Here is a 144,179-nt window from a genome sequence, read left to right as displayed (position 1 = left end):
CAAAGCCAAATAATTACCCAGTACTGAAATGAAAGTTCTTTCACAGTATGATATTCGGGTGCCACAGTAAGTGCACTAGTGCACAACCATAACTTTGGATGGCAATAAAAAACAAAGAAACAAACAAACAAAAAAAACAGCTACTATTTCTAACTATTTCTCTAAAAGCAAGAAAATGGCAGCAAGTTCATACACTGGGAATAAGCTCACATATTTGACCCAATTTAGCTTCTGCTGAACTAAAAATCTCAGACTGGGTCCTTATGGAACACCTTCTTATGGAGAGACAAGCTCAGCACTTTTAATTTGAGGTAGGGCATAAGCCCTCTCACGGATGATGTTCCCAAATCCTCTTGGTCACTGTCAAGTGACAGAGGCTCTTTTAGCAAGGAGCACCAGATTAACTCATCTAGTCTAGCAAGTAGCTAAAAAGCTACCCTTTTTATTAACTAGATTGTCATTAGTCATGCTTAGAGTTGACTATTTTCTAAATAATTTTTAGCAACAAGTAAGTTTTAGCAACCCAGACTCTGTAACATTAAGCACAGATACACCTTTCTAATAAATGCATAAAGAAGGCAGAGTGTTGTTATCTGGGTCTTTCCAGCATCATCCACCCTTTGCTGTCATGGACAGTGAACTCAGACATAAAAGTAGAAACATCTTAGAAGCAGCTGTTTCCCAGCTCAACAGATTTCAGAGTGAGCCTTTAAGATAATACAAATACAGTGGGATATTTGGTTCTGTCGTGTCCTCAGACAGCTGATCAGGGAGGGAAGTATCAGAATTGACTTGGAGGAAAAAAATCATTGTCTTTGCTAAGAGTTACTGCTCTTTGAGGAAGAGGCAAAGAAAAAAAAAAACAATAGTATTAAAATTGTGTGTCTTTTGTGGAAACTGCTGTCAGTATTTGCTTGATTGAAATTGGAATCTAGTTTTTTTGTTTATTTGTTTACTTATCCCCTTAAGTCAGTCTGCATGATGAAGCTTCTGGAAACTGCATTAACTGCAAGCAAAGGACCAGGACATCACACAGCACAACTTAGCCTGACAAATTCATTTCATCTTACTTTAGTCCCTATTGCATATATCAGCTCGGAAAAGCATGTCAGTGCTGGCTTTACCTTAGCATAACCTGAAACGTTTGCATCAAAGGAACTAAAGTTTTAAGATTCTTTGATGGACTGGAGCCTAGACCCTGAACTCAAAAAGAGCTGTAGGTTCAATCCACCATGGGACTGAGTTTTCTCCCCACAAGAATTACATCAAACATTTCACTGTAGAAAGCCCATAAATCAATTTTTCAGCAGATTTTCAGTGAAAAACTAGTTATACAAATCATCTGCCAACTGTAATATTTGCAGTTTTCTAGTTCCTTGGAAGTCTGGATTTTATTAATAACTGTCTCATTCGGTAAAAGGATATTTGTAGGTTTGGGTGGCATCTTCTTTAAAGCAACTGCCAGGGTATGGAACAATGTTTTCCAATGTGGTGTACCTTTCTTATGCCACAGCATTTACTTACCTTCCAGCTAAACAAGGAGGTCAAGTTAATATATATTCTACGTATTATATACAATGTTTTAATTATATGTATATATAATATACTTCATCTTCTTACAGATCTTGTCTGTATTTATATCATCAGCTCTCACAGATCCAAATATGTTTTTATGTGAAGTATAAGAAAGTTCTCTCAGACTGGTAGTCTTTCAAAGTAAATGAGGCATACTGTGCTGACAGACTATAAATTTGGAAGGGCCCATTTTAACTCCATATTCTACGAAGCTTTTGTCATTAGCTTTTACCAAAACATGCATGTCTGTGTATGCATATATATGTATTTATTTTGGTTTTGTAGAGAGTAATGAGGATGCTCAGTCTAGACTCCTAAAAACGTACCTTAAATCCAAACACTGATTATTCATTGCTAGAAAGGTGTACATTGTACATGACTTTCATTAGTTGCATTCTAAGGCCATTAAGTAGTGTTCAACAGCTTATTTTAGACCAGGAGATGGGATCAGAACACACAGGAAAACATGAAGACAAAGCAGGATCTGAGTAATCTAAAAGATGTTCTGTAAAGGTTTCAAGGACAGAAGGACGCATGAAGAAGTTGAAGAACAGCCTGCAGCTTAGGTTACTATAACTGCTGCTTTGTTCTTTCAGCAGGCTTTAATCATGAAACTGATCTATACCCATGAAAAACACTCATGGCCAACATTGTGTTAAATATTTGGTTCTTTCCAAATCATGTTTGCATGCAATAGCTACATTCCTGTCATAATCAAGCCCTGTGTCTGCCCTTTCTACTGAATCAGAGTTGTTCCTCTCAAAGATCTGAGCGTATATTCCTTCCCCGTTGCAACAAGAAATACAAATCCGCTTGTAAACGCAACCTTACGCTTCTCACAGGGAAATGTTATATAAGGAAATATTTTGGGGCTTGGAAAACTCTCAAACTGCAGATCATTGACCACTTATAGTCCAGAACTTGCTGACTGTCCACAGAGAAATAAGTTAGTCACACAGTGATGATTTTTCCTTGTTTTCAGCTGTTGCTACAGCTGGCACGCAGGCGGTTTCATGAGAAGACAAAGCAAAAGACCTATAAACCAGCTGGAAATAAAGAACAGCTAGTCTTACTGCTTTTACTAGGGGCCTAGCAGAAGGAGAAGAGGAAACACAAGTCAGAGATACCCAAAAAAGGAAAACATTCAGGAGAGCAAAGGAAAAGGACAAAGTAATCAGGTGCTATAAGAATCGCACCAGGCAGCTTCTGTGTGAAAAGCTATGCATTGTGTAGCCTAAAAGGAAAGAAGCCAGGTACCAGAACCCTGCATGCAAATTAGTGTCACTGGAAAAGTATCATCAGTGGGAGAGGGGAAGTTAAAACACATAGCTGTTTCCTTAGTATTTCTCCAAAAAAGGGCAAACACCCCTTGCATTACAAAACCATAAGTTTCACTGTGTTCCTGTCAGTGGCACTGCCAGCTCAAGCAGTTTGCACTCCCTGGTGCTTAGTTGTGCCAGAGCTATAACTGTTTGCATGTTGGATATGCTAGAAATTTCCCTTAAACATTGTTCGGATATTACCTTTAAAAAAAAAGGCAGCAATGGCTACCACTTCAAGAGCACTACCTAAACACATGCAACTGTTAATCGGAGGAGAGGATTTCATGAGACAATCTTTGTGTTCATCCTATAGAAAGTGTTGCAGTCTAGAGAATAAAGCACGTACAGAGAAACACCCCTGTGATGAATTGTGCATTAGAAGTGCATGCCTACAAAAGGAAATACTGCTTCTATTAATACTATTAATGCTATTTCATTAATTATTATTGGTCTGGTTTCTTTATAACCACATTTAGCCCATGCTTTCTGTTTATGGCACATACCCTCAATTTGATAACTACCAGGTGCTGCAGACTACAGTTCTTAAGATTGAAGCTATTTTAAAAGGTAAGAAAATTCACATGCAGGTGATCCACAAAAGCTACACAATGCAGAGACTACAGAAATGTGAACACAAACCAGTCTCATATTGTGTTTTAATTACTGTGGTCTCTGACCTGTAGCTTGGCTACAGAGAGCTCTTCACTACAGCTGCCATATGAAAATCACCTGGTAATATTCCTTTACACTGTGCACACCTGAGTTCCTGCTTTCCTGTCAATTACAGTTTGCCATGGAATCCTTTGGATCCACATAACATCCCACGTGCTACAATCCTACCTACACTAAAGATCCTTTACATCACAAAGCAGCTCTCTGGCACACATCTCATGCAGTCATTTCCATCAGTACAGCAGCAGTACTTTGCACATACTGTGTGCTGATGTAAAGGGTAATAGAGTTAAGTCAGGTCCTCTGTCTTCCTCATTTGAAAATAAATTAATTTGCATACTTATATTATTTAAATGAATGAGATGCACTGTTACTATGTGTCAACCAGGAAGAAAAATTATTGGGATCAAAAATTAAATTTGAATTTCAAACCACTGACTAATCAAAGAAATGTTATATAACACACCAAATGCCTGATCTTCCACTGGCTGCAACCTTTGTGATCCGTACTCCTCTGCAAAAAGGGAAAAACAATGTTCCATGCTTGCCCTGCACAGTGTTAAAAGATGTGACAATGTAGTAGCAGCTCAGTAAAGAACCAGATATACAAGTTCATCGTGCTCGGTCTTCATTGACACTAGAACTAAATGGAGGCCTTCAAGTAATTGGAAATATTAACCAGCTTCATTGTAAAATGCCAGAGGAAATACAGCAGAGCTCCCATATAAAACTACATTAATGTTTCATAAGGCTGCCTCATTACCAATGCTAAGTCAAAAAATTATGTAGTTAAGGAAGCACATGCAGCCTTCCATTGACCTCTCATTTCACGTGATTGCAATTAGATAAGCATGCACTGTTTCACAAACTATGCTGCCCAATAGGGTATGGGATGTTTTTGTATAATCTTAGATCTTGGTAGCATATCTGTTCCACGCAGGAGTGCATAGAGTTCCACTTGTTAAGACGCAAAGCAATGGTGCTTGCAAAACCATGGTCACATCACCAGTAAACACCACTTGCAACACCATATGGAGAAACACTGGCATATTATATTCCACATATCCTGAACCTTTTGATTCAAGAGGAGCGTAAGTAGTGCTGCAACGTCTCTGAGTCTGATCTCAAACCTGCTCCCTACTTAGTGTGCAGAAACCTACCTGGTTCTTTGGAAATGACATGTAGGAGCAGGAACACTCAAATCTCGGTAACACACATCACAAAGCGCACCAAAACTTTACTTTTGGCTGTAAACACTTTACGAGTCCTTCTGCTCCTCTCTTAGGTCCAGCATGTTCCTCCTGCTCCAAAGCACTATCTTTCTCTGGCTTTATTCTGTGCAGCCACTCAGGTGCTTGTTCACAGCAAATCCTCTTGACTGCACCCTTCACAACCTTTGCAGGAAGAAACAAAACCCTGATTTTCATGCTGAGTACATGATTTTTCTAAAGCCCATAACTCAGTCAAATCAAAGCCAAAACTAAGACACTTCACAGCTATGGCTATTTCAATGCCAAATTTTGGCATATGGGCCTAAGCCACACTTACTGCAGAGCTGTTCAAAAGAAAGCAGCAAAAAGTCTTTATGAAAGGGAAAAATAGTTTTCCACTTTCCTCATACTTACACATGGATGAAATGTTTCACTCAAACTTTCCAAAAAATTCACCTTTGAGTGGAGTCCAAGGGCTACATTTGAACAATTTTAAAACTTTCTGCAAAGAATAAATATTTTAATCATATAAAAAGACATCGCACAAGTACAAAATTGACTGTGGATAATTCTCCTGACGTCAATTCCATTTCTCCCAATTTACATTGTTTTGTGACCAGAATCAACGCCAGTGCATACAGAGAACTAATAAAAATTATTACTCCCTCCTCCAACAAAAAGTTATGAAAGATTGAGGAAAAAAGGCCTATATATCCAGGAAACATCAGATATGGGTACGTACAGTGACAAAATATACAGCACCATAAAACAGCAGACCAAAATGTTTAACCCTGTAAGCTTCATAACAAAATCTTCATGGCACAAAGTGTATGAAAAACGGTGGAAAGGGAACACTCCAGAAGCATTTGAGGTTCAAGAGGACGATGGCTCCCCACTAGTCCTCCCAAGCCACAGTCAAACAGGGCTGACCTTGGCATGCAGCTGGGCTTCAGGACAAGCTGGTGACTTCAGCCAGAGATCTGGATTATGCAGCAGCCCCTGCCCCTCCATTCCCCCTCATGAGGAAGTTGTAGACTGTGATGAGGTCTCCCCTCAGCCTCCTCTTTTCCATGCTGAACAGAGCAAGTGACCTCAGCTGCTCTCCTCATACATCTTCCCCTCTAGGCCCTTCACCATCTTCGTGGTCCTCCTCTGGACACTCTCCAACAGTTTCACATCCTTTTTGTACTGTGGTGCCAAGAACTGCACACAGTACTCGAGGTAAGGCCACACCAATGCAGAGTAGAGCAGGACAATCACTTCCCTCGACAGACTAGCGATGCCGTGCTTGACACATCCCAGGATACGGTTGGCCCTCCTGGCTGCCAGGGCACGTTAAGTAGCAAAAGTTGCTTATGCTGTTGAGATTGCTCTGTTTGTAAATAATGGGACCTTGTTCTTTTATTGCTTCAAAGGGAAATAGGTAAGTGTGCATGCAAAGGAGAAGAGAGTAAGGGGGAGCTCACTGATTTCATCCTTTTTTTTTTGGGGGGGGGGGGGGGGGGGGGAAATATGGTTTCTCACATCTTTTTTAAACTTGTACACACACTTTTCACTTTAGTATCATCAATATTGTAAATACTGAGTTTTCTGCCACAGCTCTTAGAAAGCATCATAAAACAAGTCAAAAATATGAGAAAAAAATCTTACAGACATTGTGATATAAATGGATTATCGTGTACCCATCAACTGAAAGACAGAGAACTCCTTTCCTCAACTGAGGATCAAATGGCTTGCTCATACAAAGCATTACTCAAGGGATTGCCTTCTCTGCCTTTCATATTTGTTTTCACCTAAGGTTTAATAATTAATTTGGCTAGTCACAGTACAAACTCATATTGGGTTGATTTAACAAAATTCTTATTTTTCTAACTGCACTCATCTCCATCTATGGCCTGATTCTCTATAAGAAGCTTCTTACTTTCGATACATTTACAAATTCATTATTTATACTATTAGCTAGTTGTTACTCAATCCTCCCCCTCATTCCCAAATTATTTGCTGTACTTCGTGTACTTTTTTTCTAGCAAGATTCAGTTCCCAGAATAAGAAATCTAACGATTTGATTATATGAGCTAAAGGAACTTCCCATTTACAAACCTAACTTTTTTTTTTTTTGCCTTCTGCTGTTTCTTTTTGCTTTGATTACAGTTATACTGCACATATGCCTTTTATGAACCTGTAACGGTATGTTTAAACAGTATAAACCTCTTTTGACTATCAGGATCTGTCTCCTTAATTTTCACTCTACAGTCTTTTTTTTTTCCCCTCATTTTACCTCTTAAAAAGAAATATTTCCTCCCCTAGGAGTCTGCATCACTCTGGTATCCTTTAATCCAAGTACTCCCCAGAGGACACTAGACTTAATAATTGTATTATAGAGTGTCTATTATTTAGGATACTGGGAGTACTTCCCACTCTATCTGGGGCCTCCCATTCCTCTGAACAGACCTTTGCCAGCTAGCTCTGTATTTATATCTAACTAGTTCAAACCACAAGGACTTTGTCCCTCCCACCCATTGAGTTATAATCAGATGGCATGTCTTAAGTTTGACTCATTCACTTCATGCATACATAGTTTCCAAAAACAGTAAATGAAGAATTTCAATTTAAATACTGTTCCTACAGCAAATCCCAGTAATTACAGGTTTTCAAAGGCATTATACATGTATACGCTAGACATCACAATTGAAACCTGGAAAAGTAACTCCATAGTTGAGAATTAAAACATGAAGAAAAAATCACCATAAAACTGTATTGTGAGTAGTGAACCCCAAAACAAAGCTTGGTGTTTCTGAAAGTTATGCATAAACACAACACTGCTAACCTCTAAGAGGTCATTAAAATAACAAGAAAACCATCATCATGTTTGTATTATCGTAGTTTATCTTACTTTACATTTCAATCTAAGTGACCCATATAAAACTTAAAAACTATGTATTGTTTTGTATGTCCCATCTGTATTGTGGGACACATTTCAAAAAATACTCAGAACTTTTCAGACCCCATTTTAAGAAGCCTGCTGAATACCTGCCATTTAAGAGAGCTTTTCTGGATGGTGAAGGCTGCTGAACACCACGGAAAGGTTTCTCAGCCAGATCTAAAACAAATTCTTGCAAGCTTTCACGTAAGACAGGCACTCTGTGCAATTCTCTGCTCTCAGATCACAATGCTGTTAATCCAATCCAACAAAGGATTCCCACTAGCATAACAGAAAACAGAATATAGGATATCATTCAGCTTGTAGTGAAGACGTGAGAAACAATCTAATTTTCCAGTTGGCTTAGGCTACTGACCCTACCTTTTTCCTAATGCTCAAAAAACAGTAAGCCAGAGTTGTCATCTTTTTTCTTCTCTTCATTAGATTAAAAAGGAAATAATTTAAGTGAAGCAAGAATTCAGCTTATCTATGAGTCCCTTGTTTTCTTTAATGCTGCATTCATCCTATCAGATTTCACCAAACCCTGTGATGATTTTATTACCCTCTTATAACCCTACAACATAGACAAGTGGGCACCATTAAATCTGACTCCTACTCCACAGCTTTCTTTTAAGCACTGTTTAGATTTGCAGGCAGAAGCAAGGAACAAGAGAACTGTAAATAAATACGGAACAATTAAGGTTAGAAATATATGTACTGATCCCTTGGCAAACACGTAGCATTGTTTCATCATACATACCACTTCCCAAGAACTCAAATGTGATGGATTTACTAGCTACCACAGTCTTAAACACAGAAATCCCTAAATCAGAAAGGGTATCTTTATAATGCAGTGTAGTAAAATCCAGTTTGGAGCTTTTGCTTTTTTGTTGTTGTATGTTTTTACCTCCTTCATGTCTAAAATCTCATAGTCAAATGCAACAGTCCATAGGCCAGTGACTTGCCTTCTGCAGTCAGTAGACACTTCTACCCCAGACATTGCTCGAGTGGGTTGCTCTTGCACTATCTTCTACTTAAGCTGTGAAGAACCAGGTACTTGAAGGAAGAGCTCCGTGCCTGTTTGAAAACAATGGAAAGGCAGTTTTTAACTGCATTTACTTTCAAAGTCCATTATGTTTCTGTCTTGTGAAACACAACAATTGAATTAGATCATTATCTATAAAGGAGGATGCTCAGTCCTGTTCATTAGACACAGCGCCAGCCTCCCACAGCTGCTAGCATGGTTATGTACACCCAACACCCATTCCTGGCTCTCTTACATAGCACTTCTACTTCTCCCTCTTGATTACCGTGCTTAGCACATGCTATATGCTAAGACTTCCTTGATCAGGACACCTCTATACTAAAAAAATAGGTACTAAACATGCTTCTCAAAGTGATCTGTTTTACCAGCATATCTCAGCTTCAACCTTTTTCACTTTATGATGTTATTTCTCTTCCACCTACTGCAAACTCAGCTTTCCACAGCTCACATTCCTACCCCCTAGATCAGTCAAAATGCAGTGTAAGGAGCTTTCCCATTCAGTTATTTGATAGTCACTTTTAAGATCCCTCAGAATTTGATAACTGACTCTCCTCATTTTTGCCTTTTAGAAGCTTCTCACAGATCAATGCCTACCACAAGCTCCCAATGGTCAATTTCACTGCTAAGCTTTTTTAAACTTCAATTATCTTTTGCATGTTACTAATATACACTTGGTAACCACTTCTAACTGATAAAACCACCTCTGAGACAAGACAAACCTTTGTTTTGACCCCAAAATATGTATCTGCATTTCAAAACAATGACAAAGTACATGGGATTTTACATAAAGTACAAAATTTATGTAAACTGGGACAGGAACAGTATTTCCTTTTATTAACAAATATTAGAAGATCTGCAACCTGTAATTGATGCGTATCACTAGTGATTACAAATACTTGCTCTTGCCAGCAAGTACCTTTGTACTTTGCCCTACATCTTTCCTATTGCTTGCTCTGCCCTGTGCTGCCTTTTCATTATGTTCTTTGAGACAGACTTTCCCCTACTTGCACAGGGTCCAGGACAAGATGATACAGCTAGCTGTGACCTTTGGGTCACAAATACCATATATACCATGTATACCACATATACCTTGGATCCAGAGAGACCAATATTCAACAGTCTGATACCACTCTGGTGTAGATTACAGCACAATGCACTGAAACAAGTTTGGATACCTACCAATGCCTACCAAAAAGTTCTTCAAACTTTTGGGAGAAGCTTCCTCAGCTAAAGAGAAATCCCCCCCCCTACTTGTTTTCTGGCTGGTTGGCTGCTGCTGTAGTATCTACAACACTTCCTTGAATAGATGCTAATAGGGATGTTGGTGAATTTACTTGCAAGGGAAAGGTGACAGGACTAGAACCACAGTCTGTAAACACTTCAGTACTCTCTGGGACTATGTTGTTTTGTTATTATTGGAGCATTGTGCTCATACAGCAAAGACATGCATTTAGGGATACTAGTTTCTATTTCCAGCTCTATTACATCTATTTTTATTTGAACTTATTTAAAGACGACATTATCAACCCAGAGACAAAAGACAGGAAGGAGATGGAAGTCCAAAATGCTTAAGACTCCAGACAATGAGAGGAAACAGCCTGTGTTTTGAAAGTTCCCCCATTTCTGTTACAGATGATCTTTGCTAAGTCCAAAAATCAAAACAAAAACATAAACAAAACCCTGTGAAGGGGAAATCCTCTTACATTCAGATACCAACAGAATGGAAAAATTTAGAGAATCCAGGTCTAGAATATTATGTTAGAAAAAAGGTATCTATATAAATAGAGGAATTGAACAGCATCACAACAGTAAAAAGACACGTAATGACTTGATGTTCCGCTAGGAGAAATCCCACTGCCTGCCTCCAAGTAAAATTATAAATCGAAAAACAAACAAAACTATTCTGTGTGTTTTGTGATGGATATATTAACAGGATATTTAGCATCGGTGTTTTTAGAGTAAAAAAGTTTTAGGTATATGAAGCCTCAGATCGAACCCATTTCTGAGACCACCACAGGGTCAGATGTGAAACGTACTTCAGTTTATATGTGCCTACTACTATCATTAGTACATGAACATAAAAGCCAGCTGTATCAGAGAAAAGGTAAGAAGGTCAACCAACAAGCAAGCCAGACTGCAGGAAGTTTTGTGCTGTTCTAAACAATCACCCAGCTTACTGGCAGCGGAGCATTATTTAGCAAACTCAAACCCTAGCTGTTGTATTGGGATGACATTACAAATGAGGTATGAAGTTTTCAGATAGACAAAGACGCAGTTGAAGTCAAACACCCTTTCTCCACAGGGAGAAAAAAAAAATAAAAAAAAGAAAAACTTCAAACTTGGCTGAGGTTGAAGACTGTAACACAAAAGTTCAAACCAACCATTCTGTTCTCCAGAGATCAGCTGGAAACACACCAGTAAACAGGATGGAAGGTACTCTTTTCAAGGGAGTATTACAAATGGCAAATTAATTGTGCAATATGTTACTGTGCTCAGGAAGATGAACTCAACTGGAAAATAAAAACCTAGAACAGACAATTAAAGATGAGGCAGTTATATTAGAAAACACTGAAAACAACAAGAAAGGCCAATGAAATGCAATATCCTTTCCCTTTGGGTTATAAGATTAATACTGACTTGGAATTTGGGGGAACTTGTTCTGCAAGGCTGCATAGCTACTGCATAGCTGTCCACAACGGGAGCAATATGTGCACTGCATAAGCAGTTTGCCAGTCTTGCTACAGCCACAGCTGCTTTCCACATTACAGGCATTTTGCAGGATCCTTGAAGTATGAGTTTAAACATACAATCTTTCATCCAAAGATAACCTCTTACCTGAAACTGCCTTGCTAGAGATGACTATTCAAACTTAATGGCAATTCTTTAGCAACACTGCCAGCAAGAATATCAGAAAGCATCAGATACAATAAGGGAGTTAATGAGGTTGTCATCAGCACTGTGAGGACTGGAATAAACCACCAGATGCATTGCCCATCCAGGAGCAGACAGTATAAGGTAGCAGCATGTTTCTGTCTTTGCAGATTATCCTGGATGAAACCTAGCAAGCAAGGAGTGAAATGACTCTATCCTCCTCTTTGCCAAAATACTTGTCAAGAATTCTTTATGGCTTGTTTTCTTAACCTTTCCTTTGCAAAGCAAAAAGGAAGCAAAAAAAGCCATTGCTTTAAAATTCTTAAAAAATATATAATATTAAAGAAAGAGAATTTAAGCTTGCTGCAATCCACAACCAGACGTGCATTTATCACCATAATGTGCGTGATGTGTCAGTTGATAATTTGGCACCCACTTAAGAGAAAGAATTCTGCTTATTTTTGTTCCACTAGCCAGTCCAAAACCAAGTGCAAAGTTGCACAATCCCTCCAAGTTTGTTGGAGAGGCAGTATTTAGAATCAAGATTCACAGAAGACAAGAAAAAACAGCCCTCCTTTCTGGGTAAGTGGTTATATATTAAAAACCAAGAGCTCAGCAGAGAAAAACATTACTCTTTTGCTTCCCCAAGCAGGTTTCTTTCTCTTCCAAGTGGACTCCAGACTTCATGTGTTTCTTTCTCTTCCTCCCTCCCCCACTCCTTGATGATAGTATTTGGCAGGAACTTTCAATTAAAAAAAAAATCCAGACTGCCTTTGTGCTACCCCAGCAAACCTCTCTGGGGAAATGATGTTCTTTGCTCAGCAATTCCTGTTCAGCACAGAGTGCCAACACGAGGAAAACAGCTGGAGTGACTTCCTATTCTCCATTAAGGCCCAGGAACAGTTCCTCACAAAAACAAACAGAGGCTGAAACCAACGAAGAATTACTGATGAAGAAATGTGTGATGATTTCTGTACAATGTAATTTTCAGCTCGTTTTTTTTAAAGAAATGCATCCAGTCTCACATGATAACACAGAACTTGTTAACAACCCCAGCCAACAATCACCAAACTGTGGAAAAAGCTTCCTATCAAGTGGCAACTGGAACAACGGCTTTAATGAGAAAAGTCGACCTGTTGTAAAGATTGTGCAGAGATGGTCTGGGCAATGGGCTTGAGCAGCAGCTACTACAATGTCCGAGCCTGAGCCCAGCCTCCAGCACTAACAAATACCAACAGCAACACAAAGCAACAAATATATGTTCTGCATCACCACCTGACTGATGTGCTGAGGCTACAGTTTACATTTTCTAGGCCAAATACGCATCCTAATAGAAGTTACCTAGGCAGCAACTTTGCAATACATCTTTATTTTATTCTAGTTAGCATTTTCCCTGAAGAACCTCCTGATTATTCCCTGGAGAGTCTTGACTTTCATTTAAAGACAAATAATTTTCTATCTTCCAACAGCTGAACATGGCTCCCCCACTAACTCCATTAACACCTAGAAAATAAAAAATTAATACTTTTATTATCTTCAGAGTCTTGTGTTCATGTCACTCTTGTACAGGGGAGCAGGGGGGAGTTTGCCAGATGGGATTGATAACTACGTGGCTGTAATCCTAACAGCTGTCATTCAGACACAGAAGGATATTGTCCAGTTTAATCTGAACACCAAGAGATTATTTTTAAACCCTTTCTGCTCTGTAGAAAAGCCATCCTGGCTATGCAGCTACCACCACATCTCCCCAGGCTTCAAGACTGTCCTGACTATCCTCTTCTCCCACCCAAGAAACATGTCTTTATGTGTGTGGAGAAAGCCAACATTTAATCCAAGTATTACGGCCATGAAGACCTGCTATTCTAAATCAGGCTGCTTCTTGGCCTTTAATTTGAAAATCTGTACAGTACTTGTTAACTTCCTCACATTTAAACCTCAAAATGCAAAGCATCTGAGATCATAGTTGGGCTCGGTGAGAGACCCAACAGCTAAATCTCCAGAGAAGTCAGGCAGGGCTGATAACTGGATTCAGACAATGATATTTATTTGTTTTTTACTGATAATGGATAACACTCCAGCCTTGCTTTTTTTTTTTTTTTTTCCAGCTTTGCTCCCTTCTTCCTTTAAAGGAAAGGCAACCTTTGTGATCGTTTCTCATCACTAATCACATCTAGCTGATGCTACCCAACCCTTTACATTAGTCTAGGTGACTAACGGTTTGCTGAGGGATGAAGGAAGACTTTCATTGTCTTGAAACCCCATCAAGAATTGAAACAAATCAGTTTCACGATGGAAAGAATGAACGAACCTTTGTTTGCTACTGATTTGTTGCAGAAGTCCTTTCATTCCTTCCCCCCCACACCGGCCCCCTTGCCAAGGCCCCGATCCTGCCCTCATTCCCACACAGCCCAGCCAAACCTCCCTGCCTTGCAGCCAGGCCCCACAGCCACCACCACTGCTCCACCAGTGTGCTCACACCAGCTGCTGGAGGAAAGGGAGAGGAAACGCTGGAGCTCCAGTGGGAAGCCATTCTCACAGGATCGTGAAAGCAATTCTCTTCTCTCTCCAGGCACTGATTTTATGCGTTACTACCTGGGGAACCCCCTACCATGCTGCTAAGCTGAGTTGATATCTGGAACGTGATTTGGGATTCAGCTGAACTGCAGGCTAAAAGAAAGTACGCTCACTTAATCTTCCCTTGCTTAGGCCAATAAACAAAACTGCTTTGAGATTAGAGAGAATTCAAAAATATTGTTGCAAAGTGAGAGAATGTTTTGGAGCAAAGTAAAATTAGGAAACCTTTCAGAAGGATTGTTCACTTTAATTGCCCAAAGTATTGACCAAATATTGACTAAAACAGAAGAAGGGGATCTAGGACACCGTTGACTCTGAATACTACCAAAAATCAAATTAAAGACCCTTAAGGTTTTGCAGAACTGGAATTCAGGCTTGCCCAGGAGAATGGGGCTGTAGACTGCAACTGGCAAACTCATGGTAGTTTACAGCCCCGAACTAACACACCATCTGTTGGCAACTTCCATTCATAGGGAACCAGCCCATTTATATCCACAGTTAATTGTATGTATATCTTGTCTGGTCATCCACCTTCCTTTCCCTCTTCCAAACCAGACAAAGTAAGCGTGTTATCCCAAAGATCCTTCTGCCTACAAGACGGTCACTCTTCAGCTTTGGCCATGAGCCCACAAAGAAAGAAAGCTCATTCTCATTCATTCTCACCGAGAAAATACTCTTGTTTCTAATGCCTATTATAATGGACTCCATAAAGCAAAACCAACCCTGTGTCAGATACTTTATAAACAAACACAAAAATACTTCTCTCACCCACCAAGAGTTTAGTTCCCATTTGTAGAGTACTTTGAAATTGCCAGACTGAAGGTACTACAGAGATAAATATTAAAAATCATTAAAAGCAACTAAAAAAGCAAGTCTTCTGTCATGCCAAGGAGCTATGCTTTTCTACCACAACACAAAGCGTGCACTGGGTGGAAATCTAGGTTTTCCATTACTCAGTACAGTGCCTGGCCCAGAACAGAACACAGCTCCAGGCCACCCATGCAGTGTTCTACTCGTTTTTATTTTGAAAACAAGTTTTATCATCAGGCATTTTGAATTCACTTTCACTGAGCATTTTAACAAGATGATTTTAACAGTATTATTTCTTAGTGAAAAAATTATACAGATATGTAGAGTGTCCTTTCTCTTGTTAAATTCAGAAGGGAAAAAAATCATTCTAGAAGAGCAGAACAAAGAAGAGAAAATTGTCACCAGTATAGGACTATAAAAACACCCATCCCCAAAAACTTGGAATTGGAGAATGTTTGTTTGTTTTTTCTCCTAACATAAAGCTACCCTGTAATCTGTGTACTAGCAGAAACTACAACCGTGGAAGAGGAAACAATGAGTTGCAGCTCTACAGAGCAGAAAATGCCTGTGTCCTGTGCACAGCAAGTAACACAACACACAATGCAAGCCCAGAAGCTCAGAGGCAGCAAAATATCTCATCTGGTGCTTTCGAGACTGGTATCAAAATGGAGACACAGCATTTTACAGATTGAGTTATCAAGCATTTGTACCTAAAATACGGATAGAAGAGATCATTTAGGTAGCACCTACATCTGTCAAAACCCACTTGCAACCGTTATATATTTTATATATATATAAATAAATTCAAGGATCAAAACAACACCTAACAGACACACACAAGCAGCTCTGCATTGCCTTTGAAAGCACTGCTATGAACTACCCAAAGTATTTTTAAGTGCTGATGAGAAATCCAGACACAGCCCTGCTAAAAACATTTGAAATCCTAAAGAAAAAGAAAATTCTAGTTATTTAAGCATTTCCTAGATCCCATCAAGATTTTTCTCCCGCTCTGGGATGTAAAAGCCTCAGCTGTTTGCAAAAGGCCAGCAATACCAGATGTACATTTTTCTTGACCAAATCTGTTTTAATTTCTCTTTTAGAAGGATATGGTTTTATACTTCACATTAAAGTCCATCAAAGGGTTGTACAGAGCAATGGATTACCTTCCACTATGATCTGACTTGGTAGACAAACCATACGAGCACAAAAGACCCACTGTTAACTCCAGCACAGTTTGGGACCTTACACCTTGCTTTTTTTTCTTGACATTTAGCACTTTTGTTACATCCTTTATCAGGTCTCCTCACATTTTACAGATTTTTACTGACTTAAACATCCCATGATTTTCTAAGAACCAAGGATGAAATGTTGCAAGGATGAATGTTACGGCACAAAAACTGAAATCCTGGCAGTTAAGACACAGGGAGAGACTGGCTCTGCGCGAGAGCTGGGAATAAATCCCAGAAACGATGTGCCATTCTATGCCCTAGCCAAGAGGTTCAGTCAAGGAGCTATGCTTTTCTACCACGACACAAACCATGCATTGGGTGGTGTTCAGTCACACTCCTCTGCCCTCAGATCATTATACTCCTACCTGAACAGCCATTAGGAGCTAACAGCTGAAGACATGTTAATTTGAGGTTTTATTTTCCAGGCTAGTGCTCCATGTACATAAAGCCATGCAGTGTCAAGGGAGGTCTAAGCCCAAATGTTAATTTGGGAACTGAATTCCTGCCTCCCGAAACACAAGGCTGGAGTCTTTCACTCACATACTTATTATCCACCTTGCTGATGCATCAGCTGGCCACAGCAAGGAAGGCAGTAAAGATCAGAGCCTTCTTTTCTGCAGAGCTTCTGCCAACTACAGTCCTGAAAGCAAAGTAGGGTATGCTCAGGAGAGCACTTTGGTGTCACTCAGAAAGGAAAAGCACGCAGCTCCTCCCCTTGGTGAGCGCCTGCAGAAAATAATCACACACAGGGAAATGGAGTCCTTGAGGCAGATTCCCAAAAGACTACATTCTTTGGGACTGTGGTGGATGAACCAGGAAATCAGCAGCACCTCCCCAGCTCATCCAGTGCTCCCTTGTACACTAGGTGAGGGGCTTACACCTCACTGGCTGTCTTTTCACGCTCAGCAATCAACCACAAGCACAGTCACTGCATACTGCAGGCAGAGGTACCTCTGTATTGTTGCACAGGGCAGTGCAAACACTCCCAGGAGCCAGCAGAGCAATACCTGCAAGCAAGTAGGCTGCTATTTTTTACACAAGCAGAAATACAGAATGAAAAACCCGAAATATCCAAACACAATAAATTGTGTAAAGAAACATCGATTAAAAGCATACAAACAAACGTGTATACATAAGGAAAAAACACACCATGCTTTCTGCTGCAGAGTTGGACTCCGTGCAAAGGCAAAGCTGCAGCAAGCAGGACCAGTAAGCTTCATTCAAGAATTTGATATTTATATGAACTTAAATCAAACCTGCAGTATGCAGATTAGAAGGACAACCAAACGGGCTGTCAGACCTGGGGCAGGAACTGCCACCTGATGTTGCAAACTACATGGGAGGCTGGGATTCTCCAAAGTGTCTGAAACTGTTTTTGTTTTTTTTCTCTTCCCTCCCCGCAGACATGATGCTGATCTAGATAGAGATCTCTGATGTACTTCTATAAGGTCCAAATCTGGGGGGATGTAAGACAGCAACCAACTGTGTTTACTTCTGGTTTGTGCTACAGCACATCTGGCTTGTAATGGGAACAGCTGGCACATGCGAACATCAGGGCAATGGAGGAAACTGCCGTTCTGAGGAAAGTTAGTCTTGCTGCTGACACAAAGCTGGAAAACTATGGATTCTTTTCCTGGCTCAGTCAGTAACTCACCTGTACCTTGGTTTCTTGCTCTTCACAGTGAATGTAAAGGGTTGGGATTCTCAATGATACTGATTGCTGCTGGCACTGTGATTTCGCAGACACAGCTCAGAGAGATGGGTAGTCCATTCCATTGGTATTTGTAAGTTTGACAAGTCCTGAAACGAGGGTCTTACAGCATAACAGGACATCAATACTTTGGAAATAATCTCATTCAGAATAAAGAAAAAAAAAAAAGACATTCCTCACCTACAAGCTTATCAATCTAAAATACTAGCAAGCGTTAAACCTTCTACAGTGTCTGGAATATCTGGACAGAAATACCAGAACAGAGGCTTTGAGGTATTTTCGGCGTAACCAGAAGCAGGAAGAACCAGACTGCTGACCCATGAGATTTAATTTGTATAGATAACTTCCGTGCTTATCTGATCTACATCTGCAATCTGAACCTTTTGAGGTTCGCCCAACACCACAAAACAAGACAGCAAGTTGAGAACATAGGAAACCTCAACAGATTTAGTCAAGAAATCACGTAAGCAACAAAATGAGGTCATGCGATTCTTGCAGCTTACCGCTGGCAGAAGGGAGAAGGGGGAGAAAAGGGAGAGAAAGGAAGTTCTGTATCCTGGGAATGGGAGGCACTCCACAGCCAGCAATATTCCCACATTTCTCTTTGTTTCATCCACTTCCCTGTTCTACTTCCCAACGCCTCCCAAGGTAGTCAGCAGCGCAAATAACATGAAAGTCAAGCTTCACTTCCCATTGTCTGGATACCATCAATGATACCATGAAATGCCTGGTTCTCTCCTAAATGACTCCGATAAGGACCAGCTTAAAATCACACAAAGGACACATCTGGAACAAGTTACTAATTCACCTTGCAATTTTTACCTGACCTTGAAATGAATAACAGAATTTAGGTAGTTCACGTGAGTCGTAATTAGCCCAAATAAGAGAGCTCAATGCTGTACACAGAAACAGCTTCCCCCTATTTAATCAGTGGCCGTGTAGAGCTGCCCTACACATATCAAAGGAATCTAAATGAATTCCTGTCATCCACACAGAATGCATCACTTTATCCAGCCATGGCATAAAAGAAAAAAGCTAGCTCTTTTCTCATCAAAAAGAAAACAGCAATGCCCTAAAATCACATCTTCTAGGCAGCTTCCCAAGCACACTTTGTTTTCATTGACTAAAATAATGCCTTACAATAGAAATTGAAAGCAGACTTTCCTACACTATAAAGTCTTATTCTATTAGAGACCAGCAGATCCTGAATCATGTTATTTAGCCAACACATCTCTGCACATTGAATGAACATAGGTCAACTAAACAGAGAAATAGTAGTGATTTTCTCCGTTCTTCTACTATTTTAATGACTAGATCAGAGATGCAACCTGCCTGAAACAACAATCTGAGCCCCTTCTGAGCTGGTTTGGAAGGGGGAGGCAATGGGTGTTGCCACTCCTTATTGCACACCTAATGTTGATGCACCTAGTTTGTAGTGTTAACAGAGCAGAGTCAGAACTCACAATGCTTTCATGTCAGCGCAACTCTTATTTGAAAAGAAGTGGCCCTATATTAGAGAAGTAGAAGTGAGATCAGAACAGGACAGAACACTGGGGCAATTAGAAAATGTACACTGTTCATACAAAAATACAAATGAACATTTCTGCCTGTCTTACAACACTTACCCAACTAGTTGGTAAAATTTTCTCTAGCCCCATGCTTCTGAAAACCACCCTAGCTCTACTGATCTTCACTGCAGCAAATCTGTATACATGATAACCACTTGACACTGAATTTAGATATCTTTGAGATTCTTTCCAAGCCAAACCATTCTATGATTCTATGATAATCTCAAATTATTTTCTGAACTGCTATTTTCTAAGAATGAAATACGGCTCTTTGAGTCCAAGGATAATCTTCGTTTTAAATAGAACAAAGACAAAAGGTGGCATAGTGCCAGCAGTTGTGCCATACAATAGCAGTTCTCAGTCGTATTTTCTGTTAATGTCTTCTTCCTACATGCTTTGTGTTTCATGAGTGGCAGCCAACTCAGTAGACTTGCTTCATTTTCCCAGTCTTATAAAAAACGTCAGTTAAGTAGAATCAAGCTCAGAAGTATTCTAACTTAAAAAGTCTCCACTCTTTCTATGTCTAAACTTAGGTTTTATTCCTTTTCTGTCTACAAAGGCTCTCTTGGCAAGTTCATTGATTTGTTGGTGGTGGTTGTTTGTTTCCACAGGTTCACAGGTTGAGGAAACCTGTCAAATTGTTTGAAAATCAAAGCATACTGGTAACAAGTTCAGAAGCAACATGGAATAATTTCTCAACCTAGGATCTGTACTGTGACCACACGCAGAGGAAGGGGATATATATATATATATATATATATATATAAAATAATAAAAAAGAAAACAAGACCCTATTTTTTTTCTCATGTCTCGTACTATCCTAAAATTTAACCCATTCACCCTATGGCACTTAAATATCCTTTATTTGTTATTCACCTTCTGAGCAACAGCTGGCCAAAGAGCCATCAGGAGGTCAGTGCATGCTTGTCCTGAGAGGGTGAGCAGGCAGAGCATTGGTAGAGCACTGAAATGAGTCTCACAGAGAAAGTTGTCAGGCGGGTGGATGTGATTCACCAGCTTACCCAAATGGATGTGACGGTGGGTATCTCAAGGTTACGCGAGAGTCCACGAAGCATGAAGAAAGACTGATGGCTTTTCCTGCTTTGTGGCTTATCGCTTATTCTTGACTCAACGGTTTCCTGCTTTATTTAAGATGGCCAATATTCTAAAGACAGAAAACATTTGTCTTTCATTTTCTCTGGTTTTACTTCTTCATTTTCTCTGGTTTTACTTCTGCCCAATTCAGACAACTTCAATCTTTCTAAATAACATTCTTGACTGTTTTATATATATATAGAAAAACAATCTGACAGATGGAGTTTTTAATAAGTTAACAATGGACTATATTTTTTTCATTTTTATGATCTAGTTAGTTACACTTTAAGTCTGCAAAGACAATCAAAACAGGGCCAGATTTTTCCCATATGCTAGCACAGAAGTAATCTCCTGCAACATATGAACTATATACAGAAACTGGCAAACCACTAACCAAACTTTCAGCAATCCATCCTTCAGCAACAGCCAGGAAAACAAACAAAACAAAACCAAAGCCAAACCACCACCAATTTCTGTCTAGTGAAACTTGACATTTTGTACTCTTTTCAGAATAAGAGTATCAGTATCCTCCAGAAATGAGGATACTGATAAGTAACATGTCAAGTTTCATTCTGCCTTTGATGCCAATAGCGATATTCTTCATCAGTCTCCAGTTAAAGAACTGCACATAATTTCATAAGACCTCTTATATCAATTTCTGCAATTGCATTTTCTGTTCCCTAGAAGAATGCAGACTTGAGGACAGTATTTTTCTAGCACAATAGCTTGATATATGTATGTTCAGAGCTTCATAAACTGGAAACATGGTGGCCTTTAAGGAGATAATTATACAGGAAAATAAGGCAAACAACTCTCACTCGCTGTATCCACATGATTCCCTGAAAGCCGAGCACACAAACGTCTGGTTCTGATCATTCACCCGTGTCAGAGCGTGCAAGCTGTAGGCCAGCCAGGAAAGGTTGAGTGAAAGCTTAGGAAATCTGTCACTTGCCTACAGATAGAGCCAATGAAGTAAAAGTCAGAAAGCAAATGCACACATGAATGTCCCCTTCCTGCTGATGTGCTGGAAGCAGTCATAAGCATAAATACTTCACCAAGTCCTGAAGACAGGAACAAAAAACTCCCCAGGAGTGTCCCCCTAGAGACCCAGGAAAGCTTCTCAGAGCACTGCTGCTAGATTCCAAAAAGAAACTGCAAGAATAATTTCTCTGAAAAGAGAAGGAATGAAAGACAGAAGTCAGAAGACTAAGCAAGATACTGTGGATCAGTGCTCTTTAGAAAACAGCTTGTTTCTTTTGAAAACTGAAGTAATCCAAAGGCCTTGGAGGGGTTGAGAGGAACATTACCTGGCCAGAAAGACAAAGCTATACGAGAGAGAGATGACTGGAAAACCCTGAGCAGCACATGGCACATGACAAGTACATAACATCAAGCTTCACACTGCAGGATGAGTTACCTGCTACCTCCCCACGCAAATCTCATCAACACACATCCTTCCTCTTACCTGTATTGGCAAAAAGAGGAAACAGGTTCAATGTTATGAAAGAAATTGATTCTTCCTTTCAACAGAAAACTGATACTGACACTTTCATGAGCTGGACCTCCTCCAAACCCAGTCAAAACTGCAGGGTTTTCCAAGATAAAGCAAGGTAGTGAATTATGCCTGTTACTTCAGAGTACCAGATCCTTTGCACTGCTGCAAATGAAGCCAAGACAAAAGGGAAAAAGTGAAGACTATCAGCAGTGTGCAGGAGTAAACAAGTGGGAAGAAGACACTGAAACAAGACTTAACTAATGCAGAATTACCTTCGACACTTTCGTCTTCTCCATAGATATGCTTTAAGAACTTTGTTCTACCTGAAAGAGAGAGATATGAACACACACGAAGTACAAACAATCATTCCTCTTAGATAGCAAAGCTCACACTTGGCCCTTGAGATAGGACTCCATCAAACAGAACCAGGTTACTGCCTAAGCACCCTGGTGCTTTTCACTTCTCCCAGTTTTGAAAACTTTTTCGAAGTTGGAAAAATTTGATATAGGAAGGCAGACGAGCCCTTCTTTCAGGAAAAGGGGCTGAACTTCCATACCAGCCTCAGGAAGCGCTGAACATGGGCACCAGTACCACTGCAAATCCTGGATCCTAATTTATTTGGGGAACATACAAAGAAATGTGGCATCTGCAGCTGTCATTTGGCATATCTTTTTTGCTAACAATTATTTACATTTTTTGTCCAACCACATACTGACCCAGACTCTATCTGTAAGGCTAACAGCAGGTATCAATTTGACAAGTTTCCTCCAGCGTTAACCAACTTTCTCTGCAGCCAGGACATCCCCTCACACAGTAACTAAAACATCTTTGGCAGCTGTTACTGTTCCAGTCCCATGCCCTGCAAAGATTTATAGATCTGCTTAACTTCATGCACATAAACAGTCCCAGTACCATTAGCAGAAGCCCTGGTACTTATTAATTTAAACACATGCGTAGACTTGGTAGAATTAGGACATTGCCTAGAATTCTCACAAGCAAATCAAATCCAAGTCTGAAATACATTAGTATTTCTTCAGTTTGTTTTCAGGTTCCCATTTTTCACAATGCCTTCTTAAGTGGCTTTACGCTCAAATGTGTACCTTCAAGACCAGAAAGTCTTTCAAGGGCTCCTTCCTATGTCTGCTTATTTACTAGGGAGTGAAAAGCACCAAGAGGAACAGCACAATTCTTAGAAAACACTTTGATACCAGTTCCAGGCATTTGCCTTGACATTTTTATAACCAAGCTGAACAGAGATCTACATAGACTAGCTAAAGCAAACTAAGTGAACCAAGGAGTAAGCAGCTCACGAGCCAGTCTAGCATTTTGCACATCTATTTTTGCTAATCCTGGCTTAATCCAACAGCTTTTTTATTTTCAGCTTTCTGGCAATTCATGCTGAGACCTTCTGGCTAGGACTTACTTTGCATCAGCTTTCTCTTTTTTTTTCCTCCTGTTTCTGCAGGGCTATCAGCCTAAAATCCTAAATAAACAAAGCATATATAGTCTTGCTGTCTTCCTGCCCCAATTCTGCTGTTATGTATTATTTCTGAACTCATTGACTCATGTGAGCCCACGGAACCCAGCTGAGAAATGGGCAGAGGTCACTAATATGCAGAGTTCCTACTAACTTCTGGAAATATCAGCAAACAAGTGGAGACCAAAAAAAGCGTCCTCACTAAGGAAAATTTACCAGCGTGGCTCACCTGCTGCCCACCGGCTGAGCATGGTTTGAAACTCACTGCAGCCAGCACCTTTTTCTGCCCTGAGGCTGGTGCTAGGGGTGAGATTATACACACTGACAATAAATTCAGCAGTAGTTTCCAGGCAAAGAAGTGGGAATCAATAAGATGGACATAGAACACAAGCTCCAGCGGTACCTTGCAACTTCAGGAGATGCTGCCCCTCAGAGCTGCTTTCTGACCCCTGTCCCTGGACGAAGCTGCAGTCCAGCTCAGCAGAACACTGCACTCCCCGCAGGTAGCACCCATGAGCAGCCCAGCTGATGGACACGCCAACCTGACACATGTGGAAAGCCTGCCACTGCTCATCCACCACAAACTGATCCCTGGATGGAAGATCTAGCAAAATTTTGCCTTTTTTTTTTCTTTTGCATTCCCTTCTAGATAGAGGAATAAGGGAAAAATACTTTTTTTTTTTTTTAGATGTAGAGATAGAGAAAGGGAAACAAGCACTGGGACTCTGCAAAACCTCTGGAACTGAGCTGACAACAAATCGATTTGAGGCTTGACAAGAGAGGTGAGGAAAAGTTGGTGAAACAGTTGTGTGAGGCTCTGATTTTCAAACAAACTCAAGTGGGAACCGTTCCAAGCTTGGGACCTAAATCCCTGTTAATCTTTATGGGCTGGTGGCAGAATGCAAAATACCAAGGCTCCACTGGGGAGATGTGAGTCAGCACTCCTACAGCACCAGGGATCTGAACCTTGCGTGTCAAATCAACTTCCGCCTGCTGAGTGCAGAGCCAAGTAATTCCACAACAGCTCAGGTTTACACTGTCCGTGTGGACGTGTTTGTTGGCAGTTTGGAAGAGCATTCTTCTTCTTCTTCCCTCGCTTTCTCTGCTGCTTCTTTATAAAATCTTACAACTGCACAAGAACTTCAGGTCTCTGGCTGTTTAAGGACCATGTGACTCTTCTGTACTTTGAACTCAGATAAACTTCTTACTGAATGAAGTCATGTGTAAAATGCTTTCCAACACAGATTATTTTGAACCAAGCCATACTAAGAAATGCAACAGAATTTCAACACTCATATTTCAGCAGCAAAAAAAAAAAAAGGAACCATTCTTGTACAGAGGGCAGTGCTCTGGGGGGAAGCACCACATTCCCTCACACAAACAGAACTGCACTTGTATCAGACTATGGGAGTAGATCATATTTGAGTCAATGGAAGAAAGACAGACTACACTTCCATATAATCACACTCCAGAAAAAGAGCTTTTGTCTACTACTGCACTAGGCTTTAATCTCTTCATGCAACTTTGCATCCAAAACACATTTTCATAAACCACAGAACCCCAAGTCAAAATCAGTAAGACCAGTACCAGACCATTGAGTTCCAAACTGGCCACATTGGGATGGATCTGTATCTCTGTATATTGAAGAAATATCAGATTTTAGCTAATATTTGGATTTAAAAAGATGTATGGCCCTCATCATCATGCTTCTTACCCCCCACCCCCCCAGGAACACAACATATGGCTTGTATCTGGCTAACTTCCAATCTTCCAATCTGAGTAATTACATTCTGACTACGTCAGTTTCCCCTGGGGTTTTAAGTGGCTATAGCATTCCTCTCTAGTTCCTCCTGCAAACATTTATGCCATGTTGAGGAGCACTATTAAACAGCTAGTGCCCTCTGCCCCAGAGACGGCTGCATTTTAGAAGTATGTGAAACTATTTTTTTTAAATGATAGTGATATTCCCATCTCCCTCTGCTATATTTTGCAGGGGCATCTTTCTTTCTTCAACGCATGTTTTGAGTTCCTAACTGTATCCACATCATGGGACTTTCCGTATCAGGATGATGTTTTCACATAATTAAATAGATAGATGAATGTGAAGGTGGTATTTTCCTCACGGACCTCAAGTATTAAAAGACCTGCTCCTAGGTCCATGCAGCATATTTAAATTAAGCATTTCTTCTGAGAATCTGCAACAGCAATATAGGCTCACGAAGGGCTATGTGTTGAAAAGGTTAATATTTGAGAAGATACGAGCAAGATTTCTGCTCAGACATAGGAGACAATCAGATGAAGCAAAAGAAGAGTTTGGATATCTTGCTTTTACATGGGCATTGCCTGCTTTCAATGGTTATTCTGTTTAAAGGACAGAGAGCCTCAGACAGAATGAGCTACACACCACCATGTACAGCACCGCAGCCTAGCACGTATTTCAAAGATCTCAAAGCACTTCACAGCTGTTTGATGCCTATGGGAAGTACTGGAGACAGCCATTAGGAAAGCTACAGAACAACAGAACAAAACTAGGTACCAGGACCAGGTAATATTCCCCCCACACACACACAAAAAAAGGACAGCAAACACTGAAGTAAAGATGAAAACTACCAAGAGGGAGTTTGGAGTACCTTCATTTCTGATTTCACAGCCTAAAACTGTTGGAATTTGAGATTTCAGGCTTGTCTAAACTATTAGCTTACGCTAAAGCCTGCAGCATCCACTCTCTGCAGATGCATCAGGATCACTGTGACAAGTGAGACATCCTGCAAGTCAGAAGCCACTTTAGCAGCATCCCCTGAACAGGATCAATGTGACACTAAACAGCAGAAATACCAGAAAAAAGCCACTTACACCAGGCTATATTTTAACCACTTGGTCAGATTTATAAACTACTTTGAGGATGATAAATGCTACAGCACTGTTCAATATTATCAAATAAAACTATGTATGGGAACAGAATTTTTTCTGCTTGACAGCTGGATGAGGAGAACCACTTTTAGCCACGTAATTCTCCTGCATGTATATGCACACACTTCCCTATGTGCATGCAGAGAAGCCTGCAGCAGCCGAGCAGAGAGCCCTTGTCACCACAAGCCCAATAAGGGTCATGGCGATGGCACTGGCAAAGGAGCCAAAGGCTGGTGCAGCTCACACCCCATAAATGGGATACTTCAGGGTTTGAGTGCCATCCTGTAAGAGTATGACATGGTTAGTTGAAAAGACTGAAAATTTGCTGGGTTTGGAACCAGCCAAACCACCAAAAGGAAAAAAAAAACAAAGCAAGTTTTAGAGGGAGATGTAAAATGTCAGGTCTCTCTGGCAGCATCCCTTTAAACGTACTGAAGCAGAGCTCAGGCCACTGCCCTCATCAACAAGCGTATAAAATGCAACACATCTCCAGCATGCAACATTGCCATTACATGGACACCCCAGCTCTGCCAGCGGGGACAGAACGAATCAGAGCCTTGCCCCAGATTTACAGCTTTTTAAAATTGTCTCTAATAATATCATCAACCTCCAGGTGGTGGTAACTCTTATAACGTGCCTCTCCCAAGAAAAACGCCCTGCTTCAGACTTGCTCTTTTTTGTGTTAGGTAGCAAATACACTTTTCATTTTCTGAGACACACTCACCCCTGCCAGATTATTATGTTGCAATGCGTGGTTATCAACACCAAAAAATGTACAGAAACATGAAAAATGACAAATGCAGCATTCCTGATGTCAGGAAGCCAATCTTTAGAAGTAATGTGAATGAGAACAGCACAATGGCTTGGACCAGGAAAGAGCTCCAGCACAGGAAAATACATGGAAGTTGGCATAGAGTGAGAAGTGGAAAACAAAGCAAGTGAGTCATTAGTAATTTAAGAAGAAAATGAAATACTGACAGAGGACAACGCAGTGTGGAATGCAGAAGCAAACTGTAATAAATAAAATGTGCAGATGGAAATATTGTACATCAGCAGAGAAGCGGTAACAGAATTAAACCGGATTCAGGGATGGTGAGTGACTCAATGAAAGTGGCAGCAAGGAACAGTAATTATCTGCCTCAGCACTTCAGTCGAAGTTGTTTATCTGCATAAAACTCATGCTGGCACTCAGCTGGAGCCCTGCCCAAGCAAAGCAAGCATGATTTCACTCACAAAACAGCTCACTTGAATTACGGTCTCACTGAAGGACATAACAAGACTTCTTAATGAAGGGACCATGCTGCTTCCATGCGTATGGAAGCAGAAACACAACAGGAGTAACAGGGACCTGGACTCAAATTTAATAACATACTCCTGAGAATGTCCAACTTGCAGGTATAAAAACCCTGTATCAAAGCAGCACCAAAGAAACATAAATAACTTCAGATCAGAAACAAATACTGACAGGCAAAGAACGGAAGCTTAACCACTGCAGGTGGCTGAGGATATGAAAGAAAATCCTGTTTGTATCCCCATCTCCTAGCACTAGACACCTGCAAGGGAGCCCGCCCGCTGTCCACAACTGGAGCAGTCACCACATTTGGACAGTCACTGGACCATGCCCTCATGCCTGACTGGGGCATATAGCAAACCACTGACAAACTGGGTGGTGGGGAAACGTGCACAATGGAAAACTGATGGTGTTTTCTGGAGAGATGGTTTCCCTTTTCTGTAGGAAAGGTCAATACATAAATGAGAAAAGTAATACTAAGCATTTTATTTATTTTTTCCAGACTGGCTTGCTCTAGGTAATTGCCATACGTTGTTCTGTCTGCAGGAAAGGGAGTTCTTGAACTATGTACATAGTTGATACAAGCGCATAGTTGATATCAGGCCTAATTTGTTCCTTGTCGAAAAGACTGCGTCCCGAATTGCACAGGACACGCTGCTGGAGCACGGCGTCTCGCTTGTCATCGCCGTAAAGCCGGTGAGCGTTTCATGACGGACATAAGACTCCACCTTGTGGCGGATCTCTGTAACTTCTCCTTGTAACAAGCTTTTTTTTTAATTACTTTTTTTTTTTTTTTTTTTTTTAATGGTACTTCCTTTCCAAGAAGGCAACAGACAAATCTAGTAATTTTTCAACAGGGAGGTGACCGTCCCCCTGTTCTCCTTCTTGTAGTGAGGAGCCCAAAGCTGAACACAGCACTCGAGGTGCAGCCTCACCAGAGCTGAGTACAGGGGGACCATCGCCTCCCTGGTCTCGCTGCTTTCACTATTCCTGACACAAGCCAGGATGCCATTGGCCTTCTTGGCCACTTAAGCACACTGCCAGCTCATGTTCAGGTGAGCATTGACCAACACTCCCAGATCCTCTTCCTATGCACAGCTTTTCAGCCACGCTGCCCCAAAACCTGTAGTGTTTCCCAGCCCCAAAACCTGTAGTGTTGCCTGGGGTTGTTGTGACCGAAGTGCAGGACTCCGCACTTAGCCATGTTGAACCTCACCCCCTTGGCCTCTGCCCATGGAGCCAACCTGTCCAGGTCCCTCTGCAGGGCCTTCCTACCCTCTGGCAGATCAATGCTTCCCCTCGACTTGGTGTCATCTGCAAACTTACTGAGGGTGCGCTCATCCAAGTCATCAATAAGGATATTAAAGAGAATGGGCCCTGGGGAACACCACTGGTGACCGGTCACCAGCTGGATTTCACTCCATTCACCACCACTCTCTGGACCTGGCTGTCCAGCCAGTTTTCAGCCCAGGAAGAGTGTACCTGTCCAAGCCATGGGCTGACAGCTTCTCTAGGAGAACACTGTGAGAGACAATGTCAAAGGCTTGCCTCAAATCTAGGTTGACTACATCAACAGTTTTTCCCTCATCCACCACATGGCTTACCTGGTCATAGAAGGAGACGAGGTTGGTCAGGCAGGATTTGCCTTTCATGAACCCGTGCTGACTGGGCCTGATCCCCAGGCTGTTTCACACGTGACTGCATTCAAGATAACATTCTGGCAGTGAGGTCAGGCTGTGAGGACTGTTGTTTCCCATACCTTCCTTCTGACCCTTCTTATAGGTAAGAGCCACATTACAGAATCACAGATACAGATTTAGTTGTGGACCCTGTCCTCGGACAGCTTCAGGGTAGGTATCTAAGAACTTTGGCAAACTTTGGAAGGAGTTAGACACCTTGAAATTTCTTTTGCCTCTATTTGATTTTGTCATGCAAAACTTTTTGGCTAGCACCAAATAGAGAATTGCTTGTCAATATCAGATGATATTGATGATATATCTCCAGGTCAGGGCTCTAAAAAATTTGGCCCTAGTTTGGAGGTAGCTACAGGCCTGGTAGCTACCATTGCCTCCTCCAGGGAAGCTTCTGCAAATGTTGGGGATTCTCCCTAGGAGACATTTAGTTCTGGGTACCAGCTGCAAAGCCAAGCCCCTGGAGCCTGCAGTGGACCTCATGCACTGACTCCCGACAAGGCCCCTGACGCCACAACAGACCCCAGGAACGCACTCCTGCTGAGGATCCAGACCCTGCGGTGGACCCCAGGACTCTGACTCCTACCGAAGCCCCAGACCCCATGACAGAACCCAGGTGCCGAATCCCACCCAGGCCCCAGACCCATGGCGGACCCTGGGCACTGACTCCTTCCGAGCCCCTGGACCTCCTGGCGGACCCTGGGCACCAACTCCCACCAAGGCCCCAGACCCCACGGCTTACCAGGAATCTGACATCTGGAATAGAACAGCCTTCTGTCTCTCCCTCTGAAATTATTTCCATAGTTTGTTAACGATGTAAGAAATTTAACTGAATTTGATGAAAAGGGACCCAGGGTTCCATTAAAAGTTCCTTCTAAGCCTATAGAAAAAAGGCAATTATGTCCATTATAGTTAGCAGCTGCCTTAGAAGAAAGGTCATTTAAGCTATCACTTAACATCAGTTAGAAATGACAGTATAAGGAAGAAATCAAGTTATCTTTTAGGTTACAAATTAAATCAGAAATGAATAGAATTCAAAGGTCCTGAGATTATACAGCAATAAAAAAAATACACTTGCACAAATTTGGGCAGCATCTTGGTTCTCTTAACTGTCACAGAAGTTCTCATGCTAAAACTCATCAGTTTCTAGAACACTGCTACAGTTCCTGTTAAACTGTCTGGGAAAGGATCAGCATCTTCTTGTAGAGCAAGAGATCTACGAATAGAACACAAAGAGATGAATGACTACTTTTAAAGTATAATCTTTTTTCTGCCTTACTAAGTATTACAAATAAGAACCTTATTTCTAAGCTTAAAATGGAGAATGAATGTTCAGTGATCTAGGAAATACTTCATTATTTTAAACTTACACATCCAAAAACAGTATTGTTCAACCAGCTTCAGGCTCAACACATCTTCCAACCAGCCCATGCTAACTAGTTTCAAGCTAATCCACTTACAAATGTAACAATCAAGTCTACATAATGCAACGTGTGTGGTTTTTTTTTTAGTGCAAACTTATAAACCATGCATGAAACAAGAAACAATTCTTTTTTTTTTTTTTTTTTTAAAGAATCTTATTTCTTCCTAACTTCTATTTTGAAGAGTTTTAGTTCTCCCTAACTTCTACCCATTCTAGCTTACACAAGACCTTAACAGGGATATAATTCTTGAGCATCTCATGTGCAACTGTTCTTCCCTTAGCACTACTTGCTTTATTTCCCCATATATTCCATACCACTAAAGATGCTCAAAATAAGTTCAAACAGTTCCAATTATGCCAAGTCCATAGTGATAATTCAGTATAGCACAACAAGGGCGAGTAGAAGCCTGGCACATAAACCAAAGCCTTATGTGATAACCAAAAAAGTTCAGATGGCTTAGTATGTAAAAGAATATAAAATTCTCTCTGATTTTTATTTTTTACAACTCTGTATTGCTACATTCTAGTAAGAGATGCACATTTCCCCTCCCTAGACTTCCTCACAGACATGTCTTTCCCATCACTGGATGTCATTGTTTAGTCTGGGTCCCCTTTCTTTATTTGACTGTTCCTTTATCATCACCATTCTCAATTTCAGTCCTTAGCTGTCAAGGGATTTGCCTTTTTGGCCCTGAACTTAATAATAGAATTCAGTGTGTAACTGTTTGCTTATAATACACTTCCAGCACATGAACTGGTTACAGGGGTGTGGGACCAAGATGAAGTTTTCCTCTAGGATCTTTATCCATTTTGTATGTGTTTTGTTTTAAATGGGCTGTGCACTGTGGATGAAGCATGCGGAGTATCTTGCAAATGTTTGGCTTAGAAACCATAGTTAAGTCACAGGTTGTAAAACGCAGCATGCATTACAGTGTTCTATGCATTCTGCATAGACCACCTGTACAGTGATAGTTACAAATTAACATGAATATTCTCCAAAGGAAAGGTGCTCAAATCACACATGAAATTTTTGAAAAAAGTTCCCCATAATTTCTGAAAGAGACTGCATAGTTACTTCTATTAAACATTGCCACACTTAGGGAAAAATGATGCAAATTACTTAGCTGTAGTTAGAAAAACTTACATCAAACATTTCCAGTTCCCATTAGTCAAAAGCTAGATTAGAAGGAACTGAAAAAACACACCGCACTAAGAAATTTGTAAGACAGCCAGCAGTAAACAGCATGTACATATACTAAAAGTATACTTTCCCGGGCACAGCATAAAGGCTACAGTACCTTATGTCTGTCCTAGTAGATGTAGTCTGAATATATCAAAAAAAACAACAAAAGAAGTAACGTGAGTTGCTAAGATGCAACTACAAGTTTTAAATAATCATAGCATCAATCAAGATTTGATTCAAAACATATTTAGTAGTTAGAGGGAAACACTTGAAATACTTAACCATAGACACTTTAAACAATAACATTTAAGTGTTTTATTGCTACAAATTGGTACATCTTATCACAAAAAGCTACAAGGCATACTATTACACATACTCTATTATACAGAGTGCAATGCAGTCCCCAAAACAGCCACACTCAACAGCACAATTTTTGAAGTTTACTCATTCCATATCGAGAGGTAAATATGATAAGCGTATGCTGTACAGCATTTAAAATATTTACCCCACAGACCAGCCTTTCTTTTCAATTGATTAGACCAAAAAACTATTATATCCAACTTTCAGTACACACACCAAAAAAATAGGATGCTTAAAAAAATATACAACACAATGTTTTAATCAGCTTTAACAGTCAGTTTGCTATAAAAAGCTCAACTAAAATAGTCTTAATTTCATTTTAAACAAAATCAGAAACACAGAGGAATTATATAAACAAGTTGTCCACAGAATGGAATGCATGCATAGGGTGGGGAATCTTCAACAACTCTCAAATGAGACTACTAAAGAGTCTTAGCCACTTTTGAGCAGAAATAAAAAGCTGTTTTGCCCCCCCTCATTTGTTTTCATTTGTGTTTTCTTTCACTTAGTTATCTTCAGTGTGGTCTAAGGTGAAGTCAGTTTGTTCTTCAGTTTCTTCTTCCTCTTCTTCCTCCTCTTCTTCCTCACCTTCAGCTGGCTCATCAGCCTTGTCCTCTTCTTCTGTCTGCTGCTCCTGAGCCTGATCATTTATTTCAAATGGATTTTCACCCTGGAGGAGAAAACAGAAAACAAACGTTTTAAATATTGTTTTTTCAAACAGTACAAAATAATGTTTTATCATTTCAATGACTGGAAAGCTCTTAGTTTGTAGTATCTACTGAGTCCAATTAACTCATTGCCAAATCAAAGCCATAGTTGCCACATATAAAGCCCCATGAATAAGGCAGAATTTTAAATTTAAGATACTGGTGTTTTGCGTTTTTAGAAGTAGACTCTCAAAGGTAAATGCCAAGTATACAGAAAGCTAGTATAACTTATCAGAGACCTATGAAAACAAGAAAACCCTAAATCTCACAGTTAAAATTCAGGCCACTTTTTAGGTGAACCACTATTACGCAAGCACTGAGAGGCTACAGAGCACCAAGAATTACTTCACCCAATCTGTAACACTGTCCAACACTGAAATACCAAGGATACCTATTAGCTCAGTAAACTGGCTCGCAAAAGAAAAGAGAATGCTTGAACCATTTTAACTCCAGCATCAGTGGAAAGCATTGTGAAATAATAAGGTAAGCATCCAAACCTTACTTCAGCTGGTATTTGTGCAACTCTCCAAACTGTACTCATCTACTTCCCTTTCTGGATAGAAGTGAGAAAGACCTCTTGACTAAAAAGCCTCTGGTACTATCTTCCTTGGGATCAAGCAAGTATTTTCAATCACATTTGGGCACAGCAACAAGGATTTCCAAAGATGGGCACAGAAATAAATAGAGTTAAGAATACTCCACCTAGTTAGCTTCAAATACACACTCAACAGTAAACAGAGTGAAAACAGGTGGGTACATTAAGATCTGTAAACTTTTAATGCTTTTTGTTAGCATTAGCTTTTCATTAGAAAATAGTATTGTTTCCTAGTACAAGAACAAAAACGTGTCTTGTATCTGTAACACATTCACAAGGATGTTAAAAGTACATCTATATATCTGATGCAAAAGGAAAAGACTAAAATACTCTTGTGTCTGGGCTAGGTATGATCATGAATTGCAGTTGAAGAATGTACTTCTGAAAGAACTACTTTCACACTCCCACAGACAACTTAACTGTTCCTGACTCCTGAGGACAAGCTACAGAAAAAATTTACTGTTAATTCCTGTGAAAACAGTATGCAACTTACAACTAACCTACAAGAACTGGATTAAGCACACTATTTCTAGCTGAACAGATCTCTACACAATAATCACCCTCCTCCCCCCTACCCCCTAAAAAAGAAAAAAAAAAAAATCTTTCCCCCTACTGTTTCTTCAGAGAAAAAAAGCATTTTTGTTCTCAAACTAAGGCAAAAGTTACTACCCTCAAAGGAAGATCCTAATGATTGCACTCTTTTTCCCAGTGATGTACCATTTAACACATCCAACACAGAAACAATGTTGATGCTAGTTGATTTTGACAGCCACACTGGTACCATCTTCCCAGATGGCTTAAATATATATACACACACATCTATGGAGCATAAGAATGTAAGCAGTTAAGTATTTTATTCCCAAGAGATGCATCCTTTGAGCTCCTTGTCTCTAGAGTATTTAAATTGCGCAGAAAGATTGAAACTAAAGTGGTGTTTACAGGCAAATGTGTTCATGATTCGAGTGACCTCAGAAACTAGCCTCAGTATTATTTGTAACAGGTCTAACAAACCTGATCCAAGAAGATCCTGCAGTCTGCCTACCTCAGAGGTAAACTTCAGAATCCCTCCACTAATATATATGATAAACAGTCCTTCTGCTGAGTTTGTTTTATTTCATTTTGCACATATAGCAAGCAACCTGTGGAACAGTCTTCTACATGGAAAGAAGATTAAATCAAAGAACAGAAAAGATTTTCCATTAATTGTTAGGTAAAGGAGTAAGTCACATGTTGAGCTGTCACCCAGTTGAACCCAGTCACCAGACCCACCAGTGAGCTCCTGCTCACTGCTGCTGGGGAGAACCCCACTGCAGGCACACCTGTGCCCTCCCAAGCCAAGGCCGCAGCATCAGTGCCCAGGGCAGGCACCACTCCAAACCCTGACCGTGGCTCAGTGTGGAAAGGTGCTCCCCTGAAGCTGTCCACTCTCCTGGGCGATGTGGGTTCTACAAGTCCATCTGAAGACAACCCTACCAAAAAGCCCCCAAACTACCATTTCAGCCTCAGCTGAAAAAATGGCATTTTGCTTAAAAGTAGCCAAGGACTTCCCAAGACAATTATTGCTTGTCAGTTAGCTTACTCCAGACCAGAAGTCAGTCCATGCCCCCAATTTTCCATCAAACATTAGCCAGAGCGTTCAATCCTGAAATGCCTTACACTATGCAAAAGGCAGCAAATATCCCCAAAACTGCTTGCCTGCTATTTGCTAGAGCCAGGCGGTCAACACAGCCAGGACTCAGCCTGCCAGGTCCTCCCTGCTCCAAATTTCTTCTTTCCACTCTGCATATGCTGTATACACAAAGCCTTCTGAAAGAATGTTTTTTGTGTGTGTTTTTGTTTCTTCAAGCCAATCTGCCTATCATCTCAAAGCAACTGATTTTCAGCTGTCAGCAGGATTTTCTACTCTATTGAAAAACAGCAGGCACCAAATACATAGACTGGTTCACCACATGCTGCATAAGAACTACTGACTCCTTCGGTCTGCAGTTGATTATACATTAATTATGAGAAGGATTAGCATATCCAAGAAGCTAGATATATCTCACTGAGCAGGTGCTGCTAGAAGTGTATTGCATTTGGGAAATACCAATGGTAAGCATTCTGAAAATGGCAGTGACCTCCTTGTGAAGACAATCTTCAATTTTCCAACTAGCAAATTACACATTTCCAATCCCCTTTTCACCAGTTTCCCACTAGGGGGCTGTAAGGGACAATACACATGCATGCCATACCATAGGGAATACCAGCAGAGAGCTGAAAATAGTCAAATATTCTAAGCTGTGGTAGCTGGTAGTTGCCATCTTTTCTTAACAGATATAGAAGAGCTGTCTGAAACTGAATTATGCATCCAATTGTACATAATTCTGCAGAACATGACTAAATTCAACCTTTTAAATTACAATTAAATATTGCATTGGCTGACACCTTGTCATATTTCTGCAATACAGTATTGCTTTTTCTGAAATCATCTATTGGTTAGGCACAGGGAAAATGTTACTACAGAAAGTCACATATCTGGCCCAGAAAAGGAAAAAATATTTTGCCAAAATGATTTCACATATTTCTCAAGCTGTGAATTTATAACACAGGCTGCCACATCTTTTAAATTCTCTGACCATGACTAGTAATGTTGTAAGCTTCCACTGTCTGTATGCTGCCATGAATCCTAGAAATTCTATCAAAAAGAATTAGACAAGTTGCATGTACAGTACTTTACAGTACAAAGTCACCTGCAGGAACCCTTGCTTCTAAACAAAGATTAACTCATTTGTAAAGTGAGTGTCTTCACATCTTACCTTCACATACAGCTCATACCGTGCCTTGACTATTGGATTATTCAAGATACTGGTAGCAGTAAGAACACTCTCCCTTTTTATTTGTTCTCTGTAGGCCTAGGAAACAGATGTAACAGTGAATAATTATTATACACCTATTCTGTCACATACTTGAATTCGTAGTCTGTTTCTGTAAGGAAAATTGTGAAAGTAATAATGCACAAAATGCTCATTCTTGGCATTCAATTCAGTTTATTACGCAGCTAGAAGTTAAGTTTGATGGCGTTTATAGTTTGTTGCTTTAGTTTGATTAAGATATATATTCAGGTCTTGGTCATATAATGAACTACATACAACCATGCACTTATCTACTCCCACAGTTAACTGTTCTCACTTACAGATAATACCCATGCTTTCCACAACTGCCTATGGTTCATGATTATAGAACATTCTAGATATCTACAGAATAAATAGTGTTGATAAGAATTCAGAAGTTATTTACACCGAGTACCACATTTCTCACCTACTATGAAACTATGCCTTTTTTTAATCTCTTTTTAAATATGTCATATCTTACTTGTTTTCCTTTTGTGTGATCAGGAGATTTTAAGTGCTGCTGAACAGAACTGTGTAATGCAGGAACATACACGCTGCAAGCACTGCAATGAACAGTCTCAACTTTCATCATGTGGTCATCAGCAGTAACCCCTGCCGAAGAACATGCAACAAACCATTAACACAAAAAGTGTTAAACCAGGGGAATAGGAGAAAGGATTGGATGTTTTATGCCAGTAAGTTAGAGCTCTCAATTGGTAAACATGTCAAACTGAACCGCAGGGAATATTCACACAAATTGAGGCATCAGAACTAGGCTTGCTGAAGATAATGTTGGTAGAGATTTTTTTTTCACCTGATACTCAAATTCCTTCATTCCACAGACCATGTATGAGATCCAAGCAATTATGTTTGATGCCTGAGGTTATGATATACAAACACCTTACCTGCCTAAATAGAGGGAAATAAAACTGATGAACAAATCATAAATTGAATGTACAAAATGTCTACTATTTAAGATCTACAATGACCAATATTCTTAATAATATGCATTTTAATATAAGAAACAAATCAGTTTTTCACCAAAGCAGCTGAATTAATTTCACTCCTCATAAGAGCACCTAATGTATTTCCTTGTCTCCCAATCCCTCAACACCAAGAAAAACTGTATGAATCCAATGTAAATCCGTTCCAAGTTCAAACATTAGCTTGCCAACAGAGCATTCTGATCATAAAGGTAAACAGGCCCTCCTGTACTTTAGAAGAATACATAAAAATAGTATGAGACTGTTAAGATGTTGGCTACATCCATTAAGTAACTTTCAAAGTTTAAATCCAAACAAATGCAATACTTAAATGTATTTATTGTTTGAAGTAAAGGGACTCCAAAGATGTCTTTTCTGGCTCTAGTGCATTTTTTGAAAGCTCTCAAGCAAAGGATAAAGCAGAGGGATATGGCACAAGAAGGTAGAGGGACACAAATGCCTTTAGAAAACAGTCTGTAGAGCAGCCAAGTGGGGAAAAAACAGTAAGTCAAGGCCAAGATGCATGTTGGGTAGCCATGGATTAGGAAAGTGCTCCAAGTCCTCCTTTTGTCACAGCCTGCCTCAAAAACACAATTATCCCACTGATATCATCTAGCTCCTTGACATCATATTAATCATTATCATGTTACCACTTTATAAAGTGATCTCTTTCAATCTAACTGCACCCACCTGTTGCCATTCCTCATGGCAACACTGAATAAGACTGTGGTGAGGCCTACATAATTCTATTAGTCAAGTACTTAGCAAAACATTATCTTGTGTTATGACAAGGCTACCTGGGCAGGAATTCTAAAGTTTGTTATCTCTTACTGTGCTTGCATTTCACATAACATCAAAAATGAGTCAAGGAACACAAACCAGGTAGAAAAAAGATGTGGGAACTGATCTCCATAGCATGCACTATCATTACTCACCTTCCATTATATCTTTTTCAACAGCTTGAGCGTTGTCTGTTTGGTTACTTGTCTGTTGCTTACGCATAGCTGTCTTCTTGAATTTATTTACCATACACTCCTAGAGAGGATCAGAAAAAAAAGTGTAATGGCTGATGTTTGAGGGTTTATGTTACAATAGGAACCCGTAGTTAAAATATTACTTGGAATAGCTCTATTCTGAAGAAAAGAGAGTAAAAATAAATAGCAAATAATTGGGCATTTAAGTCACTACTTTTAATTGCAACTGGGTGAAGTTACAGTTGTAACACTATTTTAATGACTATATTTGCCTCACTTTCAACAATACACACTGCACCAGAAGTCTTCTCCAAAAAGAATGATAATGAATTAAGCATATTTTGAAGACTAAATGATACCTTCTAATAACATTCTAATGCAAAAACATTAGATAACATTTAAAAATCCGTTGTCTTACATGAAGAAACTCCATCACTACTTTGTCAAATTTGGTTTGCTTCTGGATGTGATCCAATGTTTCCTGGTGAGCTGCGCTCTCCAGATGAGACTCAATCTCTTTTTCTTCAAATGTTCGAAATTTGCAAAATGAGCAAGTAAATGCCATTCTAGCAAGAGAAATACAATAAATAATATTACAATTAAAGAAACATTCTTCCCTCTCCCCTCAAAGCAATGAGGACTTGACAAACCTAACCAGAAAATTAATAAGAAAAGTATTCCTTAAAGAAGCCTAAATGGAAAAAAAATCTACTACTTTACCATTAGGAAAGATACCTGCTACAAGAACCAAATAAAAAAGGCTAATCTGAGACTAGTAAGTTATCTATGCAGAAGAAAAACTACTAAAACCAGATGCTAGCTATTGTAAAACCATATTATTCAGTGTGTTTATCTGTCATAGCTCTCCAGTTTGCATTATCTTTTGCAGTATTACCAAAGTCAAGCCAATGAGTTACTAACTACAGACTGTTAAAAGAACTAACTCAAAGCTTGTTTTCCATACAAAAACTAAATCCTTACAAGGAAACGTGGCCTCCTTAGTACTACTGAGGCACTAACGCAACAATCATACACTGCGTTCACAAAGCAGAATAGTTTTGTACAGCCCAGGCCAACAGCCAGCTTGTCTGTGGCAAAATTGAAAGTTAGTTACAGAACTATCTACTTATTATTACTACAAAATAACTCACCATACATACAAAAAAACAAAACCAGGTCAATTTCTAACAACTTAACTCAACCTGAATATGAATTTGTTCCACTAGATTACATATTTCAAAAGCAGTACCCTTCTAAGCGGCTTCTCAAGTGCACACTGATACACTCGTCAGGGAGAAGACTTAAGTAACTTGTGCATTTCCTGTGTGAATGTTGTGCAAATCATAGAATGATTTGGGTTGGAAGGGACCTTAGAGATTACCTAGTCTTAACAACCCTGATTTGGGTTGGAAGGGACCTTAGAGATTACCTAGTCTTAACAACCCTGCTACAGGCATGGACACCTCCTAGATCGGTTTCTTAAAGCCCCATCCAACCTGGCCTTGAACACTTTCAATGATGCAACATCCACAATTTATCTGTGCAACCCCTTCCAGTGTCTCAATATTTTCAGAGTTAATTTCTTCCAAATATCTAATCTAAACCTACTCTTTTTTTTGTTTACCTGTTACCCATTGTCCTATCACTACACTCCCTGATAAAGTCCCTTCCCCATCTTTCCTGTAGACCCCCTTCAATGCCTACAGACTGCTATAAGGTCATTATCAAGTTTTGCTGGAGCTCTCTTCTCTAGGCTAACCAATCTTAACTCTCTCAACCTCTTTGTAGAAGAGGTGCTCCATTCCCTGATGATCTTCACTGCTCTCCTTAGGACCCACTCCAACAGGTCCATGTCTTCTTTATGCTGCGGGTCCCAGAGCTGAACATGCAAGGTGCTGTTTATTTCTGCTCATTTGTTTATTTATTTTTCTTTTGAAATCAGTCCATAAGGGCCTTTCAGGAATGAAGGCATATTCTTACAAAACAAGGATATAGCAGGAGAAAACCACACCATGAGACAAGTTATAACACAAACCTGTATCCGTCACCATATTTTTCGCTGTTTTTTTCCCTTCTACGCCTTTGTTTCTCTCTTCTGGCCTCAATTCGTCTCTTTTCTTCTTCTTCGCTTTTAGCTTCTCCTTTGCCATCTTAAAACACAGAATGATTTTAAAGTGTTATATTCCCAAAAAGCCTAGCTTTCCGGGAAGCGTTAGTCTTCCCTGTCTCTTCCACAAACACCTTTTATATAGTCACAAAATGCAGATCCTACACCAACATTGTTTTAAGGCTTATTTAAATGCCATAGAAGTTTTCTTTTGTTTTCCTCCATTAAAAATGACAAATTTAAATACCTGTCTCCAACAGGTAGAGGTCTAGATTACACACATAAAAGAAAGGAAATTCAGAATTAAAGCAAGTCCTATAACCATGTAACAAAGAAAACACAAGATGGACATTACAAACAATTTTTTTCTCCATGGCCTAAATTCATAAGATTTGTTAAAAAGAGTCACGCTGTGCAATAATTATTAGAGGTCATACATACATGCATACTAAATCTATTCACCCAAAGTCATACAAATACAGTGTCTATAAAACCTTACCTGACAAAGCAAACTGACTTACCTCCAAAAGTCTGATACCCAAGATCATAAGCATCTCTTGTAAAGTCTTCATATATAACAACTGCACCACTCGTGTCCACTTCAATTTCCTACGTCAAAACCAAAAATTACAAACTGAAAAAACACAATGCCACCCTACATCCAGCAAACAACATGAATTATTTCCACTAATTTGTTACCTGCTATTTTTAATCAAATATAACAATAGATGAAAGTGAAATGAGCAACCACAAAAGGCTCAATGTAAAACTACCACAAACTCTGCATTTATCTTTCATGCCAGGATATCTTTATAAACTAGTTTCAAAGTCAAAATTCTCACTGTCTTCTACATAAACCTTCTGATTGCCAATTCAGACTTTTAAATACTTCCTTGGGAATGCATTAATACTTCCACTCAACGACAAGGGAAAAACATTTTAGTCTCTTAACATGGAACGAGGATATATACAAGTTTAGCTTAATCTCATTCTTGCATGCTGTTGGCAACTAATCTTTCTGCAGGTGGGAACTAGTCTTTGCACCTTAACAGCGAACATCTGTTAACAACAATCCTGTTTCCATTTACCTTCTCCCCTTAATGTTACTGACATCTCATCTATTCATTCTCCCTCATTGCTGTAATTCCTGTCATTTTATACTTCATTCTCAACCCACCAAGCCAAAGGCCATTGGTATGTGAAATCAAGTTGACTGCCTACGACAACGTGAGAAGCGTTCACGTGACAGCTGTGTATTACAAAAATAGTTGGTAGGTGTACAAACACAATTTATAGTTCCCTTTCAAGACTATTTGCACAAGCTACCCCTTTCACTTAAGTCAGCGAGATTCAAACTGCCACTAAAATAAGACTGTTTCAAATAAAAAGGAAAAAAAATCAAGTTTGAAAAAACTTACATAGTTAAAGCCTTAGTTTTTGTACCTCTAACTTTATTATTTGTCTTAAGGTATACCATCCAAATTGTGAAAGAATCAAGCATTTCTAGTCTTAGAGTCTTTACCTCTATCGTGGAATCCTGGAAAGATGACTTCATGTCTATAAGAATAAAATAAGGAAGAAGTAAGTAATACAAAATGCTGTTTAATATTACTGTCTATTAATTTTAGAGCAATAAAATATTCAGGAAAAAAGTCAACTTATTCTGCACCTAACACAGTCTAGATCTACAATTTATCATATTTTAATAATAACACTGAAAGTAAATCAGGTATTCTTAGGAATATAAACTAACCAGTCTTTCAAAAAACAATCACTGATACCTAACTCCACAAAACAAGAAAGTCATGACTAAAAAGGACAGTCATGACTTTTTGAGATAGATGAGACAATAAAAATGATAAAAGACATTTAGAGATATATTGCTCATTGTGTACATCCACATTCTCCTGCTAGTTGATACCCACTTCTTAGTTTTCAAGTACACAATACCACTTAGAGCATCTTTCAGTTCAAGTCTTGGAAAATTGTACCAAGCCACTCAGTCTTCCCCACACCCATCTCAGAAACACAGAACAAGTTGATTTTAGTGCATTCTAGTAGGTACCACCTATTTCATTAACATAGCTTCAATCTTACATGGTATATAACACTCCTTAGGTTGTGGAAATTAATGAATGGAAACAGATAATGCGCTAGAACTGCTCTATCTGAAGGTAGGTTAGGAAAGTAGAATCTATAAAAATACTGAGAAGAGCTAAGAGAAGAAACCATTGACATGCAAGTCTTTTGAGATATTTGGATGTGTATTTTATGGACCTATTTCACAACACCAAAATTAGCGAGTCCAATATTACAGTCCCTGTACAAAATGCAAATTAATCTGTTCTATGTGCCCACCCGGTGAAAATTTTATCTTAGCTTTGAATTCAAAACTAACAGCTTTTTAATATAAAATAGAGTAAGTAAGAACTACAAATCATAAAGTTTCTCCCAAATTTGCACACTTACCTTGCTAGCTTTGAGCTTAAGTAATTTTAAACATTTTTCAGGCGTGATTTGTAACAAAACTATATAAAACACTGCAGAGAGAAATCACTGAAAAAGCTACAAACACAAAACCAAAATTCACCCACTGCACATACTGTTGCTAATACTTTAACTGAAGTTTACATTGCCTCAAAGCAACAAACTTATTCAAACCATATTAGCAAGTTTTCTACCTTTGACTTTTGGCTGCAATACAATAATTATTAGAGTTCTAGGACATCTTCAAGGAAACTACAAAAGTCACGTGTCGCTAATGCTTTGTAATTTGTATTTCCAGTTTATCATCTTTACAGTTCTTGCCTTCACTACAGAATTTCACTTACAAGAGCATCTCTTGTCTACTCTCCACTGTTAAAGAACAATTTTCCACTGTTTTCTTGTTTCACCTTCCCCTCTCTCTCCTCTTCATCCACACTTTATGCCTTTATCGTAGCTGCACTACATTTGATGCTCTATTTCATACATATATCAAGCTCTTTGGGCAACCAGGCCCAGTCTCATACACGTGCACATTTTAAGGTGTGTCAGGCATCACCAATTAACAGAACACAAAATCTGAAAATATTTTCAGTGGTAAAAATTTGCACCCATGAAGTATCTCTATAAAGAAGCCTAGATGAAGCAGTTCTCAGCAGTACATATTTAAACACATCAAAATATCCACTTTCATTCAGCAAGTTATCTTTACAGTAGAAGAGCTAGAAGAGTAGAAAAGTAATTTCAAAAGGTCTGTTATAGACTACTTCAAAGGTAGAAAATAAAAAGTTACAACAGCACAGTCTTTTTTCTAAATATTAAAACTAAACTCCAAATTGATTTAAAAAAAATAGTAATTTTAACTTAATTTTGGCACTTTTTACTTACTAGGTGATTTTTTCTGAGTCAGCTTCAAAATAGGTTTCGTCATTTTGGGTTTCTTGATAAACGTCCCACCAGGTTTGTTGTACGGCTGCGGTATCATTTTTCTTTTTATTCCTCTTGCAGCAACTGCTGCAGGACTGGGTTTGTTATGATAGTCAACAACAATTCCAGGTCTGTGCATTCCTCCAAAGTCTCCCATATGCTGGAAATTTGGGAAATCAAGAAAAAGGTATTAGTATATGACATCAATAGAAATACAACAATTACTCGGCACAAGTGTTTATTTTTAAAATTTAACTATACTAAAATCTGCATTCTGGAACAAAATGCAGGGGAAATTTAAGTTCCCAGTTTTGATGTTTTGTGCAATGGTTTTGTGGGTGTCCAGTAGAACACACATGTATAAACCATGTTTCTGCTTATTCAGAGCCATTGTCCAGATGATGAACATGCCTGTCAAAGCTCAATCTCAGCCTAACATTTTGGCTCCTCTCTTCAGATTCTCCACATGATGAATGACTTCCCCCTTGGTGAAAAAACAGAGCTAACCAAACTACTTTTTCCTACACTCTAGTTAGCAGCCGAGAGAGAAAGAGAGAGACTTCTTTACTCTAAATTATTAGCAGTGATTTGAAAACTGAATAAAGAAAGTTGTTCAGTGTGAGGCAGTGATTAACTGAAGGAAGCTCAGTCTGTCTTTTACTTAATTATTACAGGACAATGCGCAACAGTGAATTCAGAAGTTGGGCTTGGAAGGTCTAATAAAAAAACATCAACAACAGGAATGAAAATTCAGTTGGAAGACTAAATCCTTCTGTTACTTCTGAAGTGCTGTACAGACATTGGTGAACACTTATTTATGAAAGCAACCTCTGAAGGTATGGAATAAATGAGTAATCTGAAGAGGGAGAACTTAGGTAGCTGCATTTTTTTTTCAAAGCACCAACACATTTCTTAGTATTAGTTCAATTATTTGATTAATAAAGGTCAGAAGACAGCCCACTAACTGGATGGATGAATTGGATAAGCAGAAATATTTGAATCACTGTGAGAAGAGAATTACCACTACGCTATCAAAGAACATGAAAATAACTTGAAAATACTTTTCACAAAAGGGATACCCATTTTATTAGCAGATTTTATATGACGGACTGAATGCATCAAAACAGGCACTTTGCTTAATCAAAAGTCCATGCACAAGATCTCCACATTAATTAACTTAGTTGAGACAGCTACAGAACTACCTAGCATGTACATTTACATTGTATGTCTATAAATTTGGAACAAAGTAGGCACTTGAATAGTTTCAAGTACTTTTTTAAAAACAGTATCTATTAAAGGTGCAATGCATTTTAAGTATGGTAAGTACTTTAGCCTTTATGTAATAAAGGATAACGTAAAAGACTAAAAAGATTTCAAAAGCAAAAATAGAACAGAAATAAGGCTACTTGGTCACCATTTTGCACAAAACTTTCAGATCCAAATGAGTTCTGAAAGGATGGCATCCAAGCTTAAGAATCAAACACTTTCAGCTTTACAAAGAAATATAAAGATTAGACTATTTCTAATACCGTGCTACATGCTAGCTATAGCCATGTGTAAATCTGAGCTAAAATTTGAATATGACAACTACAGTATTCAAGAATGCTCCAAAGTAGACCTTCTGAAACAAGACCACCAGACAATTAGGCACTTAAGGACCCAGGAAAAAAAAAAAAAGATCTTCATCTAGACTTCAAGCTACAAGCAAGTTGTATGGTTTAACATTAAAGAATTGCTTCCCAAAGAGATATGGCACACTTAGGAATTTTAAAAGTTGTACCTAGAGGCATAGGCGGAAAAGCGTTCACTGACCTTTTCACAATTAAAAAAAATATCAGAATTGGGATTATAAAACCAAAGTAAAGGGACACCATCAACTTAAAGTTAGTGCTTCTGTCAGGATTATTTTTTATTCTCTTCTGTTGTATTTTTCCCTAGCTCATTAAACATTAAGCACTACTTCTCCAAACTGTCATCTACTATTTTGTGTCCAGTTAAATTGGACAGTTTTTACATCCTACACTGGAAAGGAATCCACTGAAAACGAGGTAGAAGATATGTCACCAAAACAAAATTAATACAAGTCATAGGGCTAGATACATTACCAGGAAATCAATCTCAAGTTTGCAAAAGAACTCGATTTCAAGTTGATGATGTCCCTTTAGTTGTGCTTTAATTTTAAATACGAATCACTGTAACTGCTAGCCACCTACCTTTGCAAATTCCTCCCCATCACTCTTTCAATACACAAGTCAGAGTAAGAACTAAGTTTAAGAGAAGACTTGATGTTTGATAAAGCATGTGTTGAACATACTAAAGAATTAGCTGAAGTTTTACCTTTGCAGGAAACGAAAGCTGCTCTGGCATTCACAACCGGGTTTTATTTTTTTGCATATACATTGCACCTTTAACCTACTTAAAACTTCAAATGGCTTTGAATTAAACTTTCACAATATTCAAGAATTTCCCCACCAGCAATGAGGATGCTAGTGCTTACAAGGAAAAATGCAAGTCCTTTTAATCCCTTTTAGACCAAACCTATTACTTTTATCGTCGCCTTTCAAACAAAAGGAGAGATTTAACAAACCTTATCAACTAGTCTTCTATTACTCATTACTTTCAAGAGCAAAAGAGAGACTGCATTCTACTTGAAGACAGCTTCAAGGGGGTAAACGACATTGTCAACCATGATAGTTTGCTTGGACAAAAAACCACACTGTACTGAACAGTGTATTAATTTTAAAGCAGTGGTCTTGAAAGGGTTTAAAAGAGTGTCTAGTGAAAAGAATCTGAAAAGATTCTGTACTTACTCCTCGGCCTCGGCCTCTGCCTGTTGATGGTCCTCCAAAAGCATCATAGTTTCTGCTTCCAAATCCACTTTCAGGATAAGCAGGCGTTCCTCTCCCCCGAGAGCCTACAGGTGCAGGCTTCATATGGGGTGAAGAAAAACTGCTGTAGGAAGAGTAACTCTCTCTTCCTCTGTCCTCCATAAACCCAGGCCTCAATTTTGAACGGGAGTAAGGTGCTTCCCAGCTAGACCCGCCCTGGTTTCTACCTCCGAAAGAGTCAAGGCTATTCCGGTAGGAGTTGTCAAATCGACCACCATAACTACCTCCGAAGCGGCTTTGTTCGGGTTCATTATAACCATAGCCAGATCTGTACAGATCTCGCCCACCCAGAGAAGACCCGGAGTCGTAAGACTCATAAGGTCCAAACCTGGAAAAGTTGCACAGTGAGGAGAAAAAAAAGTAAGCTTACTAATGTTATACATTTCAAAAAGACATGTTATCAGTTGACATTTATCAACTAAAATCAATTTATTACTATACTGGTCGGTACAGTTGTGTTATTGTTTAATCTTGATTAGGGCTGGGCAAATGACACTATGACCAGATAGAAAGCTATCTGAGCCATTTTTTCTACAAACAATTCTAAAGTTCAGTATGCCTGAACTTTGGTCAATTAAAATTTTCAGCAACATTTACTAAATTATTAGAGCCCAGCCCTAGTCTCACGAAAATAATGACCTGCAGACATTCACAGGCTAGTCAAACTCTCCTTTCTTCAAAATCATGCCCTCATATTTTAACAGTTAAACAGCAGTTAAAAGGCGGCTTAGTTCTCAACTGAGAGTACAAAAAGAAAATAATCAATTTTTAGTGGTACAGTTGTGTCTTAAACACCCCAGAATTCTAAAGGAAAACATAAGTGCTCTTCCATGCAAGTTTATACTTTTTGGAAATCATCTTCCCTGTAATATTCAGTCACCCAATCAGAGATCATGATCTTCAATGCACATGTATCTTTTCCTTGCAGACCATTAAGTCTAGCAACTCTGGATTTTGAAAATCTATCTCAATACACACAGAATGGAAACAAAAACAGTCCTTGAAGTTTCTAAGTATAGTAACAAGGAGCTGAAATCTTTAGCTATTTATGAGTCTGATTTACATTAGCAGGAGTCAGGCTGGAAATCCGTCAGTATTTGTACACCATTGGAAGGGAAACACATTAGTATCCCTACAGGGTTGTAATAGGTGATTAAGCAGGAATTCGGAAAGAAAGCCCCTTGACTAATAAAATATAAACTAAAACAGACTCAAAGTTCTGCCTGGATCTATAGTAAATTGAATGCCTTCATTTTAAAATACATTTAGTCTTGGAAGACCGATAAGTAAACAGAAAATAGCGCTACCTAAAGGAGTCCATGCATAATATTAACATTACATGGCAAGAGACATTTCTGTGTTCAAGTAGTTATTCAAACTCAATCATATGCAGATTACTGTATGGTAGGTACAGCGCGTTCCTCAATCTCTGCTCAGTCTTTTAAGTCAATCTTATGTTCATCATTAAACAAATTATAATGAACTAAAATGTTTAACAGACCCATGCAGCAAAACACAACATTTCTCCAGCCTCCCTACTTAGTTCTGTCCTCGCCCAGTGGAACTACAGTGACTACGAACAAGAACCATACAGTAGTCTGGCTACAGCCAGACAAGAATTCAAGGGCGCGCACAAGAAAACCATCAGATTATCCAAGTTTTCTTCACGTTTCATTTCCTCCAAGATAGAATCACTACTTTGAAACGCATACTACTTTGAATGTGATATTAAAAGATAAATCAAATCATCTGTTCCCTACTGCTTTTATCTGAAAGAGCAACAGGAATAGTATCCTAGCATTACATACACAACTTTAAGACCACTGCATCAGAAAATTTACTTTTAGACTAATCCATCTTGCAAAGCAGCCCAGAACATGCACACAATTTTTAGTGTAATCAGTACCTGCCAAAGAAATAATCTGGACATGACTTTCAGATTCAATAGGAAGACCATTTAAGCACTGCACATTCAAAGCAAAGAGCACATACCCTAAATGTTCCTTGAAAACGGAATGTTGATAGATTCAGTCTAAGCCACTAAGCCAATTAGGTCTAGTCTGCTATGTCAGAAACAGTATGTCAGGCCAATCAGTTATAAATTACTAACCATTACCCAAAAATAAAACTTGATCCATTTTCAGTCACAGACGTATTGTTTCAGTGTCGAACTTTTCCACAAAAACGCTAATTGTTACAATAATCTAGCTTTTACAGTTTAAGATTTGCCAGTCGTTAATGAACATGAAGACTCAGAACAAAGTGTTCATACAAAATCATAACAACATGCCTCAGGAACACTTAAGTTAGAAAACAGAATGATTGAAACTTAAATAGTATTTGATCAATTCTTGGGACAGCTGAAGGATTATTTTACCTGTTACCACCACCACCACCTCCTCCGCCTCCACCTCCATGACTCTCCATCCCATAGGATTGGTTAAGGTAAGAGTCCATGGATCGTGGGCCACCATAGCCTCCATGCCCATAATCACGGTCCATGTCTAAAAAAGAGCAGAAAAACGTTTATAAAGAACGCAAGAGAGAAGTCCTATTAAGCATTCTAGCTTAAATTCTTAAGTAAAATGTTTAACCTGCCACAGAGCTTACAAACAAAATACAGCACTCTCAGTTGTGAATCAATTTCAACAATGTGCTGAGGGAAGCCGTGTGTCTTTGTCATCATCAGAGAACCTCTTAATTGAAATGAAGATGACATTTTTTGTCAGTAATGGACAGGTCAGGATTATTGTTCTGTCAGCTGGAATTCAGACGCAGGTTAAGACAACTAAATGGAAAAAACCTGACGTGGAGCATCAGAAGTTAGTGAAGAATGATGACCACTTCCTCCCTTTGATAACACACATAGTTCAGACATCTGGCTATAACAATGCCACAAAAAAACGTTCAGAAGTTGACAGAGACATTGCTTCAAGGTTACAGCTCACGTCACGCTGCAATGCAGACGCTGCATACAGGCTCCAATCTAACTCTCCCTTCTAGCACCAACAGAGAACCACCACTGCACCACTGAGTTGCAGGTGACCAACTCTGCTAAGAGGGTGGTACCTCACAGCTGAACTGATGTCACTTCATGACACCTTTGTATCTTGTAAAGAAGTCTGCCAAAAGAACCAAGTTTCTCCTCAACACTCTAAGTCTTATATAGAAGTACAGTTAAAATAACCACACAAAAATTCAAAGCTCTAAGACAGCAATGTAGACCTGCATAATGAACATGAGCCACAGCCTTTCTGTAAGGTGCACGCTTTGCACCTCATCAGCATTCTAGTGATGATCACTGTTTCCCAGGACTGGCCAACACTAACTTCTGGGTAACAGAAAACAAGCCTGTCAAGTCAAGCCTCATTAAAAAGTAAGATAGAGAAGGAAAATCAGTGAACATGGAAAGAATAAAAATATAACCACACAAAGATTTGTCCACTATTTCCTACATTCCAAAGAAAATCCCAAGACTTCTCCAGAACAGGAAAATAAGCCCACTCAAAGTAATAAAATATTTCCTATTTAACAAAATATAGTACCTCTGTGTGCCTATCAGTTTTGTGAAAATAAGTACATGTATATACGTTATTTCCTGTTTGTAACTGCTTTTTGTTAGACCAGACAGCCATCGTAATTTACTTTCTTTATCTGCAAGGAAAACTGCAAATGGTACTTAGCTGAGTATTTCACTGTTACAGGTGTCCCTAGCAAGCCTGAATAGAATCTCAAAATAAGATTTGCTGGTTTCTTTGTTTTCCTTTTAGTGATCATAGGTACTTCCTAAGAAGTTGAGGATGATATTTCTAGAACTTGGAAGTTGCACTGCATCTTCCCATATTTGGGATGTACAATAAAGATTGAGCAAAGTAGGAAAAAAACTCTCAAAATACTAATCATGTAGCATCACATGATATCAGTCTAAACTCCAGGATGTTTCTCTTTGAAGAACTTGCTGAATCTTCTAATATGAAGATCTCATATTCCTCTCTGGTGTGACTGATCTACTTCCTTACATTTAGGGCAATACCCTGAAGACTGTCCACACAAAGATATGGGCATGTAAGAAAAAAAAAAAGTCAATAATTTTTGCAAAGCTTTTTAAGTTCAGCTGATCCTATGTTCAATCTCAGATCCAAAGTATTTTTTTTTTTAAGTGCAGTTTATCAAATCAGAAGACACTGACATCTTGAAAACAGCCTGAAGGGGACGAATAATTCACCTCAGTTTATCCTGCTCCCTATTACCTACAATCTCTCTTATGGCACAAAGGTAATTAGGTTAAGCAGGCCAACCACATCATTCAACATGGAAGAACAAAACACATTGTCAAGATCACTGCCAACACAATCTGACTAGTACAGTGAGTGACCAGTGTGGGGAGGGAACACCACCAACTTTCACATTCACATGAAAAAAAAAATATTCCAAAACATTATTTGAAGCTATGCTTCAAACCAAGGTGATTTTTTTTTTCCTAAAAATTTCAGCACAAAAGGAAATATTGAAATGTGCTTCCCAGGACAGCATCTGATGTCTGTTTCTATTCAATGCTCCCTTTACTCAACCCAGGTTCATCCTACCCTTGGATCAGCAAGGATATCTGTACCATCAGCAGCGTGGCTGCCATTCCCCAAATGGGCAATTCCTGTTCCCTGACTGACCAATTTCCTCCTCCTGCCCAGGCTCGCTGCACTGCATTTCCCTACACTGTAGTATGCTCCTCTTGGAAAAAGATTTAACAGAGGGACACAAAAGCTACAAAGCGACAGACTATTACATGGGTGGTTTTGTACTACAAGAAACTGGAGGTAGCAAACAAAACTTTCAAAAAAAAAAAAGCTTAAAAATTAACTGGATGCTTTTTCGCAATAGATATCCAAGTCCCAGAGCTGCTTTGAAGAAGTATTCTGTGTATCTATAAATATTTCAGAGAGGAAAAAAAAAAAAATGGTTCATTGTTGCTCCTGAAGTTTAAAAAGAAATCAAATCTTTGACACAGTTGAGGTATCTGAAATAGCGTTTGTTAGAGGAATAAATCAGGTTTTGGTATCTGCAGCTTCTTGCACACAATGTTGATGAACAACCTGCTGAACTGAAGTACAGAAACAGAACAGAGAAGAATTATTCCATTTTCCATTTCTAAACCGTATCCAAACGCTCTTGGAGTAAGGGAGAAAAGTTATGACAAAGGGGAAAAAAATATATTAACCTTAAAATCAAAAAGCATAGGCCACTAAAAGAAGAGATCAATTTACACATTAAAATGTTCACTTATATGCATTCTTGAAGTTTAACGACAACAAAAAAAATGTCTGATCTAGCAGAGAGATCATTTAAAATTGCTGCAAGATGACACCTCATTATAAAGTAATGAAAAATCTGTTTTCCTTAGGAAAAGAACTAAGGAGTTAAACATGTAGTAGATAAGAATCAGGTTCCCTTGGTACAGAGGACTCTGAGACACACTTTTAAAGAAAAAACTTAAGATTAGAAGATATTGAAAACATTCACAGCACAAGAAGTGAAATCATTTCCAATAGCGTTCCCCACATGGAACATGTAAGAAGCCTAGGAGAATGAAAGAAAGGAGAAAGATCTTACATTAATGAATCATGAATATAAAAATTAAAACTTTAGTAAAACGTAATATCAATCTCAAAATAATTGGAAAAAAAAAACAGAATTAGAGGCCTGAAACAAGCTATAATTGCCTAGAGTATTTTTCATTTGTAATTTATAACAACAAACTTCAGGATCCATTGTGCAACTGTAAGCTGCATTTTTTCCAGACACACTATTTTTCATAAAATTTATGCCTGCTTTAAGATCCCAACTTTGTCAATAGATACAGAAGATTTAATGCATTGAGTCCCATGCAAAACAAGGCACCAATCCAACAACTAAATGAATTTTAGGAGGCAAAAGCCATTTTCCTTTCCAAGTTAAACGGACATGGTTACAGTAACCAAAACCTCAATATATTGTCACAAAGTTTATTCTACAGACTACATGATCTGGCTTCAAACCAAGCCATGAGCAAGGGACAATGGTGGAATCACAGCCATCATCAGCCATCCAACAAAAAGCACGCTTCAAACTGGCTAAAAATTTCCAGCAGGAAGAACTTAGCCAAGAACCGGGCAAAGAAGAAAACGCTCAACATTCATCCTCTGTTGCCATCTACTGGACCCCTACAAAATAGCCTTTAGCCCACTGTACAGGATCAGGGTAAGACAAAGGCTCGTTCATTACTTACTAACATACATGCAATGCACAAACATTAGTGTCAAGTGTTTCAAGCTGCAAACATCATAATTAAACTTGTTGAATAAATATAAATAACGAAAAACAATTATCACACAGATTCTTACAAAGGTATATGAAAGTAATAGTTTAACTGTACAATATGTTTCATCAGTTACTTGTCATAGGATGAGCCTGGTTTCATTTTAATACTGCTGTCATCAGATATCAGAAAAGCAGGTTCTGGTTATTGACTCCAGTTAACATTCCAGTAAGAATTTAAATTGCAACTTAAGAACCTTTTCTACTAAATACATAAAGGACATTTATTTAGAAATCAATACAGAAGATTTAAGAAAAACAAAAACAAGTTCAGAGTTTTTAATTATTTTACTATGAAGAAAAATAAATCCAGAACACTATTGTTGGCAAAAGAGATAAGACTCAAGGAGTGTATCATGAAAACGGTCATACTGCAATCGCAGATGCTTCTGTAATCCACGTTATTTCCACGTAACAGCCAGCAAGCGTATGAAGAGATCCAATAGCAAATATTTATTTGGTCACATTTGTAAATAAAGCTTAGGCACAGTTTATTGTAAGAGTTTTATATTGATACATCAACAACCTTTTGGTACTTGTTTGCATGCTGGCAAGAGATTTCAAAACATTTCTTGAGTCTTGCTAAATTTATAGCCTTACCCATAAAATCCGTATTCTTTTCAGTTGCAGGTATTTTAATAGCGCATAAACAAAAGCTAACATTTGCTCTATCACATTTATTTTTATGCTTTGTATATTCCTTCCCACACCCTTACTTAAAGTCAGTTACAAAAGAAAATCTAGGTTCGTCTTTTCCCATGCCCGTGTGAGAGGGAAACATCCTCTGACCTTGTTTCTGCTGCTTTCTTTTCAATCTAAGCAGCACGAATTGAATATAGAAGAAAATATGAGAAATTTCCATGAGAAAATAAAATACCGATGTACGCAAAGAGCAACATCGTAAGTGAAGCCTGCGCTCCCTCCCATCCCTGCTCCTCCAACACCTCATGGTTCTGCCTCGGACCGTGCAGGAGCTCACGCTGACATGCCCAAGGTGAGAACGCAGCCTCACTCCCCGCCAGTTACAGCTCCTCCAGAACACAACACGTGCAGCCACACCGCGTTACGTACTTTCAACACCCCTTTTTAACATCTTTGGCAACACTGACTGCTCAGCCCCAACGCTTTTTTAGAGGTTAGACGTATTTATAGCTCATACCTGAGACTGACCCACTGGGCATGTTCACACCACAATGCATGGGGGTATCTGGGAACCTCCAATCTCTGTCTTCAGCTGGAGAGGATGGGTCAGTGAGAATGACTTAGTGCTTTGCGAGAGCTCGCGGGGAGACACCGGGAGCCGCGCCGACAGGCGGCTCTCGCTGCTGGCGGCTCTCCTGGCACGACCCCTCACGGAGCTCGCCCCGAGCTCCCCCCGGCCCTGCCCGCGCCACCGCCCCCCCCCCACCGCCACCACCGCCGCCGCCTCCCCCTCGCCCCCCGCTCTCCCCGCGCCCCCCGGGCGCCTCAGCTCGCCCCCCGCCCCTCCCTCCCGCCCGCCCGCCCGGCCCCGGGAGGGCCCCTCGGGCCCCTCCGCGCTCCTCAGCCCTCCTCTGCCCTCCTCCCGCGCAGCCCGCCCGCCGCCGGCCGCCACCGCAGCTCCCCCGGCCCCGGAGGGGCGGCGAGGAGGAGGACGAGGAGGTGCGTGCGGGGAAGGGGGGGAGGTGGGGGGGCGCCCTGCACGCAGCGAGGCGGCCGCGGCCATGCGGGGCGGCGGCCGGGCGCTCACCTTCCCCGTAGTCCATGATGGCGGCGGGCCCCGCTCCCGGCGGCTGGCGGCCGCGGCTGGCAATGGCGCCCTCCGCCACAACGCGGCCAGGCGGAGCCTGCGCGCCGCCGGGGAGCGCGCCGATTGGCCCGGCCGCCGCGTCACGTGAGCGGCGCGGCCCGAAGGGAGAAAGGGGCCGCGGCCGCCCCAAACGCCGGCGCTCGGTGCCCGGATCGGCGGGGTCACGAGGAGGGAGGCTGCGCGGCGGCCATGTTAGGTGCTGGCAGCCGCCATTTTGCGTCATGGCAGCGGGCCTTATCTCGCTTGAAGGCGCCGCGGGGTTATCAGCGGTGGAACAGCCGCGTCCTCGCCGCGCCTTCTGTAGTCCCAATGCTTTCTGTCGTCCCACACGCCCTTTGGCCCCAGTGAAAGCAAAAACAGCAAACACTGCCCTCGGTACACGAGGACCACAACGTGCCCTTACCCTGAGCTGGAGGCCAGGCGGTGCTTGGCAGGGGCGAGTCCCCGCGGCGAGGAGCCTCGTCCCGTGCCAGCCCAGCACAGGGGCTGCTGCTGTGTGCGAGCATGCGGCTGTGCCTGTCCCCTGCATGGCTGTGTTAGGGCAGCAGCTCGGTGGCGGTATGCAGAGGAGTTACTTGCACAGCCCCCTCCTCAAGGCTGCTGACATGGCAGCACTGCCCTCGTGCCCACACGGCCCCTTGGGCTGCCTCGGGGCCTTGCCAGGAGGAGCACTGCAGGTAGCTAGGAATAGGCCTCGATATTCACTCTTCCCCCCAAAAATAGCAAACACACATAATCCTGTGTTGAAGTGTAGCCTCCCTGTGACAGTCCCCTTCCATGAACCTCCCATTAACACCAATTCATCCATGAATCCCAGGACAAGCTATTTTAGTTTCTGTAACAGGCCACGTTGAAGAGGTAAAACAGGCTAAAGGTAAACACAGGCTTCATTCAATTCAAGCTAGTTGTAAGACACCACTTTTCTCCTCCCATAGCCAAACGTTTGAGAGAAAAACAAACAAACAAAAACATACATCATGCAACAAAAAGCAAAGACCTTTGTGAGACTCACATGCTGAGAAATGTTTCATTCCTTGTTTCTTAATATTTTATACATTCCTGAATGGGAAGGGGGGAGGGGGGAGCAGGAGTATGTGAGAGAGAAGCAGTGAGCAGATCTGACAAAAAAGCTAGGGCGTTGTCTCTGAGGACGAGCTAGAGACACACTTTCTGGTTGTAATGGTGGCCAAAGTCACTATCTCTTGATTTTTGGTTTTGTCAGGGAAACAGGACTTCACTTTTCAGTAGCTAACAGGCTTGAATCAAAAACTGCCAATTTCTCTACATCTGAAAAGTAATAAAAACCCCATTGTGGGAAAGGAAGGTCTGAGTAACCTAGGTCCAGAGTCCAAGCTTTTTATTAAGCTAAAACCTGAGTCTGACACAGCAGTCAGACGTTTTCCCTCCCCAAGCTCTGGATGGCAGCAGATGCGAATATACTTGAGCCACAGACTTTGGATACAGCTGAGCGAAAAGCACTGTAGCCTGTAGATTTCCCTGTTGAGCTCTCCTCTGCTAAACCTCGTCTCCTGTTTCTCTCTCAGCATCACCAGAGAAATACACACAGAGAAAATGGTTATTCCCTGCCAAAGGGAAGCTTTCCTCCAGCCTCACCACTGACTTCTCAGCCAAGGATACAGTATGCTTGGGCAGAACAGAGTGATTTCTAGGGCCAAACAGTCCAGATACAGACTTGATTGTGGACCCATCCCTTTACACATGCACCCTTGTGCAAACCAGACAAGTTTCTTGCATTGAATATGAGATTTACACAGTGGGAATTTTCCTGTACATTCAAGGCTGTATGTCTCACATTTTCAACATAGCAGTCCCTTTTCTACAACCTTTCTTGCTCTACTAGACACTAGCTGTTCAGCCTGATCTGTGGCCTTGTGCTTGTGAACAGGAATGAGCAGATCTGTGCACAGATGTACAGTACAAGCAGTTTTGCTGGAGGGCACCTGCAGGGAGTGCCATGGGCCGTCTGTCTCAGTAAGCCTGCCAAAAGCCTGCAAACCCCTTACCATAATCTTCAAAATTCTAAGATTTTTTCCCCATGCAAGAAAATACATGGGCACAGCTGTATACATTTTGCTCTATGCAAAATAATGTAAATGTGAGGAATTAAACAAATGCATATATGTGCACAGAAGCCAAAAGCTGTCCTAGGTAACAATTCAGTACAAATACAGTGGGAACAAACTGATTCTCCCAGGTGGCCTGAAACAAGCAACAGTCAAAACTAAAGAATAATCTCTGCTTTAGGAATTGCATGCATGCTGCAAGATGTGCTGCTAAGGACTGCACTAAGTGTGTCCTGACAGACTGAGTAAAAGTAGGACCAAGGCACCTAACACTCCCCATTTGTAGGACTTGATGCCGGAAGAGGCATCTTCTTGTGAATCTCTCCAGTATTCTGCTAAAGCACGTTTGTTCAGTGACTAATCCATCAGCACATTTACTCATTAGAGCATCCTGGAAAAAAAATGCAATAGGAGATGTAAAACACAGTTAAGAAAAATTCAACAGGACATTAACAGTAATAATTGCAAATCAAATTACAAGAACACATACTTCTCTTTTACTTACTGCCAAGTGTCACAGAGTTAAACCTCTATATTTGGTTATACTAAAAATCTGGCTATGAAAGTTCAGGTGTAGTCCCTGAAGAAACCACCGATTTCATCCCAGACATTCATGTAGACTTCAGGAAGCTCTGAATTGTGTCAATGCACATTGTGGCACGGTTACACATAAATTGTACGCAACCCTCAGATGTTATTATGAGAATTACTGCTATCCCATGGGTCATTTCGCCATCTGAGGAAGTTATTGACAACCGAGGTGGTTGTTATGGGGACTGCAGTCTGTCACGAAGGGCACATGACAAGGAGAACATCTGATGATGAAGAAATCATTCTAGTACCAAATTAGCACTCCAGACACAGACAGAGGAGGAGGTGCTTTCACATGCAACCCTGCAAACATGGGTATATTTGGGATTTTAAAGTTATTGTCCCAGAACCCGAAGCTCAGGGAGAAGAAACTGGATCTGGGGGCAGACCGAGGCTACAGCAGGTATAACATACAATTCTTTGGACTCAATACAAACAGGTCAGCAAAAGCGTATTATTTTAGACTTAATTATGATCAATGGCCCACTGTTGGTCTGAGTCTTTTTAAAACAAAGGCTCCTTCTTTTCTCCCTGCAGGACTCCAAAAGGGAAAAATCTAAGCTAAGTAAAGCCAAACAAAATGGAGACATTAAAAGAGACGGGGAACAGAACTGTATTGTACTTCATTCGTTCTCGATGGTCCAAAACATGAATGTTTCAGTTCAGTGCAGAACCTCCTTGTGCAATCCCATTCTGCTCTTGAATTCACGTTCTGCTGCTTCCTTGTTTTTCTGGTTTGGTTTGGTGGCTTTTTTCTTTTTTCTTTTTTTTTTTTTTGGTAAATTCTTCATAGCAGTACAGGGATAAGAGAACAATCAGTGATTTATCCACACACAGCAGCATGGTTATTGTGAAATAAAGTTCTTCTGTAGTTCGGTACTGTAACTACCCACTCCCTCTCCTCCTCTTTCCAAGTGTTGTTTTCTACTACCCTTTTATTTAAAGTATTGTCTAAAACTCAAGAAAATTGTGTAAAATGCCTATCAGTTGCAGCTAACTGTGGCTAGCAAATAGGTACCAGCAATTGTGGAGACCTAATGGTAACAAATTCTCTGTATTTCAATGCAGTGGAGTAGATCTAAATCTTATTGTCAATACTGGGATAGGGAGATGCTCTTCTGGCCTTTGATGAAAGCTGTCTGTCTCTTAACTCTGCTTAGAGGAGGTGTGATTGACATAATGTTTAAATCTACAGGAACTCATCTCTACAACCTACTCAGTGGTGCTAAAACAGCATTCATAGCAGTGGAATATATCTATATATGTATTAAAATATATGCTGACACATGACATTTTCAGGAGACGACCTTCTTTGCTGTTTAGTACAATGGGGAACGGGACAGGGACATGAGAATGCTGTTGATTCTTTATGGAATACAAAATCTAGTTCCCTTTGTTTCTTCTAAAATGTTACCACAGAAGCAGATCCTTCCATCTGAGCCTAGCTGAAGAACCATGGTAACCATCCAGAGCCACGCTGATTTCAGTGGGCTCTAATGTCTGTCATCACAGCAGAAATCAGAGATATTTCCAAAGCTGAAATATTAGGGCTTCTGTATGTATATATCATACAGCACAAGCGTAAAAAATGTCCCAAAATTCAACAGGAGGGAGCAGAAACACCCAGAAGCGTCCTAATCATGTTACTCATTACCTACAGAAAACAAACAAACGAACGGACAAAAAAACACCTCAGAATACAGATGAAAAACTATGTGAAGTTTCTTCACATAGCCCCTTTACAGGAACAACTAGAAACTTTCAGATGTGCCACAGCACAGAGCTGCTGGAGCTTGCGTGCTGCTACGGCCCCATCGGTGCCTCGGCAGCCTCTCAAGCAGCAGCAGGCACTCACCAGAAAGAGCAATTGCTGCAACTTTGGGGTCACCATGACACACAGAAGTGAGGGTAGAAGAACCCACTTCAGGCTTTGGTTTGATTTTGGCATGATTTCCAGCAACTGGTTGGTTGGAAAAAGAGGATACCAGCTTCATTATCACACATCCCTAGGGGAAACAGGATATTTGCAGAGCAACCTATTAGTAATTGGCAAACTATCAGTGAAGTGTTTTACTTTTCTTGCTTACAAACATTTATGAGCAATTATGCCTACTGCTTTTTAGGTTTACAATTTTTCCTTTACCCTCCCTGGAGGCCAGCTTTAGTGTTGTCTAATCTTGCAGGAGAGTGCTGCTGAAGGTGGGTAGGACTCAGATGGGCTTTTTGCCCCATATGCTCCACACCAGGCAACTCACAGCTGCATAAGTGCCCCAAGCAAAGATAGAAATGGACTTGTCCTTGCTCATTGCCTGTGCACTGTCAGCCAGCCCATCAACATCCTGGAGCACTTCAGCCAGTGGACTATTAACTCCCACGTTAGAGATGTCTGTCCCATACCTCTGCCTATACATCCCCTGCCCTTCAAAAGAAGCAACAAAAGACAAGCGAGACATACAACTAACACAAACATTCATATCCATACCAAATGTTTTTCAAACCTTCTTTGTATGTACTTATGTACCAGAAAGGGCACAAACCCGGTAACTTTTCCCTCACAAGAAACTTCACATTTAAGCAGATTTTATGCACATTACCTCTCTCACACACAGAGTAGCTGAAAAAGCAATGTGCCATTCACAGCAAGACTTCATTCACGCTGTTTTCCTAGAAAGTTTGACCATATACATTTGAAACACTTTTTAGATAGAAGCATGTATAAGAAACTGTGAGGTTCCAAGCAGATAAAACCATGAAGATAAATAACACTTGCAGCACACAGCAGCAGTCAGACACTTATCTCAGAATATAAAAGCGTGCTTATATACATTTCCCTTTAAAATAAAAGTTACCATTAACTAAGACGCTGTTATTGTGTTCAGAAGGATGAACACAAGAGACGTGAAGGCACTTGTCTTCTTCTAGCAAAAAAATAAATAAATAAACCAGGTGATTTTTGCATACAGCTCAAGTGGCTGAGACATTTAAAGTCAAAGATCTTGGCCTCTAGTCCTTCTTGTGAATATGGGTTTTATAGACAAATCCATGGGATTGTTGCAGAAAGAAAAAAAGAAAAGTCTGAAGAGAAGGACACCAGATGGGTGGGGACCTTCTCCAGGCAATCTCCCCAAAGAGATCTGTCAGAAATAGAAAACTTATTCCTGTCATGGGAACAGAAGAAAACCTACAGCAGGCTGTGGTGTTCAGTCCGACACCTGGCCTTCCCTCTCTGGGCATTTAGGGGCATGTAGTAACACATTTATTACTCCTGTTTTGTAGGGAAATGGATAGAAGAGACCATAGCTCCTTTTCTTCCATGCTGCCACAAGCTTAGAAGATTTTAGGATGCAGGCTTCCCTACAGTAATTGTTCAAAAAGCTAAGAGCTGCCCATGCTCTTGTGCCTCCATCCTCAAAACTGCCTTTAAGGCACAAACTTTAAAAATAAGTAAAATTAATTAATTAATTAATTAATGGCATATTTATTTGTACTCAAATGTCACTTTCTGAGACTTTGCTCTTGGGTTTCATTCTTGAGCTTTTCTCTGTGACTGAGTGACATTTTTCTCACTTTCAACTTACCATTATTATTGTTATTTAAAGCTCAGGTTTCCGTGCTCTCTTGAGTCAGGCTCTAGAGGCGTTCAGCAAATAGTAGGTATTACAGGATCCATGATAAAATCACCAGAATGTCAACATACTGGTTGAACATAACATTTCAGATATTTTTTTCCCCATATTTTGAATGTAGTCTGCTTCAAGAGCAATTTCCATGTGGCTCAATATATCCTGCCATGCCAATGCTCAGCATTTTCTCATTAAATTGTGTTATGCTTGTAAGTACCCCTGAAGGAGCTGGTCTGCAGAAGGTATATTCCCAAAACGCAGGAAGGGAAAATTGTCATCTGCTTTTGCCAGATTTATGGTATAGTGTGTACCCAGTGGGATACAATCAAACCTTCATGTAACAGTTTATTTCCAGGTTACTGGAAATAAGCTACAACAGGGGAACCGGAGCATAGTTTTTCAAAAACAAGGAACTTATGCAGAATCCTTTAGAATTCGGAAGAGAACGAGATAGTGGCAGTCTGTTGCTCACACTGCACGCGTTCCACTTCCCATTCGCTTCAAAGATGACAGAAAAAATCAGCAAACACTGAAGTACCTCTACTGCAGTCACTGGAGATGACCCGCTATGCGCAAAACCCCAAACTGGACCCCAGTGCTTGGGTTGTTTGCACGCAGGTGCAGAGGCCCGCTTGAACTCCCCTCTGTTTTTTGGGCTGTTTGTGAGCTGGCTGTCCCATGAACCGTGGGGGTTTAACCAGCTCACACTTCTGCTTTCCCATGTTATTTCTGGACATTTATATTGGTTTTGTTTTGTTTGTTTGTTTTGTTTTGTTTTGTTTTGTTTTTTTCCTTTCTTGTTTCCTCTGGGCAACACCTCCCTCCCTTTTGCATAATTTCATATAGGATGTATAAACTCTCCAAGATGTATACCAAGGGAAGGAAAGTGAAAACTCCAATCACAGAATAAACAAAATACCAATTTCTGTCCAAGTTACACAAAAAAATTGCAAAATCCCTTGGCAGGGGAAATGGGAGCCACCTCCCAGCAAGTGAAGGTGGGGTTCCTGTGTGTGCAGTCCCATTGGTGAAGGTATTTGTACAGACACTTGAAGTACACAGAGACTATCAACACTCCTTGCTGACGCCCCTGCCACTGCTAGTCGGACCAGGCAAATGAAAGGCAGCTCTGGAAATCACCCTGCCTTGTGATTGTCCTCTCCCCTGGTATATACATGCCTCTCAAGTGAAAGGTCAGAAATCCCCATGTGTTTATTCACGCCACAGAAAACAGACCGGTGTTCCACATGGGACAGGGCTGCTAAGGATGTCAGCTGTAGGATGTGGGGCTTTGAATCAGGACTTCACGTCTCCTCAGATCATGTTCACCTGAAGATTTGAGCAAGGATAGGGAAGAAGAAAACCAAAGTTGCTTTTGAAGTCATATAGCCCTGCCAGGCCTGATTCCTTGAGCAAATTAAAGACTCTTGTACGCTGACCACAACAGCCAAGGTGATGTCCCACCTGTCCAGGATACATCCAGCCCAGCGAGGGCCGCACCAGAGCACCTGTCTCTGCACTGACCTTCACCGCTATCCTCCTCGAAGCAGCCACACAAGCTGCATTTAAAGCTAGTTCCCAGGTGCTTTTTGTCTCAAGAAGGACATGGCTACAGATCAGCGACTGTGGATACGGCTTTGTCAATTCTGGCTCTCAGATTAAATCGATACTCTCACCATCTAACTGCTGCATGGGAAATGAAAATGAATTGATGGTCTTGGACCTTTTCCCAGCAGGCCAGTGTGCACATCCTGATGCCACCACAGTGAATAGCATTAGCTGGCTCTCCTCTTGAAGCTTGTGCACAGCACACAGAGCAGATACAAAGCATGAACTGCCTCCTCAGCCCCACGCCCGGCTTCTTCCTACCCCTGGATCCAGGCACCAGGGCAGGGCTGTGTGGCCAGCCTCTTGCTGCTCCCTCCCTGGCTGAACCAGATCGGCAAAGGCAGGGACAGCACAGAGCTTTGACATCTTCTGGGCACAAGTGTGTTTCTTTGCCTGTTACTCATGTCCTTGTAAACATTTATACCCAAATGGCATTGTAAGAACCAAATTCTGTAAGGTATTTGTATTTGCTCTTGGCATGTCTTGGACAGTGAAAAATCAATAACAGCAGTCTCACTTGCAGGAGTTTAAAGCCATGGTGTTTGCCCAGTAAACATCACATACACACAGTCCTTCATTTCCATAGAGAACTGCACAGAGGTATAAATATTGCAGGTACTTCTGATATTAGAGCTTGTAAAACGATATTCTTACAGGATCTGAAGGGCTGGATTGTGCAACTCTTACAACACCAAGCACCTTCTTGCACAAACGGCCCATTGAGAAAGCCTGGCACAGAAATGTTCCCCACGAGTCTGTGGTTTCAGTAAACCAGTAAATTAGTTAATGAAGGATGGCAGCATCTCCAAAGCAGCGGGGGTCTCAGCCCTGTATTTCAGAGAGCACCTTTTTCTGATAAACTTAGCATAAACATGCAGTAAAATCCTTTCAGGAAAAAAATTATCCCTGTGGGTCAATAGGGTGCTGCAGTAAAATGATTCCTCCAAATCAGTGGAAGTTTTGCATCGGATTTTAATAGGGAGGAAAGATCTAGCCAGAGTCCTTACTGTTCCAAAGTGGCAGCAGAAAAGAAGAAAAAGCGTTTGCTCAAGTGATTTATTCAGGACAGCCTGTAGTTTCTTAAAGGGAAGTAATTGAAATTCAGAAATATATAAAAGACCACTCCAAATGCCATATGTACTTTAATCCAACAAAAATGTCATAGGCCACTGTCAACCTGACTGTGACAAAGAAATTTCTGAAAAAAAAAAAAAAAGCCACAGGGAAGAGAAAATAAAGACAGCAAAGACTGTTGTCAAACTTACAGCAGATTGAAATAGGAGCTGCCGTGTACAATGGCTCAAGTGTGCAGTTTTCAAAGGAGGAATCTGGAAAAAACAGGCTTAAAATCACTTTGGATGTAAAGCCAAAGGAATGGAAAATAAACATCTTGGCAACAGGAAAAAAAAAAAAACATGTTAAGAGGGGGCAGAGCAGCAGCAGCTTACCTCCACCCCAGCTATTGATCAGGCTCTGAGAAGCACCCCAGGTGTTCCGGAGGATGGCCTCAGTGGAGCTCATTTAACCCCACGCTTTATATGACAGAGCTTCAAAAACTCAGTGGTGGAGAGGCTGAACAGCCCTGTGAACAGTCAGCATGTTGACCTGCAGGGTTTCTTTGCTTGCTGTGGTGTGTTAGGACCGACTCCAACCTCCCTGTAATCTTAGCATTAATCTCACGAACTGTGCCTGACTTCAATTCTATGGCATTTAGAAACAGATTTCCAGCCCTGACTTTGACAGCCATGTAGCTCCCATCTTTTACCTTTTGTGTGAGAAGTTAGGAGAAGGAATAAAGCCCCATGTCCCCAGACACAGAGACTGCTCCAGGCATGGGAGCACCCCTGCACCTCGCAGGCAGCTCTGAAGTGCCTGGCCGGCTGCGCCTGGAGCCACAGCACTGCCCCAGCACAAGATGGAGGAGCCACATTTGGACCCTGCCATGCACCACGCTCTGGAGAGACCTGGTGTTAGACAGAAGCAGTGAGAGTGTTCTTCCCAAAACACATTTTGGGAAACTACTGCATGGTTCAACACAGGCTACTCATAGGCACTTCACACCCCATGCCTGCTGCTGAGCTCCTCTGGGTTAGTCAGCAATTAGGAGCCCTGTAATGAATGTTAAAAGCATTTAATTAAACGAATACATTCAGAGTTAAACATGTGGCTGAGGCTGATAAACAGGAGCACAAAGCTAAACAAAGCCCCACAGGCACAAGGACCTTGCCTGGGTGGGGAGGTGACCTGGAAGCTGCCCATCCCTCTCACCATCGGTGCTCCTCTTCTGCCCGGCAGGAACGGGTTCACCTGTCAGCAGCAGAGGCACGGGATCACAGCAGTTTCTGACCACCAGCATGGGGGGAAACCAGCCATGTTGTGGGTGAAGGCTGACCGCTGTGGTGAGAGGGACACAGACTGGGTCACCACATGAGCAAAAATAGCTTTGAAGGTTTGAGGAGCTTTCCCAAACAGTAAGCATGTGAATTATTCAACCACGGTAGTGCTGGCTAGCAGGGACAGCACAGCCTCACACACATTTAACACACTCAATTTTAAAGACAATTTCTTAACCAGATTTTAGGACAAATCCTAGGAAAGTATCTTGTTCCCCATGGGGTTGGAGCATGCTGAGATTTTCTTAGATCTCAAATACATATAAATATCTCCAGTGACAGGGAGCAATTTCCGTGAGTTTGCCTTTGTGTTTCATTAAGTACGTTTCCCAATTTTAATAGGTTAAAACCCAAGGTCCTGGAGGCATTCTGGTTTCCAGCTATTTCACCCATTACAGTCCTGCAAACCTGGGCACATACCCAGAGCCTCTGCTTGCACAGCATTTTATATCCAACTGCAGTGAGGAAAGAAGTCCATGACAAAATGCTCACAATAGGTGAGCTCGGAGGCCACCCCCTCAGGAACGTTCCACGCACTGCAGAGAAACCAAATGAGCAAACCCGAGTATCAGTCACCTGCCCTTGGGCAAAGGCACTGAGACGTGCAGCACCCTGGTTCTTTTCCCTGCAAACCTTCAGGCCAAAGTCACGATGGGGAAAAAAAAAAAAAAAGCCTGAGCCCTTCCCATGGGGATGCTGGGCAGTGGGTGTAGTGAGGGTCTCTGCAGGGCCGCCCAGCCCAGGGTACGCAGGAAGGCTCGGCGGCAGAGATGCACGGGGGGGTTAGAGGCCCTGCACTGCTTGTCCCCAGGGAGCCTCCAGCTGAGGCCCTGCCATCAGCAGCACTGAATTTGTCAGACTCAATAAACTGAGAGAACTCAGAGGAGCAGCAGCAGGAGTGGCGAGTGTTAGGAAACAAACACACCCAAGCAACATGTGAAGAAAGGCTGAAGGAACGGGTTTAATCTGGGGCAAAGAAGAAATCCAAGGAGCGCAGGATGTGTTCACTGCAGGAGGGGCTGTGACGAGGTCAGACGCCAGGTGCTCTCCACACCCATCGTGAACAGAGTAAGAAATGCCCAGCCCCACCTCCAACAAGCATCGGGGAAGCCCTTAGGACACAAAACAGTGGGAACCTGTGGAAATTGCTGCCCACAGGTGCTAGAGTATCCCTTCCCAGCAGCTCCCCTGGGCTGTGAGAACTGCGGGTGCCCAGGCCCTGTGGGTCCCCTTCTGCAGCGCTCCCTGGGGTGGGAGCTGCGGCTTCACTGGGTGGGAGCTGTGGCCTCACTGGGTGCCAGGGCTCTGCCCCATGAGGGTCCTGCCAGCTGGGGCAGGGACAATCCCCTCAGGAGGGGAAGCCACAGCTCCTGAATCAGGCCTGGGCCCTGACAGGCCCTGACTGCACCAGAGGTTTCCCCACAGGGCATGAGGGCGGCCCCAGGCCTGGCTGTGGGGTTACAGCCGTGTGGCATTAAGTGCTAGGGGCTCTGCAGGGCAGAGCTTATCGCAGACAATGGGGCAGGAAAGCATGCAAGCAGCAGTCACACAGGCACGCGAAGGCCCTGAGAGACAGAGGGGAGAGAAATGTAAAAGCCCAGATAAAATGAAAACCAGAATCTCAGGCTGTCCAGTGACTGAGCTTGCCTTTAGGCAGGCGCAGCAGGCAGGATTTCGTGCAGTCTTTCCAAAACTTCTGAAGTTTCATGCTCTGTGTATATGGATATTCCATAAGGACTGTTGATGCCCCCCCCCTTTTTTTTTTCTTATTGTGCATTTCCTGCTGTTATCATGACCTCCATCTTCCAAACCAAACGCATCACTTGGCAGCACGTTGCATCCAACAGCATTCCCTTTATGTTGTAGCTGGGGACACAATCCCACGTGGCATCTCCCAGAGGTGACATGCTGGGAGGAGCAAGATAAGTCCAGCAGCAGCAAGGAGCCCCGCTGGCAGCAGCTGTGGCACCCCAGCCCTCTCCCAGCCCGTATCTGCTGGGGCAGCTCCAGCAGCATTGCCTGCAACCAGCCAGTCTGCCTCATGCCTGCAATCTTGGCTCCAGAGACACGGCAGGAGGGCGTTGGGGAAAATCCACTTCTAAAAACCACCTGAAACAGCAGAACTACCCAGAACCAGTTACCAGAAGAGCAACGTGTTCACGCATTTATTCCTAATGGTCTATGCAACCCAATCCCAATCCACGATTCTGTTGTTTATGGGCACAACATGTTCATTTCATGGGAACAGACCTGCTCTGTGCTGGAAGGCTTTCCTGCAAGAGACTGTGGTGTTAATTTAGAAGATGGCATTCTTCCCAAACAGTCATTATTAAACCAATAACCCTACGTTACCTCCAGCATCAAGGGGCAACGTGATGTTGGAGACAAGACAGAACAAAGGTCCTGGCTCTAGCAATTGTAAAAGAGCTTAGGGGCTGTTCTTTTCAGGGAAGGGAGAGAGATGGAGCCTGGCCCAACTCCAGTGCCTGTGGTTTTAGCGACCCCCCCACTTCAGCTGCATTGTGTGGATGTGTACAGTTACAGAGCTGCCACTTCTGCACCCATGCCTGGCTGAATCACAGGAGCAGTTTTCATCATCTCTCTGCCAGAAGCAACATCTCCCATGACTTTTATCGTGGAATGGGTGCATGTTTGTAATCAGCCTGGAAAATCTGTTTCTGAGCTTAATTCTAGAGCCTCATCTCTGCTACAGAAACAACTGCACTCAGTAACACAGCTTTCCCTCCCTTTAACAGCATGAGGAATGACTTGCTGTCCTGGGAAACTGGTCACAGCATAAACCCTCAGGGTTTTGCAACATTAGTGCTCGATGCCTTTAATTTAAGTGCTGAACACACTGTACAAGCACAAGTGGACAGCCTGAACTGGGAATGACTGGGAATGCTTCTGATAAAATCACCGGTCATTCAGGGTACCCTGGGAACTAATGGGTAGCCCATGACACAATTTTAACAATTCACCATGGTAGAAAAGGAGTTAATGCCAAGCTTAAAAACACTAAAGATTTTTTTTCTCAATTCTTTCAAGTCTGGTAACCTTAAGGACCACCTTTTAGCATGTTCCTAAAAAAGAAAAAAAGAAAGAAAAGCACCTTGATGAGCATTTTATTTAGGTACCTCCACAAGATTTATTTCTGAAGGAACAGACCACCCAGGCTCTGAAGTACACTGATGTCAGTCTTCAGCCTACAAGGAGGCAGAGCAGCCATAAACCAGGGTGGTTGCCGATGGCCTTGCTATCATAGGAGAATGCAACTTTTTGCATTACACCTGTAACAAAACCGGGGCTCATTACTACAGCACTTGTGCTTTTCACTATTATTCATGTATTTACATTTATTAAAGAAGCCTTGGTTTACAGACAGGAAATGTGAATCTTTTTGATGTCCATTCCCCCAGCCGAGGTGAAGGTTGGGGCAAAACCAAGAGTAGGCCCCAAGTCATGGGCACAGCGCCCTTCTGGCTTTACCCTCCCTCCTCAGTGAGGGCTGAACAGCCCTGCCGTGCTCTGCGTTATCTTCAATGCCAGTTGTTGCAGGACAGTAATCCCATCACACAGAGCGACAACAGCCCCGAGAAGCCACCCTCAGCTCACTGCCACTGCACCCTATGGGCTCTGCCAGCCACACTGGAATGCCTCAGTAAATTCAAGGCTCTTTCTCACCACACAGGTTCACAACCCACACCTGACAGAAGCCTCATGTTTGCATGTTAACAACATGCTACAGATTTACTCGGGATTGTCATGTTCCTGCACACAGTTCCATCTTGAGGATGGAGGAAATTTGAAATCTTACAAGAGATCAGGATGATGGCCAACACTATACGTGTAGGAGCACCTCATTTGTTTGACTTCAAGTAAAAGGAAGTCTAACTCCTTGCCTTCATATAACCATAACACCGTTAATTTCTGAGCACACGGAACCACGTTAGAAAGAACAGCTATTTCTGTGAGATTAAAATATACAGTTCAGTAAGTGATACGTGGGGTGGAGCAGGGGTGGGTGGGAAGAGTGGACTGCCCCTTACGAGATACAACCTACAGTGTCTGGGCTTCCCTCCTTGCTAAAAGAAAGCAGCTCAGGACTGCAATACCATTTATTTAGCAGCAGAAAGCCTTTCATTAGTGTCAGCATCCTCCTATACACTCAGAGACTTAATGCCTGCTCAGAAAAGCAATAGCTCATTTTGCAACTTACAAAAGGACAACTTATTGGAAAACCCAAGGATCTTCACAGAAATATGTTGTAGCGACAGTTGTGAGCATCTCCTACTTCCCCTCATTTAAAGGGACAACCATTTTTCTTCCAGGTCTGTGCAGATATTGTGCAAAACTCCACTAGTCAAGTCAAAATGGTGGGAGAACGTTTAGATTATGTAGATGAAAACAGAATCCCATCTATTCTGAAACACTGTGCTTGTTAGAAACCATACCCACAGGATTTACTAGGAGCAGCTCCTCATACCTCCTCCTCTTTAAATTTACAGGCGCCAAAGAGCAAGTTCAGCATAAGACACTTGAAATCAGAGGCTTTACTATGCAAACACATTTTTCCCCATTAAAAAAAATAGATAAGAGGAAGATATAAACATCTTATTTATTAAATCAAATAGAAATGCAAAATATGTTTCACATGCCTTACATGGAAAAGAGATGAACTTCAAAGACCTTAAAGCAAGACTGTGTCAGTGGACACGCAGGAAACAGGAACATTATAAACAGTCACAAAAAGGAGGAAGGACTGGGGAGGGAGGCGACCTGGGGAAGATGGGCAGTTCCTCCCCACTCAGAAAACTCCCCTAAAAACAAGAATGGAATTTATGCTGAGTAAGCATCACAAGCCTGAAATTAACTTTCAAATGTATGTATTTTGGAGGAAGTTGTCTAAAGAAGTATAATTGGCTAATAACTAGTCAAACAGTGATCTAAATTATTCATATCATACTCATATTAAGAGAACATGGGCTTATTTTTGAACATTAGTAGGGACAGTAAGAGCATCAGAAACACCAAAAAAGCTTTAAAAAGTAGGATCAATCTGTGGCCACACTGTGACACTGCTGTTAAAATAAAAGAAAATGAAAAATAGAACTATTATTCTAAATATTAATGACTTTTTCATCCTCCAACTCTTCCTCCCTCCTACACAAAATTTCTAGGAAGCTGAAATGACAGTCAACAGCAAATACAAGGCATACACCAATATTATATTCCACAGTTTTTCTAAGAGTCAATAGTCCAGCAATTTTAAAGTGATCTATGTGCGAAAAATAAACACAAGTTTCTTAAAAACAGAAAAATTCACTGCAGCCTTAACAACTCCTACTTAAAAAAAATAATCTGAGAATTAGCACAAAAATTTCCCAGTGGAGGAGAGATCAGTAACTGTGAGTACTCTGCCAAACCTGTGACTTGGTGTTGCAGAACTGTCAGCATCCCAAGTTTACTACCAGCTGGCAAGGAGAAAACAGATTATATCCCCAAAAGAAGTGGGAAAACCACTGTTCATAAACTGGTCTTCTGATACACATAAACATATGGTGCAGGTATGTATTCAGAGACTGCTACCTACAGCTAAGAACAGTCATCCCAGCATGACTAATAGTAAATGATTGACAGTAAAATGTGCAAGATTCGTAAGAGCAGTTTTTAAAATGCTTCTGACTGCTCAATGCCCCTAGGCCCAAACTATCCCCTCATTAATAGTGGTGTAAGTCAGGGCAGCTCTGGTTAAGTTACAGTAGAAATCGCTGCGCATGAGGATTTCTGTGTGAGAACGGTCTCTTGAATGACAGACTAGTTCAGTCCTGACCACACTACAATAGGGAATTGTGTTTAAACTATGAGTAATCGCGTAATCATCTCCCAGCATAGTACTTCTTTTCTGCACACATGGAATGTAAATGGCCAAGATTTACAACTGATGATTTTGCAGATTTAATGGATTGTATTTCTCTAATGGCTTTGGCAATGCAAACTCAGTTAAAAAAACACCACGAAAAACAAACAAACAAAAAAAATCCCACGCTCACTGCTGTCTGCTTTTTTCTTTATTTGATGACTTATCTGGCACACATTTAGGGTTTTCTAACAGTGCATAAGTGTTCAAAAACATCAAATTACTTGGGCTGGGGGAGAAGGGTGGTCCTATAGTTAAAGTGGAAGATACGCTGCAACAGGTGATGAAGCTAAATCATGTCTGGGTAAATTTTAAGTCTTATGTCTCTGTCGTTAGTCTAGAAAATAGAGCAGACAGCCCAGTTTCTAAGCAAGGGCTGTGAAACAAAACCATCACCAACTCTTGTAAAATGTCTTGAATTTCCCCGATGACAACTCTGAAGAGGAGCAAAACATGAGCAGTGAAGTCACCTGCTGTTTAATGACTCTCAAAGCCACCATGCAGAACAGTTCAAGCATCAAAACTATCCCCAACCTGAAAGCCCAGTGGCACTACTCTCCCTTCTACCACCCATTGCTGCTTGGGACAGAGGAGCATTATGGAAGCTGGGGGAGATCAGCTGTGGGGATGGGACAAGGCCTCACAGCTCTGAAGGAGTCACACTGGATTACAGAACAAGTCTCATCCAAAATCATGAGGCCTTGAGGATGAAGAATGAGGGCAAACACCTGGCCTCATGCAAACCACATACCTTAGTGCAGGGGAATGGTGGTTCTGCTGCAGTTTGAAGCACAGCCAAACCAGTTTCATTTGCTGCGAATGGCTGACACTAACACCACACACCAACATGTTTCAAGTGCTGCAAGAACCATACCATACACAACGTTTATCTTTGTTTTTCCTCCCATAATGCACTAAGATCAATCCAGACCTTAAAGAATAACTTGCATAGTAAGAAAAGGTCATCAATTTAATCATTTACTTTAAGCAGGCAAGCAAATTTGTAAACATTCAAAAGCGGCAGCATCCAAGTTACAAACAATTTAAGGAAAAAAGAATTGAGATTATTAAGGTTCTTTATCCTCTCAAAAAATTTGGAAATAATCTTTTAAAACACTGCAAACATTGAACACTCGGTTATATCTCTTACAATCCTGCTAGTAGTCCTGCCTTCCGAGGGATTCTGCGTTCTACAAATGCATGGTCTCACAACAGCCATACTTTTCAATATTTGCTGTTTGGAAGTCAGCTACTCGAGCATTTCAACTCAGCTTAAATCCCATTAGCAAAGGGAATGCTTGTGTCTTGGTTCAATACCTCTTTAACTTCCGAGGGCAAAGTGTCAAAGAGGTGATCTTCCACAACAAGCCCGCTTTTCCTGAGAAGCTGACACTGCCCCAGTGTGGCTGGCAGACGGTCTATGCAGTTTCCCTTCAGTTCCAGATGAGTCAGCTGCAACAGTTGACCAACTTTATCTGGGATTGAGGTAATACAGTTTTGTCCCAGACTCAAAGTCCTCAACTTAACACATTTAAATAACTGTTTTGGCAAAATGTCGACTTTGTTTCCCGTGATGTGAAAATGCTGCAGATTTTGAAGCAAACCTATTTCCACTGGAATCACTGTAATTGAGTTGTAGCTTACATCTAAACATCTAAGTTTCTGTAAACTGAACACTGCGGCTGGTAAGGATTCGAGTTTGTTATTGGAGAGGTAAAGAGACTCCAAGTTCTTTACGTGGGTAATGGAGGAAGGAATGTTGACTATTTTATTGTGCCACAGCTTTAAACAAGTCAATCTTTTTAAGTGCTGGAAACTGATGATTTCTTCAATTGTGCGTATGCTGTTTGACTTTAAATCCAGTTCCTGTAAGTTAGAGAGGCTGAAGATGGCATGAGGAATTCTCTCCAGTTCACAGTTCTGCAGTTCCAACTCTGCAACATTCATCATTTTCTTAAGGCTATTCAGTACCACGAGCTTAGTGCCATCATTATGAATGACTAGTTTTGTTAGATGTGGTGCCACATCTGTGATATTGGGGGGAATTTTGGTCAAATTGCTCTTCACATGGAGAATTTTAAGGTGTCTCAATTCTCTGAGAGACTCAAGCCCTATCATTTTATTGTTTTCAGAGTTCAAATTGCCTATCAAGTACAATTCACGGAGGTTTTTGAGCAAATACACCCACGCAGGAATTTCTGCGACATCTGTGAACTTCACATAAAGGCATCTCAAGTGGTCCCGGAGGAAGCTGAAGGCCGTCTGCTCGACCTTTGCAGGGCAGTGGCACAGATGAAGCTCCTGAAGATTTGTCATCTGGGAGATTTTTGCTGGGATTTTTGCTTCAGGAATCAGCTCCAGTTTTAACACATCCAGATCAGTCAGATCAAAGACTGCATCGGGGACCCCCGACAGCATGAAAAGGTGCAGCTCTTGCTTATCCTGGGCATTGCGGGAAACGTGTTGCCGCAGCTTTTCAAAAGTCCATTCGTGGTTTAAACTGATTTCACGTAGTTTGTTCTCACTTACCTCTGACAAAAAGACACCAAATCGCTTAGAATACAGCTGGTCGTACTGATCTACCATATGCAAAAGAAATGCAAAATCGTTTTTCACATCAGGAATATCACTGAAACTACTCTCTTCTCTGACCTTTTCAAAAGAGTATTCTTTTAAGGGTATTCGGAACAGCCAGAAGAGCGTGTAGAGGCAGATAAAGCCATAGACACAAATTAGAGAAATATAGCTGATCAGCAGCTTCTTCAACATGTAAGCCATATTGTGTGTACATTCAAACTGCGTGTAGCCAATCAGGTGTTCCACTTTGGGGTTGCAGATGTGTTCAAAACTAATGGTGTTGACAAAGTTCGCAGTATAGCAGAGAATAAATATGAACTTGAAAGTCTTGATGATAGTCTGGCCAACATAGAGCTTGTAAATCAGATCGCTGTCCTCCACGTGAGCCCGGAACTTACGGACTTTCTCAAAGAGCGCTTTCGCTTGTTCTCCATCCTTCTTGTCTAAAATAGTGACACTGGGGACCTCGATCATTGGCTTGTCAGCTGAAAACTTGAAGCCAGACTTTGTTATCATGGGAGTGCTGGCACTTGGGCTTCCTTCATCGCTGCTAGTGGAAACATACTTGGGCAGGGACTGGGCACCAGTTAACCTCTGTTTGTTCTCCTCAGAGTCCTCACATGCTGTTTCAGACAGTGCTTTTGTAGTCCAGGGGGACTCAAAGCACTTCCCTAATATAGACACAAAGTGCTCAATTTTTGAGCAGGTCTTGGGATACTTGAACCAAAAATTGCTACTGACTATTAAAATAATGGTATGGATGAGAACAAGATAGGGGAAATACTTTGAATACCAAGGAAGAGCCAAATGATAGCACATCTGGTTAATAAATACATATTGCTGAAAATCCAAATTTGTTTTACGGCCTGAAGAATCCTTCTGCTCCTTCTTCAGTTCCTGACCCGATTCAGTGGGTTGATACTGAGGAGAGGTAGCTCTGCTCAGAGGTACATCTGGTGTTACAGTAGGGGCACTTCCAAAGGAAACCGTTCTCATTGACGCGTCTTCTCCTTGACCAGTGGTTGTTTCAACAGTGGTAAAGTCAGCCTTCCCTGATGTGCTGGGTTGTGCTTTTGAATTTACAGTAGACTGCAAAACTGGCAAGCAGACCACCTGGTCTTTGGTCAGCTGCATGGTTCCAGCAAAAATGGCAACCATTAACATAACAACCGCTAGATAATCCATAAACACATCCCACCATGGTTTCAGGATACGATAGGTTGGCTGGATGTCATTGAGCGATGCAACTTCTGCAAGGGTAAACATTCCTACAAGAAAACAAAACCAAAATCAATATTGTTGACTGGTGAGCAGATTATTTTACTAATTAAAAAACAATCACGCCATGACATGCAAATCTTCAAAAGGTTTACATTTTCATTAGGTTTTGTTGCATGTCACATGTTGTCTGTCACTCCATTCAACAGGGTACTCTCAAAGGATATGTACTGAAACAGCACATTATTTTAGCATCAAAACTGAAGGAAGGCTTCTCACTTCAGGCCAGATGATATTTAGGTAGCTTTGCCACCTGACAGCACAAGCACCAAGGTCTGCTATGTGCAACTGAAATATCTAAAAGACTAAAAGACTAAAGCACAAGCACCAAGGTCTGCTATGTGCAACTGAAATATCTAAAAGACTAAAAGACTAAAAGACTAAAGCCTCAGCTTATGCGTGTTAACAACATGAACAGCAACAACTGAATCCACTGCACAAAATCCGATTCTGTAAAAATGGAGTGTTTGAGTCTTTGAAAGTATGAAATCCAGCATTACTTTTTTTTTTTTTAATTACCTTGCATTTATACACAGAGTAGACAATATTTGTTAGATGAGCACTTTGCTCATCTTTCGCAGTGCATTTTAGGTCTCTTATTACATTGTGAGCAAGGTCTCTCATTTCTTTTTGTCTAACACAGTAACAGTCAGCATCTCCCACTCCCTGCAATTCGGCATCCACATTGATTAACAGATGGATCGTCTCCCTGTCTTTAAGCGCCACCACTTAAGTGAAAGTCTTGCAGTTACTATGTGAAAACTTGGCACACAAATTTTATTTTCATTTTTTTAAATGTGTTTGGATGTTTTACAGTGACAAACCATTATGACCTGTTTACCAGTACTTCATAAAAATCTTCCCCCTCCCCCTGTCCATGAAGTAACCCTTCTTCAGACAAAAATAAATAAATAAATTAATAAAAAACAAGAACACAGAAAACACCACCACCAACACAACCCACAACAAAAGAGCTAACCAAGAAGAAAAATAATGTCTTTAACTTTAAAAGGAAAATATTTTTAGATTATCATCACAACCTGGTGAGCTGATTACCCTAAGATAGCACAGGAATAGGCTATAAGGCTTTCACTTTAATGTGATTGTATGCACTGAGAGACAGAAGTGGTGAACTGGGTGAGAATCTAAACCTCTTTGCAGCTTTAAATAGCTAGCTTTGCTTTTTGTTTAGACAAAATCTAGGATTCAAGTTATCTTTTTTTTTTTTTTTAAAGCTTCCTGTGCAAGCAGGATGTGGTAAAATCATCATTTTAACTGCTGAACTCATGACCGAAATTTGCCATTTCTGAAGTAAAACAGGCAGCTTGTATGCACACATGGAGTGGGGAAGGAGACAGGATGTACATTATCACTTGGAGTCTGCATCCCTTTGGTTGACAGAAGAGCAGCTCAGCAGAATACAAGATCACAGCAGGGGGTAGAAAGATGCCTGAGATGTATTACATTTAACTCATAGCACATGGATTTTTACAGACCTGCACCTTACAAACCCCAAAGGACAGTGCCAAAGGCGATGAATATACAGCGTGACGGTTTGATTATTCTAGCACACATTTCTCCTCATCACAAAGCCCGGCACAGAGCTCACAGCGCTGGGATCCACAGGGAGAGCCCTGCTCAGCTCCCACAAGCTCTTACCAGCCATGTACCTGCCCGAAATGGGGCCTGGCGGGGGCAGCCCTAAGAAGAGGCCGATGTCTCCCCGCAGCACTCAGCTCACTGGTGCTCTCTGCATGGCTGTGAAACGTAAGAGTTTCAGCTCCTCAGGGAATGGGCAGAAGGAACTTCCAGATCTTTCTTTACTTACTTTCCAGTGGGAAAAGGAACGTGCAATACTCTTCCCCCACCAGTGACACAAGCTGCTGGGGTCTCACTGCCCTCCCTGCATGCAGCACAGCTCCCAAACCTTCCCCACTTGCTGCAGCAGCGCCCGGGGCACAGCACAGTGACACCCACAGCTGTCAGAGCCTCACCTTGCCCTGCTCCACTTCGCTGCCAACTCCCCATTCTCTTTCATGTTTCCAGGTGCTTACCTAGGCTGAGTCACGGTGACTGCCTGGCCTGCAACTGCTACCTTTGACATTTAACTACTATAACAATTGTGGGCGAAAGAATAGCATTAGTCAGTTGTGCTAATGGGAACGGACAGATATCAAAGGACCCTCCTAACTCCTAGCACAATTGCTACCTGCCCAGGAGGTGAGCCACAAAACAGAAGAACCTTCTTCCTGCATGGATTTGTTTTCTTGCAAGCTCTCAGGGATCTCTAGGCTGTTTTCACGGAAGTCTTGCTCACCTCAGCATCAACAAGAAATTCCCCTCAGCTGCTTGTGCAATTGCTCAGCAGGAGAGGAGGCAGAGCCGAGCACCACGCAAGGCCAAATCATGCCTGCCTCGTGCCCCAGCATACAAACACAGCCATTCCACCTGCAGGGAAAGGTGGCAGGACCGAGAGCAGGGAGCAATGCTGTGACTGCTGTAATATATCTGTAGCTGCTGCTCTCCTCTTGGGCTAGCCTCTTCCTAAATGCTGCACTAGCTAATTGTGGTGGAAGTTACGTCGCTGCAGTTTGGGACACCTGACATTTCACAAAATGAAGGTGATTTTGCTTTGCTTTTGCCACAAGAACGCTTGGATAAAGCGCTGAAACCCAAGCACTGCAGGCCTGTCTGATCCAAGCAGCTGAAATAATGGGAAAGAATGAGAAAGCACAAAGTGGTTTTAGCTAGAGACATAGGAAGAGCAATTATAATTAAAAAAAATAAAGCTAAAAATCACCTCTATAAGACCTCTGTTTTCTGCATACACAAAATTAAAAAAAAAAGTTATGAAACGTGACAGAGCTGGTATAATCCTCTTTGTTGGCTGTAGCCAGTATGATCCAACAGGAGCTTTGCACTCAATGCTCTGAACGTGTCTTCTCCTTAAAGTTACTGGCACTCACGGAAGAACTGCATTTTGGCAGAGATCAGCAGTTACAAAACACATTAAAAAAACTGTGTGGTATTACTGCCTAAAACCTTGTGCATCATCAAAGAAAGGCAGACCTTCTTCTAGTTACCAAAATCAATTCCAGGAGCTGAAAACAGGTTTCCCTCCTCACGTTTGAGATACGTAAATGCTCTGAACCTTAAAAACCAAAACGCTAAGTGTAAACCTACACACAGTCTGAAGACATGTTCTGACTGACAAACTGCAAATAAAATCGGTATTTCTCCCCCTTAAATCCATCATTACATTTATTGGTCTTTGATTTTACTAAATTACTAACCATAAAAGTTTTAGTAAGTTACTAACCGTGTAAGTTAATTTTTGTTTTATTCTTGCACATGGCCAGAAGTCAAAACATTAAGAGGTACTCAGAACAGATCCAAAAGTGTTCTAATGCTTCGGGGCTTACTTTATCCAAAGTTAAACTATTTAAAACTTTTTAAACCTGTCTTCTAAGCCCACTCTCTGGAATATTTATTGGATTAGATATTAAGTGTTTTTATTGCTAATTTTCACCTCCTTTCAAGGGTGCCACACTGGGGTTGGGTTTTCATTACAAGTCAGAGTGACGGCTAAGAAAAAAACAGATGGAAATTTCAGCCTGTATCTGGCAGGCACAAGCTGTGACTCACTGTCCTGTGTCTTCTGCCTTTGAGGCCAGTGTGGGCGCCATTCACAACACCAGTGAAAAAACACAAAGAATTGTAAGGCAGCAGCTCAGCAAACTGAAGAATAAAGTATTATGCAGCTGAAAAGCCAATATATCCGATTTTTCATGTTAAAAACATGCGTTTATTTCAGCCCTTACAGCTCAAAAGGCACCAGGCACCAAGTGGACCTTTGGCATCAACAGAGCATGAGGATCAAATGACCCTCTTTCCTCTCAAACCCTTTGTCTCCCGTTCTGTAACTCAGATGACTCTCTAGGACAATCTAGGGTAACATCTGCTTCTCCGAGCTCCAGATCCATTACCTGCAGCTATCGACTGGGTGGTTTCCCTCTGGAGAAAAGAATTGCTGTGATGTAAGCACATATAACTGTTGCAAGCTCAACTGCTTCTTGCTGCCTCCTAAGATGAAAAAGCTTAAATTCTGAAAGCGGAGAAGTGCTATCTTTCTTTTCATTGCTAAAGCATTATGGAGCTCTAGAACCAAATGCACTTAGTTTATTTTGCAGTTATATAAACACATTATAGGAAGAAACAACTGCAGTGAGAGCTGACAATGACAATACAATTGTTCTAAGTCACAGGTCCATGCTAAGTCAGCAGGGGGTAACGACAAATTTATTAAATCGTACTTCTTATCCAATTATATTTTTTTCATTAATCTTAAGGAAAAGTATAGTAGAGCTCAGAATGTGATTAACCTGTTGAATTCCTCTAAGAAATTCCAGCCTATAAATGCTGAAATACCAAGTGGGCAGACTGGGGTTATTTCCTAAGAAACCATTCTAGTTTAAATACAGAAATTAGAGGAAAAGGAAGCAGCAGATTGGTATGTCACTCCAATGTTTATTTACAACCTACTTCTTCCTGTACTAACTGATAAAAACTTCATCTGTCTGCCCCTGTAATTCACTGGCCCTCCTGTTTTAACAGCATATTTAAAGTTAAAGAACTTCAAAATTAAAACAAACAAAACCAGAACCACAGCACATGAACCTCTTGTTTTACCCTCAGGTTCCCAAGAGTCTGAACAAGCCCACTTTGTCTCAGGAAACAAGAGGATTCTTGAGCTAGCCTTGTCACTGCAACTGGTCAAGAATTAACTAAAAACAAAAACAAAACAACAAAGCCCACACACAACATTTCTAGTTGTAAAGAAAAAAAATACTGCCGTGACCAAACGTATTTGCTCCCTTCCCACAGGAAATTAAGGAGAAGAAAAGTTTTCCCATAACTGAAAGGCTCTTCTTTCCTGCTTTTGATCAAGCCACCATAGGTTTAAATTTATTTCCTCTGTATATTTTATTATCTCTTTCCACTAGCCATTTCTACTTCCTTTGTTTTTCTACTTCTGCAATACCCTATTAAGCCAATTGGCCCTGGATGTGATAAGAACAGCATCCCAGCCAGGACGTAGTGAGTATCAGTGGATCTACAGACAATCTGCAACAATCGAGAAGATGACACCGTTCTTCCTTTCTGTCCCACAGAAAGGAGCCCCAAAGCCCATGTAAAATAATGCATATAAGCATTCACAAAAGGAACTAAATGAATGCATGCTTCCTGAACACGCAGACACATGCATTACCTGCACTGGTTATTCATTTCCTAAGAAAAGAAGTTTATAACAAACTGAAGAAGGTTTAACCAAGACACCAGAAGACTTTAGGATCTAACAGTGATGGATGGAGATTGCCCTTGTCACTGTAACCCAGAATATTACAACTGTTCCCAGCCTGGTTTGCTGCTCCCAGTATGCTGCTGAGGTACTTCCTCCAGATAGCTGTGGAGCAGCAGCAGATCGTTTTAGAAAAAGGAGTTAACTCTGCTGCTTTATACCACAGTGGATTATTGTGTTTTGTTCTGCGTGACAGGACTCAAGTTACAAAACCAGTATAACTGCAGCTACAGCTTCCCTTCCATTTGTAAGCATCCTGGCAAAACAAAACCCAAAATTCAGCTAAACATGGATTTATGCATTGAGTTCCTCTGTTCCATGAAAAACCCAATACACACACCACAATAAAACACAACGTATATATTCTTAAAGGTGTGTTTACCTACTGCTTGAAATCTTCTGCTGCTCCTTTAGCAGCTGAAGGTATTGCAAAATGACATCACAACACAAGGACTACAGTGTGGCTTGGGGTATCAGATACTTCCCTGTTAGTGCTTTTGTGTCAGGAAGATCAGACAGATTTCACATAAAGAACTTGTGAAAAAAATTCCCCCTCCCCCCCCCCAGCAAATTAGAATGACAGGAATTCCTACTCAAACTACTTTCTTAAAGCCACTGCCTAAGACATCCAGTATCAACCAAATCCACCAGTTGTAGATCATTTTGCAAGATATAGGCTGGTTTATTTTTGTTTGGCTACCCCTTGGCTGAGCATATTCTTACACTGTGTTGACCTATTTTATACTTTAGGCTAAGCAAATTTCTATAGGATGTGATATTTGGCTTTTTAAAAATTAACTGCATGTCAACTCAAAGGTAGAATTTTAGGGACACAAAATGCTCTGTGTACAAAACTGGTGATAACTGAATGAGGGGAAAGCAACAAGAACAAAGCTGAGAGTAGATTTCCTATAGAGAAAAACATTCCGACTAAAGAACAACGGTTCCACGATGCCCTTTATGTATACACAGAATTTGTGTGTACACAGACACACATATGGAAAAATACATTGCTGGTATTTGATACTTACATGATTAAGGAGAAGGACTGATTAGCACTCACTGAGAAACAGAAAACAAAAAACACACGCAAGTAACCCATCTCTTCAACTCCTCCATCCCAATGCTCAAATTGCACAACTATAATTCTGGACTTTCTCTTTAAAGGGAACATAAAATCTCACTGATACAGACTGCAAATAAATTCTCCAACTGGAGAGTCAGCATCTTTATGAACAATATTGACCAGACTGACAGTAATTCCATAAATTAAAAACTATCAAAACCTAACTCCTTTCAGACTGCATACAGATGTGTTAGGCTCCAGTACACTGGAGATAAAAATAAGGTTCTTGCTTTATAGAACTGATATCAAATTAGTACTCATTTACAAAAAATTGTTCTATGATTTTTTATTTATTTATTTATTTATTTATTTATTAAGTCTTCAAAAATTCTGCCCTTCAAAACTGGTCTTTTTCAGGTTGTATAACAATCTAACCTACTTTTGGATCCTGCTATTTAAGTGTTTACACTGAATCTTCCTTGTTTATCAGCTCTTTGGAAGTCTAGTGTTATACATCACTCCTACACAGATGGTTTTGTAATCAATGTGGTATTTAAAAAACAGTATTAGCAGCCATAATTTCCCTAACAATAAACTCTCAAATCATACATCATTCTGCCCTTGCTGTAAATCACCAGAGGTGTATCTTGAAAGTCATCCTTAAACAGAAGTCCAACGCTGCATTTCTGACTACTTCCCGAGAGGCACCCGGAGGCTATTAACACAATTAACTCGGTGTTCGCCACACGCGAGCTCCATTTCCACTGAGCACAGAAAAAGAACCACTTCCCACTTGCCTGCTGTGCTATTCTAGAGCAATTCTCTTACGAGAGGTGCTGCTTTGACCAGAAGTACAAGCTTATGATTTTATTCACATTTATCCCCAGGTTTCAGGATGTAGCGCAGGGGCTCAGCTTCTTCCAGAACACCACTTGTCAATTTTTTACCTTGAAAAGCTCAGAGAGATCTCAAGCTGAACATTCAGCAACGCTGTGCTCCTTCCTTACAAGTCAGTAGCATCAGAGACCATAAAGGGCGTGAGAGACGAAATGGGAGAAAGAAAAAAGAGTGGACAGGAGAGTGGTCCTCAAGTGGTCCTCCTGCACAGGTCTCTGTGGCCACTGAAGAGCTTGCCATGATAACTTGGTTCCATACAGTTCAAGTCAGATAGCCATGTGTGATCTTACCATTCTGGGGCTAGCCACCCAGCAAGGTGACAGGCAGGAATCCAACACGTATGAATAACGAGGCTGGACCCCAGCAGGGTTAAATACTGAACTTACTCGTATCTCCAAGCCTGTGAGTGCACAGACATTGATAGGCAATTTCTCCTCTCTGGAAGAACATGAATCTCACAATACACAACTACCTAGACAGAAATCTTAGAGCCAAGTAACAAATGGACCTTGCAGATGGCGGCACCCCAAACCCTAGCTCACTATTAGGAGCACCCTCATTACATCATACTGGCCCACCCGAGGACACACACCACCAGAGATAGAAACAGCGACAGTGGGGCACAGAGATCAAATTCCCTGCAGTGCTTTCTCCTTTACCTAAACAGAGTAAAGCAAGGACAGTGAGCAGACACTTTGGACCCCACTGTGGAGAATTCCTGAGGCACATCCCAACCAGTAATCCTCACAAGGCAGCCTGCCTCGTCTGTGCAAGACCCACAGTCCAACAAAGCTCTTCTCAAAGACAGACACAACACAAAGTTCCTGCAGCTGATTTAACCTGTGCTGACACGGGCATTCAACGTAACTGAAAGTTACACCACACGATAAACTACAACGGCTGCTTGCACTCAAGTGTTAGACATCTAATCCCTTTGCCATTTCAAAATCTGCTGTTCTCCTATCTTTCAGCCAGTGATGTTTCTCCAGTGTTTTCACAACCGCTATCAGAAGTGCAGGAACACACAGAAAACATCTGGTGCTTCTACTGACCAGAGCACTTGGGGAATTTATCAAGATGCAAAAGCAAACTCCACCAAAATAAAAGCACATCTGGCAATTCCAGTCCCTACAGCCTGCTTTTAATCACACACACACACACACACACAAAAAAGATACAATTTAAAAAGTCATTAAACAGACTGAAGGACAAAAAGGGAAAAAAATAGCAAAAACTCTATTTCCTTTTTCGTTTAGAAATCTGAAAAACAGCACAGTTCAATGTTGGTTTTAGACCTTTAACATAAGTAAGCTCACATGGCTACAAAGGTTGTTATATAAAATTACTTGATCTCAGGTAGAAACAGCACACAGCGACTCATGCAATTGCTCTGAAAAAATATTCTTTTCTGATCTACAGCCACACACACTGCCAGCCTCTGTCTCATCTTGTTCTGGATTTCACTTGGAACTGGGGCAACTTCAAAAGCTGTAAGAAATTGAACTTGGCAATGAGTTGCTCATTTGGTGATTTTAAGCCACAGCCTGTGAAGATATGAATCTTACTACAGGAGATATTAGTACCTTTAGCTACACGCCCTAAACATACAGCAAGAATAGGAAGGAGTGTCCAAAGAAAACAAAACTTATCACTGCAGTTCACGTTGCTGTAGGTTTTAAAAGTCCCTCGTAAGAGGGGAGCTTCCCCTCCACCCTGACTCATGGTACTTAAAATCTAGGTTTACATTCTGATGGGAATATGGTTTAGAAATGAAGTAAGCACGTTTACTGAGTAACCGAAGCCAGTTACTTTCAATGAATACTTTCGTTCTTTTCACTTCTAATGGATGTGCCAGCAACCTTGCACTGGAACATTTACAGCACCTTCACGGAGATCAAGGGCCAAGAGCAGACAAAGTTCCTTTAGCTAAAGCACAGGGTCCATTGTTCCCTACCTGCACTGGTTCATCTCTGCAGACAGAACAGCAAACACAGTGACTCTCACTGGGTTACATATTAAACAAGTTTCATACAGAAGATTTGCCCACAGATGAAATACTGCATTTGAAGTACTCCCACTGACACTTTCATTAGCTAAAAGTGATGTATGAGAGGTCACACAAATTAAGTAAAAAAAATTAAAACAAAGGCAAATTAAAACACACACGCAGAAGCGCCCAGCGACACAAAAAGCTGCATGTAAACACCAGCCTCCTACTTGCATATCAAAGTTCCTCGTTTCTGCCAAGATCTGTTCTGTGGCAAGAGCAGAGTGAAGGTGTGCCAGCACAGCTGAGAACCAGGTTGTGCAAGCACGCTTTTAAAGGGACAAAATTCAGACTAAGCTCATACCCAAACACCATGCAGCTTCTTCTCTCCCCCCCGGGAGAAGGGGTGACTTCCTCACTCCAGCTGTACAGCCACATCACAGAAACCACTCAGGATAACTACAGGGCAGCCTCTGATCCCGCTCCTGCCACACCGTGTCCCTGTCCTGTTCCCCAAGCAGACACCAGACACTTACTGACAGTCTGCTCCAACCCTACCTGCTCCTTATCGAGCAGAGATCTTCTGTGCTTCCGATGTCCTGTCAGATGGGTAACAATGATGATTTCTCTGAAACTCTGAACAAGAGATGAAGGATGACTTATTAATGTTACCACATTCCTGCCAAGCTTCCAATAGCTGAATCTTCAGTGGTTTCATGCCAGGACAAAATGCCTACAGCTCAAGTATTTATCCTCAAAGAGATTTCAGATTACTCTATTTCTTTTTCCTGGTCTAAACTTAAGCTCCTTTCTGTAAGAGGTAAGCTATTTACTTAAGTCCATTTAGTCCCATAATTGTTTGGTTCAGGGTGTGTACTTCAATCTCAGTACTTAAGCATAAAAGGGATTATGCTACCACATGTCTTTTGGAGGCAGGAGTTTTGAAATTTTCCCCATAGATCCAGACCATCTCCTTTGTTTTTATGCTGGATTTTCCCCAAGCCCCATTCAAAGTCTTGTATTAAAAACAGAATGAAGTGCTCTAAAAGACTTGCTGTCTTTCCTGAGACTGCAGCATACCTGCCCTAACAAGTGAGCTTCCAGCTCTGCAAAAAGGTTCAGTAAGGCTCAGTTGTGTTGCTTGCTGCTATTAACCAGCACCAACATACCCATACAACCTCCAATTTAAATATTTACTACTGCTAAGTTTATATTATGATTTGACCCAAATGTTCCAGCTGGAATTGTAACCTCTGCACCATGGGCTCTCCTGCAGAGAGTGGGCAGACAACTCTTGCCCCAGAAGGCTTACAATCTAAGTAATTATTTGTTAGGTGATGATAAGCATGTTCATGGCTGTAAAACTCAAAGCAAGAAAACAAAAACCATCAGGCTTCCAGAAAAATGGAATAAGATTGTGATTAAAAGCATAGTCAAATTTAATATTTTATGAAATATTTTTGAGAAGTCTAAACATAATGTCCAGATAAATACATTCATAGTTACAACATTCCTATATACTCCTTCCTATTGGTTTGAGATATCTCAAAAAAAAAAAAAAAAAAAAAGGCACAAAACGTAACAGCTCTTGAAACCTACCTTGTCCAGTCACATCAGTCTTTACAAAGACAATGAAGTTTCATGAGTATGTACTGCAGTTTAACTCAAATAACCAAAATAAGATTACAGAAATGAGAAATTTTATTCCATCTCATCTATGGACAGATCTCCCTCCTGCTCCAGCAGGAAATCCAGCTACATGCTCTTCTCAGCACACGTGAGAGCATAAAATCCATGCCTCCTGGAAAAGATCGCCCACTGCAGCTGCTGCTCCCTTTCCAGACCTTATCGCCTCGCCACGATTACTACAGCCTCAACCACATACTCGCAATAACATTTTTGGCAGCCACCTTCGCAGACATCCAGTCATGCACCATCTCACCGTCTGGGCTTTACAACTGACATGCAATCTGGCCTGGCAGGTCAAATGAGTGAGCCAGTCCATGGAGGAGGCTTTTCTTTTTGTGCAGGCAGTGCTTCCCCCTTGCCCCAGGTGCTTGCCACTGGAGCTAGTTTTGGCAAGTAAAACAGCACAACAGCCGCTCCCCAGCTGCTTCTGAAATAAAAGGAGAGTTGCCCTGTCGTTGGAGGAAAGCAGTCCGGGTTTTGTTGCCTCTGTTTCCACATGCAGCCAAACCAGATCATTTTCACATCCTCCAGCAGGCCCAGGAGGCTCTGAGTAAAGCTCAGGTACACAGCTCGCAATGAAGCATTAGCATCGTACTGACCCAGGAGAAGGGTTCTTTGCTTTTAATCATCTTCTAGCCTTTCCTCCAGCATGCCAAGATTTCAAAAAGCAGGGTAAATGTAAAGCCTGAGCTCATGTAAGTATCTCACCACTGATCTCAGAGCCCTGGCTCTGACTTCCACCAGGCACAATGCAAGGGAGGTACAAGCCAGCCCCTCACTGTCCTTGTCCTGTGCAGCACAAGGTGAAGACTCAGGACTTGCCCTAAGGCAAATTACTCCGTAACTTCATTTCCAGCAGTATCTCTAGAAGCATGTGCCACGGGACAGGGCATTACCTACTCATATATGAAAAACAGGAGCAATGCAGCCAATGCTGCTTGCTGCTTTCATCTTGTAAGGGCCCAGAAGAGGAGCTGCAGGGCAGCAGGCAGGACAGGCTCCTCTCCCTCAGGCACACACAGACCTACCTGGCACTCCCCAGGCGATACGGTGGCGGGACACAGCCCCCAGCCTCGTACAAGGCAGCCTAGAGCCAACCTGCAACTACCAGGGGACACACAGGGGTTAATTCAGCGCTCACTCTGTGTTTGAGGTTACTGACTTGACAAAAAGCAATAACACAAAAAGGCCACAAAGTGCCCACAGTGACCCCAGCCATGTATAGCAAATAGTCTTAGATACCCCAGATCTATTCATTGGTTTGACTAGCAGCATCTTAACAAGGATCTAGTCAAGAACATCAGGACAACTAGCCAGCTGCTTCATTTGTATGTTCCTGTTATCTCATCTGAACACTTGGATGGCTGCCTGTGAATGTGGGCGTACAGCAATAATATACATATGACTATATTCCCATAAACTGACAGTTGAAAGCTTAGGATTTGTCATGGCCAGACCAAAACATGAACAAAACCATCCATTTCATTTAGTATAAAGTTTTGCAACAGCCTGTTTTTGACCAAGAAATTTTGTATGCCAAATTATGTCTCATTTCTTTTGTAAAAAAAAAAAAAAAAAAAAAAAAAAAAGTGTTGTCACGGCCCTGAACGCTGCCATAGTTTTTGTTCCCCTTCAGGCTGAACAGCAATTCTAATCTCTGTTTCAAGTTCCTCAAGTGCTAATAATATAAACCTTATCTCCCAGATGTAAAGCCAGCAACCAGCTTTGGATTACCAAACCTTACTAAGTCATTCCTTTAAGCATTCACTGAATGCCCCTCCTTTAAGGAAGCCAAAGCAAAGGACCATCCTCTGCCTCATCACAAAGCTTGGGGCATCCATGTAGCAACAACTCACCTTGCAGAACAGACCCCAAATGGTGACTTGAAGAAGGTTATGAGCTACTGCTGTAAGCTGAAGGTTTTTGCATGTGGACACAGCCATATCCATGTTCACAGTGAACTGGTTCTGGACCAAAAGGACTTTGCACCGATACCAGAGTTGGATCTATGCTCACCACACACGAGCAGGCTGTTATTTTTGGTTTGGAGCTGAGAAAGGGAAGGGCCAGTAGGACAGCTGTCAGACAGGCATCATTGTTGGACAAGCATCTTTCTTTAGGTTTGATGGGAACTTGCAGCCTTGTCCCGAAATAGGGCTAGTGGCTTGCTGTGCTGCTTGCTCTGATATGAGCAGCAGAACTACCCTTGAGTTTATTTTTTATTTTAAGTGACAGACCATTGTGACAATCCTGCTCCTGACTCATTAGGGGCATCCTCTCTCTGTCTGATCACACCATGCATCAGATGCCACCATCTTTCACAGTGTTTGCATTGTATGCTCTGTGCTCCTCATTCAGCCCCTTGCGTAGCACTCAGCTCTGGGCCTTGGTCAGAGTTCCTTGATAATCAAACAAAAGAATTGTGACTTCTGGACAAAAACCTAGACTCTGCTAGCACTTCAAACTTACATTGCACAAAAGATTCAACTTCCTATTCTGTATTAAGGCCTTCCTGCATCATACATTGTGCAATCAAAGTACCCTGTCTCAAAAAGATTACAGCCCAAAAATTCAGTTGAATTGCATCAGATTTCATACTACATAATGTGGCAGAGCATTTCAGGAAGGCAAAAGTTTCAAGCTTGACCAGCTATAAAAGGAAAAACCTTCAAGTCTATGCCATGGGCTTAAAACAAAAAAAAATCTCTTTTTATCTGCTATATTAGCAACATTTTGACCACAGGAAAAGTCACAAATTAAAGAGATCCAAAAAGAGTGTAGAAGTATTAGCAGTGTGTTGCAATTATTTCTTATCATGTGATTCTGTTTAAGAAAGTGATTTAGCAAAGATATAATTGCAAGATATAAAATAGCAGAAAAATCCGCTATTTCCACATAGGTGTAATTTTCACAAATACACTATTTCTCTTCTGTTATCAGAACTCTTCCTCAGATCTGTGTGTTTCACATGGTTCAAATGTAAGCCTAAGACAGCAGCTCACTCACTCCAACCACACCAGGACCTATAGCTATGAGACACCGTGTATGTTCTTCAGCAGCACAAGGGCCTCACAGGCTACTGCCGTGCATCCCAAGTAGGGAGCACAGTGGAGGTTCCTACTTGCACTTAATCTGATAATAACACTTCTTAGCCCTCTGCAGAGACTTACATGCTGAAGCTCGTCACAGTCACTGATACTTGTTCTGTCAAGTTAGGAGAGAATAGACTGCAATAAAGCTGTACTTCCAACACTAAAGGGAGAAGATACAACTGGCTGCGTAAGTACAAGAAACAAATGAAATGAGTAATCATGAAGTGGCTTTAAAACACAAACAAACCCCCCATCAAAAGTCAGAACACTCATGGAGGTAAAGGCCAAAAGACTTAGACTACAGGATCTTAGTTATATGAATATGAGTAACAACGTGACCGTGAGTCATTTTATTAAGGAATCTTTACTGCCTTCCGTTAACCAAAAATTGTGTAATGGCATGCTTGAAATTAGCTAGTTATATAAAATAACTTTTCTTCTGAGTTGCTGCTTGTGAATAGCTGCAATTTGAACAGAGATGTGAATAAAAACCCTGCTACCCCCTCACTGTGTAACACAGAATTACAATGGCAGTATGTCTGCAGCAAGCAGAAGCATAAGCAGCTCAATATGTGAAGTTCAAACTTTCAGCGTTGGACTTGCATATAAGCTTTACAGTTAGGAGCTCTACACCGAAGGCAAAGGTCAGCCATGGACAATTGATGGAAATTGGGAATCTCCGGGTCACGTTGCTGCAGCCAGCTGATGGAGCTTTGTGCTGGCCTCCTCGGAGATGGCTGTCACTGTCAGAGCCAAACAGGCCACAGGTCCCCCTCCCAGCCACAACACCGTCCCACCGATCACCACAGGCCAAACTATTTCTTCTTAGCAATTTAAGTCACCGAAAACCACTGGGTATACAGCTATGAATTACCACAACCATATGTTACAAACCAATATGGCCAAAATATAGAGAAATAACTGTACTTTGCTGCTATAAATTAAAGCCAAGGGATCTCTAGTGTTTTCTAATACACAAAACCAAATTGCCAAAGCACGTTCCTTGGTAAAAGCCCAAAGACCACTTAACGGTCCAAATTTTCAAGATGTCTTACACTACATAACTTATTTTGTTACTCCTCCCCCTCAAACAAAGTACAAAAGCAGCTTCAGTTTGCTCTGTGATCAGTTTTTACTCCTGGAACTCCTGTGGGCAGACAAGAACACCAAGAGCTGTGAATACAGCTTCTATGTGGCATTAACTGAATGTCTTTAATTTATGATTTACTAGTACATTATAAACACACACATACACAGATGTCTCTTACAGATCAAGCCATCTTTCCACAGTTCGTAAGTGATGCAATTTATACAGTCATCACAGTCCAGATCAGACCAGTGTCACTGTAAGACATCACACAAGCAATACAATAGCATGTACTGAACAACTACTGAAAACTCATTTAACAAATAAAATCCATCTCGTAAAAAAATCCCATGGGAGTCTTCTGCTGCAGTATATCATCTGTGTTTCAGGCTCAACATTCCCAAATATTTAGTGTTTTCTACAACAAAGAATTTGTGTTGGAGTGACTGCATGCCGGGAGAAACTAACTGCCTTCATACAAAAGCCACAAAATATCATGCTTACCCTATGTCTTGGTGCAGCTCTTCAGAGCTAATTCATAGCATCTATGACTTTAACACTGTATTTTCCTCTATTTAAAGTTCCAGTATCCCTACCTGATTGCTTTGCCATAGTACTACATCAAGGCAGGCAGGGAGCCCAGGGAGGTATCACTAAGCTGTTGATTTTATCCTAACACAGATCAGAGGAAGCCCACTCACTGGTCCCTTTTGGACCAGGAATGGAACGACCACAAGATAACCATTGTACTTGGGAGGGCAGAGAAGCTAAAGAGCTTGATCTCCTGCATTTGCTCCAGTTTTAAAACTTTTGTTAAAACCCTCTGTTTTGTTTAAAACTCTCTGCAAATCAGCAGATTCTTTTCCACACACTCTTGGAGTGTGAAAATACATGGGTCACAAGAGATGACCAGGAACGGACTGGGTTTCTTTGAGCGTGTAGATGTGTTTCAGCGTGGACACAAACAGCAACAAACACAAAGCAGCTTTCTGTTGTCCAGGTGATACCTCAGGAGCAGGCTGAGGTGCCAACAAGGCTGGCTGAGCTGCTCCTGCCTACCTGCTTACAGCCATTACGCCCATACCCATACCTGCCTGTCAAGGATTTCTGGACATTTGGAGCTACCAGATGTGTGTCATAAAGTTATGGTTGTGCATGTGTGTGGTTGCACATATCTTTAGGAAGGGAAAAAACAGAAAAAAAAGGGGAAAAAATGAGTAATGAAGCTAGAAACACTTGAAACCCAATGTAAGAGCAGATAGAAGCTTTCTCCAACACACACGTCAGGAGGTAGCTAATGAAGGAAACTGGAGACTTTTGCTTATCGAAAAAACACAGCCAGGCCTTCTTCCTTCCACATCTTAAACCTCCTTGCTTCACTCCCTTTCCTCCATCCACTTATAAAGACATCAATCCCCAAAATAAAGGCCTTGCATTTTCCCTGCAGATCAATTCCTCTAAATACAATGGAGTGACACTGTACAAGCACGATCCCTGAAAAGCTGAATGCTCAAAACCAGTTTGTTACTCTGACGCATGTATCCTCTGTTTGTGTATCAGCATCTGTGCCCTGCAATCAGAGGCACAATGACACATTTTAGCATGCAGGGTGCGTTCTGCCTTTATCGCCGCCTCCCCTTGATACACACACCCTCGGTGTTCCTTCAACTAGTGCTACGCTTCTTCTCATATTAAATTTAGAAACAGACCTCTGAATCACCAGTTCCTGTTGTTAAAAGTAGCTAGAAACAGATGTTACAGCAAAATACGTTTACTAGGAAACAGTTATAAACAGCCCACTACATTAGACCCCATTGCTACAAAATGTTTTTAGACCTTAGAACAAGGGATTTTATAGATTCACATTAAACTAAATAATTACATTCCCTGAGATCTCTAATCCTTCCTAGAATCATATCAACTCTTACCCATAATGATATCATGTGGCAGAGAGTTCCAGAGGTTAACCGTCCACTATAAAAAAAAACACAAAAACAAAAACAAGAAGACATGTTGCTTATAAACTCATTACTGGAAAGCGTCCCATTGCACTTCATCCATCCATTCTACTTGTCCCTTTCACTTTTTCAGATGCATCTTTAGTAAGAGGAGCAGAAAGATCTGACCTACTACCTCGGCAAGAGAAGAGCAGCACGAAAATACCCAAACTAGTTATGTGCCAAGACCACCAGTTTCAGGTACAGGAGAGCAGAGTTCAGGCAGTGCTGCACACAAGCCAATCCACCCTGCAGACAGGAATTACTTCCTAGCATAAACAAAGTAGAAACGTTTCCAGATCTGAGTCCATCAGTTTCCAGATGAAGAGTATCTGAGATGCCGAATCCCATGGTTAAGAAACTCTTCACAACCATTTATGGACTCCAGCATCTCCCGTAGCTCTCAGAATACTTAAGAGGAAGTACCACTCCAGCCAGGAGGCAGCATCCCGCTGTATGCTCCACATGTATAAATACATACATGCATTACATACTTTCTATCAGCAAGGCCAGCTGGTACCCAATTGTTTCAGCATATGAAGAACATTAGTTCAGGTTTGCATAGTTCTCTCTATGAATTACTGCTGCCACAGGACAACGCAGACCACTATGCGCTATTATTGCTGTATTTAGCCCAGAGGACTGTACGTAACTGTAAGCCAAACCTTTGTTTGCCTAACATAACACTTCCAGAGAAGCTTTCAAGCCCTGGGAACATTTTGGATAGAATCCACCGTTTCCCTTCGTCATTTATTTGTTCCAGTGCTTACTCTCTCTCACCGTTACAAATGCATGCCTTATTTCTAATTGCCCAATTGCAGTTCCCAGCCATCAGCCATGAGTTGTGTTATGCCTGTCTCTGTTAGCCTTTTAGCATTCAGAGTGCTGTGCTCTCCCTCAGAAAGTGCTTGCCTCTTGTTATCAAATCACCCCATTTACCTATCAAGAAACAGCTGACCCAGCAGCAAAAGGAGCTCTGCAGGCTATCCTTGTAGAACCTGAACACCACCCAGCATTGAGATTATCTCCTCTGCCTCTTTTCTGAGCTCACTCCCTTTCCTCCCACCAGGCTGCTCCCGGCCCCAGAACCGTCCCGTACACCACTCCAACACCGCTCTCACCTCCTGTCCGCGTTGCTCCTACTCGCTCACGCACTGCCCTGCAGAAGGAAGAGCAGTCGTGTCTTATTTACTCACCGCACCCCTAAGGACCTTTCTCCCTGGGTTCCTGTTCGGTCACTGGGCTTCAGCACAACATCTGCAGGCCCCGTGGTCTTGCATCAGACTAATTTAAAACACACTTCTGATTGATACAGCTCACAGGAATCCCCAGGCTGCACGGTACACAGTGCCGTGCCCTCACTTACCGTGCTGCCGACTGCGCCTCAGATTCTGACCCTGCCTCCAGATACCCAATGAAAATGTTCAACAGAATCCGGCCTCACCTCAACCCTTAAAGCAGATGGCTAGAAGCATTCACAGTTGATAATGATTCACTGCCAGTGACTAACTTGTAAACGTCAGCTACTCAGTCCTTAATTCAGGCGCTTTTGCAATACCACATAGCACCAACGTGTGTGGACAGGAGTCCCAAAAGGGTACGCCAGAGCCCTACCTGGATGCCTCTGCTGGAGGCAGGGAGGGCCCGCAGGGAGAAGATAGAAGGAGCAAGGGAGTGGCAGCGTCTGCTAGGCAGGACTGCCCCCCTGCAGCTGCACAGCTGCCTTTGGCAGGCGTAGCTTCACTGCATCTCATGCAGATCCCTCTCCCAAGAAAAGCTTGGTTTCCAGCATGTCACTGCGTTTGTGAAGACGCATTTCCCATGACCTGACACACACTGACATTAGTCTGTCTTACACCTTTATCAATTGAATGTAGCATTAACTTTTCCAGTATCTTGATGAGAAAAAATGCCACCCTACCTGGAACAGGGCTAAAACAGTCACCCATCCTTCCCTTCTCTGACACTGTTAATTCTACAACCCTCTATGCCAACAGTTATTAAAAATTGTTGTCTGCAGGCCTGCAGACTTTTCACAGCAAGCTCTTTTTAACAACTGAGTTACAGCACTGCTAGTTTGCATATATCTACCCCTAGAAATTATTAAATCCTTTATTAACAAGGATTTAAAGAAATTAACCATCTTCTGTTAGAATGGCACGGTATCAAATATTGCACCTTCTCAAATATAGAAAAGTTAATATTTCTACTTTTCTTGCATGACCTATTTCATTATCTTCATCTAATAACGTGGATTATTTGTTTGCTAACACTTAAAATATAGAATATATGTGTAGTTAATTCCCCAATTTATTTCCTTACTTCTAATGTGCACCAATTCTCATGTATCCGTTGTCCCATAAATTTCTGTATTTTGCTTTGAAACGTGTCCCGAAGTCAGAGGGCTGTTACCCTGGTTGTTGTCTTTTCTTTTCCTCTCCCCTTTAAACCAGAATTTCAGTGTTTTGGCTACTTGAAATATTCTTAGAGATCACCATTTCCCATTCACACTCTTCTTCCTACAACAACATTCACTAAGCTCTCCATGATGACAGATGTGGTCCTTCGAAGCATGAAGTATGTATTTCCTTGTGATTGCTTGCTGTTTATCCATCCTTTACATAACTGGGCCAGAGTCAACAAAACAAAACCAACTAGAGCGTGCTAAGGGAGGCAAACCTGTATGTTTGCTGATTAGCCACTTGGGACAGCTACAAAAAATATTTGGGGAAAAAAAAATCTGTATTTGTTTCTCCTATTCTTTGACTCTAAAGGTAAGGCATTCACCAAGCCACCAATTTGATGAGTCAACCAAAACTGGACAAAGGACACATTCAGGCTATTCCTCATCAGCCTGACTCTCAGCCAGGTTAAAAGCCTGTGCATGCTACCAGCCATCTGCTGCCTTTTGGATGAATGAGGCAAAGCAAAAGGAACTGGCCTCAGCCCTATTTGCCGTCTCATCAGAGAAAAAAGGCAATGCAAAGCACACGCAGTCTGCATGTAGATACAACACTCCTCATCCGCCCAAGGGAGAAGCATCCACCCTCCACCTGGATTTGCACATGCAGTGGATTAAACCTTAGTACAGAATCAATCCTTAGCCTCTAGGATCAAATCTTTCCCAGGGCAACAAAACGATGTACTCACCAAGAAAACCACAACATTTGGTTTTGTAATTGCCACACCAGTAGGAAAAACATTGAGAACCTTCCAGTCTCAAGCATAACTTGATTTAAATAAACATGCTCACAATTCATACGCCATGAACTAACTGTTAAGCATCCTAGAAGCATTGGTACCAGCCTACAGATGTAATTCTGCCCTTCAGCACACATGGACTTCTTACAGTCAAAAGTCCCACGCGGCACCTACAAGCACCTACTTACATACATTTAGTTAGAGCAGAAATTCGTTATGATGTTTAGCAGGAGTCTACATTCAGTAGCTGAAAAAGAAGTAACCTAGGTACTTGCCGTACAGACGCTGCAACTTTGCACAGCCAAAACTGACTAAGGAAAAATATATACTTCAGGCATCCACTCTTCCTATTAAAGCAGCAGAACAGAGGGAAAGCGAAGGAGGAGAAAATGGACTGTAAATATACATCAAAAAGCAAAAGGGAGAGCCCTGCCCATACCTTCTGCAACAAATTACCCCTAAATTAGGCAGCAGGTATTCAAAAGCATCACTCTGCTCAGACAGTTCAGGCTGTGAAGTGTACACTCCCTGGGCTGGATTCCTCTGTCCCCTGCTCTCTGGCTTGTGGGTAAACATTACCATGCAGGTCACCAAAAGCCTCTGATACTAAAACTTTCAGCCCTTTTTTTACTACACAGATTTTGCTGAAGTTCTCTGCTTTGTACACATATCTAAAAATCTTTCTATGGGATGGGAAGAATCTCAGTTTGGGCTGCAAGTCCAAGACCTACAGAGAGGGCTTGTACTCCTCCAACTTCTTCCATCTTCTTCCCCATCAGCTTAGAAAATTCTCACGAGAAGCCAGAAAACAGACTTCTCCCACCAAAAAAGACCATTCCATTGACTATGAAAGATTCAATGAGACCTAAAAGTTTCTGCTGAAACTTTCAGTGATCGCACAGTTAATTATAGTTTTAAGAGGCCATAGCAATGCTTCAAAGGTCTATTGCACACTGAAGTCAGTCCACATTCCTCTCATAATTCCTGTTTAAGGTTAGCTGGGTTGCTTGAATATTAAATTCAGATGAAAAGTACAGAGTGATTTTAAAATGCAAGTGCTATTCCTGACTAATAATACTTCTGCATCCACATAAACCTTCCGAAATCCTTACGACCAGCCTTCCTATATAACATAATCCACTTTGAGGCTTTGTCTGCATAAGACATTTCAGATTACTTGAGAGAAAAACCATACAAATTTTTAAAATGGATTGGTTAAACTGCTTGGGACCCTCCCCAGACGCTCCTTCCCAGAATCAGAGTAACTCTCAACTATTCTTCCTCAGAGATGTAAAGCAATCCACTTGAAATTCACACCTTAGGCTGACTCGAATCATTTCTCAACAGCATGTGAAGACAAGCCCTTAGCTCCAGAACCACACACAGGATTTATTTGGGACTAACTGTTCAAAATATCCCCCTCAGGAGACGGGCCCAGACACCACAGTGCATCACGATGCTGCTTCAACACCAAACACATCTAAGAATGCAAGAAACCACACAACCATAAAAGCTTGAGTTCTGGTAAATAAATTCATGACTGTGTATTCGCCAGGATTGCTTTAGATAAGGATTTCTGACAGGCACTGAGCCATAGTTTTAAAGCCTCTTATTCTGATGCAGCCTTCCAAGATTTCCGTACTCCCTCCCTCCCGTTCCCTGCAAGCTGCATCCCCCAGCTTCTCTTTCACAAACCTGCTCATCTGAAACCCCAGCCTGCTGATGCTGTGCACAGCCTAACACAGCACAGCAGCGACTGAGGGCCCTTGTTGTGGGATTTTAGGCATCACCTGGAAGACGACAAGCAGCAGACCGAACAGGAACTCCAGGTTCAGAGCCAGCAGACGTGGCTTCATGCACTCCCGCCCCCGCAGCTCAGCCTGCTCCGTTTTTTCCTGGGGATACATTTTCAGATCGCAACCAGGACCTGCTGCAGATACAAATCAGCTTTGCTCATCCCACAGTTTTGTCACTGACAAAAAATAGCTCTGGAGGGAGAGGAGGTGGTTTTCAGCTGTTTTCTTCTCCATTCCTCTTGAGCTGTTCCCTCTGTCCTCTCCCAGTTTTTATACCTTGTAATACGGGATAAGCCATTTTCTCATGTTCACAGCTCGATGTCAGAATAACTGTTTTCTTATTCTACAGAGACCGTAAATCCCCACAGCTGCCTTTAAAACAAATTTAATAGTAGCCACAATGTTCCAGCAGCACCTCAACAAAAAAATCATCAAGCTTTTTGTGGGGGAGCTGAAAGAAGCCGGTGACTGCTCATTTCCTCACCGAAGACAGCCCTGAGATACAGCTGGGGCCACACCGGAGCGGTTTGGATGGATGCTTTGCCTCGGTGCCACTGAGACTCTGAGCTGAAAACAACAGCAGCAGGAGAGGGACATTTTCCTAGGCAGCATCACAAACACCTGGTTTTAAAGATGGCTCAAAAGCACATAATACACTGTTCTTGCATTTCTCACGAACAGTAACCTTATTCTTCCCCAAACACTGATCAACATTTGATCTTGTTATGAACAACTCTGAGGCCTCCCCCACAGAGCATCTAGCTGCATCGCATTAAAGCCGTTCCTTTCTCCTTGCCTCTAGCATATTCCAGGCATGTAAACAACTCTGCTGTGCACACAAGCAAAGTCACAGCTAGCCAGCAAAAGCTGCAGCAAGGGCACCGTAGGAACCAATCCAATCCTAATAACCAATTATTTTCATAGGGCACTGCATTTATTAACTAGAAGCCAACTGCTATTAATGCAAATGTACAAGTGAAAAATTATTCTATTAGAAAAGCTAAAGAAATATTTTAGAAAATTATTTTTCATGGATAGAGTCATGTTTCACAGCCTTCATCACCCCCTAACCAAAGCACACAAGAGGAGTCAGTCTGAATGATCATCAAAGGCAGTTTCTCACCACTGTGACTGGAAGAAGTGTGACAAGAATAGAAGAAAGGCAAGCGTTAGAAAATCCAAGCAGGCTTACTGTCTGGGGATTTCCTGGTTGATGCAACATCACATGACAGGTAATGTTTTTGGAACCAGGCCTGAAAACCTATGGGAACTATTTGCAGTTCATAATTAAAAACAAGCCCCCCGCATACCTTAGCACTCATTCAGAAGTGAAGTAATTAGAAGAAGATGCACTGTGAAAGTTACCAAGATTTAAAGCAAAAAGCATTGCCTCGCCAATTACCGTGTGATGTTAACTCTTGCTTTACACTCTCTGGACCACGCGTACCAGGCAAGGTACCCTGGTGGGACCTGCTTCTCTGGGCAAGTTTCAGCTGCCAGATCCATCCCCTCTTGCCACGCAATGCCCTTGCAGCTCTCTCGCTCACACCACACATCTCTCCCCACACACAAGTCTGAGAGTAGGAAAAATTGAAGTCTGGAGGAAATGCGGGTCATCTCTGACTCCTATCTCATCCTCCCAGGGGTTCCAAGCTGATCCCTCAGGAAAAACAAATGTAACCGCAACTAGGCCTGCTTAGGGCCTTCTCTGCGTTAGGAGGCTTCCAACAGCAGGGATCCAGGGAAACGGCTCTGGAGCTGAGCCGAACGCTGCATCAGCCTCAAAAAGCAGCCAGAGCAGCCCGGGGCACCTTGCACCCAGAGCAGTCACACCATTTGTTGCCTCTGAGGTTACAGAACCCTGCAATTCCTCACTGTCCTCTGATCCACACCAACTCGACAAACTAGACCGAATCCGTTACGGCCCAGCACCCACTAGCTTCCTTGGCTTACTTCACACGCTCGCAAACATCAGGCTATATAAATTCCAGGCCTCGCTTCTTCCTTCCACAATGCAAAAATTGCCCTGTCACACACATCCTTCTCCCCTCCCACTTCTTGTCAAATTTCACTGCCCGTACTGCTGCCAGAGCAAGTTTTATCTCCGTGAAGCCAGGAAGTCATCCAATTCTCCCCAGCACCCCTGAAAAGCAAACTGCTTTCTGTCCTCTGCTGCCCGGCAGCCGAACACCCACTCAGCCCGGCACGTGGCACTTACCAAGGAGGCTGTGTGAGAGGAAAACAAGCAGTCAAGGTCTAGTTTCACACACAAAATCGAGTATCCCTCTTTACAGCTAAGATTTCTTCATCTTCTTCACATCATCCACCTTCAATGTGTTTAACACAAATTAAAAAAAAAAGCCATACCTTAAAAAAAGCCATATCATAACTCATATTTTGAGTCAAAGCAACGAGTGGTTGTTTTATTACCAAGGCAAAACAATTCCTTCAACAAAACTGGAGTTTAACTCCAACAATATGCTTGCAGAGCAGTCCTGCACTCTCCTTTTCTGTTCTAAAAACCCTGCTCATGGTAATTCTGTACCGAACATAATACACATTATGAAGAATTCACACGGCACTGCAACTAACTTAAACTTTGACTAAGGTAAATTAAAGTTCATGGTTAAAGCAGGCGAAAGCGTATCTCAGTCTGCACACTGGAAGATTTAGACAAATCTTTACAGACTCAGGCCTTGAGAAGTGCAAGGTTCAGTTGCTGCACCCTGTGCATCTGACAAGATGCACGGTCATAAATACCAGCACCAGAAAGCTGTAGCTCCATCTCAGTGCCAAATATCTGATGGCCATCTCCTTTTTTAGAGGAGCATGGTGAGAAGGCTATAGCCTAGACAGAACTGGGGGCACTCCGTTGAACTGGAAGTGTGAAGCATTTCAGGTGAAAATTACAAATTATAGCGACAGCCCAAATTAAAAATATTACAAATTTTCATTTACCATTTACAGTTATAATAAAGTAAAAGTGAAAAAATATCAGTTTTTTTTTTTTTTTTTTACATTATTAGCAAACAAACACTTTTGGCTATATTCACTATGCACAAAACACATCCAATATTCGATATCAAAAATGCCCAGCACAGGACATAGCATGGTTTTAATTAATAAAAAGACAAAACTCAGTTTATTACCTCTTCAAGGATCAGAGTCACACGATGTGCCTCATATCAAAGATTTGCCCCGGGCAGAAGCACTCAGAGCACATCAATTTACATCTTAAAGGATTTCAAAAGGATGCTGAAGCTGCTGCACCTTTCATGAATCGGTTTTGATCAACCTCTTGTTTTAGGACCACTGCAGATGAAAAACTCAAGTAGAGATTATTTAAGCTAATTTAACTGAATTCAAAGGGCCAGTTTTGAGTCATCCTGTCAGGGTCACACTGCAGCCTGCTGAGTTCCCCAGTTTTACCACTAACCCAGCATAAATGCATAAAGGCACCATGGCACTCGGGTTTCCTGTTAGACCCCCAGCTCTAACACACACCTATTGAAATATAAGGCCTTGACTGACATGTGCTTGTTGTGGAAAAACAAATTAAATCATATGCAAGAGCACATGAACACTGAAAAGGGGATTATGGCTATTCAGGAAGCACCTAGTACACCAGTGCAACCCAAAAAGGTCAAGAAACAAGTATCATAAACCTTCATATTCATACCCAAAATAATGGGAATATTTGACTCCTTCAAGGTGCCACAACCTCATAAGGACACTTCAAATTAATTTGACATTTATATCTTTATTAATAATGTGAAAACAAAAGCATAGGGAAAGAAGCATTTGAAGTTTAAGCAAAGACATCAAAACAAGTATGTCCATAGCACTCAAATGCTAAACTACACGTGAGAATCTTTTGAGTGGTTGAAATCTGGGACACAGAGGAAAGGCCTTCTTGTTTTTAAATTAATTATTAATCAATCTTTTCATCCATCAAATCCCTACAATGACTCATCCACTTTCTTTACCAAAGTCTAAACTGTTACGAGAAGATAGCAATTCCACTTGTGCATTACCCTCCTGAGTGCAATTCTTAACCCTGCATATGAGAAAGGATTTTAATAGGTTCATTCCTCCCTCCCAGAAAAAGATTATGTTCTCATTGACCCTGAAAAGAATATCACAGAAAAAAAAAACAAACACAAACACAATAGAAGGAAAAACAATACTTAGATTTTTTACATTAAGAGAAAGAAGATAAAGTCCACCTCAGTTATAAGTAAGCAAAACCAGCATTCTTCTGGTGATAGAAGTACTTGAAGCAATGAGAAAATTCACATCACCAGAAATCCTCAATAAAAAATGCCATTAAATAATCCAATGCTTTTACATTCATGCAGACAATTCGTACTGTCTGTAAAGGAATTTAGCTTCATGGAAAATGTAGCTTGAAAAGAGGTGCTTTATAAGCTTACAAAATTAGTAACTTGATCCTACACCCCACATCCATCTAAACCTCTTTTCAGGGTCAGCACCTTTATTTCATGAATTCAGCTGCAAGACTGGAGCTCAGCTGGAGATACCTACGTACAGAGCTTGCTCTTTTCCTGCACTAAAGTTATATCAGAACGTTACAACACGTTTGCATATCTCCCACACACGGAGGGGTTTTTTTGCCAGCAATAACATGACAATGGCATCAAGGCTGAGAAAACATACCAGACAGATATGAAATGAGAGGGTGGAGGTTGCTGCAGGAACACCCAGACTGAAGTCCAGCAGCTCTGGGGAAAGGTGCTGCCTTTCTACAGGCCTTCCTATCAGTCCCACTTTCCCAGGTCAAATGTGAAACTCCTTCCAGGAAATGAAAATCTTCCTATAGTTTCTCCCCTCTCCACAGCCTCTTTTCTATCAAGCAAAGTGGTATCACTCCACCCTTTTTCCGTGAGAATGGCTTTCATTTTTCCCTTCCACTACATTCAGCCTCGTGGCCACAGTGGAGTAGGAAGGAAAAAAAAATTTTCTTAATCTCTGCTGGGTGCTCTTCCCTAGCCTCAAGTATAGTTTCCCTGGGAATATTTCCACTGGCAACGCACACCGCTGTCCTTAATCTCAATCATACAGAAGTAACGTGAAATTCACACACTTGTCAGTTTTACAGCCACACAAGTTTTGCAATAACATCACTTAAAACAATCAGAACTTCTTTTACGCTAGCAAAGCTATATAAAAAAAATACAGGTAGCAGACCTGTTAGAAGAGTTTGATTTACACATTTGTGCAGCTATTTTCAGAAAAGCTTTTGGTTTAAAAAATAAAATGCTGACAGTGCTGCAGATTTTTGGCACCTTACCTCCTCCTAAACTGCCACCAAAAAAAAAAACAAAAAACAAAAAAAAAAAAAAAACAAAATAAAATAAAATAAAATAAAAAAAAAACAACAACAAAAAAAAACACATTGATCCAACTACAAAGAAGCAAAAAAATGTTACTATCAATCACAGGAAGGTACCTGATCTGCCACAAATAAAGTGTTACCAAGATGTGAGAATAAGTACTAAGTTTCAGTGATCTTGAAAGTCAACAGCGGAATCCAGTGGCATAATACAAGGTGCACTCCACACTAGAAATTATAACTTGAAGGCTCAAACTGTACAGACCCTTGGCCTTCCCCTTATTCTTTCCAGCTGCCCATTTTTCCCAGTCCCACCCCACCATGGTATCCCAGTAGAGCACCTTGGAAAAATATACAAGCTGAACAAGTCGATTTATCTGAAACTCAAGATTAAGTCTCAATCGTTGTGTAGGAAAGAACCGAAAGCAGGCCCATAAAAGTAAGACAGCATAACACTAATACACTAAACACGATACACCCCTCCCAAGCGATTAAAAATATTAAAAATATCCTGTTACACAGTTACAGGGAAAGTGCCCCTGCAGCACAATTTGACAAAGGCACAACTAGAAAGCAATGAAATAACCAAACTTTACATTTGCTATTGTCAAATCAGGCCGAGCACAAGCAACGCATGCAGGACAACGCTCTACGCTAGAAGAAGGTTTTCTGACACTAGCATGCTCAGGGAAGATCTAAATTGCGGTGGACTGGGGAATGGAAAAATGCAGAACCACATGAAAGAAAGGCAAACCCTGCTTACAAAACAGCAGTGAGTCAGCTCCTGAGGACTGGTCTATGACTGCTCTAAAAACAAGATGCACATTCCTGGTGTGATTTCCAGTTATACAGAATGAAAACAAGTCCATCCCCTACACACGCTTTTAATTTGGTAGGTGATATTTCAAAAAGGTATCAAGAAACATCAGTAGCATTTAACCCATTCAAGCTTCAGGAAACATTTTCAACAAGCGCTGATCCACACAGCCTTTTAACCCCGTGTGCATGAATCCACGTTCAATGCATCCAGTAAGCAGGAAACACTCATAGCCCTGGCTTCAGATCAATCAAAAACAACTTATCTTGGGGATACCTCCAACTGAAAAAGGTCATTGAGTTATTTTTAAGAGGCTCTTTCTAAAATGCCATGACCTCTTAGCCCGCCTAGTTCCGTCATCTTTGATCAGACCCTCCAGAAAGCCAAGAACATGCCCCAAGGCCTTTTGTGACAAGCTGTGAAACTCAGCCTGATATAATGCTGTAAGTAACACTATGTTACACAGCTACTCTGAGCATTTAGTTGGAGAGTCCAACCCTGTCCCCGCTGAAAAAGCCAAGACAGCTTTCAAGTTTTCCCAACCCACCTCCCTTTCGATGAGTGCCCTTGGCTGCAAGCAGCTCTCCCATTGACCATGTTACAGCTCATTTTGTTGATGGGGACTTTCTGGTCTTTTGCTTTCTTGTTGCTGTCCTTGTTTTCGGATGTTATTAGAGACCAGGGCTTTTCTAAGTATATTGACTTCTTCTGAAAAGTTAATATACACTCTAAGAATTACTGCAACACACGCAGAAAAACACAGGTCAGACAAGGCAGCTCTATCGTCTTACTTTGCTGACATGTACTAAACCAAGGTGCTAGTCACTGAATACCGTGTCAGCACACACCACAAGGAAGCAACTCGTCCAACCCCTCCCAAAAGAACAGAAACCTTTAAACTGGCTCATTTCAGGGAAAGGATAAGAGGTTGTTTAAGGTGCTGTTTGTGCACACTGAATCCCTCTGCCAGGTGCTGCAGTTTATCATTACTAAACACTTACATTGCAGAAGTACTTAGAGGCCTGAAGTAGGTCAGGGCCTCAGCATGCAAGGCACAGAATATATACATAATACATGACAGCCCTTGCCTCATCATCTTTTTCTGTATCAAGTGTTTGTCTCTTCCCACTAACAGCTATGTGCAACCCACACAAACAAGAGAAACTTGTGACTATGCAAAAAAAAAAAAAAAACACCAACCACAAATTCCACCAACTACGTACATGTTATCCAACATACAAGAACTACAAGTGCTATTCAATGTGCACAGAAGCAATTCTCCTCCTCATTAGGGTATTACATGTGAGGGTCTAGAGAACAAGTCTTATGAGGAACAGCTGAGGGAACTAGGGATGTTCAGCCCAGAGAAAAAGAGGCTCTACAATTACCTTAAAGGAGGCTATAGCGAGATGAGGATTGGTCTCTTCTCCCAAGCACTAAGTGATAAGTCAAGAGGAAATGGCCTTAAGTTGTGTCAGGGGAGGTTCAGGTCAGTTATTAGGAAAAATTTAGGAAAAATTTCTTCACTGAAAGGGTTGTGAAGTAGTGGAATGCGCTGCCCAGGAAGTGGTTGAATCACCATTCCTGGAGGTCTTCAAAGCATGTGTAGATGTAATGCTTAGTGACACTGTTTAGTAGTAGACTTGGCAGTGCTAGGTTAAAGGTTGGACCAGATGATCTTACAGATCTTTTCCAACCTAAATGAGTGTATGATTTAGCTAAATGTCAAACCAAAGCATGCTTGGAGCTTTTAGTTCGGCATAACTCGAGTAATTATAACAAAGACAGAAGTAGTTGAAATAAGCTTTGCTAAATACTTATGGATGAGAGCTCTAGTTCTCAGCTCCTCATCTCTCCCAATCTATGCATGCTGTTTTTGTGAAAGTCACAGTTCCTCTATTATTACTTTCAGACTGAACACTGGTTGAGACAGAAGTTGTATGAAACCAAGAAATACATAAGTATTAAAGTTACATGAGTTGTAGGGAGAAAAACTACAAACATAGTGCTAGAAACACATTTATGTATCTTAAATCAGTTGAATTAAAGAGGAATGAACATACCATAAATCTCAAATGATGATTAACAAGACAATAGAGCTCTAGGCAGCCTGATTATTTCACCAAGCTGTCAGTCATTCCAGATTGTCTTGATCTAAATCCTCATACCAGGACAGCACAGCCCCAAGAGGTGGATCAATACATTACCCAGCTCTTTGCTCCATGCCACTGCATCTCTGTGGCACCACCCACCCACCTCTGCCACTCCAAATACTCACCCACATCCTAGAGCACTTCCCCGCAGCTGAAAAGCATGCAGGACCACAAGCTCCAGCTGCAAACTACAGGCAGACACTGAGCTGCAGTCCTTCTGCAAGCAGCAATTTTTTTATTTTTATTTTTATTTTTTTTCTTTTTTTAAACATTTCAAACACAACATCATTAATAATCACTAAGTTCCTTACATAATTTGAACTGACCAGAAAAATGGACTTTGTAGGCAGCTCGGATAAACATTCTACTTCAAAAGGTGGCAGATTCAGTTTAGCAGCAGAAAATTACTTTTTTTTTTTCCCCACAGCTCTTGCAGAAGATAAGAGTTAAGGGAATGGGAAAGAGATTGATGCCCTACTGATCAAATCAATTCTAATTATGCAGAGAAAACTTTTCTACAGCTTCCAATTACACTGAGCAAGAACTACTTCATGAAATGCAAAGTCAGATAAGTGAGAAGTTTGGGAACTCAACAACAAAAGCCAGGTTTGTAATATTCAATCACCAGAACAAGTAGAATGTTACAACTGCAAACAAACTCTAGCATTTGAAATAATAAACAAAACTAAGAAATGTATTATTCATTTAAATGTAAAAAAATAAGTCTAAAAGGATCTATAAAAAGTGACACAATACTGCAACTAAACCACAGCAACACTGAAATAATTGGGCGAAGAGCTGTTTGCTTTTTTACTGCAAATCCCTCTCTCTCCCCTCATCTTTACTGTCTGAGATGCCGGACAATAATCTCACCAACTTCTTATAGTACGTCCTTTTCACCACCAAGAAGTGAAAGTACAACATTACTATACAAAATGTTAAGCAGATCTACATAAAATCAAGTCTTGGAAAGGAAAACTTCACCCTTCCATCCCAATCCCTTCTACTGTCCTTAGCTGCTGGAAGCATTTCACTTCCCAGCAAGATTAAATCAGGTCTGGATGAGGACAGGCATACCTTACTCCTGATGGTCAGCCTCACTACACCAATTTCATGCTCTTAGAGCATGAAACCTCCAAGACAACAAACACACTGTGATGGTGCTGCCTTACTCAAGAAAGCATTGCCTACCTAAGACAAGGGACAAAGCTTGAGAGAATGACAACAAGTTGAGGAGCTCCTTCTACCTATCCAAAAAGTACCTCCTGAGATTCCAGTGGAGAATTCAGAGAAGGATAAGAATTTCAAAACAACATCATATTGTGTCAAAACACATAGATAAAATTACTAAAGTCTACCGAATTTGCTTTCTGTTTAGTCAAATATTGGTCTATGCAGATGAAAGCATTAAACATGACATTACTCCATTAAAGGCTTAAAGAACTACTATGTTTTGACCTTTGTCACACACTCTATGCTACAGCAAGTTTGCTGACAAATATCCATACTCCACACCCTTTTTTCCCGGAGGTCCTGCAGTTGGTACTGCTGCCCGTGGCAGGGCCAGGTCCGGACTCACAGAAGAACCAGCCGGCCAGAAGCGGCTCAGCTTGCAGCAGTCTGGCCGTGGGGACTGGCCTTGGTTGTCACTGATGAACAAGCCTTTTGTCTATTCAAAGCAGCATCAAAGCTAAAAACAGCGGAAAAAACACCAAAGTAAGGTCATTTTCCAGTTTGTTTCTAATGCTAGCACTGAAAATTCTGCATGACAAATATAACTCTACCAGTGGGAAAGAAAAAAAAAGATAACATAACATGGAAATAGCAGTCCTGGGGTGACATACATGGAGGTCCTTCTTACTGCAAAGAAGCAGCTGAAATACAATTTGTGCTGAAACCTATGAAAAAAATTCCTTCTGCTTTGAGACAACCTTGACAACAACACCATTGCAGACAGAAGAGTTTACTGTTTTGGGGTGAATTTCAATTTCATTTACTCATAAATTAACTGAATTCTAATTACTTTTTCTGGTATTGAAATAAATGCATACACATGCTCATTTGGGAAAAACATCCCTTGCTCTCCAGGCCCCTCACCACATGCTGTGCCCAGTTCCTCCGGTGAGGCAGTGCAGGACACGGGGCCAGCGTGCCGTGCTTCCTCCACCAGCCGCAGCCCCCTCAGGCTCACCTTGCATTACGTTTATGTTCCAGCTGTCTCCAAAAGGGATCCACTGCTGGCTAAAGCTGAGCCAATGGGCAACACTGGCTGCACCTCTGAGACAGCATATTGAAGAAGGAAAAACCTAAGAACTAACGTTTTGTCTTACATCACCCAGATGTACAACATGCTGCGACACTTGTCAGCAGGACACAAGAAACCAAAAAAGAAAATACCCAAGCAAATTTTTGTCTTCCTCAGGTCCCTTTCATTCTACTTCTAGAAGGTCAGCACTGACACTTGCTGCATGCACGTAGTAAACAAATAGCTCATACAGACAAGCTGCTTTTAAAACTTACCAAAAGCACATCAGTGAAGTGTGATTTAAAATAAATGAGCTGTGTTTAAGGATATCAGTATTTCCCCTGGCACTTCATGAGTTTGCAGCTGCAGAAATTCCTCTTAAAAAAATCAAAAGGGGTTTCTAGACATAAAGTTGATATATATATTTATGCATACACATTTCACCCCAGTTACCAGACCAGAACACTTACACAGTAAAGCCCCTAGCCACACTTTAACGCGTTGCTGATTTAGCTGTATCAACCAAGAATCCCTCTTCTCTCTTGCCAGCAAAAACTTACTGTAGAAACCTTTTCAGTGGCTGTGAATTTTCTTCTGCCTGCACAAACTGTTCCTTTCATAGCACCTGGTTTAAACAGCACCAGCAGAAAAATCTCTCGTTGCTGTAGGGGCACCTCAGGAGGAAGTGGTGAGACAGGGTAAAGAAAGCTTGCATGTGGGAGGGGTGAAGGAAAAGGAGAGCATTGCATCAGCACAGCTTACATCCACAGAAAAAGGGAGGAAGTGGTAACTGCCATCACACCAGGTTTGTGCCAGTAGAAAACTAAACTGCAAAGTCAAAATCCTACCGCAAGAAGTAACAGCAACAGAAGTCTGCACACAGGTCAGAATCACCTACTTTATTTTGACATGGTGTCCATTTGGATTTGGATTTCATTTTGGTTTCTATTTGGATTTTTGTCATACTTCGTGTATAATGTGTAATCTTCCCAAATTAAGATAGCCCGAAAACATACTTGCAAGCTATATCCATTATGTCTAGTAGATACTAATCCTATTCCACACTTCCCCCAGCAGATGATTAAGTGTCAGTTCTGTTAACTGTTTCACTGCTGATAAGATAAATATTAACATTTCTTTGCTAAAACCTATCTCACAACTCCAAGTCACCTGTAAAAGCCTCTTATGAGCAAATCCATCCACATATTTCTCCATGCAGCAGTAAAGAATGCTTCATCTTCACTCTTCATAATGAGCAATGCAGCCTCATTCTGACTACATGAAAAGTACACAAAATTGAGTAGACAGCTACTGGTTAAGAAACAACAAAAAAGCTTTAGATGGGTTAAGCAGAGTCATAAAGACAGCCCTGTCTGTGTTTCTACTCAAATATGAATCTCTGTGTTCCCCTCCCTCCTTTTTTTTTTAAAAAAAAAAAAAAAAAAACATGATCTACTGCAGGTTATGCAGCCTGCCACAACACATCAATGCAGAAGCCAGTACGGCCTGGCTGCAGAATTTAGGTCAGCCTGTCTGTGGAGTACATGAGGTCTTGCACATAGCCATACATTTTCTAGTAATGCTTCAGTAATCCCTCTTCATCCTGCTATGTGGCTATTTCAACAGTCACTACTAGCTTTCCTCTAACTCCCTGACAAAGGACTCTCTGCAGGAGGGATGTTTGCAGGCAAATGAGCCACTACCTCTTCTTCCTGTGAAGCAGGAAGCCAGTTGTTGAATCAAATAAATGCTGCTTTTTTTTTCCCCAGGGCAAAATAGTAAAGGCTATATTAGAAATGCATGCTAGAAAAAGACATCCCTTTTCCTAACTACAAAAGGAAAGATAAAATCAGATTGAGCTGGAAATTACCCCCAAATCATTAATATTTTTCAGAATAGATTATCTAAACAAAAACCCACTTTTTTCCACCTGGGTCAATAAATAAAAGCATCAAAATGTGACTCGAATAAATTCAGACAACCTAAGGGACAGATGCTGATATTTCTGAAGACAAAGCATCATTCCAGGTGAAAAATATGTCTCCAAAGAGACTTCCCTCCAGAAGTAAATTGTGGGCTGCTGTCATCCCAAGCACTGTATGAACAAACATAGTGGTAAATTCTTAAGGATTTTTTAAGATGCACAGAAAATATGCACAAGTCTTTTCAGAACATGGTCCTCAGAGCAGGAGTTCCACATCAACTGAAAAGTACAGTTATGTAAGGAAAAAAAAAATAATAATACAATAAAGCAAAACCTTGAACTTCTCTGGCTGTCTTCATCTAAAATGAGCCTAACAACCAAAGATGTGCATACAAGAATAAATATCAGTTTCCAGGAACAGTTACAGGAATCTCAGCAAATAACACGGTTAGCAAGCTGACGGTTGGTTTTGTCCTACAATTCACCAGTCTGCTACCTTTCTGTACTATGTAACATGCTTCTTGAAAAGCTGGCATTTAGAACTCCAAATAAGAACAAAGAAAACTATCTGTCCTTTAAGACATCAAATTGCTATTCAACACTCAAACACTAATTAAGAGTATTCTTAGCCAATTCTTTCCAATCCACGTGCAGCTTAGGTACTTGCAAGCACTGAGCTGTATCAGAACTCAATGTCTAAATCAAATACCCCCCAAAACACAAGAGCTGCATGCATTTACGTTCACCTCAGGTCTACTACAGAATAGTAGCTTACAGCACGCACCCACGCTGGGCACACAAGGGATGGAGATATCATTCCCAGACCACAGGCACATCATGCATGCACACAACACTTAAGAAACAGTTCTATTTTTATTTTTCTAAATCAACAGTCATTCACAATTCCACGTTACTCAGCACCAGAGGACTTGTCCCACTCCTGGCTCAGTACCTGATCAGGCTGTGCTTCTCCTCCTTCCTGCTCTGGCTGCAGCTGGGCTGAGCTCTGGCTCCAGGAGGCTCCGGTGATGAGAACACCAAGCCAGGTGCTGGTGGTCACTGTCTCATTTTGGTAAGTGCCTCGGACTCTTCCTGTGTAAAAACAAACTGCTGTGAATCAAACCAGCCGAGTGAAGCATTGGCACTTGTGGGGGTGTCAGCGAAACGCCGCTCTGCGACACGGAAGCAGAGTTAGTCATCCTCTTACCACCAGTGCCTGGTCTCTGGGGGAAGGCTGAGCACACCCTTATTTTAATAATTTCAGAAACACTCTAAATGAGTTGTCTTAAAGAGCCAAGATCCCTCGAACTAGCAACTCGCCATTTCCCCCATATTTTATTAAACACACAAGCTCCGCCACCACACTCAACCGAGCGCACCACTCTTTCCACACTGCCCCCCCCCCAACGCTGTAGGAGCCAGTCCAGACCAGCTACACGCTGATCCCACCCAGACTGCTGCCTTACAGCCGTGTGCTGGACAAGCAACCCGCAGGCTGCCTGGAAACCTCACGCCCGTATCCCTGGGACAATAACATGGAGAAGAAATGGGACTCTCCCCCAGCTGCAGCCCCGCATGCCTCCCCTCGCCTCCAGCCGCCCAGGCAGCGCTCAGCCTGCAGACGGAAAGCAGCGGCTCAGCAAAGCCAAGAGCCACGTGCCGACAGGTTGCTCATGAGTATTTATTTTAGTTTGCTGCTTATGAAGTATGCCTCGTTACAAATCAAGTATTTCACAGTAATTGCCTCCAATCAACAAACACAGGGCAAGCCGCTGGGCGTGCGGACGCCACTGCAGAGCCCAAACCCTGTCACGGCCGCGGCTCCCCCGCTGCCCCCAGCAGGACCTGCCACCACGCGCCTGCCACCTCCACAGCGGGGAGACCTGGGCCAGCAGGTGGGGAAGGCGCTGCTGAACACGCAAACAAGAAGTGCATCTTCAAGTAAAGGGGTTTTCCTTTTTCCTCCTTAAGAAGGGTCAGGGGATTGCAAAGCAGTGGTCAAGAGGTCTCTTAGGAGCGCTCAATCACTTCACAGGCCGCAGCACTGAAATCTGAGGCTTCAGAGCCTGCTTGCTGTCTTTAAATGCATGGGGAGGAAAAAAAGCCCTGACTGGGTACTTTACAAAGGTCTGCTGTGAGCAGGTTTCAGGAGAGACCTTTGGAGCATACTTGAGCCCTGACAGAAAGTGCTCCGATAGCCGCAGGGCCATTCACCTTGGCTGTTTCCATAACCTCCCCTTGCGAGGTCAGAGAACCACACAAGGGCTGGGGAAGGGTTTGCCGTGCCTCAGCCTCTCCCTTGCAGCCATCCCAAAGTCAACAGCCAGCATTTGAGAACAGAAGGCAAAGGCAGCTAACGCTGCCAAAGCAAGAGGAATGATTTTATTTATTTATTTATTTATTTATTGAAAATGCATCAGCCTTTAAGGAGAGGTGTCCAGAGAGGCCAAACACCACCACCACCACACTGGTGAGGCATAGAAGAAAAGGACATATTGTCTTCAAGGGCACTAACTCAGTCTGAAAGCCTGCTGAGGTCCACCACCACTCTCCCCTTGCCAGGGCAGACCAAGCACAGGAACTAGAACATACCAGGAGGAAAGGCTGAGGGAAACAAATGACAGATAAAGCACTCAAGAATCCAATTTTGGTTAAAAAATAATAATATTAAAGTAGAGATTCTTGTATAAATCATATCAGTGTGTAAGGAAATGCCTGTGCTGAGACAAGGCCAGCAAAGGAATTTTCCCTGCAGTCCTTGCACAGAAATTCCTCTGGATTCTGTTCCAAGCCCCGTTTGAAGAATTCTTCCAAGTGGCTCCCCCCTCTCATTTTTGAGGTGACAGCTTCAATTTACTAAAACAAAGCAACATCCTATTTACAGGAACATCTGCTCCAATACAAGATTACACACCCACTCTTCTACAGATCCAGCACGTGGGATAGCTGGTGTGAAGGAGGTTAAATAGGGAGCACTCGTACCATTTCTATAACCTCGTCTCTCCTCCAGCTCTTGTTCCCCCTAGTCTTTTGCTGTGCTTTCAGGCTGCTCAGCACAGGGAAAGCCTTACACCCTACATACACTGGGGTGATGGCATCAGGCCAGGCACTTGGCACATCTGGCAAAACACATGCAACCTCCAAACGCCACATCCTGTATGCCGTAGCCTACGTGTGGCTGCCTTTGTCGGTGCAGTCACTCAATCAAACATTTTTTCCACTACTAAAAATACTATTTCTGCTGCAATTAGCATGGAAACAATCATTGCTAACAGAATGAAATAAAGAAATCAGATGACATTTGCAAAGCAAATTATTGTGAGTTCTGTAAAAAGAGGAGAATGCAGAGAAATCCCAGTATTTTGCGGAAGAAGCGGAGATCTTCAGGGTGGGGGGGAGAACTCAGTTAATAAATTAACTATAAATGAAGCAGTTTCACTCATAAAGAGGTTTAGTTTCAGCACAACCAAGTAATTCTCAGTTCCACACACATACATTTCCAAGAGCGCAACCAGCCGCCGACATTTGACAATCGCTTTGGTTAAAATGCCATCTTCCTCCCTTGCTGCTGCATGAGAAAGACAAACAACAACCCACCACAGAAGAAAAATGTCATGCTACCAAGAGAGAAGAAAACCCCCAAGCCAGCACGGAAACCTACTACAGAAGTATTGTCAAAAGCAGCATGCGACCTAACCAGATAAATACCAGATTTTGCTGCTACCTCCGAGCAAGGTTTCACAATCGGCTCCAGCTGACTGGAGGCCACCCTGGAGCTTCAAAGGCCCCCAGCCCTGTCCCCAGCTGCGTGGGAGAAGTGGGCAGGAGGGCAGAGTGGGTCTGCTCCAGCCAGACTTGGAACGGCCTTGCCTCCGGAAAACGCCTTAGGCACTGCTCCTGCTCCACGGAGCCCCGGGATCCCAAAAGGGACCCACAGGCAGGGCACCCTGGTGCTGCCGGCAACCTGCTCTTTGACCCACAGGCAGCGAGAGCAGGAGCTGCTATCATATTCTTTACCAGACAGCAAGCCAAATTCAGGATCTCACGAGCTCAGGCAGTGAGCAGGTAAACCATCAGAGGCTGAAGAAGCCCTCGATGGAGGGGTGACAGTGGCAGCTACCACCCGCGGAGGAGGGAGCGGAGAAGCAGCACTGCGGCCTCGCCCACATGGACAGCTCTGCAAGTGCAAGGCCAGGCTCTTCCCAGTCCAGCCTGGAAGCCTTGAGGAGCCAGTTAAATTTGCTGTAACTGATGTCTAGAACTACACATTGGTCTGTATCACTTCAGAAGGTGCTTCTAAACTGGTTTTCACCCAGGAGAAGCTGGCCATGGGGACAGGGATTGTACATGCCCTGCATCTGGAGAGAGACCACCCTCATCACGCCAGCCGATGCACACACTTCCTGGGCACAGAACAGCACGTGTCATCTAGTACATTCAAATCTTATTTTATATTTACTCATACTTTTCTCAACAACCCTGTTACCTCCTTGCCTTTGCTATGCTGCTACTATTTTTGTGTTTGTTTTTTTTTTGTATTTTTGCATGCCTCTTTAGCGGTTCTATTTCATGGCTTCACTGTATGCATTACTATTTTTGTTCTTCTGCAAGATTTGCTCAGCAATTTCTTTAAACTGACTGATGCTAATAAGGACCCTCATAACTTTACCTTTCAATCTAGGTACATCTTAAATCAAATTACACTAAAAAACAAACAAATACCAAATCTAACAATTAATTTTAACTGCTGGAAATAGTCTTGTCCAAATCGCTTCATTTCTCGTGGTTGTTTTTTTTTTTCATCAGTACATTTCTGCCTCATTCTCAGTTTACTCTCGTTTCCAAGAGCTGCTCTTCTTCCATTATTCGTATTAGACACCCTCCTGCCTGCTTCCCCACTGGCGGACTCGCCCTGAGCACGCTTGGCTCTGCAGCACGAGGAGCCCTGTGTCTCCACATTCCTCTGCTTCCTTGTTCCAAGGGCCAATGGTTTGTTGTCAGAGGGATAGGAAAGGTGGGGAGCAAAACTATCAACTGCCTTCCCTTTCCCTCTACTAACAATGCCAATGAGGTAAAACAGTGAAGAAATTTAGTATGGATTATAAAACAGCAAACATTACTTAAAAAAAAGAGTCATATGCATAAAAAACTTCATGTCCCTTTTGTCAGTTCTTCTCGGCTGAGGCAGTTTAGGCTTTATTTCTTAATTTAATTAGACAGAAAGCAAGCACATGAAAGTTTTTGGATGACAGCCACTGAGAGAAACTCTTTATGTAGATTTGTGAGTCTGTATTTTTAAACACCAGTCAGATTAAGTGTGAAGTCTGGTTCCTCTGTGCACCTTTGATGAGGGCAATTGCTAATACACGTGGAAAGGGTCGGTAACCGTATCGGAGCTGGGGAACAGAGCAGGACAACACGCTACCTTTCACACTTCTTATTCACGTTTTTTTTTCATGCAATGACCGCCAGATTCTCGTTCCCATCCTCCCTTTCCATGATCTGTACACAGAGCACCATGTACAGATATGCAGGATGGACTTTTTGAAATCGTTCACTGACATTTGCATTGGTTTAGTGCACGAATTTCTACTGAACAATCAGAACGACACAATCCTGAGAACGTGTTCCTCTGTGAAGACTGCAAAGGCGACAAAATGTCTATTACATAATACTTCTGTATAAAATATTAATATTCACAGAGGGAGCTTTTGAACTGAAAGGTTATTTTCTATGATTAGCAAGTCACTGTTGTATAAGCCTGTTTTTTTTCTAAAAAATCACTGTATTCGAGACAGACAACCCATACTTTCTGTTGACAAAAGACAAAATCAACTTTGTAGGTACACATATCAAGGTACACAAAAGATCTCCTTGGTGTTACCAGCCTGTCTTAACCTTAAGTACTGCAAGGTTACAGAACCACCTCTGTCCCTAGCACACAGCTCCCGCAGCCCGCACCAGGGTTATTCCGGTGTTCTTCATACGAGATCTCACACCAACTGGAAGGGTAAAAGTTCCCTTTCTTTCCTATCCTGTGATGGCTGAGGAACAGACAGATTATTCAGACACCATATTTATATACATACCACATGCATTTGTTTTCTCCTTACAGCTATAATCAGAAGCTGGGAAAAATCACTGCAGCAAGAATGAAGTTTGTTAAATGTAGCCCACCCAAAAAAAAAACCCCACACTGCTTTTAGCAGGCATGTTGGTATCTGTGGCATCAGCCAGGCTTGAAAACACCAAAGGTGTGGCAGTCCTGTCTTCTGCAGAACCCAAGGGCAATCAAGAACATCGTTTATAGAGCAACTTATCTCAGTGCTAACTTGTTAAGAATGAAGTCCAAGGGAAAAAAAAAAAAAGGCATCTTGGCTGGGGCTATGCAGCCATTTGGTTGCATGGGGGTGGGTAGGAGCCTGCCCTGCTGCTTCGTTGGAAAGGCTATGAAGAGCTTCCACATTTGTGCTTTTTCCTTTCTGTGTCTATCTCCACTGAATAGAATAGGGGAGGGGTCCAGCAGATGCTCGGGGACACAGTCTGCTGCAGGTCTCCTCATACTTGCCAGCTCAATGGGAGTTGTAGGTAACACAGCATTCAGGCAGCCCCCAGCCTTAACCTCAACACGGGAAAATTAGGAGACACAACCCAGGCAGAAAAATCCTGAGCAAGTGAGGAGAGAGGGATTTATATTAAGGCTGTTTAGAACCCTGATTTGGGAAGCACGCAGCTTTTCCAAATTTAAATACTAGGCAATCAGTTTGAAGAGATATGACAATAACAGAAAGAAGTAACACTTCATTAGCTATTATGCCTGTCCCCCGGGTCTGGGAAATCTTCCACTGCAGCTTCCTGGCCTTCAAGGGAGACCTCTGTAAGGCAGAACAGCCAAGATGCACAACTTTTAACAGAGAGACCACATAGGGAAAGTGTTCGTTCTTAACACTATGAAGGAGCAAGATAGGTCACAAGAACTGGACCATTTCCTCTACTGATCACACAACACAAAATGCAAGACCATGGGGAATAAAGGTGACTGCTATCCTCACTCGCTGCTAGATGCCATATGCTCTCAGCCTGGTTATTTTTTCTGCTTCTTCATCAGAGCTACCTTCACCAAAAAGGAGGTCTCAGAAGAGAAAAATATCTGAGCAACAGATAACTTTTCTCCTTCCCTAAGGTCGCTGTAACGTGATTGTTTCTGAAATCCTGAGCATCACGACTATTCCAGCCTTAGAGCAAACCACTTCTGAGGAAAGTGACTCGAGTAGAAAGAAGGAAAACTGTAGGTAGCAACAGTTCTGAGACTACATGAACAACAGGTTTTCACAGCCTAGATTGTACACGAAAAGGAGGAAGAAAAGGGGAGGTACTTCTTTTAGAGAAGTGCCAAAAAACAGGTCCTTGGTGCAGCCGTGCCCTCTTCCCATACCACTGCTTTCCTCCAAGTGTGAGCAAAAGAAGCGTTCTGCTGGCTGAGTCCAAGCAAACAAGCTTCCTCCTTGAAAGGATGTTTCCCTCACCACTCAGGGAGCTGCTACACAAGGGCATTTGAGTTGTCTTCCCTATCTGCTTCCTGGAGGGGGCCAGCAACCCACTGTTCCAAGACTGGAAGAGCACAGTTGAAAAGAAAACAAAAATAACTGAAAAGAACCTTGATTCTTTTAATTAAAGAAAGTTGTGTCGAGAGAAAGATTGAAGCAGTGTCAGTTAAAATTAATGATGTGGAAATTAGTATTACTGATGGTATTAGAAAGCGCCAACTTGACTCGTGACGCACTTTGCTTTTTAACATGCCAAACCCCAAGATGATTCTCAACAAGTCAAACACTAGAAATGCTGGCTTTGTTCTTTCCTAAATTTGTTTGGAATCTCTGAGGGGAAAAATTATTTGGCAAGCAATCAGTACCTATTCTTTGTTATATGGTTAAAAGAAAATTGCACTCAATTTGCTTAGACCAAAAGATCGTGAGCCAAACCCGTCCCCAATGCAGGCAAGTCAAACTTGGAAAAAACGTGGCTCAAAGTGTTCTCGAGGTACGAGGTGTGGAACTGCTTTAAAACAATAACTACCGTTGGCTTTTTTTGGAAGCTGCTAGAAAACTGTATTTCACAAACATCCTCCTCTGTATTTCAGCCCTTTTCTGGCAAATACTTACAGGTACAGGCCCACAGCAGCTCAGCATCACAGCCAAGAATAAATACTTGCAAAATCAAGCACCACTGCTGTGGCCCCAGAGAGCCTTTTGCATGCATGCATGCTCATGAGACCATACACGTGCAGACAATTAGTCATATGCACAAGTCTTTACATGGTGAAGTCCACAGACTTTTCACTGCTTGTTAGAAAAAAAACGTTTAAGATGTCAGTTATGCAAAAGCACAGACAGCTCTTTATCTAAATGCAAAGCTTCTGGGGAAAACTATTTCCATTTTTCTTAATATATCAATAGCATTATTATTATTTTTTTGCTAGGTTATAATCTCTCCACAGCCAAGAGACAAAAAAAAAAAAGGAGAACTAGTGCAGTCTAGTTCTGATGCTGACAAAAAAAAAAGGAGAAATTTAAACAGCAGAAACTTAACATGCTTTATTCTTTTTACATTATATAGTAACATTTGAACATCAGGTAAATACTGCTAGTTATGTTTTATGAATATTTAGGAATCCACAGTATTTTTATGAATTCACTGGAAGATACAGATTGTTCTTTTGAACAGAAGAGAAAAACCTTTCAAGTTCACTGCTTGGCAAAAGCAGCACTAACTATGTGGAACTCCTTTCTGTCTGCCTCTAGTTGAGAAAATAGCTTACTGGCTTCCCCCGTGACACCATTTGTGACTCAAGCTACTTTTCAGCAAAACAGCCATCACCAGCCCCACTGATAAAAAGGTTTAAGCCTCAGGGCACTAATTAACCCTTCGTGATCAGCCGGTTTCCACACATTAGTCAGTTTCCCCACCAAGCCCTCTGCTATCAGAGGTGCAGGAGGAAGCCGAGGCACCGAGTCAGCACTCTGCCTCCGGAGGTCCCAAGGAAGCCGTCAGCGAGTGACAGGAGGAACTGGCAGCATGCAGGGCAAAAAGCCTCAGCCAGCAACGCAGGACCCGATTCAAAATCCATTGACAGCCACTGGCTTCGAACAGGACCTCGACGCACTGCACGAAGGAACGAGAAAACCTGGGGAAGCAAGAACTGGCTTTGAGGCAGGAAGCCTCAGCGCAGTCACTTCTCATAGAGCTGCAGCAAGCCACAGCACACGTGGTCGCAAGTGCTTCTGACCACAGGAACGCGTGTACCATTTTCTCCTGTGGCATTTATTTTCCACCCATCCTGTCACTAGCAGGACCTATTGCAACGTATCTCCAACAGCATTTGCTTTTTCCTCACCCTCCGGGCGTGCTGTCAGAAGAGATGCCCACGCACAGGACGTAAAGCCGTGGTATCTCCACGGCACTCCCTGCCTGCTGGTACAGGAGAGAGGGAGGCTTTTCTGAGGTGACAGAAGGCAGGGCTGAGAAAGAGCTGGAACTCGGGAACTGCCTTTCACACATTCAGGTGCATTAGTGCAACGTACGCTAGTTAATCTTCACAGCAAGCATTTAAGTACTGTCACCCTCCTTGCATGGCTATCGCCCCGGTTTGCTCCCATTACTAATTACCTCCCGTGACAGCAGCTCGCAGACTTCCTCAGCTGCTGGTGCTGCTGCTCCAGAACGCCTTCCCCAGGTCTGAACACGCCGCACGGGTTGCCTGCCATCCCCCCGGAGGTGCCAGGACCGGTGCGGGTATCTACAGAGCACATCTGCATCTCACAGCGCTAATTGCTGCTTGCTGCAGCTCCCTTCTCCGCCTTACCTCATCCAGACTTTGTAAACTTTGGATCTTTACCACAGTAACCTCGCTTGCAAATAAACGAGGAATGTTTAAATTGATACCGCTATTGTGTGCGAGAACCCGGCGGCAGCAGACATGACAGACAAGTGGTTTTCACACTAAGCAAGATACAGGCAAGGCACCAACTGAGTTTACTAGAAAGGCAGCGCTTCCTCAGAAGCATGGGAGAAAATGGTGTACGGCACAGAAAATATAACCAGAGGAGCATATTCCTGGGTCAAGACCTCATAAATCAGTTTCAACTAACAACACGAGGTTTACAGGGGATTTATAAATCACAAAGACCGAACACGATCCTGGCCTCGGAGCAAGGCTGGCTGAATTAATTTAAGATGGCAATCAAGGGCAAATAACGTAACACCAACCATCTACACCACCAGTCCTTGCTCCAAAGCCGAGGAGACGTGAAGAGAGGTGTTTTTCTTTGCTTTCTCCGGGGGAAGAGGAGGAGGGAGGCAGAAAGGGACTTACCTACCCGCCTGGGATGAGGGTGCTTTGCGGCAGCTCCGGTCTGCGGGACCGAAATGCCAGCGCCGCTCCTGCCCAGCTCCCGCACCCTAACGCCCCCTCCCCACGCGGGGGGCACAGCCATCCCCCACCTTCGGTCTGCGAGGCAGGAAAGCCGGTCCTTCCCCACCACCGCGGGCAGACACGTTGAAGAAAATAAATAAATCAATAAACACTGCTTTTTTTTTTTTTTTTTTAAAGCCGACACCGCCGCCGAGCAGCCGGCACGACGGTGCTGGGGGGGGGGGGCGCTCCCCGCGGCGGCTGGGGCCCGGCAGCGCCCGGCGTTCAGCACCACCATTACAGGAAGTCCCGCCGAGCCCCGCCGCCCCGCACGCCGGGCTGCTCACCGCCGCCGCCCTCCATTTTCCAGCCCCAGCAACCTGCCGCGCCGGGGGCCGGCCCCCGCCAGGCGAAACCGGGAAACGGGGGGCGAGCGCCGGGAGCCGGCTGCGCCCCCGCGACACGGCAGCGCCCGGGGTGGGCTGCCCGCGGGACCGAGGGAAGGAGGGGATGGGAGCCGGGCAGCGCAGCGACAGGGGCGGCGAGGGGCTGGGGCGCGCCGAGGGGCCACACGCACCTTCCTTCTCCGCGGTCGCTCACTCCCGCGGCGCTGCCATGCGGCGAGGGGGGCGGCCGGGCCGAGCCGGGCCGGGCCGGGCCGGGCGGAGCTCGGCTCCTAGCGGCGCCCTGCAGCGCGCTCTCCGCATGCGGCGCGCACCCGCATGGCTCGGCGGCACGGACGGCACCGGCAGCCGGCGGGGGCCGGTCCCGCGTCCCGGAGCACCGCCCGCCGCCCGGCAGCGGCCAATGGCCCCCGCGGCGCCGCGCATGTGAGGGCCGGCCCCGCCCGCACCGCCCGGCCCCTGCCCTCAGGTGCCGGTGGGGAGCCGGGCCCGGCCGAGCGGCGCTGAGGTGTTCCCTGTCTCCCCGTGGCGGCTGCAAGCCCGCGCTTTCATTGCTGAGGCGCTCTGTGAAAGTAAAATTAAATAAAATTAAACGGGTGCTTCTCTGGGATCCGACCGGCCGGGTGGCGGGGGTGCGCCACGCACGGCGCCGCCACACACGGAAACCAGCGCCTGAGGGGGAGCTGGCACCAAACCAGGCTCGCCCCAAAACCTCCTTACCCTCCTTCCTACCCTCCTTGCACTGCAGGGGCAGCCCTCTCACCCCTCTTCCGAACTCTTCACTGGGTGCTGACAACTGACCAGAACTGCCTGTAGATAAATACTTCAACTAGAACTGGATGTGACTTTTTCCTTTTGAAATTGTTGCACTTGATCAAAAGTAGAATTCAAAAGCAAAAAAAAAAAAAAAAAAAAAAAAGGCTTATGCCAAATTTTCCTTCTTCCCCCATGACTTGTAGGAACTGGAGGGGAAGAGAATCACTAAGTGCTTGTTTGGAATAGCCTTCTGTCCCTTCAAAGACTGAGAATCTCCACGTTTTTAGCTGCATTTTTAATCAGACCTTCTCCTCTAACTGACGGCAAGATGTATCAAAGATCGCAAGTGAAAGCACTTCTTAGCAGCACTTAGTTTCCCAGACCAGAAAATCAGGGCAGCTTGTCCTGCTCCCAGCTGCTCAGCACTATTTTCATACCAGCATTTTCATCTGGCAGAGAATTTCAGCAGAGTTCAGATTTAGTCTAATGAGTTGTCATTTATTTTAAGCTTTGATTTTCAATACCTTCATCTGGGCTTTTAGTTATTTTCTTCTCTGAGATCATCAACACTTGCATTATTTTTGGCCAGCGTTTTAGACCTCGCTGTTTCCTCAGTAGGGCGAACTTGTTATCTATCCATCCATCTATTTATTTTTGCTCTGACCCAGTGCCCAGGCCACATAGGGTCTGCAGTAGCAGGGCTCCACGCCAAGGTAGGATTAATAGAGATAAAAGCACTACAATCTGGTAAACATCAAGGCAAGTGAAAACAGATAATAGCAAGAGCTGCTGGCTGGGAAGTCCTGACTTGCAGGCAGCTGGCAGGGAAATTCAAGCAGAAGAAAAAGGATTTTTTCAAATGCCAGAGTTGGTCAGAGCCAGCTGAATCCACATTCACTTGGCAATCACAGACACCTCGCCGAGCGGACACGCAGCAGCAAAACAAACGCATAACTCTGGGGACAGGAGGCAGAAGACACCCGGAGGCTGGGCAGATCTAGATCCAATTAGAGGCCATTTCTGACGGGCAAGCACAAGTGTGAAAGTCTTACCTCCTACAGAACATCTGCTGGGTTGGGTGGATTATTTTTTTCCCCTTGTGATACATACGTAAAGGTAACTCAATTTTTTGATAATTTAAAACCCTCTATTTCCCTCCTTTTCAAGCGGAGAGTCTTCTCCCCCTGTCTCAGGCTTGGTCTCCCCTGGGCCCAGGTCAGGGTGCTCCTGGGCAGCTCTCTGCATCGCTGGTTGTGGCCCTGCCCTTCAGGTACCTGCTTATGTGTGGTCCAGGAAAGAGGAGGGGATAACAACCTGGTTGGGGGAATCGATGCCCCAGCTGGTCTGTGTTCCTGCTGCAGTGTATAGGGTTGTTTCAGCAGAAGAACAAGTTAGCCAGCTGCAAGTTGCTCCATATCACAACAGAGGCCAGAAAGACACAGACAGTGGAGAGAAAATGGCATCTTTCCACTTGCACAGGCCTGGTGTTGGCCCTTCACAACTGAAAAACACTCCTATTGCTGTTCTGATCTGTGGCTCAGAGCTCTGAATTCAGATGCGGGAGCTGCTTTCAGAACAGCCATGCAACACACCTCTGCTATGCCCCCACAGCTGTCCTCGCTCAGTCCAAGGTGGGCACATGCTGGGGGGGGCACCAGCAGAAGGTAAGCGTAAGGAAGAGAAGGTGCCAAAAGTGGGGAGTGCCAGCGGCTCCTCGGAAAGCAATGAGGAAACTCCACACTGGGCAATATTTCAGTCCTGGCTTTGTGCAGGCTGGCCGATTTTCCTCCCAAGACAGATTTAAGAGGAAGAGGAATATTACGACTTTAAAGTAGTGGATGAGGTAGTTATTTGTGAAGAGATACAGACGGTAGCATAGAAGAGAGGGCAGGGCGCTGGATTTCCCCTCTCCAGAAGCACAGTAATTTGCCCTCATGGAACATGCAAAGCTCAAAGGGGAAGACTCCAGCTTAAACAAGGCAGAGGAGGCATATGAGTCACTTGAATTGGATGCAGGCCACCATTTCCCAGGAAAAAGGGGTTTGTAGGTGCTAAACGGTTCAGTGTGTGATCCAGGCCAGGTGGGCAGGAAGCCAGTGGGGCTGCAGATAGCCAGTGCCATCACGCTCACCAGCCCCGCTGTGCCACCTGCCACCCGCCCAGCCGATGCTGTCCCTGCCGTGCCCTGGGCTCTCCCACAGTGGCTGCGGTGAGTCTGACTTTCCAGGCAAAATTAGGCAATGCACTGGCAGCTGTTTTACTGCCCTGCAGCCCAACAACGTTGGCAAGGGCTCGCTTTGCCTGTGCCTGCAGCTGGCTGCGGAGAGGCTGCTGCGTGGAGAGCCAGCCCAGGAGCATCAGGCCTCTGCAGCACAGTGTGCCCTGCCACCCGGGCAGCGTCAGAGCTTCCGAAAAGGCTGGCATAAGTTAGTCACCTCTTCAACTGCAGCTTTACTGGCAGTCCCAAGGATATCCAAGCAAACCAGAGAAACATATTTTTCCACTGTAAAAAGTGCTGCAAAACTTTGTTCCTATCATAGTAGACAGGTTCTTTTTTTTTTTTTTTCCTTTTTTCTACTTCATAACCCCATTGTATATAATTGTCCAGACCCACGTTACCACTCTTTCTGAAGACACTTCACTGCTGTGCTTGTCTTCAAACACCCAGCACACAGTCAGCAAGTGAGGATACAGCTCTGTTAAAAGCCCAGCCACCTTTAAAGGCCTTGCAAGGCATGTGTTGTGCCCGGCGTGTGACTTGTTCCTTGCTTCAGAACTTCCTGGTTGGAAAAAGACACTCTCCTTACCTGCAGTTTGTGCTGAAAAGAGGAGGAGTCTCTGTTCTTCAATGTGAGAATGACTGTTGTAGATAAAAAGCATTTTCTTCCCCTTCTAAATACTTCCAGAATGCCACAATGTGCTCACCAATTCTTCTGTTTCATTTGAGATAGTAAAAAGTCATTCACTCAGTGTGCAATACAGCTACCTGAAATGGAATGAAGATCTGGGGTGTGAGGCCTCATTCTTAACAAGTACCACAGCCTTCATATTTTGAAAAAAGAGGAGCAGCTGTGAATGCATGCATGATAAGCAGCATGTGTTGTCATACTGCAGTCCAGAAAAGTTTTTCAAGTGAAGGCAGGAAAAATGGAACAATTTACACTTGCTGCTCTGGATTGTGCAGAAAATCTGTGTGTGTTTTCACTTTTCATCCAGTGGATGCACCACCAGATGGCCCGTTTCCCTCATTCTGGTGCTTATCAATAAAGGACTATAAATCCACAAGGCACACAGAGTCATCTCAGTTGAAAGGAGGCATGGCAGAAAAGCAGGAAGCTCTGCCGCAGGTAAACACCATCACCTGCCCTTCAGCCCTGTTGCTTGCGTGAGCAGGGCTTTGACTTGGCAGAAAAAAGAATAATGTTGCACATTTCTTGGTCAACCCATGACAGAGTCCGTGTCAGAGTCAACCATAATCATGTTATTGTGGCATGCTCACGCTCCTCTCACCTCCCGAGTCAGCAGCCACCAGGTACCTCCACTAAGGTGACAAGAACTTTTCAGAGTTCTTTGGCACCAGAGGACTGGAGGGGATTAGCCTGTGACCAACAGGCTGGATTAGGCTGAATCTACTTATCTCTTCCTATTTTCTTAAATTTGCACTTAACCCTTTCTATGACCTCTGCTGTTCATGCTCACTCTTGTTTCCACAAATACTAGACACTGACCATGGAGACTGAATAGGAAATAAAAATTAAAAACCCAGGATAGGCAGAGTTGGCAGGACAAGACCAAAGAAAGCTTTCAGCTGGCATAGCCCTCCTTGCTAGAGCTATTCCCCTGCTTCCCCCAGATATTTCAGCCTTTTATTTCTTTCTTCAAATCATGCCTGAAAACCTTTCTTCCCTCTTCAGATTGCAATTGGCTTTCTCTGTAAAATGGCTGTGGCACTGCGTACAAATGACACAACACAAAGCCTAAGTGCCCTACCTGGATGTAGGAAAACAGCGGTCTTTAAAGAAACAGCAAGCCAGTTGTCTTCAGAGTGCTTAGCTATACCTGTGCTAGCACTTAGCCTTTACTTCCCCAGCTCCACAGTTACAATAGTTAGAGCATGTTGGTTTTGTTATTTCTTTACAAGAACTTTTCCTAAAATAGCCTAGCCAAAGGGGCATAATGAGGTGTGCAGCTGGGAAGAGCTTTCTGAACAGCATGAACAAAAAGAAAGAACATATGTGGGGCCAAAGTGCTCAGAGCCTGCAAATGACTGGCTTCAGTCATTCAAATGGCTGGAGGTTAAGGATTCACCTAGCTGGACCATTTATAAAAAAAAAAAAAAAAAAAAAAAAGAGCTGAGAAAGACCAGGCAAAAACAGCAGAAAAAAGGGGGATGGGAATAGTATATTATTTCTTACATGCTGCATCTTCTCTCTGTCTTTCTATGTTTCCATGGGGCAAAGAAACCTTCAGTCATTCTGTAGAAGGAGAGGAGAGAAAGCACATTTAAAAGCAGGGGTCCTTCAGCAGGGACCTAGAGGGTCTTGGGGCTCTTTTCCCACCTCAACAATTGAAACAAGGCTGCTTTGTGTGTGCTCAGGAGTCTGCAAAAGGCAGGCTTGCCAGCACAACACTAAGAGGAGTTGATTTTGCCTGAAATGGCTAGATTAATCTTTTTGCTTTCACTGCAGCACCTCCTGCTAGCTACTTGTACATATTATAGATCAAACAAAATCAATTGCTCCATTCTAGAGACTCTACCCAAGGGAAAACATAGCAACAACAGATATAATTACAGCTCTGAAATCTTCTTCACAATACTTTTTCAAATACAATGAAACCAAAGTACTTGAAGTCCCTAAAGCTTCTCCAGGTAGATACCCACTGTCAATTCAGCATCACACTATTCACTCTTCTCCAACACGATGCACTTTACACATCCCAGGTACTCCTGTGATTTCCATCCACAGCCTCCATGCCAGCTAGCACACTCATTTACAACCTGCTTCATCTCCTGCTTCAAAAACATACATCTGAGAGAGGAGTACTGCACGTATGTGCTGTGACAGGCAAGCGGGTTACTGCCTCACCAAATCTTCTCTGCATTTGCCTTCAGAACATAAGTTAATTGGAGAAAGCACTGACCATGTTGTTATGTACTGCATGGCACTGGATTCCCTGCCAACATGGTGTAGCCACCAGAAAACAACTAAACATATACCTGCAAACACCTCCAGTTTTTTATCACCAAACATAAAAAGGTAGCGGGAGCAGGTAGGTCTGATTGTGCCTTAATGCAAAACAACGTTTTGCTTTGTCATAGCAATTATGCTTTCCGACAGCAGGAACTGAAATTAGCAGGCGGTTTTCCCTTGGGTCACCCAGAGACTGTGGGGATGAATCATGAGGGCTCATGTGCTGTGCCCAGGACCACGGGAAACAGGCGATGTAAAGACCAAAGTGTTTATTTTCCTGCTCGGCTCTCTGTGGCTAGGGAGTCATCACCACGCGCTGGCCTTGCAGGAGCTGTGACGGGCTGACTGGTGCTGCTGCCGTTCCGCATGTGGCAGAAGGACTCATTGTCTTCCAGCGTGGGTGCATTTACACAGCCACATGGCTTTGATTTTGGTGTGAATTCACGGCCCTAGTTTCCCAAAATGTCACCAGAACTTTCTGAGATTAATCTGACGGGAGAACAGCGCTCACTCAGCACGCAGCATTCTCCTTGAGGAAGATAAAAGAAGAAGGGGGGAAGGCAGCGCAGCCTGGCCTGTGTGACGCTTGCACCCTGACGGTCTTAACCCTCGGGAGACGGACTGCCGGGCCTTTTCCCGTCGATTATTTCAATGCCCCTCCATTTCTGCCGCCGCAGGGCTGCCCGGCTGCTGCCCCGCCGCGGCCCGGCGTAGCAGCGCGGCCCGGAGGAGCGCCGCGGCCTGCAGCGGCTCTCGCCGAGCTCCCCCTGCTGCCGGCCGGCTGCCAGCAGCGCTGCGGGGCGGCAACGGGACACGGGAACCGAGGCGGGGGGAAAGCGCCGCCAGAAGGCCGCTTCTGCCCAGAGCCCGTGGCCCCTTCTGAGTGCCGGCCCCCTCGGTCCTGCAGCCCTCAGCCGCACAAATCCTACTTGCACCGCCGTGCCCTTTGCTGCCCCTTCACCCCTCCGCTGCTCACGCATCTGTGCCCCGGTGCCACCCCTGTGAGGGGCACGGCCATCAGCCCCCTCAGTGAGCCGGGCTGTCCTCCTGCGCCCTCACACTGTCAGCAGCATCTCTCACTTGCTCTCGTCCATGCAGCTGCCCCCCAAAACTGCCTCTCTTCTCACCTCCTAATAGCTCATACCTCCAGCCTTATTCCATCATCTCCTCTGAATCCTCACCTCCCTCCAGGCTCTTTTGCCAAGCTCTCCAGGAAAGGCACGTTACAATTCCCTCCTGTCTCTCTGAATGGTTTCTCTGCTCTGCCAACTTCTCCCCCTGCACACAGCCCCTCGGACCAGGTCCCCCAGTTCCCTCCCTGCCACCCCAGGCACACTCTTCATCCTTCCCTCCCTCTGTGCCCTCTCCACCTGGGAGTCTCTGCCCTCTCCTTCCTCCCATGCGAAGGACCCAGACATTGTCCCGGGCACTTTCTGGAGACTCCTCTCCACCTGAAGGGCTCCAGCTAGCACCCACAGCCCTGCTGGCCCCTGCTCCCGATGGGTGTCTGTGCATCTTGCATCTCAGCCAGCCTCTAACCTCTCCCAGATAAGCTGAGTACTGCTAACACAGCCTTCACTGGTCCCCTTGCTTTACCTTGCACATCGCTTGCATTTCCACTCTGTTTCCTTACTGGGAAACATCACCACCTCACACCACCAGTGGTCATGGGATCACTACTTTTAGACTGTTTCTGCAGGACAGAATGTGTGCACATGTGCACGTGAGAGAGAGCACTTAAGGATGCTGTAAAATTAGACAAGGAATTTTCCACTTGTGTTATATTTTCATTCATACTTCAGGCCATCTGCAGAAAGCTGTCAAATGACTAGTTAGAAACATTATAAAATCTTGTTATTTTACTTAAAACATTAATTTAGCAGGCTTAGATCCGAGAACTCAGCAAAACACTAGCAGTTTTCCTGTGCTTCCCAATTTTGTTCATCTTTTTACAATAAGAAAATCTCATAACCTATTGTGCACAGGAGTCTTCCTGCCATTCCTTGAGCCCCCATTTGACTGCTAGCTTAGCTGCGTTATGTGTTGCTGTAGTCCCAGGTCTACGCGTGCTTGTTAACACAGCCTGGAGAAGTTTGCACGTGTGTTCTCAAGTCAGCAGAAGTGAGGTAGCACTTCATTATTTTGTAGCGACACTTTGGGACCCCATGATAGGTCAATTACTAAGTCTTTTTTAAGCCTGCTCACAGTGTTGTTTTAGGTGCTTTGTGTACACTGTGCTGCCATGTTACCCATAGATTTGGGCTCCAGGTTTCCAGCTCTCTATTCTCACTGCCCACTGAACAGTATCCCAAATACATTTGAAATAAGCTTTATGACCATCTTTTTCCCAATTCCTAGTATTTGAGAACTTTTGGTATCTGCCCAGTTTCCAAATGACATTTTGTGGTGATGCTGGCCTGGAAGGGACTGAAAACTCTATATTCCTATTTTTTTGCTAAACTAAATGTCTTTCTTTTATTTCCAAATCTCTGGGAAATATATAAATGTCTATTTCTGTGCTGTTACTCTCAACTCCCATTTTCCCATAGATTTTCCCTATACAGAACAGCTTGTCTTACCTGCACTTACTGCTAAATTTCTTTGTCACGTCTGAATATCTGTTGTTAAACCCATTTTTAAATTCTTGTTGCACACCCTTTCTAGTGTGTTGCCACCTTTGTCCTTGTGCTACCAACAAGATTTTCTTCCTTCCTCTTCAAAAACAGCCACGCAGACCTTTCCTGTATGTGCTGATCTACAAAAATAAATAAATAAATAAATAAAAATTAAAAAATAAAATTGGTGCAATAGAAAGTGAGAGACAGGTACCCACACTTCAAAATGTCATAACCCTACACTTAGGGTTGGTGTGAAGTGAGCTCTGCTGGTACCCAGATACATAGTCCTGATCTGCATTTGCTTCCGTTGCAAACTCCTTTGCTTGGAACTCAAATCAGTGAACCTGAATATATATAGAATACCAACAAAACCTTACTAAATCTACAGTAAATCCACTGAAAAAAGTTTGGATTTCCAACTCTCACCAGCTGGGCATGCAACATTTGGTAGGTTTCCTGTACTGACGGTGCTCCCTAACCGTATTTCCCAGAGGTGTGACCTTCACACATGCTGAGTCTCAGGGCATTACTTCTTGCAGGAGGAGCTGGCTCCTCCAGGCAACATTTCCCACTTAGAGCTTGTTTACTGAAACAGAAATGAATCCCCCAGCGTGTGAGACAGTCCCACAACCTTGTTCCTAGCCCCAGAGAATCCACATTTTCCAGTTCTTTTATAAATGGGTTTCATTTCCTTTCATTTCACAGGATCTCTTTTGATACAAAGGGATCTAACACACTAACAAGCAGCAGATGCACAGAGCAGTCACCACTTGTGTCTGAACAAGGGTGCTTCTGGAGCAAGAGCCAAAATGCACTGAAGGAAGAGCTCCAGGAAGGATATGACAGACAGTGCCTTGGGTTTAAATTGCACTCCACTTCAGAATGTCCGCTTCTCAGAAATCTGAATGACACACTGGAGTACAAAACAGAGAATGAGTTGGGGGGCTGCTGCAACAAATACCCTGCCCTACTTGAGCCCAAAGCCATGCAGCTTTAGAGGTGGGAGCTTTGCCAATAAAGGCCAATTCCAATCAGACCTGGAGCATGCATCAGGAAGCAGATAGGTCCTTAGAAATGCAGGTCTTATCCCTGCATTTTTCCCATGAATTTTTCCATCATAAGTTCAATATTTTCATGTCCGCTGGCCAGCTCTTTGCGGTAACATCAGACATCAGGCAAATGCTTCCTTCTATTGTCTTTGCATCTCCCAAAGGACCTTTGGCTTGACTGTCTTTGCCAAGAAATAAGAAGTAGCAAAAGCAGTTGACAGATCGAGATCAGTGATGACGGTAGAAATGAGCTGACCATGATGCTGGTTGCTGTTTATTCTTCTGAACAACGTGCAGCCTCTTTGCCCAGGCCTGTATGAACAGGAAAGAAGAGCCGATCTGCGCTATGCCTGGTTAAGCATGTAATGGTCTGGGATGAAGCCCCAACTCGAGAAACCGGTGTGGAGGAAGCTGAAGATCCCTTCAATTCAGCCATGTTGCACTCTTTTTGTACTTGCTCTTCCCGTGTACAGTTCCTAAGTCTGGTCGAGCAGCGCAGTGCCTCAGACTGATGGGCTGGGCTGCTGGGCCTGGGGAGGGAAAGGACAAGGCAGGGTGCTGGTGCCAGGGCTGTGGGAGACACAAGTTAGGGAGGGTGCTCTCCTCCCCCATTTCATTTGCCTTCACACAGGGGGTGGCCTGAGCCTCACCTCCTCCTTTTGGGCTTGGAGAGAACAGGAGGAGTGAGAGCAGAGGGTCTTTCCATTCAGCTCAGCTAGCAGAGACCAAAAGTACAGCAAAATCCACCAAAAAAAATGGTTTGGAAGAATGGCTACTCTTATGTCAAAAAAGCAGGGAGACTTACTTCACTCTGAGTAACCGTATGCAAAAGAACCACAGAAAGCTGCATGAGTACAGATAATCACATGGGGAGCACTGAAGGGAAATTCAGGCCTCCCTTTCTTCCCATCATTGTGTTTGGAATATGTTTCCAATTGCACTAGTCACAGAGCAATCAAAGAAACTCATCTACAGTGGCAAATTGAAGATGCCCTATCAGACCACATTACAGGGAGCTATACGCTGCTTTGAATGCTTAGTGGCATCAGGAAAAATAACATCCACATGGATCCTGGACACAACGCAGCCAATATCCCTGTTAGCCATATGCCTTAACAGAAAATGGAGAACAATTCTTCAAAGCAAATGAAGTCTGCCTTTGGAAGATGCCTGCTAACATGCTCTTTGCCCCCTTACATCCCTGCACAGGATCCCACCTTCCCTTGCAGGAAGTGGGGAAGAAGCGAGCCCACCCCTGCAGCCCCGAGGGGCAGCGAGCCCACCTGCTTCCCTGGGGCCCTCAGTCCTTCCCGGGCCCTGGCCCCACACCTCTCCACCCTCCTTCCATCACCTCCCCATCAGGCTGTCCCCAGGCTGCAGGAGGAAGCCGCTGTCTCACAGGTTTGCTCCTTTATTTTTGAGCGTGCTATGTTCAGCATTCTTGGGCTTGTTCTGCTCACCCTCTGGCTTTAATAGTCCCACGAAGGAAGAGGAAAACCAAGTTTTCAAATAACCCCACCACAGCACCATGGTAATTCAGCATCTGGGGCTGGCCACGGGCAGAGGGAGCAATCTGGCTCAGGACCTGCCACGTGGGGTGGGAGCCCTGGTTAGAAATAACTTACCGGTGTTCTCTTCTTTGCTCTCCCAGATAGTGGCCTTTGTGGTTTTTGTTGAAATGTATCTCATGATTGCAGCTCTAGACTGGCATCTTCCACAAACCATGCTAAAATGAATGCCTTATTCAAGCCCAGGGAAAGCATTCCTTGCTTCATGGGGCCCTTGCTGTACTGCAATAAGTAAAAATTGCAGAGGAGAAATACTTACTTTGTCTCTTACTGCAAAGATAAAAGGTGATTAGACTTGTAAAGTAAACTCTGCTCAAGCTACAACTGTTCTCCGAGTTCTGAGGCAGGGCTCCACATGAATTATCCTGGTGAGGCCACACGAATTATCCTGGTGAGGCTGCACAGCGATCCACTCGGTGTGCATGGGAAGGTATTTACGCAGGCACCTGAGCCTTCAACAGCTTGGTCAAATTCTCAGGCAGTCTCCCATCGAAACTCAGGACTGAGGTTCACAACCCAGCCCAAACACCACACAAATGTTTGCTGGGTTGAGGGACGTGAATTGTCCCTGGCACACAAAGAGAAAAGCATTTCCCCAGCGTGGGTGTGCACAGAGCCAGCTGGGCCAGTGGTGGTGGCCTGTGGTGGCCTGGGGCACGGGCTGGATTTGAGGCCTCTGGTTCAGCGCAGGGGAAGCCCCAGAGCAGGGTGAGCCCCTGCAGTTGTTCAGGGCCAGCCGCAGTGCAGCAGTGAGCCCCCATTCAGTGCCAGCAGGCAAGGCTTCACCGTGACCTGGTCACCGTGATCTCGCATCCCAGCACTCGTCATTGATACTTCAAGGATTCGTGCTCATGTTCTGGAAAAAGGCAACATTTTTCCATTTCCCTTACTGGTAACAGAGGCAGCCAGAGGAGAAAGTGTTCTGTGCTGCTAAAGCTATGTTCTGTGTTGTTGGAGCTTCATTTAGTTTCCCACTTGTTGCTGCTATATATTCATGTATCTCCCTCTATTAATGACCTCACCTCACACTCCTTTCTTTCAGCAGTAGTCAGTGAAAGTCAGTAAGAATTGCCCATAGGATACGATTACATATAATAATGACATACACGTACTGAATGGCACAGTTGGCACTTACTGCACAGCCCTAGTAGCGTAGAAGTGTCTGCAGAGCTAGGGGACGTTTGTATCTCCCCAGTCTCTCCGGGGCAGTATAGCTGTCCCTGCCTGCCCTGCCCACATGCTGAGGTTTGCCTCCTGGATCTGTTTCTGTGCACTGTCCAGCTGACAGGCTTTTTGCTGGCTCAACCAGATTCCTTTCCAAGTGCATTGGAAAGCCTCAGCTTGACCTAAGATAACTGTTTTCTCGGGCAGTGCCATCCTTATTCTCTTTGCAGAAGGCTTTGCTGCTGGGTGAAGGACTTCCAGCTTCCCAGCAGGCTCTAATCTGGGTTTCCACTTTATTTGCAGGCTGCTCACTCGGACTCCAAGTCTTCCTGCAATTCAATGATCTGAGAATCCAGGTCACTGTTTCCGTCAGAGCCGCTTCCTCCTCCACCTCCCCAGAGCTGCTCGTGGCTCTTCCTTCCTGGGCAGACCTCTGTGCTCCTCAGGCTGCGCCAGCAGATGCAGTACCACCCTCCTGTCCCGTACACCCTGTCTCCAGCGCCCTGAATGACAGACAACAATCATGACCTGAGGTTCACTGCACAGTTCCTGCCAGCAGTTGTTCCTTGCTGCCCGCAGTCTGTGGGGCAGCCTTGCCCACGGTTCCCTGGCCCCTCAGCTCACTGGGGCCAGGAGCTGCCTTGGGGGTGGGGTTAGGGGGGGACACACGGCTGTGCTCACACGGCTGTGGCAGCCCCTCCTGGTGCACCCTTCCTGCAGTTTGGGCGATGCCTGCTGGGTGTCCTGCTGGTCCTGACACACCTTCCTCGGGGTCACTGCTCCTCACCCCATGATACCTTCAAGCATTTCCAGTCCTCTCATTAGAGACCATGCAAGGCGTTTCTTCCACAGCAGAGCAGCATCCCCCCACAGCATCTGTACTCCAGCATGCGCAAACTCCACTGGGGCAGCTGCTGTGTATTATGGATGAGCCTTCACATTCTTAAATCTCCCTGCATTTATAATGAAAGAAAGAACCTTACTTCTTGTAGTTCATCTCTTGATGACTGCACGGTAAGAGGTGACTCTAGAGGAGCCTGCTCCACACCCCTATGCATGCTGAGCTTCCCATTAATAATTACTTGGTCCGTCAGCTTTTTTTTTTTTAACCTACAGGATATTTTGGTGTCTTTCTTACTTCTCTCTGGTTTTAATGTGATAGCACATACAGTCTGTGCTGTGAACAAATGAAATAGCATGTTCAAACTTCGATAGAAACCACTGACAGGCTCTATATTTTATGAATCAAAGGCATCTATAATTCAGCAGGAGGCTTTCAAAGTGCATACATATGTACATAGGTTCTCCTTTTTCTTTGATTTAATATTTTGCCTGCTTCTCAGAGAAAGTAGTGGCTCATCACCTACCTGAACCATCATCACTTTTAAAGAACTGGAAACCTGGAAATATTTGCATTTCTGTTTCATTTTTTTTTTTTTTTTTTAATTCTACTTACTTGTTTTTCAAGTGACATGCCAAGGAGCCTGTTTTTATTATTATTATTTTTTTTCTATTCTTTAATGAGTCCTGTACATCTCTCCCCTGCTCCTGCTGTGTTATACGAATCCTCACAGTGATGCTTAGAGCCCAAGTCTCTCTCTGGATAGCCCCCAGTCACTGTAAAACAGGTCTAGCTTCTGTTCTTCAATCACATTAAAGGCATTTGACCCTTCTTACAGATGTAAATAACTGCACAGAGCTAGCTGTCCTAGGCTTTTCCCTAGGATTTGTCTACTAAAGATTTGCAGCAGTGAACCTGAAAATAACCACCCCACACTAGACCTGATTCCCTGGGATTTACAGGTGATTCCTATTAGCCTCTCCTTCCCTCTTGCAGAAGAGTACATTTCTGCTTGGTCACTTTCTGCAAGCAGGAGTAAATTAATTTTTTAGCATACTGGAAAATTTCATTATAGGAGATCAGGAATCTTCTATGCCTGCTCCAGCTGGACATCTCAGTAGATCCAAACAAAGTAGTTCCCAGAGGCGAAGCCCAAGAACAACAGGGCAAAGGTAAAACAAACAAACAAACACAACTAACATCCATAAAGCAAACCACACTTGTAAATGGACCATCTCACTGAGATAACAAAAACTTGTTCTTGCTCCTGTCACCAACCCTGTTTTACCCCTTCCCACAGCAGCCTGGTCCCTGAGCCAGGTCAGCCCTGGTGATCCTTGCTTCCCTGCTGACTGCCCAAGGTGTTCCTGGGCACCCTGCGCTGCACCACCAGCAAATCCAGTGCATGGGGTGAGGGCTAGGGCCAACACGGCAGTATAGGGCTAAACATCTCCTGGACTACATTCACAGTGCAGTTATGCCCTTTGGGGCAATGCTGGTGGCTTTGCACCCTGTCTGGCAGCCAGCTGGCTTCCAGGAGCTGCAATCCGCACACTGTGGCAATTTCCAGGTTCTGCCTCAGTCTGGAAGAGCTGACCAGGAAAGCAATCCCTCTGTGCCCAGCCCTCTCCTCCTGGCAAGCTCAGCATGCGGCACCAGCGCTCAGCACCCAGACTCAGTGACTGAGCCAGGCAAGCGCTGCAGGAAACAGGACCTGAAAGAAAACACAAGATTTCATTTTGTGGTCAAGGACATGTGCTTATCTCCACAGTGCCTGCAGAGCACTGGTCCATCTTTTTTTCTTCCAAGGGAAAAAAAAAAAAAAAAAACAAGAAAAACTTTGCTCTTGCTTTTACAATCAGCAAGATAAAAAGAACAATCCACAATAACAGCACAGTGCAGAGCTACTGTAAGAACTGCTGATGTAGGGCTGCTTTTCAGCCAAATGGTTTAAAGAGTCACTCTCCCTGATACTGCCAGTTCTGTATGGCTGTCCTGGGCAGCACACCCATCTGCCATTAGCCATCATCCTATGGGTACCTATTTTTTCCATTTTGGCCAGCTGCAAACCTGAGTGAAAATAACATTTCTCCCAGCTGAAACACTCTCGCTGTTTTGTGCAGAGCTGCTGGGTCGAGCACAGGAGCTGTAACCTTGAGCAGCCTGATAGGGCGACAGGCTCCCTGTGCTGGCCCTTGTCACTTGGGCTGTGCCTGGAGTCCCCCCAGCAGCCCCTGTGGGATGCCCCCAGCCCGTCCCCATGGGAGGGACACCTTCCATTCCCAGCCTGGTGCCGGGCAGCTGGTTAGGTTTAGGGCACTGACTGCCAGCCACAGGTGCCAGGGCTGTGTAATTGCAGCTCACTGAGGAAGCTGCCCTAGCATTAACATCAGAGATGGCTATTCTTAAAAAAAAAAAAAAAAAAAAAAATGTGGGTCCCCAGTGCTAAGGAATATTTGTGTCACTGCTACCTCTTTCTCCTCTGCTCTCCCCCCCCTCCCCCCCCAAAAAAAGAAATAAAAAAAAAAAAGGAAGGAAAAAGAAATACAATGGGAATACCCAGCTGTGCTACAACGTGGGCAATGCCCCCAGTGCCTCAGAGCCAGGGTGGACCATTACAAACCGGGAGACATCGCAGCTGCCCCACAGACCTTCCTGAGGAAGCTGCTGCGGTCTGAATCCTGACATCAGGCACCCAAACGAGCAGTTATGCGCAGCGCTGTCTCTATATCTGTAGCTCGGGGTGTGTAATTACTCGGCCCTGACCATCCTGCAGGAGCCAAGTGAGGACGGCCATGGCAAGTTCCTTGCGGCTCCATCCCCATGGCGTGATGTGGGCAGGTGACCCTAGGGAGCTCCAGCTCCCCCAGGGAATGCCTGGAGAGCAGCCTCTGCTCCACAGCTGAATAAAGCACAGCAGGGACCAGACAGCGATGCTCTGGGGTGAGGGTGAGCTAGAGAGGTGCCCGTGGGGTTGCTGTGGGTGTCTGTGAGCCGTCTGTGGAGCAGCAGCAATCACACCCAGCTGAGTGCAAGGCTTTGTTTGTGGCACCAGCCCTGGGCACTGAGATAACCCTCCCTGACACAGCAGAAACACCTCTTCTCCCCTTGCCAACACCTCCTCCAGGTCTCTTGTAGAACACACTCCCTGTTCAGAGCCAGCACCCCTTCTTGTCCTCAATAACTCACAGGTGTTCCTTCAAATCCATCATCTTGTATTTCTCCTCGTGCTCAGCTGGATGAGGGGATGCGTGGATGACAACCTAAGCATCACAGACCTGCCTCCCTGCTGGTACCTGCCCCTCAAGGTCCCTCGCTCTGCTCTGAATCTACCAGCAGCCTCGAGAGGTGCCAGAAAAACGATGCTTGACAATCAGATGCTTTCCTCCCAACTCTTTTCCAGTTTCTTTGACCCCCTTTCTGTTTTCAGGTTCACATGTGCTGAAGTAATTTGCAGTGGTGTCTAGCTTTTGCGTTGCCACTGACTCCATTAGCTCATGGATTTCTTTTCCCCTAGAGTTCTTGCAGCTGCTGATGTCTTGCCAGTTAATTTCTCATATATTTCCTTTCAAATCTGAATTGAATTAGTGAGCATTCGTAATGAGGCACAGTAGGAGGAAACAAAAAAGCAGATAAAAGCTGACACAGACCAGATGCCTCTCTCAGCTGCTGCAGCACCAATAGAAAGTGTGGGTAAATGTCAGGTGAATGAGAGAAACCAGGACATAGCCAAACAGCTTGCCAGAATTTGATCATAGGCTACTTACATAGGGGCTTTGAAAATTTCCTGCCTTCAGGATATTAACATTTATCTGAGCTTTCCAAGTATCCTGCATCTCAAGGAAGACGTTGAGAAGGAGCTCATTTGCATTACAAAAATACTGGGCAGTGTGGGAAACACTGGCTGAAGGAAGACCAACAGAAAATACCACCCTCGGGGAGCACAGCACACGAACAACAAATGACTAAGAAAATCCTGCCTCCCATCACCTCTTCACCAGGATGTTCTGCCCACCCTTGAGACTTCTTGTTCTCAGGTATGGATGATAACAAAGCTGTGTGTCTGCACAGCAGCACACACGCGTGAAGCAAAGCGTTCAATGTCCAGGAGACATTACCTCTCCCTGTGAAAAGCACGAGTGTAGACCTATATAATGCTTGGTGCCTAGCTGCTGTGAAACCATTTGAGCAGGGTGCTGCTGCCAGGCCAGTGCCCTATACCTGTCACTTTGGCTTCCCAATTTAACCTGCATCAACACAGCTGGTCCCACAGCATTTCAGTGCTTTCCCCTGTGAACAGCTCCACTTGCACCATGTCAGCTTCTAGGCTGAGATGAAGGGGATGTGCACTTTTATAACATCTCTCTTTCTTTCCCTCTTTTCTTTTTCTTTGAATCTTTGTTAAAGTGACATTAAATTATCTTGGAAGAACTGGGGGATATCTTTCTGATGACAGGAAATAGGCCTAAAAGATTTGTTCACAGCATTTTTGTTTAAGTGTTTATTTTTCAACTTCTCAAATTTCCAATCCCCCTTGATGAGCAGAGCCTGCAGTTAAAGGCTTGTTGAAGAAGTGGGAATGCAAAATTTTTAACATAAGTGGTTTTCTCACTTCTATTTGCCAGATATTTTATTAAGTGTTAGGAAAATAAGCAAATTAAACCTCCCACTGGTTTTATTATAAATAGATCAGACACTTCAAGCCCTCCAGTTATTTGCAATTTGTTTCACAAAAAAATAAGCTGTTTTTCAATCCTAATGTTCTTCCTGAATAGTAAAGGAGGAGGAAGGTACAGCTCTTCATTCCTCATTTGTAGTTTGCTTTTTAGACCCACTTTCTTCCTTCTATGTGAGCCACTTCTGCCAGCTGACAGAGACTTTTCCCACTCTGTGCTTGAAGGGGGGCTTCTTGAGATGTCCCCAGCATTTTTGGAGAACCTGTCTGCCTGGCCAGCCCCTCTTCTGGCAGCCACCTGTGTTCCTGGTCCCTCTGTGCTGCATTTTATCCCTATGCTATCCCCAAACTCATCTGAGCCCAGTTTCCTACAAGCACTGCGTCCCACGAGCTTTGCAGGAGGCTTTCCTTTCCAGAGGGATGATGGTGCTTTCAATCCCCTTTGCCCGCAGGCTCTCTCTTAGTCCCCCAGGGAGATAAAAGGAAGCAACTGTTTATTAACAGAGCATCCAAATGTGAAAGAGCTGCAGAAAGCAAATTGGACTGAGGCATTCCCTGCATGAGTTGTGATAATCCTGCCTAGAAGACTGTTTTTGAAGAACGAAGCCAAGAGCAGCAAAAAGTTCCACGTAGCCAAGCACTGGGAAACATTCAGAGAAATACAGCGTTTCCACGTCAGATTCAGTAACTGCTCCTTTTTTTGTGTAATCAGCCTGTGACCCCAGGAAGCTGGGCACAAGCATTAAGGTGATTTAATCTAGGGCTGCTTTTCTGCATGTTCTGCTCTGGGGAGGCCTTTGAGTTACTGCTTACATACCTGACTTGCATTAATCTTCCCCAGCTAGGTAAGGCCCTTCCTTTGCTTCTAAGAGCTGCACAGGCCTCTCTTTCCCCCTCTCCAGGGGCAGTACCTTGGCCCCCAGAGCAGCCAGGGAGGTCAGTGTGCCCCTGGGCCCTGTGAGGCACCTGTGAGCCACCCATGCCCACAGGTGGGTGGCAGAAGGCACTGGGTATCGAAAGAGACAGAAATAAAGTTTGGGAGAGGAAGTTCAAAAATAGCTGACCTTTTCCTCTAAGTCTGTGTTTTTTTGTTTCATTTGTTGTTTTTGTTTTAGAGGCTTTTTTTCCCTTCCACAGCAGGAGAAGCAGGAAAGGAAGAGGCTTTGGGAAACAGGTGAGGGAATAAAAGGTCTTTTAAAGCAAATAGAGGTGGAAAAGAGAGTGCTTTTCTGAGGAATGACAGCAAGGACAAGAGCTTCCCCTAGATAGCTATCAGACTTTAATTATAAAGAAAGAACAGAAACCAAGAACTGCAGGAAAACCTCCTTCCTCTTCCCCAAAAGATGGGCAATGTGGCCCTGTGCACAGCTGGGGCAGGGCTGCAGCATCCCCATGGCCACACAGAGCCACCAGGGGTCAGCTAGACAAACCACCACAGCACATGTGCCAGCGGTCATGTTGGAGGTGGTAAAGGAGCAGAGATCATCGTTAGGCCAGGGATGGAACTGCATTTCCTACCATGGATTAATTAACATCTGGTGTACATGTAGCTACCACCTCAATCAAATGTGTCTGTTACACGTGGACCATGTTCCACCCATGGGGCCTAGCACAACCCTCTCCTGGGGACAGGAGCAGCAGCCAGCATCACGCTGAGTGTGTTCCCAGGAGGTTCACTAGTGACGGGGGGAGGGAGGCCTCTCCCGCAACCCCCAGCCACATCTTCACTGAGTTCTGCTCTTGTCACCTCAGAGAGGGTCATGATACAGAGGGTCATGATACATCTCTGCTCTGTGCCGTACAAGGCAACACTGTGCGAGGGCCGATGCCTCCGGACCCCATTACCACAGTGTGCTCGCCCCTCAGCCCCATGTCCCACCCTGACACGGTGCTGCTCGGTGTGTCCCCGCTTCCCCTGGCCTCCGCAGTGCCTGCTGCCCCTCACTGACACTGCAAGCGGCCTGCACCCTGCGGTCTCACCTCTCCTTTCCATGGCCATAAATGGAAAAGCAAAATGTTTGAAATCGAATGCTTTGAAGTTTTGCAGAATAAACAAACTTCTTCATGTGGACTGCAATGGGGAAAAAATTCATAGAATGCTCCATAAGGCATAATAAATCTGGCATATATTGCATTATCTGTGCACCCGTGGCAAATAATACATTAAAGACCTGAAAACAAAGTGCTCAGGGACACCGTGTTACTAAAGAGCAGAGAGTCAGCCTCGCTATCTTGGAAGGCAACCAAAGCACCCAAGGCACACATAAAGATGGGATCAAAACCCAGCGAGGGAGCTGTGGGGCTGGTAGAAGCACAGCAATTTAAAGGCTCCTATAACTGAAAGGATTTCTTATATAATGACAGAGGGTTTAACGCCAGATGCATTTGGAGGCCTGAAGCAACTTTAAACACGTACTTACAGAGTGATAAGAGTCTTCCAAGCTGTAGAGAAAAAGAGTGTGAAAAATGGAAATATATTTGGGATGGAGGCAGCTTGGGGCCATTTGTCTGCACTCTGTCTGAATTCCTTGCTGGCCTGGTTTCTAAATCATCATTATCACAGATCCCCAACAGCTGAGTGATCTCTAATAGAATAATGTTAAGGCAGTCAATGTGTAAGGAAAACATGCTCACACATTAGGCAGCTTTCTCAGGCATAACTTCTTCTAAACAAGTACTGTACAAAAATGGATGGATTTTGATAGAATTTCTAGTCTCTCTATAAGACTTTCTCAGAAAGCTGATTAAATGAGATTTAGATGAAGTTAAGGCTTCACTCTGTTGTTGTCAAGGGAAAACATCCACACACATTATTAATGAGCAACTCAGGGGTGGGGGGACATTGCTCACTTTTGTCTGGGCAGTGTCTCAGCCCGTACCAAAATCCTGGCCCATTTTTAAACTGGCTTGTGCTTTACAGAGGGTTACACCCAGCCACTGGAAGCAAACATCCTTCAACACCCAGGGATGGGGTTATCTGACTGTGAGCAGTTTGGGCATGGCTCTTCTCACTTAATGGCCGCTTGGCCTCTTGGCCTCCTTTTGACATAGCCTTCTGCACCCTTATAAATGGGGACTTGTCAAGCCTACCTCATGGGAATCGGGGCTGTGAAATTGGGGAAAAACAAAACAAAACAAAACAAAAAATCCTTCAGTAAATGCTGTTTTGTGTGTTTTTTTTTTTTTTTTTTTTTTTTTTTTTGTTTTTTGTTTTTTGTTTTTTGTTTTTTGTTTTTTTCATACATGAAAGCCCAAGGTTTCCTAAAGGCAAAGCAGGTGCTGGCAGATCCTGGCCCTGAGCACAGGGGCTGCCCGTGCCCCATCCCATGGCCTTGCCCAGGCCCCAGCCCTTCGTGCTGGCTCCCTGTGGGCTGAGGAGCAGAAGAAAAGGCAGCTGTGCCTACGTCCTGCTGCCTGCACTGCCATGGCAATGCAGATGCTTCCTCCATCTTCCTGCTCCCTGCCAAGGGACGGCTCTAGGCCCTGCGGTGTCAATGTGAGCCCAGGAGGAGCCCAAGTCCCAGCAAAACCCCTCCTCGCAGCCTGGGCCACAGCTCTCTCTTCAATGATTGCCAAAACTGAAGTTTTCCTGCAAAGCCTTGGCCTTGCTGCTACCGCCCAGCTCACATAAATGCCATCTCAGCCCCAAGGGCTCAGGTACCCTTGTGGGTATTGTCATGCCCCACAGGGAGCAGCAGCCCGTGCCTCATCACCTCGCTCTTTTCACCTCAGAGGCCTGACGAGCCTGGAGTTGTCCTTTCTGATCCTTTCCACAGGTTTCCCACTACAGATCTTTTATTTTGGGAGATCTGTGGCAAACCTCCACTGATACAAGCTCCAGCTGAAGCACCAGCTGCGCACCCACCAAGCCCCAGCCTCACTTGCCTGAAGAAAAGACCCGCGAGCGCTCTCAGAGAGAGTGCTCGTGGCTCCCACAGCACTGGAGGGGTTGTGCAGCCCCAAACGGCACGGCTCCTGTGGCAGAGCCGGCTGGGCGAGCCCTTGTGTGGCTGGTTCCTGCGGTTGGGTGCAGTCAGCAGAGTGGAAGTGGCTCCTCTCAGCTTTCACAACTCCTGCAGAAATAGTCACTGGCCTAGGCAAGGCAAGGGCTTGGCTCCTCTGGCAGCCCATCAGGCTGCTTGCAAAGAGACCCCAGCAGGGCTGCGGGCGCAGGAGGAGCTGGCGCCAGCCGGCCCAGCCCTGAACCAGCGGGACCGCTTGGTTGCTCTTCCACTGGGCAAGTGCCAGGCTTTGCAGAGCCTGGCCCAGAAAGTCAAATTTCTCTTTGAAGGTGTGAAACCAATGGCCAGGTCCTTGGCTTGGTTGAAGCTCTTCATCTCATTGAAGCAACTCTGGTAAAAATCCCACCAAAGGCTCACTGTGCTTTAAAGGAGCAGCGTAGCCACCAGCTGGGAGCACAGATGTGATGTTATTTATTTACCACATCTTACCCCATGCAGAGTGCAAGTTTTGACATGCTGGTGGTGACAGTGAGAATGATCAGTGTTCCCAAAATGTCATGGGTTGCACACTGAGTCTGTGTAGTGAGGATATTTAAAGAAAATAATAAATTCTGTCCCACTGAGCCTGGCAGTCCCCTCCTGCTCAGCATGCCTGGTGCAGCCAAGAGGGCAAAGAAACTGGCTCACTGTTGGCATCACCTTCAGACAGAGGATGGCACAGGGGAAATGGGGTTGAAGAGCTCACCAGCAGTGATCCTGCCTGCTTTCACTCCTGGCACTTCAGCTTTCCGAAGTTACGCTTTGCCGAGGGGATTACTTTGCACTTTGGTTTGGTTTGCAACTTGTTCTGGAGTTGTAAAAATCTCATTTAGCTTCTAGCTGTAGCCGTCAACTTGTTCTGAAGGGTAACCTTGCTACCATGCTGAAGCTCTGTGCTCATTTAACTACTTTCTTCTCTCTGCTCATAGTAAGGAAACAGGATGTCACAGCTTTGCCAAAATATTTTCCTAAATAAATAGAACTGCAGGCAGTCTCCACAAGCCAATCTAGCAGTACCATATGACCCCAACTGGCAAAAGACAAGGGTTACATTTAAATTCAATTTTAATGCAGCAAAATATCAACACTTATTTACCACACTCCATAAATCTAATGTGACAAAATACCTCTGACAGATTAGTATCCCTCTTACTCCAGAAATGTAAAAGCACAACAAATCAAGTCAGTACATGTTCTGCAGTATCACACAAGGCTGGCAGCAACACACATTAGCAAGTGATTCCTCACTGCAGTCGCCACATGCTCTGTGGCTGTCAGTGCATCTGGCTGTCACAAATTCCCTTGCAACCTGTGCTCCTGAGGGACCTGCCAATTGTCCGAAGCAGATAAGGGTCCACCTGTGTCATATGCCAGCCATGGCAGCACTGTAAAGGCACACAGACAAGCAACAAGCCCACCCACATCCCAATGGCTTTGAAGGAAGCACCATCTTGCCCTGTCCTTTCCCAACACCCATTCCTGTGTCACTTTGCCACATCAAGGGTGCTGCTGGATGTGCCATGCAGACACCTCACTTTAGGTGCAGCTTCATGAGCCTTCGCAGCAGATGAGAGGAGGGGCTGATAAAATCATGCTTGACAGCAGAAAGGCTCATGCTTGCCTGCAGTGTAGGTGTTTTAACTCCACGCCCTGGG

The 144,179-nt window shown here is 43.0% G+C and overlaps 2 protein-coding genes and 1 long non-coding RNA gene across 9 annotated transcripts; all 3 read right to left on the bottom strand.

Annotated features, from left to right (window-relative positions):
• Nucleotides 1–32,373: 32,373 nt before the first annotated feature.
• Nucleotides 32,374–55,203, bottom strand: ZNF326 (zinc finger protein 326). 2 transcript variants are annotated; one of them, XM_068691220.1, is made up of 13 exons: nt 55,049–55,203; nt 54,479–54,553; nt 49,346–49,472; nt 46,891–47,296; nt 44,042–44,240; nt 42,192–42,226; nt 41,191–41,278; nt 40,598–40,712; nt 38,981–39,128; nt 38,524–38,623; nt 37,087–37,217; nt 36,531–36,626; nt 32,374–33,103 (listed from the first exon to the last, which is right to left on the bottom strand). In XM_068691220.1, the coding sequence occupies exons 1-13, from the start codon at nt 55,062–55,064 to the stop codon at nt 32,939–32,941; spliced, it is 1,701 nt and encodes a 566-aa protein (XP_068547321.1). In that variant the 5' UTR covers nt 55,065–55,203; the 3' UTR covers nt 32,374–32,938. The 2 variants fall into 2 exon arrangements, with proteins under 2 accessions (XP_068547321.1, XP_068547322.1); XM_068691221.1 differs by lacking the exon at nt 54,479–54,553 and having other exon boundaries at nt 55,049–55,163.
• Nucleotides 55,204–59,015: 3,812 nt separating this feature from the next.
• On the bottom strand, nt 59,016–65,329 carry LOC137860679 (uncharacterized). 2 transcript variants are annotated; one of them, XR_011099125.1, is made up of 3 exons: nt 64,463–65,329; nt 59,639–59,789; nt 59,016–59,437 (listed from the first exon to the last, which is right to left on the bottom strand). It is a non-coding gene; the product is annotated as an uncharacterized lncRNA (long non-coding RNA). The 2 variants fall into 2 exon arrangements; XR_011099126.1 differs by lacking the exon at nt 64,463–65,329 and adding an exon at nt 64,280–64,445.
• Nucleotides 65,330–70,006: 4,677 nt separating this feature from the next.
• On the bottom strand, nt 70,007–121,027 carry LRRC8D (leucine rich repeat containing 8 VRAC subunit D). 5 transcript variants are annotated; one of them, XM_068691215.1, is made up of 3 exons: nt 120,834–121,027; nt 110,798–110,937; nt 70,007–75,172 (listed from the first exon to the last, which is right to left on the bottom strand). In XM_068691215.1, exon 3 carries the CDS (start codon nt 75,168–75,170, stop codon nt 72,600–72,602), a length of 2,571 nt encoding a protein of 856 aa, XP_068547316.1. In that variant the 5' UTR covers nt 75,171–75,172; nt 110,798–110,937; nt 120,834–121,027; the 3' UTR covers nt 70,007–72,599. The 5 variants fall into 5 exon arrangements, with proteins under 5 accessions (XP_068547316.1, XP_068547315.1, XP_068547319.1 ...); XM_068691214.1 differs by lacking the exon at nt 120,834–121,027 and adding an exon at nt 92,288–92,333; XM_068691218.1 differs by lacking the exons at nt 110,798–110,937; nt 120,834–121,027 and adding an exon at nt 108,482–108,593.
• Nucleotides 121,028–144,179: the final 23,152 nt, after the last annotated feature.

Source organism: Anas acuta, chromosome 8, assembly GCF_963932015.1.
Source record: "Anas acuta chromosome 8, bAnaAcu1.1, whole genome shotgun sequence".
Lineage (NCBI taxonomy): Eukaryota > Metazoa > Chordata > Aves > Anseriformes > Anatidae > Anas > Anas acuta.
The sequence above is the reverse complement of the archived record's forward strand: the minus strand, read 5'-3'. Positions and strand labels throughout refer to the sequence as shown.

Coding starts and splice junctions, on each gene's coding strand:
- ZNF326 (XM_068691220.1), bottom strand. Junction 40,713..41,190: donor TGGGTATCAGACTTTTGGAG/GTAAGTCAGTTT, acceptor CTGTGTTTTAAG/ATGGCAAAGGAGAAGCTAAA. Junction 33,104..36,530: donor GGTATGAGCTGTATGTGAAG/GTAAGATGTGAA, acceptor TTTCTCCTCCAG/GGTGAAAATCCATTTGAAAT.